The sequence below is a fragment of the Wyeomyia smithii genome, chromosome 3, assembly GCF_029784165.1.
Source record: "Wyeomyia smithii strain HCP4-BCI-WySm-NY-G18 chromosome 3, ASM2978416v1, whole genome shotgun sequence".
NCBI lineage: Eukaryota > Metazoa > Arthropoda > Insecta > Diptera > Culicidae > Wyeomyia > Wyeomyia smithii.
The window spans coordinates 266,589,013-266,733,191 of NC_073696.1; the positions used below are offsets into that span (position 1 = coordinate 266,589,013).

Here is a 144,179-nt window from a genome sequence, read left to right on the forward strand (position 1 = left end):
GGTACATTTTTTAGTAATGTCCTTTTGAAGGTCGTTAAGTACAAAAAAACGACGAAATACTTTTTGTAAAGCACGTTTTTCAACCACCATTTTATGCAATGACTTCCAAAATAGTTTGTACACATTCCAAGGATTATATTTCAAGACATTAACAATTGGTAGAAAGATTTTTTTGAAAATCCCACAGTGCACAGTGGTCTAAACTCGAAAAATCGTGATCGTTATAGATTTGACTGTGAAAAATTGATATTATGTACTCAATGTCTTCAGCGAAATTGTTTGATAGCACAAGGCCTTACTTCAAGCGTTTTTAGTTTTTTGATCAATCCATCTAACAGTTAGATAAAATAAATATTTTTCTAATTTTCAATATACCAGATAGCTTCCTTCAGTGAAGTGGTGGAAAATTTCAAAAGATGAACAATTTCTGAGTACTGCGTTGTCCTGACTGTACTTTAGACACGACAAAATAGAGTTTTTTGTAGAACACCCCTCCCTAAAATCAGTTTTTTTTTCTATGATTTTGTCTGTAATGGTCAAAACAATGAACATTTTCAAAGATATTATTATTTCAACTAAGATTCTCTGAAGACTTAATAAAATTTATTTAATGCTCAGCATATTGCGCTGATTTGATATTGGCCGCGCGTTGAACTGTTCGAAGCTCGATTTCGAAAAGTGATCTGAATGGCAAGGTAAACTCAATGCTCACCTATTTTTTTGATGTTTCTTGAAGCATTTTTCACAGCTTTCCAATGGTGATGTCAAATTTGGAATCGGTGGTTGCGAACTTACTCAAAAACTGTTTTCCTGATAAAATCCACGATGGCGGCGAGATCCAAGATAGCGGCCAATTTTTTTCTACTTCAAATGAAAGCTTTACCATTCCTCTTTAAAACGATGTGTTGGTTGCAGGGGTTTCAATGACAAATTCAAGAGAAATAAATCAATAAAAAGATCAAGAATTGCTCAAAAATCCATTTATGGAAAAACCGTTTAACCGATTTGTGCCCGAGAGGTCCATCAATATGAACTAACCAAAGTGGTTTTCTGATTTTTTTTCACTACTTTCAATCATTTAGTCACAGAGTGGGGGCCTAGTGTGGTTGGTAACGTCTCCGCCAACCACGCTCGACGCCTGGGTTCGAATCCCACCGCCGACATAGGTGTCGATGGTTGTGAGGTGGCGTGATCCACTCACAACCAACCCAACTGGTCTAGATTCAATCCTAGCCGACACCGGGAGATTTTCTGAGGCGAAAAATCTCTGGGATCACGCCTTCCATCGCATGAGGAAGTAAAGCCGTTGGCGCCGGTCCGTTAATCAACGGGTCGTGAGTTAGGGTCCTGGGTGAGGAGTCGCCTCCCTGGGCGTCGGTGATTGGCCACAACAGTGGCGGAACTAGACCGACGGAAAATAAGCGAGAATAAAAAAAAAAATCATTTAGTCACAGAAATATCCTTTTTTGAAGATCTTATGTCACCAGTGGGATGGTTTTAGCGAGAATCGCTCTTATGCAAAGAAGCGGTTCTATATTACTACCCTGTGGTACACCAGACATGATCTTGAATGCAGACAATACACCAGATCCCAGCTTTGTGAGATTGAAACCTGAGAAGAAGAGATCTCAGTTTTGTAATATTCTATTGCACAGGAATGATTTAAGCCACTTAACGAATTGTGATGCAGTACCGAGACGGGAAATTTTGTGCAGCAGTGTTTGATGATCAATTCGCTCGAAGGCAGCTTCGAGGTCCGATTACATAACGTCAACCTGTGAGATTAATAAATAAATGTTGAATATTAAACCTGTACGTTTCGTTCAAGTTCTGAAATGCAGTTCAACGTGAAATCCATCGGATTTGTGGCTCAAATCATCCAGGAACCAAACCACGCTGGTCCGAAGAAATGCAGTTACCTAAGCAATTCAATTTCACAGAGCACAACAGATTTCGTCGAACGCCACATTTAAATAACGGCTTCCATACCTCAGGAAACCTTGAGCCAAAGATTGGTTGAATATGGTGCTAAGTGGAGCAGCCAGATTATCAATAAAACGGCACCAAAGGACTGCAGGTATTCCGTCGAGACCAACAGGGCCTACGCACTTTTAAGTTCCTTAGCGGCTTTAAGAATCATATCATGCGTGACTTCAGAAATACCAAGATCAGCAAGATCGCCTGGCACATTATGTCGTTTTCGTTTTCGCGGTGTACTACACTTTTTCCGTGCTATACTTTGCAGCTTCAAATAAAACATTTTCAGTGTCATTGCATTGGTATGCGTAATAATGGGATAGCTGTCAATTCGTTTTGTTTTGGTCATAATCGCATTCGTCTCGTTTCCGTTTCATATGTCCATTTCGCAAATGTGCTGAGAAAAAATTTACCTGACACTTTACCACGTGGAACGAAAACCAAAACAAACCAGTTTTGACACATACGTGTGAATGTGTTGGTAACTTCCTACAGCACACTCTGCTTTTTTCGGGTGTCATCAGTGACAGAAAAAGTGTAGGGAGAGACAGAAAAAGGGTAACACTGAAAATCAAATAAAACATTTTCGGTGTCAAAAGTGTCATTTGAGTGTCATTTAAGTGTAGTACACCGCGAAAACGAAAACGACATTAGCTGCGGCATGCACAGCATCGTCATTTGAAACACATTACATTACATCGCTAGTCTAGACTCACCTAGGAAAAATCACGATTTTGTTGTCGAACGAAATCCCCTCCGTTCTGTGTAACCACCCTCCTTGTTGCAAAATAACGCCATTTTCGCGCAAAACCTTTTTTTCTTTCTTACAATTTCTAGACAGCAGTTCTAAATCTCTCAATTTTCGTCAAACCATCATATTTTTTTGAAAAAATCGGTAAACTGTCGTCGTAACGTCTTTCTACGGTATACTGGGAAAAATTCTACGAAAACTGAAAAGAACAGGTAACGTTTTTGGTCGACGGAATGGAAGTTTTAAAATGCTAATTGCTCTCAAACAACTGTACCGATTTCAATAACAAATGTGCCATTGGATAGCTGTTGCGGGACGAATAGGTAAAACGCACTAATTCTGTTTAGCGTAATGCTTTAAGCTGCAAATATTGTTTTATTAATTCGATTAATAGGATTTTTCAGAAATATACGTACAAATTCAGTGGATTACGGTTTACTTATCCCACGAACAAAGTTAACTCTAGGTTAGGGTTAGCGATTACCTCCTACTTTAAGTTTAGTTCTGTAAGGATAGTATATTTTTTATTACTAGATATTATTATTTTATATGTTTTACCTTTTTTATCTAGTAGGCAACAAAGATTTAGTTTCATAAATGGAATTTTGTAATTAATTTCGCATACACGTTGCGAATGTTCCTACCACTAATATTAACTTTATCTCTCTTACTTCCTTTTTCTTCTTCTAATGATTCTTAGTTTTTTAATATTTTATCTATATTATCTGACGTCTAAAGTAGCTTGTCATTATTTTACCACAGTATCCTTTAGGTTGGTGTACCATGGGAAGAGTTGCCAGTGGTAACAGATAGCAAAACATATAAAACAAAAATTCGAAAGTGGATTGCCTGCGAGCTGACCAAAAGAGCTAGTTCTTCTGAGAGCGATCAAAAGATTTCGTTCTTTCAAAGAACTGACATTTCTGATCAGCTCGCGAGCAGATTGTCTGCATCTATACAGATTCAGAAGATCTGAGAACCAGTTCTTTCGCGCTTTCCATTCCACTTTTGTTATCCATTCGTGTGCGTTCTCGGTGTTAGCCAACCCGTGGGTCTGTGTGTGAACTTTGGCTAGTTATTTTTTGTTTCTTATTCTTGCGGCTGGTGGATGGGTGAGCAGACAGCCGGAAGCAGTTGGTTGCTGGGAATTCTATTGCAATTCCACGGGCAGCTCTAGCTTAGAAAAAACTTTCACATGGCTCTCGCTTGCGGTGTCTGATAATAAGCTGTAATACTGATTGAATAAAAAAATATTCAGAACGAAAAAAGCGAGTGATCCGCCCACTCTATTGAACCATTTATTCCCCCCTCTGGTCAGGAAGCGGTAATCTCGTCCACTGGTCTCGGAGCTGCAGGCAATGACGCAGTGGCTGTGCCTCAAAAAGATGGTCAAGTCAATTTTCCCGGCAAATTGCAACGTGGCGGGGGTAATGGATGACGAGACCTCTCTCATCCTGGATGGCAACGGCTGGCCGGGCACTTCGTATTTTACTTCACCCATAAAGGCGCTCTGAGGTGGAAATACCATAAGAGCGAAGACGGAGTGTTCTGACCCGGATCTGATGTCGGCCCACTACTCGAAGCGATCGTTGAAAGAAATGGAGCGGCTGAATCGATGTGGTATCCAAGTCGGCAAAACCTCCCATCGTTCCTGAGCTCTGTCTCATCAGAAGTTTCAGGGCAAACCTAAAGCATTAGATCTACTACAACATTTTGTTGCGAAAACTGAGGAGGAATTGATAAATAAAACAAATGAATAAATAAATAAAAGAACTAAAAAACACGCATCCCACATGTTTTCATCCGCCATAACGAATGTTTCGGTTAACTGCTGGAAGGCCGCTCGCAAGAGCGTAGAATTTTTTTCGCAAGTACGCTAATATAATTACCTTACAGTCGGTTTTAATACAAACGTTATTACTTAACATGGACATTTTCAAAAAAGATGCGCAGAAACCGGGATAAGGTCCAGTCATCATTGCCAGCCATTGAATGGTATTTTAATAGAGATATTTCTGCAACATGTTTTTATCCGTAAAGTTCCGTCACAACTAATCTGTTGCAGTTCTTTTCGTTGTGTTCTCGCTCAATGGATGCGGGATTGCAAGTGGATGCTGTGTACACGGACTTCAAGGCTGCGTTCGATCGTGTAAATCGCAACATTCTTCAACGAAAGCTGGATAAACTAGGGCTCTCTGACATGCTCGTGAGATGGCTTCGTTCGTACCTGACCGGCAGAGTTGTATGTGTCGGTCTTGGGTCGTCACATTCTGACCCTTTATAACTTCTTCTGGAGTGTCACAAGGAAGCAATCTGAGTTCCTTTTTATTTTCACTATACATTAACGACGTTGCTACTGTTTTACCTCGAGGTAAACGGCTGCTTTTCGCAGACGATGTAATTTTTTTCTCTTTTTGATTATAGTCGGCCTTGGAGACTGTTTGGAACTACAAAAGTTGCATGATGCTTTCAGTTATTGGGTCAACCGTAATTTTCTTACCCTGTGTTTAGAAAAATGTAGAACCTTCAGCATAAAGCTTCATTCAATCAGCTTTCCATACAGCTTGTCTGGGCAAACTCTCCAGCGATGATCTTGGCGAAATTTTGGATAGCCAGCTTATATTTCTTGGCACATTACGAAGATATCACTTCGAGAGCAAACAAGTAGCCGGGGTACATTTTTAGGATTGCCGATGGATTCCGCGATCCACTGTGCATGAAAGCTTTGTACTGCGCCCTGGTACGATCGATGCTCGAATCAACGGTTATCGCTTGATGGCCATTCAACAAGGTCTGGATTGATCGCATGGAAGCTGTCCAGAAAAAAATCGTGCGTATGGCAAAAAGGCATCTTCCTTGGCATGATGCTACGAGACTATCTTCCTATGAGCACTGCTGCATGTTATTAGGGATTGAGACGTTGGAGAGAAGTAGATCTAACGCACAAGTTATCTTCGTTGCGAAGGTCCTGAAGAATGAAATTGATCCACTTGCTATTCTCGCAGAATTGAATCTTTACGCTCCTGAAAGGAATCTGTGGAGAGGGTTTTTTTTTTTGTTAGGGAATTAGAATTACGTTGTCCATTGATGTGAACTTTTGTAATATATCCCAGTCAATTGCTATACGTGTCCCCTTGCAAAATACAATGACCACTATTGTTGAGTGATCAGGTACCTGCACCGACACGCTCCCAGTCAGGTGAAATATGGTTTATGAAGCCAATCACCTTCCCAGGATTCAAAGACCAAATCTCTTTGGGCTGTAAACAGCCACTGCCAAGAAACCTTGATCTGCGTTTAAATAATGCACCACAACTGCACAGCAGATGTTCCGATGTCTCGCTTTCCATATTACAAAAGCGACAGATATCATCCTGAACCCGGCCAATGTTCTTTAAATGATATCTACTTGGACAGTGCCCCATTACTAGGCCGACATATGTACAAAGAGCTCTTTTGTTGAGCTCTAGGAGCTTTTTCGAATGATTCTCGTTTGGTGTGATAAATCTTTTAGATTGGGAACACTTTTTGACATCCAACCAATTGGTTATCACCTTTTGTTCCTCCCAGCGTTTAAGCTCCATTTTCACTGCACAGTTTGATATACCGCAGAAAGGTTCTGGGCCGATAAACTGTGAGTTAGATCCTTGTTTTGCAAGTTCGTCTGCCTTTTCATTCCCACCAATAATGCCACAATGTCCTGGAGCCCAATACAAATTTACTGAGTTTGTTTGGCATAGCTGTCGCAATGTGAGAATACATTCCCAGACAATCTTGGATGTACATTTATAAGCATCAAGTGCTTTCAGTGCTGTTTGACTGTCAGAGAAAATACAAATATTTGCATGTTTGTATTTCCTAGTCAGACACACATTCGCACATTCAAGGATTGTTAAAATCTCTGCTTGAAACACTGTTGGCCAGTGTCCCATTGCCACTGAAATATTAATTCCAGGGCCGAAGATTCCTGCACAAGTTTTGGTACCTATTTTTGAGCCATCTGTGAAAAATATCGTTGAACTGGGACGGACATCAGGAACTCCGACTTCCCGGTCTGTACGCGACGTTTCGCATACCTTGTAGGGAATATCATGGTTATCCTGAGGTGCCATGCAGTCTCCATTCATACTCATCTCTGGCCCTCTTTTGAAAAAGTCCAGTATAGTCAGGTGACCCACAAGATCACCTGACAAGATAGTTTTTGTTCTTTTTAGCCTCAATGCACTCTTTTCTGCTTCTAGTTGTACGTATTCGTACAACGGCAGCAGATGAAGAATTGAATCAAGAGCTTTTGACGGGGTGCTTTTCATTGCTCCTGTTTTAGCAATGCACGCAAGTCGTTGAACTTTATCTAGCTTCGTTCTAGCGGTGGACTCTTTGGTTTTTGGCCACCACACTAACGCAGCGTAGGTCAGTTTTGGACGTATAATAGATGTGAATATCCACATCACCATTCAAGCCCCACTTTCTCCCAACGGTTTTGGAGCACAACCATAATGCACTGACCGCCTTGTTGATTGCATAGTCAAGATATGCATTACAGTTAAGCTTGGTATCAAGGATAACTCCTAAGTATTTAACCTTTTCACAGAATGGAATTTCTACTCCTCCAAGCTTGAGAGTTTTCAGATTGAATTTCCTCTTTCTAGTGAAAGGTACGATTACAGCTTTTGTCGGATTAATGCTGAGACCCTCCTTTATACGCCAAGACTGGGAATACTCCAGAGCCTCCTGCATTCTTTCCGAAACTATGTTGTTGAACTTTCCTCTCACCAAGATGACTATGTCATCTGCAAAGCCCACAACTTCGAAACCTTTTGCTTCTAAGCTTTTGAGAAGATCGTCCACCACCAAAGACCACATAAGTGGCGAAAGAACACCTCCTTGCGGACATCCTTTCGTTGCCCTTACCGTAATAGACGAACCTTCCAACTCAAAATTAATTTCTCTTTTTGCAAGCATGGTATGAATCCAGTTAACAATGCTCGTGTGAAATCCTTTGTTCTTCAATGCACTAGACATTGAAGAATAGGACGCATTATCAAAAGCACCTTCAATATCCAAGAAAGAGCACAGAGGAGAGGGGTATGCGAAGCCTTCAGGAAATACGCGAAAGAAAAATCAGTAACGGCAGATAAAATATTTTTTCTTTATATTACTTCATTTGTTGTACAAACTTGCTCCTCAAACATGATTGTAGTAATCAAATAAACCAAGTTCAGTTTTAAACCTAGACTATCCCAACATAACCTACCACTACTTTCTCCCACTCTGCGAGACCGTTCCAAACCAGACGGTACAATTGATTTGGAAAGTATCGCCAAGGGGTACGTGGACAAAAAATGGTTGAGAACCGCTTATTAAGACAAAACCTTGTCAGATGGAATTTTTAGATGTAACAATAAAACAACAACCGGGATAGTGCTCAAGTGTCGTAAATCAACTCAAGACGCCATTTAGAATTTAAACTGGCGACTTCTGTTCTCTGGAAAAGAGGTCAAACCCCAAATCCTATTTTGAAATCCAAGATGGTGACCTCCGATCCTGAAAACCAGCCTGGCCAAATACCATCCAAATTGGCAAGATGAAACAGCAATGAAAAGAGCGTAGTTTTCGTTTATCACTCATTTTCTTATCTGAGGTATTCTTCAAAATTAGCAATAATTTAATTGAAAAATTATATCAATTTTTAATTCAAAAGTGGCACAGTGGGAAGGATTAAAAAAAGGTGAACCTTAGCTTTTGCAAAGGAACTGTTTTCGTCCCGTCTTCACAGAAGATCCACAATTCATTAGGTATTTTCTTACAACAGCATATTTGGTAAATAAATTTAGCATCGTTAGAACCATTATTTACCTTATTTTATCACTTGTCAGGTGTTTGGAATATTAGAAGCTGATATTTATAGTTTTCTCAAAAGTTTCATGATGATTCACTGCGGTACGAATTTGGAAGAATAGATACTGAACCACATTACTGAAAGTTAGTTGAATCTTAAATAAACAAAAAACATAAACTGCAATAAATTAAAAATAGCTAGAACTATACTTTCTAGTGCGAAAGATGTATTTATATATTATTCTATATAAAAAAATATTACCTTGAATTTGTATCTAGCCCTTAATCCCAATTGTTATACTAGAGTATGAAACTACTTCAAGAATTATGATATTTTTGAAAAGACACAAGGAACGAATCCAATAGTTTCTTCACAAAAGCAAATGTCCGCTTTTTTATTTCAATCCCAAGATTTTTTGTAAGTTTTGCTGCAGCTAACGGTGTTTAAATCACTTTTTAATTTAAAGTGTATACTAAAACGCATGGAAAAATAACAATACAGAAGACCTTTCTTTGATAAAAATAAATAAACACAGAAAAAGACAAAGACAATATACACGAAAACGATATTAACAAATCTCAGATATGCACAGAAATTAGAAAGATCAGCTGGAGGTCTAATTCGGAAAAAATTTGCTTATATTTTGGTTGTTACAAAATTTTTGATTATTCATTATTTTCCCCCGGAACTTTTCAAAATTAGCTAAGCCACAAAATGACAAACTAATTTTCATAAACCATAAAAGTAGCAAATCCTATTAAAGTAACGTGATTCAATATTCTTTTAAAAGAAAAAAATATGTGAACAAAAACGAAAAAAAAATAATTTGAATAAGTTTAAATTGTTATAGAAAATATATTAAGTTTACTCTTATAGTTGGCAACGACGTTAGCAATAAGATCTAAATAAATCGTTTTGAAAATCTTTTTTTTTGTACCTATTTAGAAACAAAACAGTAACCATGTTTAACATAATTCTGATTTGCTTCTCAATAATAAAAAAGATACCTGTAAATATGACCATGTGGAATGGAAACCATTCTTTTAATAAATTTTTCTAATTAGAAATCGATGGAGATTTTCCATAAACTCAAAGTAATAAAATAAGGTTAAACATATAAAATTTAGTATGTCAATTTGGCTTCAAAAACTTCACAATCCGACTCAAATTATTTACTTTATTTCTCACAACAACGCTACTAGCTTTCAACTCTTTTCTAATCTTCGCGTTATGTAATTTAAAAAAAACGTATTTGACTATTACTGAATACAACTGCGCTTCACAATCTGACAGTTGATTTGTTCCGGCAATGCACTAGCATTGTATTTTCTGATTTCCGAAATTATGCGTTATGTCTTCGTTAGCCCCTGTGTGTGTCAACATCTCATTATATAATGACATATTTATCAAACAACAACTGTCATTACTATGAACTGCCATATGGTTTCTACCGGCACCCAAACTTGGGAGTTGCCTTACAAAGGGAGTCATTAAAATATCGTACAAGTCACTCAACCAATACATCAGCAAACAGGTATGTAGGCCACTTGCCATGTCCCAATTTGCAGTGCTCGCTGCTCAAAACATAAACTTCCCTTTCCACCTGCGGAGATTTCCCGTGTCCTCCTCAATGTCCACTGTTTACGCGTCTCTCCCTCATTTTAATTAACTCAATTTTAAATCTCACGTGGCAAAACAAAACTCAGCACAACGGCGCGATGTTGATGTTGATATCCTTTTCTACTCTGCACTCTCCTGCGTTCTAGCGCCGGGCAGCGCTCACTCTCATTAATTATCGATCCTGTTTCGCTGCCAATACGGACCGGGTGATAGTGCAGCAAAGCCGGCCGAACATGCAGAAGGTGATGACATACAACCCTTCCAAACTGCTGCTGCTGCTGCTCCACGTAATTAAATTCGCGAGAGTCCCAGTCGCCACCGCCGCCGCTAGATGATAGGGTTACCAACTGCTGCACGCGGAGAGGAGAGCTTCTATAGCAGACTCTGAGAGGCTCGGAAAGGCTCCGGGTTCCAGGAGTGTACCACACTGCTATGGCTATCCCATTCTGACAGCGATCACCATCATCGGCAAGGGGAGACGGTGATTAAACCACGCCCCAAAGCCCCTCCGCTACTGTTGCTGCTGCAGTTGTTGCTGTCACTAGCAGCCACCGCGATTTCGAACCGAATCTAAAATCGAACATAATTGAAGGATAAAATGTGCCTAATTACTATTACTTTTTGCGTAGTCGTTTTTGTTTTCGTGAAACTGAAAAATTCAACCGATTTCACATTTTTCACAGACATAGAATTGCACTTTCTATTAAAATTTCATCATTTTCTTCTCAATGAAGTTTCTCATTACAATCAATTTACACTCCCAGCTCGAGGGTTTCGCAAATTGCCACAACCTCGCTAGTAAACCGATCATGAACTTAGCGAAGATTGCCACATCTGTTGTCCTCGGTGATGCTTGGTGCTGGCTGGATGCGCTAAATTTCCGATGCTTAAAATAAACACCAATTGACTGAAGATCACACAGTTATCACTTCAAGACACTAGTAGCCTCCTGCAGCTAGGTTTTAACCCCAACCACGGGCAGGTCATCTTCAGTTCCACGGGTAAAGACAATTTATCACTTGTCTTGTACCGAAGTCCGAAATTGAATAATCTGCCCTACTTACCGGTTAGTGACGACGGTCAAGCAGTGAAGTACCGCCCCGCAAGCACGGTGGGAATTTTTCCGGCTGGAATGCGAACAGCACGCGGGCACGTGCTCGAAAACGATCGTCGCCCGTGCACAAACAGACGGGCAAATCCCTCAGATGGCAGTTCGGGCCTAAACAAGACGTAATTTTGCATTACTATAATGCATTGTTATCTAGTATCAATGCGGTCAGTTGAGCGTTGGATCTTGGGCATTGCAGATCATCACTAGTCGTAACATACTCAGCTTAGAAGTGGTTTAATTTTTGTGCTCGTGTGCTGTGGGGGAATTTTAGAATATAACAGTGCAATTTGGAGTGGTTCATTTCTAGCTGGTCATCCCTGATGGGATGATGGTGTATGGTGGAAATTTCGATATCTGATAAGAATTTCAAATAATTCAGTTACCAGGGAGTTCTAAGAATCGATACGAAAATGGTGGGTCCCAGTGTAGACGATATTAAGGTGTCCCTGCAGAAGTTTGGCCTGTACGATTATGTGGTGTTTCTGCTGATGCTGCTCAGCTGTATGATCATCGGCATCTACTTCGGTTTCATCAAGAAAAAGGTGAAAAAAGGTGGTGCAGAGGCCGATTACTTGGTCGGTGGCCGCCAGATGAGCGTGATTCCAGTTTCGCTGTCGCTGATTGCTAGGTAAGGCCCATTATCGCAAGTCAACGTAAAATAACATCAGAGAAATGTGACTGTCAAACGAGTAGAAAGACAGACAGATTGTTAAAATATGACTATTGGTATGCAACCGCATCGTAGATCACCGAGCAGCGTACAGGTGCGATACCAGCGATAGCAAGGGCAGTCACTCGTAAACGTGCTTTTCTCGTAAAAACCGAACGTGATTATTTCTCCAACTGTCAATCACGGGGGTTCTGCAGAAGGCGCGCGCGCGCGATCTGTCTATCGCTGCGGTGTACGACCTGTTCGCATGAAGGGTCACGTGCGTAACAATTAAAACATTATTATAGTAACGGTTATCCACTCGAGAAATTTATATTACGAGACTGAAAAACTACCGGATTCTATCAGCAAAATCACCGTGCTTTAATTATATCCAGTTGCTCTGCATTTTAAGCTTCTTACGTTATTTCCGGATTATTATCGAAAAACTTGTTTGACGTTGATGGAAATTTGCAAATTTAAATAAAACTGTTGTAGTTATAAAGTAAACCGCCTCATTTTAATCAAATAGCTGTACCTGAACGACCAACTATCTAAAAATAGTGATCGAAATCTGAACGAAAACTGGCAAACTGATCAAACTTTGGTCCGGACTTTCCGAGCTATACGCGATCCGTTGTCGATCTTTAATCTACAACTTAGTGGAAATTAGTTCCAGTAAGATAATGTCTTGCAATTCCGAACGATCGTAAGACTTTGATTAACTTAGGGTTAATTTAACATAGCCGCATACAATCAGGAATAAAAAACTTAAATATCCGTAAGAACACAATTCCTATCCACCGCTAATAAAAAAAATACACGATACAATTATTTTATTTTATTATTTTTTTTATTTTGTTATGCAGATTAAAAATTATTTTATTGAAAAGTAACGATTAAGCAGATTCGTGAAAATGTTACGAATTTAACTGGTAGAGTCTAATCTCTAAATAAAAAGTATTCTCACGAAGAGCATTGCAATTCATGATAATTTCAACTAGCATTTATTCATGAATTATTTTTCAATAGAACACTACGCTTAATCATATCAAATTTGTTGTAGAAAAATCTTCATTAAATCATGAGCCAATAATTTGTTGAAAAACTAATGAAAAATCTTTAAAGGGATGATTCTTTATAATGGGATAGACCGTGCCCACTAACTTCGAAACTAACTAGTTTGTTTTGAGATCAAGAAAATTTTTTTAAAATATCTCTTCTCTGGAGCTATTACCCGATAAACCTGGAATATCACGAAAAAATTCCAGGTATATTGGAGGAAATAATTAAATAAAATATTTTATTAACCTAAATATTTTTTTTAAATTTTCAAATCTGTTTACATTTTCAATAAATTTGATCGGTAATATATCGATGAGTCGAAGGCGGTCTATGTTTCCAGAAATTGGGGAAAAATCTTCTTAAAATACATAGGCAATATGCTATTATATGAAAATCTTAAACATTTTTCTGATAACTGGAAAGTAAAGGCAGTTTTAGGCCATTTTTTCTGTCTATTAAAGTGTTTTTACCTGAGTTCTGAGCTAGTCTTTAGTTTTAAGTTGGTTTATTTAGGTTTATAAATTTTCAATAACTATTTTTTACTTTTTCAAACATAAGTAGAGGATTTTTGCGATACAAGTCAACCTAAAACCTAAAAAATGGTATTAACTACTGTTTTAACCTAGATTAAAACAACTTAAAATTTTCGTGGTTTTCATGTTGACCCATTTGGCGCAAAATCCACTGAGCACCCTTTCATAATTTAATGAAACTGTGTAACCCTGACTAACATTAGCAACTTTGCACACTTTTTTGAAAATTTAACTGAACTAACATTTGAAAAGTTCTAAAGTCTTGAAACCTCTTTCTTTAAAATCGATAGAACTAAATAAACTAAACAATAACAAAAGATAAAGAAAAATAGACAAAATATGACTTTTAAGGAATTGTCTGAGCTGTTATATTAAATAAAAGGAAAAATTAAATTTGTTTAATATTCTAATCTTGCACTGAAAAAAAAATAAAATTAAAAAATCGGTAAACCGGTCATCTCAGATTTTTTTCAAAATAATTTTTTTTAAATAAACATTTCTTCTGCCCAAAACGCTTCTGAAAAAGAAAAAATAAATGTCCACTTTGGTTTGATCAGAAGAGTTATAATAGGCAACTAATCGATCTATCGATTAATAAAAAATACTTTAGACCTTTTCAATTCAGAAAATCTTTTTCGAAAAAAATATGAAAAGTTGTTTGATTTAGTAGGCCCTGATCAACCACAAAGTTTTAATTCTAGGAGGATTCTGCCAACATCGATGTGGCGCGAAATCGGTCTCTCGATTCTTGTGCGTTTCTGAGGCCTTACAAAACATTTTTAGCCATCAAATTTGGTATAATTCTTTCAATTTCTAGAAACAGTCTTTTGACGATTTTAACCATTTCATTCCTAGTTTGTGATTTATTCCCTTTGCTTTGTAAGAATTGATTATATACAAATGATTTTCGTATCCAAGTCCAAATTTGAAGTTAGAATTCAACTTTCTGTTCCTTCTAGTGGTTTAAAGCTTTGAAGGGCCTTTTTGTTGCTAATCAGTTATTTTGGACAAAACTTAAAATAACATTCTTTTCTGAGATTCAAAATCATTTTGTTTTCTGTTGGACAGTTTCAAGGCTTCAAGGAAAGTATTTATCTATGTTCCTTAATGATTGTGATTCAAATTCATAAGTATATTTTGGTTTGCTATAAAATCAGCAACTTGCGGTTTGATGTGATAAGCGTTTAATATTTTATAAGCGTTCGAATTTGATATCAATTTGTTCACCAGTTTTTTAATAATTTTAGGTTGATCACTCCCAAGAGTGTTACCAGAATTTATCTATAGATTAACTTGCCATTAGAAGCAGTTTTCAGCAGTTCTATTCCTATTTTTTATTTCTTTTTGTTTTACTGGTTTTGCTTTACTGATTTTAAATCAAATTAAAAATTATATTTTGGCCTTATCTGATCTTTTACAGTTTTTTTGGAACTTCAATCTTAACTAGTGATATTTTCGATACTTTTGCACCTCATTTTCGAAAGGTTTTAACCAATTTTAATTTTTGTCATCTAGTTTTTTTTTCGCAACTATTTTCGGCCAAGTCCTAAATCTTGTGTTATCATTTGTCATTTTGAAATGATGGGTCCTTTCAGATGATTTGAACTTGACTAAAATATGTTTATTATTAGTCATAACTTTTCTTGTCACTAGTGATTTCAGACAAATTTTAGATGTTTGCGGTGAGTTTAAGACTTAATTGAAAACGTTTGAATAAATAACTAACTCTTAGGAACTTCAAACCATTTTTCAATGTTTTAGATCAGTTCAAATTTTCAGTTTTGGTTTTATTTTTTTTTTAGATTTTCATTTTTTCAGTATTTTTACGGTTTGGATGTGAAGTTTTTCCTATTCGGTACTTATTAAACTTTTAAATGAATATTTATTTCTGCCAAATATATTCCTCAACTGTATTGCCACTTACAACGGTTTCCGTTATTTTTTTTTCTAAAATTCATCCGCTTTCAGTTCACAAGATAATATTGTCACGCTTTTCTTAGTATCGTTAGGTTTGATTAAGAACGTTTCTATTTTAATTCATTTCTTTTATAATAGGGCGGGGGCCTAGCGTGGTTGGTAACGTCTTTACCGACGCCTAGCCGACACTGGGAAATTTTCTGAGGTGAAAAATCTCTGGGATCACGCCTTCCATCGCATGAGGAAGTAAAGCCGTTGGCGCCGGTCCGTTAATCAACGGGTCGTGAGTTAGGGTCCTGGGTGGAGTCGCCTCCCCGGGCGTCGGTGATTGGCACAAAACTGCGGCGGGCGGACCGATGGAAAATAAGCGAGAATAAAAAAAAATTTCTTCTATATTATGCGTTTTAGGGCCAAATTTATTGTTTGGGATTTCTGGACTCTAAAGTGTCGGCATTATTAACTAACGTTCGCATTGAAAAAAAATGTCGGATGATGATAAAAAACTAAGACAGATAATTGAGTTCGATAAACTTCCTATGGAAGGCAATTATGTTAGTTTATTTGCAAAAGAATTCTACGCCCTTGCGAGCGGCCTTCCGGCATCAACCAGAACATTCGCCATGTCGGGCGAAAGCATACGTGTTTCTGTTTTTGAGTTCATTCTTCATTTTATTTACCAATGCCTCCTAAGTTTTCACGACAAAATTGTTGGAGTAGATCTTCCGCTTCAGGCTGACCTAGAAATCCTCGATGGGACGCAACTTGGGAACGTTGGGCGGATTCACCACTTTGGATACCACATCGATAGTCAGCCACTCTATATTCTCCAACGATCGTTTCGACTAAAGGGCCGCGTCTTCGGCCTTTCCCTTTTCCCGTAAATTTCCTCGTTAACGGCTAGTCCGGAGCGAAAGAAAAGCGGCTTTGACATCCCCTTCTCGCTAATTGCAAACTACAGCAGCTCCTTCTTGGGCAACTTGGTGTGTGAAATGAACTTCACCTCGGTGTTCTCTTCCGTCGTGGGGAAAGTAAAATACGAATTACCCTGCCAGTCGTTGCCATCCAGGATGAGACAGGTCTCGTCATCTTTCATCACCGCCACGTTGCGATTTTCTGGAAAAAACGAATTCAGATGCTGCCGCTGCGTCATTGCCGGCAGCTCCCAGACCAGTGGACGGGACTGCCGCTTCTTGACATGTAAGTCCATGTTCACCAGGTAATTTTTCAGTGTTTGACCGGTTGCGCCGGCATCCCGGTCAAGCGCACGCAGCGATGAAGCCACTTTTCCAATTGGCTCTGACGGCTCTGCTGATATTTTTCTTGTTTTGCTTGCGAAAGAGGAGGATAGAAATATGTTTGCTTTTGTATTCACAATTGACAATTGCATATGAGAATTCGCATAGGTGAGAAAAATCTCTTGTGTCGGGGCCAATGCGTTCAATCGGTAATAAGAAGTGTCTATTTTTATATTTTCTTGCGAACAGAAGCTGTTTTTGGCAATTTTATCATAACTCATAATTTAATTCTGTTTTTCGGTTTTGTTCCTAAAACGGATCGTTATTGCGGTTTTCATCGATTAGTATCTCATCTTATACAGACGGTTTACAATGTCTATACCTCTAGTGTTTATACTTTACAGAAAAATTTTAATATAGCTCTTACAGCATCTAAAATGGATTTGTTTTTGTGATTTTCTGTGATTTGTTACTAAATTTCTAATTTTTTCGTGCAATTTTTATTCTTAAAATCAGTCTTGCGCCAGGGTACTTGGTTGGGAGAATTTTCATAGCTTTTTCTCTTGTTTTGACATAAAATTACGTCTTACGGAAGCATATATAGGGCACAAATTCATAAACTGAAAGCATTCGTGACAAAAATTGTCCACCTTCAAATGTTTAAAGCAGAGTCCCATCTGATTTCCTTCATTTTTCTAGAAATCAATTGGAAAACCATCTATGCACCCGCCCAAATGCAGAAAACTGTAATTTGAGCATTCGAACTACTGTACTATTGAAAATTGTCAAGCCTTGTCGAAACGCAGATTTCGACCTCTGATTAGTCGCCTAATGCTTGCTTTCCCTAACGCGGACGACAAATTTTATAAGTAGTTAACCGGGAATGTACTCTTTGGACTACATAAGAGCCGAAAGATGGTCCCAACTAAATAGCAACGAGTACCAGCAGCGGTGGCGGTAGCAGCAGACTTGCCGAGTCTACTTTCGGCCTATATAATTCATTATAATAGCAAATAATAGCCACTTCCTCCAGTGAAACTCTGCCTAGTTTTGGCAACAACACAAACATTTTGGATCCTGCCTATCACATAATCTGCCGGTCGTGTCTAGCATGCTTGTCTTTTCTTCTCAGAAAACCTCTAGAGTGCAGGAGAACATCTTGCACTGCGGAAACAACTGCCGTCACACTAAAGAGCAAATCAATACGCTCATGCTAGAAGAGAGCGACAAACTATTTTTATCTGTTGAGCTACCTGAACGCACTGCGGGGAAATCTGAAATCTCTCTCTTGCGAGACAATGAACTATGGTGTACTTTCTCACACGTGTGGACATCACGCACAATAATTACACTGCAGAGCCACCTGCGGTGCGTTTCACAGTGATTTTCTTGAGCATGGCAGAAAAGGAAAAGAGATTGGGAGAAAAAAAATAGAGTGCGTTGCTCGTGCCGGTCGAATTTACTCTGGTGAAATTCGTTCGTAGCTACACGAGGACTACATTTTTGCCCGGTAGGTTTTTTTTCACCTTCCGGACTACTCGCCAGTGGACACTGTTGTGTACTTCTGCGTTTTTTTCTGTAGAGTGATTCATCCCTCTTGTTTCTGTCGGATGTGGAGTGAGCTGGAAGTGTGTTTGTTTCTCTGTAAGCTGGTTGAGACACTTTGGAGTGGAGGAAGAAGCAGTGTGGTGAAAGCATTTGCTACACGCAGCCACATACTGGAAGGGAAGTGCGTGGTGAATTTTGACGTAAAACTACGTTTTACTTTAGCATACCACACAGGGATGCAAACTGAAAAACTGGGACGAAATTTGTCCCTTTTCAAATGCTTATAGGTCGGTTGGTTTTCAACCGATTTTCTTCATTCTTGCAGCAATCGATTGGAAAATTATACACGCATCTGCCCAAATGCAGAAAAATGTTGTTTGAATCGACGAACTCTTGCACTATTGAAAATTGTCAAGCCTTGTTGAAATAAAAATAACGTCCTCTGATTGGTCGCTTGCTTGCTGTGTGTGTGTATGATATGGTATGATGTGTGTATGGTATGATGATATTGTATGATGTGTGTGTGTATGATATGATATGATGTGTGTGTGTGTGTGTCTCTATGATATGATATGATGTTTATGCGTCTGTATGATATGGTATGATGTGTGTGTGTCTATGATATGGTATGATTTGTGTGTGTGTGTAACAGCAACAATATCGCACGCTTAGCCTGGGGGCTAATAGCGGTCTCGATCAACTCGATTTTAGTTGAGAGAATACGTTATCGGTATTGTTTTTGGCACATTTTGCATGTGTAGGATAAGTACAACGATACACCGTGCCCCAGTGCTCAGTCGAGAAAATTTCCAGCTCGAAAAGATCCTCGACTCGATCGGGAATCGAACCCGATATCACAACCGTGTAGGAGAGCTAGCCGACCGACATCGCTAACCACAGTGCCACGGGGACCACACTGTGTGTGCTGTGTATGGTTTTTAACTCGGCACGTTCTGCTAACTGCTGAATCCGGTTCACGAAATTCACAACCCTTCATTAGTAGACATTATAACTCATTACCCAAGTGAAAATATTGGTTTTATCACAGTTTTATAGCGCTCAATACAGGCAAAAAAGCGCTATGAAACTTTGATAATACCAGTTGTGTTACTGGGGCAATGAAACACTCAATGCATTTGTTAATAGTGTAGGTAGTTCTACGTCATTTATGCGGTCGTGTCTTGGATACAACCTCCTACTTTTTTCTCCTCTTCTTTCGTATACTGAGGAGAATGACAAGCATGGTGTCTAGTTTTGGCGTAGAATTACGTATTATGGCAACATGGGGGTGCGAATCGGAAAACGTCACGTTCACTTTCGAATATGAAAAACGAAAAACTTAGTCAGTTTCCAACAGAACTCCTTTATATTTACAGCAACCGATTGGGAAATTCGTTGTCTGTCCATCAAAATGAAGAAAATTGTGATTTGCATTATTGTATAATTGAAAAATATAAAACCAGTCTAAATCAAACTAAACAACCAACCACTACTGTTCTTCCCCAGCACAACCGACACTAAAGTATACAAGCGATTCGAATTCCTAAACATTATGTTGTTGTTTTTGTGGTTCTCCTAGCTCGAGTGCGCAACGACACGCCCGCCAGGAGTATAACTCTCAGTAGTCACGTATAAAAGTCAGCATGCAGGAATTTAATCTTTATAGTCAAGTCGGCATGGTCGCCTTCAGTCGTTAGGGCACTGCTTATAGTTAGTTTTGCGTGTGCTGTTAGCATGTGTTCGCGTACTTTGTAATAAGTGTTGTTTGCTTGCTTGCACTAAGATGAAAAACAATCAATAAAACATTTTTTAAGTGTTTAAGGCTATTTCGACATTTGTTTAGCTTTTCAAGAGGTAATCAAGAAAATTTTTGATACTTCACTATACTCTACTGAATCTTTGTAACGGATTCATGCGATTCAAGTCTCAAGTCAATCTTCAAACTAAACGTCAGTTCTGGATTTTTTTTTTGCCATTTTGATCAAACCAAAAATTAAGGGAGCTTCGTACCCTTCGTAGCCGCAAGGTTACAGAGTCCACTCTGATGAGCGGGTGGTCGTGGGTTCAAATCTTAGTAGAATCAGGTCATTTGGTTGTCAAAGGACTTTAACATGGGTTCGTTCTTAGGCTCTCCACTACATACCTTTCCTTCAAGCTGAATTTTGTAGTATCCTGCTGACTTTCATCCTAACAAAAATAAGTCCCTCTTATAATAAAACTGGTCTGAGTAACGTATAATAGTTCTCTTCAGGGAATTGTGATTATAACACTATCTTGGCTGGAGGAACGAGATTCGATAAGACTCCTTCCTCTTGACAAAATAAGTCCTTCTTATAATAAAACTGATAATAGGAATATTTATCCTCTCCAAGGAAACTGTAATTGGCGATATTGGCACGGGGAACGAGGTTTCGATAAGACTCCTTCCTCTTGACATGATAAGTCCCTCTTAGAATGATAGGAGAAACGTTAGGTGCAGCCTCACTCCAGGGAATTATAATTTAGCGATATTGGTAGGATAGCCCTTTCCGACCGAGCCCACACAATTGTGTAGGTAAAAAATGACGGATAACAAAACCTACATCGAAGCAAATCCTACATAAAAACACTTCCTTGCTCCGGTTTTTCGTTTTTCGTAGCAGCTGCGATGTTGACACTAGCTTTGTGAGAAATAAAACAATGAATAGGACCTTTGAAAAGCGAGAAAGAAGGCTTTGTTTAAGTCACCTTCTACCTACGCAAATTTATGGGCCCGGTCGGAAAGGGATAGAAAGAGGCTCGGTATTGTAGAGCAGTAAGGGTAAAATCTCACACACAAGCACGGATATAAATGAAAAAAGTGTATCATTAACTTCAATAGTGATACTGGCCAATAATATGAAGTACAGAAAACACCTGGGTAATATCACTATAGATCAAATGTCTCTGGTCGCAGTGATTAGTCCACACAGAGAAAAAAAAAAAACAAAAAATATGTTTTTGTATTTCTGGGCTTTGAGAGTTTTTCAACAACTTTATATATGACTGGAAATATTTTCGTTCACCGTACAGCTCAATTCCCAGAGGTTTTATTCACCATCTTCAAATTTTAGTTGGCCCTTCCCAGCTTTCAAAATTTTAAACAGTCAATTGAACTATTTATGTTCTTCATTCTTGCATTTCATTTTAAATCAAATTTGGGATTTTATTCAACTTTTTTGCGATACCTATTGATTCAAGTTGAAATATAATCAATACAGTGATCACCCGTTTACATCACTCTCTTGATGATGTTTAGGGTGATAAAATAGGGAATGTGATAAAATCGATAATATTTTGTTGTTGGTGTTTTGTTATGAAAGATGGTAAACCAATAATTTAATAGGGTATCGGTTCTATTATCGTCAGGTTTTACCTATTATCGTCCGGGGGGTGAATGATGTCCTATTGAAGCGGTTTTTTTGTTAGGGAATTATAATTACGTTGTCGATTGATGTGAACCTTTGTAATAATTAAAACGATTTGTTTTAATAAAGTTTAATTGCATTCTCGGATTTTGGTTTGACGAAGACTATTGTCACAGCTTTCAGTGGTTTAAGTTATAAATCGAAAAATTTTCCTTTTCATCTTTCTCGTTCCGTCGAACGATTTTAGTTATTATCAGGGTTCCATTGTGAACGTTTCTTTTTCAACAGGTTCATTTTCAGATAAACTTTTGGAGTTTTTTATTTTTTTTTTTGCACTTGTGTATCGAACACATTGTTTGTGGCTTTTTCTGCCCTGATACTGTCGATAATATTTTGAAGTTTCAAATTTACTGAGTTTGTTTGACATAGTTGTCGCAATGTGAGAATACATTCACAGATAATTTTAAATGTACTTTTACAAGCATCAAGTACTTTCAACGCTGCTTGACTGTCAGAGAAAATACAAATATTTGCATGCTTGTATTTTCTAGTCAGACACACATTCGCACATTCAAGAATTGCATAAATCTCTGCTTGAAACACTGTTGGCCAGTGTCCCATTGCCACTGAAACATTATTTTCTGGGCCAAAGATTCCTGCACTAGTATTTGTACCTATTTTTGAGCCATCTGTGAAAAATATCGTTGAAACGGGACGGACATCAGGAACTCCGACTTCCCAGTCTGTACGCGACGTTTCGCATGCCTTGTAGGGAATATCATGATTGTCCTGAGGTGCCATCGAGTCTTCATTCATACTCATCACTAGCCCTCTTTTAAAAAAGTCCAGTGACCCACAAGATCACCTGACAAGATAATTTTTGTTCTTTTGAGCCTCAAGGCACTCATTTCTGCTTCTAGTTGTACGTATTCGTACAACGGCAGTAGATGAAGGGGTGATTTAATCGGGTGATCACTCTATTTATTTATAAATTCGCTTGCTATTGAAACGGTTTTTTTTTTGTTGGGAAATTATAATTACGTTGTCCATTGATGTAAACTTTTGTAATAATTGAAACGGTTTGTTTTAATACAGTTTACTTACATTTTGGGTTTTTGGTTTGACGAAGACTATTGTCACAGCTTTCGGTGGTTTAAGTTCTAAAATGGTTTAAGTTCTAAATCGAAATATTTTCTTTTTCATCGTTTGTTCTAGGTGTAATAGTAGATATCTACACTCATCATAGTGCGCTTTTAAAATCACCTCCAACATAAAATTTCAATCTCTTTAGCTTCATTTCTGGCATCTCCCTGCTTGGTACGCCCACCGAGATCTACGTCTATGGCATCCAGTACATGTACATCGTGGGAGGCGTCATAACGATGGGTTTCATCATGATGTACTTCTATCTGCCGGTGTTCCACAACCTGCAGCTTACTTCCACCTATCAGGTACAGTCAGATTCCGGGAAAAATAATATCCAATTAATGTCGAAATCAATTTTTACAGTACCTCCAAACCCGCTTCGACAAACGGATGCGACTGTTCGGTTCGGTCCTATTTACGTTTGCCACGGTAAGTAGCGTCCTATTCACTGTGCGGTCAAGGTCAGCCCAGAAGTTCGTCACCGGAAACCAACCATCAACTAATTGACTCATGACACAAAACCGCTTTAAACTGCCTATGATCGGTTCCTTTGACGTAGGGTCTCATTTGCTCTCCCCTTTCTAGATGGCGTGGCTACCGATCGTAATTTACGTACCAGCGCTAGCTTTCAACCAAGTCACCGGAGTGAACGTCCATCTGATCACGCCGCTGGTATGTGTCATCTGTATTTTCTACACGTGCGTCGGTGGGTTGAAGGCCGTCGTTTGGACGGATGTTGTCCAAACGGTGCTCATGTTTGGTGCCATGGCTTTGATTATCGCCAAAGGAACTTATGACGTTGGTGGTTTCGCCACCGTCATGGACAGGGCGATTACGAGCGGAAGGATTGAGGGACCAGATTTGCGGTTTGATTTAACTACGCGCCACAACATTTACTCGTGCGTCATCGGTGGAGTGATTTACTGGCTGAAGACGAACGCCGTCAGTCAGAATATGATCCAGCGATATCTTTCGCTTCCGTCCTTGCGTGCGGCCAAACAAGCGTTGTGGACGTTTATTGCGGGAACGCTGTTTCTGCTGGGGCTCTGCTGCTACAGTGGACTGCTGATCTACGCGAAGTATCATGATTGTGATCCACTGACGACCAAATTAGCGGTCGCTAAAGATCAACTTTTGCCCCTGCTGGTGATGGATACGCTGGGGGATTACCCCGGCCTGCCGGGTTTGTTCGTGGCGGGAGTATTTTCAGCGGCACTCAGCTCACTGTCCACCGGGTTGAATTCGATGTCCGCCGTGGTGTTGGAGGATTTCTTCAAGCCGTTCACGAATCGACCCCTGAGTGAGAGAGCTACGGCGTAGGTTTTTCTAACTTTTAAAAATCGGTGATGAAACTATGAAGAATGTTTGTATTTCAGAATCATCATGCGAGCCGTAGTCGGTGTGTTCGGAACGATTTGTGTTGGGCTAGTGCTGGTTGTGGAAAAACTGGGCGCCGTCCTGCAGCTTTCGATGAGTTTGGGAAGCGTCAGTAATGGTCCGTTACTCGGGATCTTCACCCTCGGGGTGCTGGTTCCTTGGGCTAATGGAACGGTAAGGATTTAGTATTGTTTCAGCATAAAAAAGTTGTAAAGTTTCGTTTATCTTAACAGGGCGCAATCGTTGGAGGAACCATTGGACTGGTTCTAATGTCGTGGATTTGTTTTAAAGCTCAGCTTGCAATCGCTAGCGGCGAGATGAGTTTCGAACCGAAACCAGTGAACACGCAGGGTTGTAGCTACACTTACATAGCGTCGGAGCCGATGAGCATGCTTGCGGCGAATGTTACAACAACAGCTGCACCACCAAGGTAAGCAGGTGACTTGCATTTTTTTGTACCTGTGGAAAGGGAAAAATCTATCATTAACTCTCTTCTAGTTCCATTCAATAGCTTATAACTTCTAACGGAAGTCTAGTCATTGTCAATATTGCCGGGTTTTCCCATTTTACTTAAAAGCCCACTTACACACACGGCGTAATGACACCTTCTCCGTACAAAATAGAAGGCGTGATCGTCATAACCAAGTTAAAATACATCAAAAGTGAGCTGAGTTAACAAACCAATAAAATTAAAGTGCAGGTTTTATTGCAGGTGCGCTCAGCATTATTTGCTAATTTTATTGCATGTCTTCTTAATTCAGCTTCTCTCCATGTTTATGCCGACTAGTTGTTTAAACGAATTGTATCTCAATTAGAACATAAAGTGGGTTGTTGAGGCCAGCTTCGTGTCTTGAGACCGAAAGAGTGATAAAGCTTCATTGTTTTGTCATTGTCTTCTCACAGTTTAGTTTGGCCCAGTTTCGTTGAATAATTTTGAAAAATATATTTAATTTTGCCGAAATTCTCGGCTATCAAGAGAATAGTTTTGAGTTCAAATTTGGACTTTGCTTTTTGGCATAGTAGAGATCCAAATCAACGGTGCAGAATGAAGTACTTAATTAAGCATATAATCAACAAAATCAGTGAATTGAGCTTAATATTAAATATTTTAACTCAACTTTTTAACTCAATTAATTTTTCATTTTATTGATATCACTTCCAGTTTCACTGAATTTGAACCAATCTGCAAGTTGAAATTACGTTTATTGGGCAACAATTTTGACCACTTTTCATTCACATGATGTCATGAAAAAAATATACACAATCAAAAATATTACATACCGGAAGAAATTCTTCATAAACACTAAATTCCATATTTAGGAAAAAATTGATTATTTCTCAATAGTCAAATTCCGAAGATGTAATATGATGGAATTTCAAGTCGTAAAGCATTTAGCCGCTAACATTCTAAATGCATCCGTTTTTGAGATATTTTAAAATTAAGTCTGAAAATTATATGTTTTCCTAAATGAAACTCAGGCTTGTAAACGGTCAAAACTTTTATTTGATTTCACTTCGTTAGTGTGTGTGTCGCAGTAGGCTTTCGCTTGTAAATGTAGAACGACCGTTGGCTCCCGCACATAGAACAGATGGTCAATTGACATTCGCGCATCGAAGAGATGCACACTGTCATTCGTTTGGTGATATTATCTTGTTTTATGTCAGTGTACACAATCCTATTTCTGTTGAGAAATATGTTTAAAAGATCACAACGTGCCCAATTCTCATTAAAAGAAAAAAGGTCAAAATACGATGAGGAATAAAAAACGTTGTTATGGCGAGTACTCGTTTAACATGTTTGCTCAAGAATGTACTAAGACAGTGAGCCTCACCAATGTCAGACTAAAAATGATGACAGTACAACAAACATTGATTCATAAAAATATATGATAAACATGAACATGTTAATGGCTCTAACAAAATCTGTCATCGTGGAATGTAATTGACCCCTAACATAAATAATTTTTTGACAACAAAATCTTTGGTTGAATGATCCAGAAGTTATGGTTATGTTCCCATTCACGGAGATTTATTTACATGGTTCCATGGTATCTAAAACTTCATTTAAATCAAGAATGGTCAATATTCGACGATTACGAAATTTATTCCCGAATAATTTCCGGTAGTTGTTTGCTCCTGTACAGACTCTGTAATCTTGCGTAAACGAAGACTTCTTACACAGCTCTACGATTTTTCGCTTCCTTCAATGCCACAATGGCCGGGCCCTTAGTACAGAGTGACTTCGCTGCTACTGGCCAATTGTCTCAAAGAAAGAATGCATTCCCACACTAGCCTCGATTTACATGTAAAAGCTTTGAGTGCTTTACTGTCATAAAATAGAAAGATTTTTGCAAATATTCACGCATTTAATAATGGCATAAATTACTGCTTGCAAAACCGTCAGACTGTGTCCCATTGGTATAGGTCTACTAATTCCATAGCCAAACACCCCGGCTCCAGTATTTTCATCCATGTTTGATCCATCACTGTAAAACACAATGGAACCTGAACGCAGACATAACCCTCCTGACTTTCCTTTTTTAACCTTTTAGTAAAAATAAGGATTCTAATTCAAACCCTACACCATATAAAAGTTTACTAGAGCGCAGTTTGTAACCTAATGAAAATCGTATCATCAAACTTCCCACGAACTACTATGGCTACATTGTCTGCATAGCCAATCACTTCATAGCCTTTAAAGAAGTTCGCTCAGGATCAGCAGATATTCCTCGATCTCTCAGCATCACCATTGTACATTAAATAATACCGTTATCCAGGCTTCTTGCTTCCATAGCGAATGCATCATGTATTATCGTATGCTCCTTCAATATCAAGAAAAGCAACCAAAGCTATTTCATAGGCTTGAAGCGATTGTAGCGTCGTTAGTCTTCAAAAGAACGGAGGGAAGACCTATGGGTCTAAAGACTTTGAGAGTTGTTTTCCCACTCTTTTACCAACTGTTGAAGACAACTCGAACCTGTCTCCAGGCTTTTGGCATGTAACTCATAATAACCCAAGTAACACACGTTGGTATAGAATGGTTGACGTTACCTTTTCCATGACATCTCTTTCACTAGAAAAGCACAAAAATTGAAGACTACTAGAACAAGTACCGATACTATATGAAGTATTACATAACTGCATGTAAGCAAGCCAACTTGATAGAAGATCTGGCAAATCTGTTGCTATGACAACTGTTAATCAACGCATGCGCAAATGTGTTGTGTCTGCGCAGTGCAACTAGAACGACAATCGTTTTTATCAGCGGCAGTTTGAATTGATTATAAGTTGCTGACAAAAAATAATATTTAACCTTTCAAAATGAGTTGTTTCTTTCGCTTAAATATTAAAATTGATTTCGCAATTGTTTTCAACGTTATTATGTCCAGATTATGTCCAGAATCTAACAAAACTAGAAAACGTAGTTAGATATACGATAACAAAAATTGAAGTGATATTGGTTAAACTGCAAGCGTTTTGTTTATCTTTTGATGGCACGTTTTGACACGCTTCGAATAAATACAGAAATCGTTCAATTAATTTGAATATCTATTTGGTAACTTTACACTGGAAAATCACTTTGCAGGTACGTAGCGTTGTTTTTAGATGGTGTAATTTCCTACGAAAAGGCATAGTAATAGTGATTGTTATTGTTGAACTCATGTTAATAAAAACATCTCCGAAACCAGAAAAAAAGGAGCTTGTTTTCGAAATGCGGCTGTACTACTGATTTAAAACAACTTCAACCACAATACAATAACACAGGTTTTCAGTTGCGCTTGTAGTACACTCATATGACTACTTTCGTTGTAACCTATTTTCTTACATGTTTTGTGTGTTACTTGGGTAGGATGGACAGGTAAAACTTACACACAAGCACGGATATGAATGATAAGCGTATCATTACTTCAATAGTGATACTGCCAATAATTTGAAGTTTGGAGTACAGAAAACACCTGGGCAATAACACAATAGATCTAATCTCTGGTCGCAGTGATGAGTCCACATAGAAAAAAGGGGCTCATCGCAACGCATATATCACCTTGGAAAATTTCTCTCCTTGTGCCAAGAGTTCTAGGCCGTAACACAACACTCTGGCTGAATTTCGCGACACTGTATAATTCCCATATCAAGAAGACGACATTGAAGCTGTCTCGTAGAACGGCGACCAGACTTCCATCAATTTCGTAAACCCGCTTAATGGCAGATTTTTTTCACAGCATTTCTGTACGCTCACGTCTAGTTCATTCTACACACACACACCGTTTCTCGAACATTTTAATTAGTCGTTGTACTTCAATGCAGTCTTCTACTGATTCGACGATGACGAAGATGTTGAGATTTTTTGCATATTTAAGCTTACAGCCAGGAGGTTGGAATAGACCAGGCTTCGGAAAAGTACTGTGGTGCGATACTATATTGCCAACTGGACTCTTTTTTTACTGTAGTTCAATTCCACAAAAAAAACGGGCAACCAATTTAATCGAGCATTTTTGATTTGGCTGAAGCTATGCATAGATGTTTCTATAGGCAAAAGATGCCGTTTTGTGCTATTTGTTTAATTTTTTGGAACATCTTTTATTTTTGAGTTATAGAAAAATGCTATTTTGGGAAGGTATTGGTGATTACAAATATTTTTATGGTCAAAACGGTTTGTTTGATCGGTATACTGTCTTCGGCAAAGTTGTAGATAACAATTTTGTCTTTTTGAAAAAAATATACACTCTGAAAAAAAAATCAATCTTATGCAAAAGGGGGCCGAAGAAAACCACTAACGAAGACGTTCGATACCCTATCTGAATAAAAAAGCTCATTCTTAAAAAATCCAATATTTTTAATTAAAACTTCAAAAGATTACCTTAACAAAAAAATCGGTCCAATCATCAAGAAATCAAAAAAAAAAATATGATTTAAAAAAAATCGAAAAAAACCGTTTGGGCTGCAGGAATATTTTTAATTTCCCATCGAGCACTCTATGGGGAATCGACGATATTTTTACAGTCAAACTGTTTTGATTGATTGGCATAGTGTCTTTGACAAAGTTGTAGATAATAATTTTTTCCTTCCATAAAAAAATATACCCTGAGAAAAATAAATCAATAATTTTTTTTTTTTCCAGAGAACTTTTAGAATTTTTTTTACAAAAAAAATTATTTATTTTATTGTGTACATTTTTTTTGGAAAGACAAAATTGTTATCTACAACTTTTCCGAAGACGTCATACCGATCAAACAAACTGTTTTGGCCCTAAAAATATTCGTAATCATCAGTACCTTCCCAAAATATTTTTCAATGACTTCTCAAAAATAAACCGTGTTCTAAAAAATTAAACAAAAAGCACAAAATGGCATCTTTTGCCTATAGCAACGTCTATGCAAAATTTCTGCTAAATCAAAAATAACAATTTAGAAAAATATTAAAACTGGGACATTTTATGTGGAACTGCTATATAGCAGCCTCATTCATGAGCTGTTCCTGAGTGATCACATACAGCTGAAACTTACACAGGCAACGAAGCTGTCCTGTGTTGCACACGACATTACATTCTTGCGCACGTATTTTGCTCATTCGGACATGACAGCCTAGTTTGTTCATTTTAAGGTTGTCCTGTTTGTTAGGACTCGCACTCCTCTATTTCTCCTTTTTAGGCCGATGTCATAATTAAAATCCGTTTCATATATTTTCCCATTTTTGATATTATTTCCCACATGCGAAAAAATGTATTTCGCACCATCTCACCAATACAATGCACACTGGGCCAGGAATGGAATCTAGTGGAGCGAGATTATTAGCGCTCTCAGGATTTGACCAATCGGTTTCCGATCTTCTACAAAGTTTCTTGGTATAGTTAGGGCTTCATTTTGGATGTTTGAATTAGTTCGGAATTTAGCCGCGCAGGTGGCGTTGCGATGCTAACTTCTTTCCCTTACACGCTAGAGCTTTATGGTTTTCGACAAAGTTGTAGATCTCTGAATTCTATGAAACTTTACAGAATATACAAAAATTACTAACTCTTCAAGCTTCAGAGATATACGAGTTTTTATAACATTTGTCTGAGTTTCACGTTTTTTGTTATAATTTTATGAGATCACTCGAATTAATTTCTTACAAGTGTTTCTCGATAGAAATTGAATCATTACGTCATTTTCTTCCGAATACAGAAGTTTTTGAAGTACTTAAGTGAAGTTATAACACAAAGTTTGGAAAAAATACATAATTTTGTGAATCAGGTATCTCATAGGTTGGCAAGTATTAGCAAACCATGATTTTTTCTAAAAATTGTCCTTCAAAAAATCTTTATTTTCTGATATTTTGAATATGTGTTTTTTTTTTTGTGATATTTCAGCTTCAAAAATTAGGTTCTTTACAAATTTTGTGTAATATTTTCACTTAATTAATCCAAAAACTTCTATATTCGGAAGAAAACAATGTAATTATTCAATTTCTGTCGAGAAATTTGTAAGAAATTAATGCGAGTGAGCTCATAAAATTATCACAATATAATGTGATATTCAGAAAAATTTAAAAAAAAACTCGTAGATCTCTGAAACTTGAAGAGTTAGAAATTCTGTATGCTCCGTACAGTTTCATAGAATTTAGAGATCTTCAACTTTGTCGAAAACCGCAAAGCTATAGCGTGTAAGAGAAAGAAGTTGGTATCGCAACGCCACCTTCGCGGCTAAATTCCGAGCTAATTCAAACATTCAAAATGAAGCCCTAACTATACCAAGAAACTTTGTAGAAGATCGAAAACCGATTGGTCAAACCCTGAGAGTGCTAATAATTTCGTTCCGCTAGATTCCATTACTGACCCAGTGTGCAATGAGAGCAGAATTAGTTTGAAATTTGCTACCACGAAGAGACAGTACTTTTCAGAAGACTGGAATAGGCAGACGTCGTTGAAGAAGATCGAGTACAGTAAAGGTCCCAAGTTGCTTCCCTGAGGCACTCCTATACTATTTGCGACGCTGTAGAACAGAGTCGATCCAAAATTAATATTAAATTTGCGGTTAACTAAATGAGACTCCGGCCACCCAGCAAAGTGAGGAGAGGAACCTAATTGCTCAATTTTAGCAGGCAATAATTTATGGTCAACACGATCGGAGGTAGCCTTTATGTATAGATTCTGTCCGATTTGATTTCTGTCTTCCACAGCCGTGATGCAAAGCGAAGAAAATTCCTTTGATGAAGGTGAAGGTGAAATGTATGAACCTACTCCCCTTCGGTTTCCGTATTTTATATGAGAACAGTTGAAAGCTGAGAGAAAAGACTTGGATGTTTTTGTAATGTCTGAATATTATTTGCTTAGCATTTGAATTCATAACGATTTCTCAAGCTGAATTTGAAGTTGTTCACCCATATAACGTCGACAATATTCGCTACGTTTTTTTCTGTTAAATCGATGTTTTATTTTTAATATCGATTTCACCCCCTGGCTTGGAATGTTCTCGCAGAGTGGGAGAGAGTAGTGGTAGTCTATTTCAAGTTTCAAGTTGAACTATGGTTTGTTTGATTGTTACAATCATGTTTAGGAGCAAGATTGAACAAAAAAATTAAGTATTACAAAGAAGAATTGCTTTGTCCGCCATTACTGATTTTTCTTTCGCGTACCCCCTGAAGGCTTTCGAGTACCCCCAGGGGTACGCGTACCCCAGGTTGAGAACCGCTGGCACTAGCATAACAAAATTTTAAAAAAATGCAAAACAACATAACATTCTCAAAATATCATCTTAATTGAAAATAGTCTCCCAGCTAGTCTCGAGGTACGATAGTGGCCTAACATAATGACAATCAAATACAACTAAAACCAAAACAAAATTTAAAAAAAAGAGACAAAAACCCGCCTAAGTCAATGTGTCTTGGGTTTCTGCAAATGTTGCTTCTGTTCTTTGCCTTTCCCACTTTTTACTCTCTTTTCTTAGAACTATACAATCCATAGAATGTTTCTATAATATATAGTTCCATAAATGTTTTCAATTTCACAACATTTATATAGTTCCCGGAGAGATTTTTTCCGTATAGCTTAAAAATTTAATTACATTTTTGAATTTCGTGTGAAAATGGTAATTTATATTTCAAATGAAAGGTATATAATGATTATCATCAGAAGCATAATCGATATTAAATCTTTCCGATTTCAGTGAGCCCGAATTCGCCCTGTACCACATTTCCTACCTGTGGTACACGGCAATGGGAGCACTGATCACTATCATCATCGCTGTGATCGTGTCCTTCCTGGTGGGTGCCAACAAGCCGGACGAAATGAACCCGAAGCTGTTTTCCCCGTTCATCGAGCGGATTCTGGACCGAAGACGACGTCGCAAGGTGGCCCACAGCCAGCCGCGAATAGAACTGCAAGACGGTCGATTTCCCTAGTCCGGTTGTCCTCCGTACGCTCCATAAATCTGTGAATAAATAATCGAACAAACAGTGAGTGAAAAACTCCACTTTAGAATTAAGAGAAGAGTTGAACTGTACAGTGAAACCAAAAAAAAAACACTTGCTTTAAACAATCCAGAACGGAAAGAAAATCGGTAGTCTTGTGATCTCAGCTAGAGTGTAATTGGTCAGATGAAAAGTGCTTTGTGAAAATATTGCCTATAAAAGTGAATTTCACACAATGGATTTCGCCCGGCTGGCAGGGGTAATCATGGGGTGATATCCTAGCGCAGGATAAAGCGACCAGCGTAGCAGAAAAAAATCAAAATTAAAAGTAAATATTTGATATTTCTTGTAACCACACAAAGTTTAACAACGATGAAAAGGCGAGAGCTTGAAGGAAACCCGACAATTCATAAGAAACCAGAACACGATACGGGAAAAGGGTTGGCAGGAGATCTCTTTTTTTCTGCCATCGTTCGCTATTACACTTTTGCGGTTATCCCTCGTCACCGGGGGAGAAACAGCGCCTACCCAGAGGCCTCCTCACCGGCCGGGAAACTGTACGATGATCCGAAAGGGTGGATTTGATACTGTCGTACGAAATAAAAAGCGAAAAAAAAAAACAGCCGTCAGTGTATAACCAACGGAAAATTTGTGGATTTTTTAAATTAAATTTTCATGATTTATTGTTAATTTCATTAATTAATTTATGCGATCTCTGTCGCTGCGTTTTTTTTTTCTTCGCGGCTCGGTTGGTCAGTGGGTTTTCTTTTTCTCGGGACCGGCCTTTGCTTTTCTTTCATCAGCGATTATCGAAGAGCATAAATTACGATTTACCATCGTAAGGTTGAAAACTGAAGCGGATGATTTTCTGTTGGTTCTATCCTTTCCTAGGTGGGGATTGACTCGAGTGGTGCAGTTGATATTTACCGCCAACTCACACCAGCCGTTTTGGATAATTTATAGGTTGGAGTGCGTTTCTTCGGAAAATCTTCAATTAACAACCACTAAAGGACAACTTACCAGTTGTTGGAAGCAGTCTGGAAACTTTTTACCGCCTCATAAGCTATTAATTTTCAATACGACAAACCGATTGATTCGAGTGAAAAAGGGTAGACTCTGGTTTTATCACCGTTTCACAGAGAATTCTGGCTTCGGTAAAAACGGATCGCCATTATTGTTGGCAAGAAAACAGTTGTACTTTTGATATTTCGTATTTACTTGCAGACGGAGAAACTAAAAACGACCCAACAAAGCATGACGGTTTTCGATTCGGTTAATGGCGGAAAAACTTTGGCAATAAAAACCAAATCTGTACCGGAAACCTGTACAAGATGTTTCTCTGATTTTAAACGGAGGCCGCCTATAGTTTTTACCGGTAGTCTATTTGCGACCTCGGGATTTGAAACCAATGTAACCTTTAAGTAACAGTCACCAGAATGCTATAACCGAAAATTAGTTTCTCTTCAAAGCTATCTACTCTGGCGACGACGAGGTACGATCCCTTCGGAAGCATCGGTGGCAGATCCTGCTCGTGTAGTTGGTACCCACTGATGGTGTACTTGCCCTTCGGAAACGGACAGGTTCCCCTCGGTGGCATCGTTGAGGCCGCACGAATCGCATTGATGATTTTGTCGTCCATGTTGTAGAAATCGCAAAAGTTAGTTTTTCCACTTACAAACGGATGACTAGAGCCCGCATAGTAAATGTCGTATCGCACGGGAATGTCGTTGCCCAAATTCTGGTACATTTCAAAGTCAGCGTTCACGACGTAATTGTTGCGCTTTTTTCGCGTTATTCGAATCGAATCCACTGTGATGTATCTTTTGTCGTTTTGCGCGTCTGGTTCGACCGAATCGATCACCACTTCGTACATCTGCAAAAATAAAATGATTAATTAAACCGCAATAACAATCACCGTGGTGACCTACTAATCCGTGGACCTGACAAAAGCACAAGAGCAATTGAAGAGATGCGGAATAATACGTCCAGATAGAAGGCTTCATCGTTGATGAATGCCACACACAGTTTTTGCCTTTCGGTGTTGAGTTACCAGCAATAAACGCTTCGTTTATCCATAATCTAATTAGGTAAAGTAGTACTGATAGTAACTACAACATGCATAACTATTTCCTGCTTTAAAGTTTGTTATATTTACGCATCATCAACGCTGTTAAAATTGTTTCTCAGTAAGTGAAATGTTTTATCACAAACAAAAAATACAGTGTCGGATATATATTAAGCAACTAGTTTGAGGTTTGAGGAAACCAGACTCAAAAATAGATTTAGGCGACGCTCATTGCTTACGGTTTCGGAGAATGTTTTGAAGTAGAATACTTCTCTCAGGAAGTTCGGCTACATAGGGATGTAAAATGAAAATCTGAAACCGAAAAAAGTGAAAAATATGTCTAATTTCAAATGCTAATAAATCGGTTAGTATTCGATGGATTTCCTTCGTTCTTGCAGCAATAGATTGGAAAATCTTCTAAGATTCTTCCCAAGTGCAGATAATAGTAATTTTATTATTCAAACTATTGTACTATTGAAAATAGTCAAGCCTTGTCAAAACGAAAAATTCGACAGAATCATAGACCTTGCCATTTGAAATGTGCAATTTGGCCTATATAAGAGCCTGTTTCACTCGGAGCCGCTCATTATGATTCTAGGCTGCAACAGGAGCAGTCCTCCTTTAGCAGCAGCAATAGCAGTGCAGCGGATAACGGCCACAGCTGTGGTATGGCAACGAATAGCGGAGCGCGACTCAGCATCGACAGCAGGACCAGCTGATGCGGGGCAGCGGATACCAATGGCAACGGAAGCGTCCACTACTGGAAGCGTCCACTACGGGAATAGCGCAGCGGTTGACGTTGGTCTCAGCGTCTATATAAGCAGAGCCAGCTGATGCAGTGTGGCATTTTAATGCTGTCTCTGAGCGATAGCAGGCACACTATCAAATGCATCCAATGAAAAGAACGTTCTGGAAAACTTTTCAGTGTTTATTTCCCCCAAGAAATACTTTTTTAGCACTGCCAGCGATAACGCAAAGATGTGATCGGCATCTTATCAAACATTGAGTTAAACAACAAAATGTCCTTTTCAGGATGAAATAAAAACCTTATTGAAGGGTTAATATTTTCTCTTAAATGAATTAACACTTTTAAGAAATTTGGAACAAATATATATTTGGCTTCATCTCCGTGTTTCAGAACGTACTGAATTATCTTTTCCTTCAGTCATGAGCACAACATCCGAAAAGCTTTCATTATCGCATAAAAATTAATTTTTCGCATAATCAAAATTCAAAAATTATCAAGTCCAAATTATGACAAGCAACATTATTATTGAGAATGGTCAATCCTTGTTGAAGCGCGAAATTTGACTGATCTGATTAGTCGTTAATATGATTGCTTCCCAAGCACGGTCGACAGAATCATAGACCTTGCCATTTTAAATTTGCTATTTGTCTGTATAAGAGTAAGGATGGGAATTATCGACTGAAATGGCTATCGATAGTAATCGATGATTTCTTAATACTATCGATAGGGTTTTCATCCCTATATAAGAGCCTGTTTCAGTCGAAGCCGCTCATAATAGTTCTAGACAGCGAAAACAGCAGTCTTACCTTAGCAGCAGCAGTAGCAGTGCAGTGGATACCAGGCGGATAGCGGCCACAGCTGTGGCATAGCAATGGATAGTGCACTAGATGCAGCGGATCTCAGCATCGATAGCAGCTGGGCCAGCTGATGCAGGGACAGCGGATACCAATAGCAGCGTATAGCGGCCAAAACATTGGCATGGCTACGGATAGCGTAGCAGTTGCAGCGGGTTTAGCATCGATAGCAGCTGATGCAGTGAGGCACTTTAGTGAAATGCAGTCTCTGTGCGATAGCGGGCACTAGTAAATGCATTCAATGAAAAGTTGACTCAATTTGACAACACATGAGTCGTCTAGTTTTGAGTGTTAAATCAGCTTTTCACTGTTTATTTTATCACAAGGAATACTTTTTTCTCACTTTCACTGTTAACGCCAAGATGAGATCGGTATCTTATCCGATATTGAATTGTACAACAAATTAAAAAATGACTGACACGCAAGCAGCCGGGTTTTCTTTCTTGTAAAAGTATTCTACTTCATCCTTGCGGTCGTGGCTTTGCACACAACCCTTCTAAGATTTTTTTTTACATCATTTCAGAGAGGTTGCAGTTATTTATTTTAAAATAACATTATGTAAGTACAGAAGAAGTTGAAATACGACGATGAAGCGACAAAAAATATCAATTAGGGTATCGAACGTCTTCGTCAGTGGTTTTCTTCGGCAGTTTTTCTGCAGCAATCTTATGCAAAAGGGGGTCGATGAAAACCACTGACGAAGACGTTCGATAACGTATTTATTGCAGATTTTCTTTTATGCTATTGCTGCGCATCGCTGTTAGCCAAGCCTAAGTTGTTCCTGATGTGAAACAGTCGTTTTCAGAACAACGATTGATTACGCGGACCATTCGTGGACTAGTTTTCCTCGGACGACCGGAAGGGCAGCCGCTTCAACCGTTTCTTTTTCTTTATATCGCTTCAGTACACTAACTAAAACGCTGAGAATCCTGAGTTAGAATTCCCAGGATTCCTATAACTCGGTGACGGAATCGCGAGAGGAATCGTTTCTGCGATACGTACAGAATCTGTGCGAATCGCATACGGGAAACCTTTTCAAGAATCCTCAACAATCCAAACGAATCGTGAGAGGAATCGTTTCTGCGATACTGACAGAATCTATAAGAATCGCACATGGAGAACCTTCTCAAGAATCCTACAGAATCCAAACGAATCGTGAAAGGAATCGTTTCTGCGATACGAACAAAATTTGTTCGAATCGCTTATGGAAAACCTCAAGAATCCAAATTTAGGAAATTCGGCGACTCGGCGACAGAATCGTGAGAGGAATCGTCTCTGCGATCCGTACAGAATATTTTTACGCGGTTTTTTACGAGGATATTTTTTACGCGGTATTTTGAATGAACGCGTATTTTTAGACGCATTTTCGAATCAACCATGTTTCTTACGCGGGATTTCGAATTACCGCGGTACTTCAACGCAGATTTGATTTCCGCGTATTTTACGTGGTTTTTCACGAGGTACGTATTCCCAGCGTAAAAAACTGAGTGTATGGCATAAGACTGAGGAAAACGTGCCGTAATGTGTCTATTTCTTTTCCAAATGAAATTGAAGAATCTAACCAACATCATAAAGAATATTATACTCATCACGAGAGACGGTAAACTTGCTCCCATTTTAGATCAAATTGCGTTTCTGAGAAAGTTATTTATTTCTTTCTCAGAGTGTTCTACTTACTAATTTAATCCTGTAACTTGGTAATTTTACTTTAGAAGTATACAAAACCTATGTCTGGAATTGATATTGACCAAACAATCGTGTAACTGATGGTTTACAAATGAAAATGACTTTCGCGGTATTAGATTTATTGTAGTACTAGTAGTATTAAACGGAAACATTGCATATTCTCAATATCTAATTCTATTCTACTAAGACGTTCAATGTAAAATTTATTATATTTCAGCCAAACTAGATTCCCCTTTTTTCTTGGCTTCCTCTGATCTGAACCTCAAATGATATGATTCAGAAAAACCAGAAATCGAATATATATAGGTATCACCAAAGTAAACTGAACACTGCGACTGTACACGCAAAAGTTGAAGTCTTGTACAATCATTGTGTCTTCCCGATTCGCACAAATGTTGCACAGAAATCGCACAATAAATGTGTGAAACGCATAACGCAACAGTTGTACTGCGAATTCATTGACATAGAATGGAATATAATATGTATCATATACCGACACTTTATTTCTCACGTCGAGTGTATTAGTGACTGCTACTCATAGAGCGAGACACCCGTGCTGCTGTACATACTTGATACCAGAGTGTTGTTAGTCTCACTCATACTGTCGGTGCGTGCTTGCTGCTATTCAGAGGAATGCATGAAGAAGAAAAAGTATCTCGAAAGCGTGTGTGCAAAAGACTTGAAAAGCGTAGCATATGTCTCGTCCTCAAGCAGAAAGGAGGAGAATGGTTTTGCTTCTCGCTCGCTTTGCAATGCTGCTTGATACCAGTTGAAACTGTTTAGGTGTAGTAGTTTGGAGCTGCCAAATACATTGGAGAAACGCTAGATCATTGATTGCGTTATGCCCAACACGCAATCATTGTACTGGTTCTGAATTACATCAACAATTGTGCTAAAAACGCACAATTTTGTACTGGTTTCGCACCATCCAACTTTTGCGTGTACATGGACCTTGCGTCCTTCTAGCATCAAGCCGAAATTGCTCCGACCTAGTAGAATGCGAACAAACTTCTTTGAATATGCGAACAGAATTACAAATTTGAACAACTGACTCTAACAAGGACAGACTATTCGACATGACTGACGTCCCGGTTAGAATAAACTCATATATACGTTAGTCGCACCCATAGGTTTCGCATAGATTCCCTAGGATTCCTCACATTGGAATCGTAAAGCGTTCGCAATAAGGAATCCTGACGAAAGAATTCTCAAGAAAACCTTGTGAAAATCGTGTTATGAGAATTCTTCAGATACGAAACCTTTGACTTTAACCGATTTGTGCTCAAAATTCTTATATCTCGTAAATTCTTGTGATTTTCATTTAATTTTGATGGCACCAAAAGATCCAGTAACCTATCTACTTTCAAATTAGTGTCAGCGGTGCCCAAGAATTCTCTCATTCCTGGGAATCCTATACTCCGAAAACTAAGGAATTTCATGAATATATGGACAAAATCTAACAATTATTAGTTTAAGATATATAAAATTACTTTAATAGGCCATTTGTATGGTTTTGGGTATTTTGGTCCTTCCGGAAAAGATTCCACTGGCGCTTCTAGTGACCATAAAAACAATCAAATAGAACAAGGTCAAATACCATCCAATATTGGCATATTCGGAACCGGGATGATGCCCCCAGACCGGAAGACGACCTCAGACGCCATTTTGAGTTATGGAATGGTGACTTCCGGACTCTGGGAAATATAAATATCTGGCCGAATACCTCCCAATATGAGTATTTCCGGAATCGGAATGATGCCCAGAGAACGGAAAGAGATTCCAGACGACATTTTGGAATTCAAAATGGCGTCTGGGTCGTTTTTCGGTCTCTGGGTATCATCCCGATTCCAGGGAAACCCATAACGGGTGATATTTGGCCATTTTAGACCTTTTCTCAGAAACCGGAAGTCACTATATTGAATTCAAAATGGCGTCTGGATTGAATTCCGGTCTCTGGGCATCATTACGCATCCGGAAATACTCATTTTGAGAGATATTCGGCCAGATTTTGTTATTTTTCAGACACCGGAAGTCACCATTAAGGAGATCAAAATGGCGTCTGAGGTCGTTTTCCGATTTCGGCGTATCATCCCGGTCCTGGAAATACTCATCTTGGATGGTATTCAAACTTGTTTTATTTGATGGTTTCTATCGGCTATTGAAGCCCCTCTGGAATCTATTCCGGAAGGACCATTTGAAAGCCATATTACTTAAACACTCAAAAGCTAACAAATGGCCTGTGGAAGTAATTTTAAGAACTTTGAACCATTAATTGTAAGATTCTGTTCAAATATGGTGCTACAAGTATCAAATCATGTATCAAGTATCGAATGAAAATTGCAGAAGTTACAAGTACTTTAATTTGGGGTACCCATGAACCCCGTAGCACATAACGGTTGAAGTGAAAGGTTTCGTATCCTAAGAATTCTCCTAACACGATTCTCCTTCAAGAATCCTAGCCTAGTCATCGAGGATGCTTCACGATTCCAATGTGAGGAATCCTAGGGAATCCGAAAGATTCTCATTACACGATTCTCATTCAAGAATCCTAGCACCATAGACAGGGCATTCCTGAGGAATCATTTTTCAGAATTCCTCATCAAGGATGCTTCACGATTTCTGTGTGAGGAATCCTAGGGAATCCGACGGATTCTCATTACACGATTCTCATTCAAGAATCCTAACCCCATAGACAGAGCAGTCTTGAGGATTTTTTTTTTTCAGGATTCCTTATCAAGGACGATTCACGATTCCAATATGAGGAATCCTAGGGAATCTGAAGGATTCTCATTACACGATTCGCATTCAAGAATCCTAGCACCATAGACAGGGCATTCCTGAGGAATCATTTTTCAGAATTCCTCATCAAGGATGCTTCACGATTTCTGTGTGAGGAATCCTAGGGAATCCGACGGATTCTCATTACACGATTCTCATTCAATGATCCTAACCCCATAGACAGGGCAGTCTTGAGGATTCCTTTTCAGGATTCCTTATCAAGGACGATTCACGATTCCAATGTGAGGAATCCTAGGGAATCTGAAGGATTCTCATTACACGATTCTCATTCAGGAATCCTAGCCCTATAGACTGCGCCTTCTTGTGGATTCTTTTTTTTCAAGATTCCTTATCGAGGACGCTTCACGATTCCAATGAGAGGAATCCTATGGAATCCATGCGAATCTTATGTGTTCGTCCGGGTAGGCGGGATACCACTGAATTGTGAATACCAAAAAGTTCACTTACTTCTTTGTGGGTACGTCCTTGTTGAATGAATTCAACTATTTTTGGTTTCAAGTCATTACTGTACACATAACGTGACATTTCTATAGATCACTTTACTCTATATTTGATCAATTCATCAAGTTTGAAAGCTAGGAACTGTAAAACAGTAGTAATGGTCCACGTTATAACCTACATCGACCACTTTGTTTACCAAATTTGCCAGTTGCTTAGCTTATGTCGCACGAGTTTAGGCACTTTATTGAAATTTTTGAATAGTGCTGCCAAGAAACTTTTCACAAATCAGAATCCCGTATATTGACAGACACAAGATGGTGTGTAATTACTTGTTGTCAGAGTAACATATGGATTGAATAAATACTTACAAGAGTGATTCTACTTCAAGCAATAATAAAAGTTACCTATTGTACGGGTGGTTGCAGGAAATGGGTCGAATAGACCACCTGCCATCTTCACACAACACTGTGCAGTGCAACACCCTTTATCAGTCTGGTAAGCTTCCTGGGGAAGCCGTTCTCGTCGAGTATTCTTCATAGCTCTTAACGATTACTCTTGTCGTAAGCGGCTTGAGGTTGATAAAGAGATGATGCGTAGGGACTCTATATTAGCGGCATTTTTGAAGGATCTGCCGCAGATCGGAGATCTGGTCCGTTGTGGACCAACCCTCCATAAATCCGGCCTGGTAACTTCCCACAAATCTGTTGGTTAGTGATGACAGTAACTGGAACATTATTTGGGATATCACTTTGCAGGTGGCATTCAGGATAGTGATCGCTCGGTTGTTGTCACAATCTATCTTGTTGCCTTTCTTGTAGATGGGGCAAATAACCCCATCCTTCCAATCCTTCGGTGGGCATTCCGTTTCCAAAACCTTGACAATCAGCTGGTGCAGATAAGTGGCCAACTTGCCCGGACCCAACTTGAGAAGCTCCGCTCCGATACCCTTTTTTCCAGCTGCCTTGTTACTTTCAAACCGCCGGATAGCATCATTACTTTCGTCTATCGATGGGGTGGCACATCTCCGTCGCCTGCTCTGCCCCTGTTTACATAGTTGACGTAACAACCAACACCATCATTGCGAGAAAAACGCGTTTTTGTTATTTTAACCCAAATCATTATATCGAGATACAATTTCTACGGAATTATCTGTCAATTTTATGAAGATTGATGTTTGAATAGAGGCCCCATGGATTAAACGAGTCTGCCGTGGTAATTGATCCAGAAAAACCGCTACGCCAGTTTATGCGAATAAACATGCATTTTTCTCGCAGATTGTTCGCATAAGTTGGCGTAAAAACTCAACTACTTCCCACTCTGCCTCGCAGTTGATTCAGTTTTATCAATCGTGTTTCGGTCAAACGTCAGTTATTGTCTACCGGCAGTTTCAATTAGACAAAAATGCACAAACACACATACAAACACACACACATACAAACACAAACACATGCATAAAGACTTACATTTACGTTAAGGTGGGTAATCGTTACATGGAAAAATGCAAACTTGACAGCACAGAGCCAGGACAGTTTTTTTAGTTCAATTTAAGCCCCCAGACAATGCTGAACCTGCCTGATATGGATTACTCGTGCCTCTGATTGGTGCATTACATATGCATGCACATAAATTTGTATGAAAATTAGTATAGGAAAACTTTTTCGCATGTTTCTTCCTAAAGGGCTATCGATCAATCCACTTCCGGTAGTGTAAGGATTGTTTGGGGCCCCAAATAGAACCATAAAAACGTTCTGGCAAATCGATTGAGTTTACCCACCGTAATATACACACACGTTTTAATTATTTCATCTGATGCGAATATCCACTAGTAGGGGGAAAGGACACGGTGTCTTTAGACCTTCCTGAGGCTGAGTGTTTGTATAAAGATTTAATATACAATACAAGACTTCAATCCCCCTTTTCCCCTTTCCATGGAATATTTGTCGAATTGAACGACTTAACCTAGGCAAACAGACAGTAATTACACAGTTGAATAAAACAACTTAACATAGATAATTGCACCTTGTATGGAGTGACGCCAGTTTTTGCAACCAATTGGCAGTTACGCCAAAACGTTTTTCCAATATTTCTCAAAAGTTTCAGAACAAAATAGTTTGCTTTTCGTTTGTAGTGTATGTATCTTAGGGAAAGGAAACTGAATCAATAAAAAAGGGTATTTTGGCTCTTACGTCAACTATGTAAACAGGGGCAGTGCTGCACCGACAGAGTCTCCTGCGTCGCTGTTCTGGTCTCCTGCATGTAGGGGAGAACTGTACAAAACGCACCAGTTGGGTAAAATGGCCCATGCTATTGAAACCCCAACATACTTACAAATGAAAAAGTACACCATAATGACTAAAATACTGGAAAAACTGTAGAAACGTGTGGGACACTGCCTAACCTGTAATTATTCATGATTTTTATTCAAGCTTTTACCACTAACTGACCTACAATATATAATGAAACTGGGGTTCCTCTAGCTCTAACAATTATGGAGTTTATAAAACTATAAATGTTTCAATCTATTTCACTAATTTTTTATAAAATTTACCTTAAACCAGTCAAAACTAAAAATGGGGTAGAATGCACTATGATGCGCTGTAACGATTGCTTGACAACTTACTCAAAAAGGCGCATTCATAATTCTACACATTTGATATTTGAACCATAATTGCGCGTAAATTTCCCTGTCAGAATACGATACAATTATTGTATTACAAGATTATCAAAAACTTAAACTCAAATTAATGAACCGGTCCCTAATATGACATAAACCAATATAAAATACAATATAAAATATATTCAATTTTCATGCCTTCGCCCTTTTCGTCATATAGTCGAGACACAAACACAATCGAGAAACGCATATGTCAGAAACCAAAAAGCTTCCTCTGGTAGGGATGAGCGATACCAAGTATCGACTGATGAATTTCGATACTTCCAGTACTACTGGTATTCGGTTTGCACTTTTTTCAAATTTTAGTAAAAAATAACAAAGCAGCTCTCGTTCCTGGTGCAATGCCACGCGATGTGAGATTCGACATGTCAATATTACGTGACCAACATTCAAAGCCAAAACGAACTCAACATGTTAGAGAGAACACGGAATAATGCGCATTCATGTGCATATTCATTTCAAGATGTAAATAATGTACAAAACAATAGCATGAAAACTGAGTAAATGCAGCAAAATAGTATTTAATACTAGGGGCAAGACACTGATGGTATAAATAGAAATATTTCCAATATTCAATATTACAATAAATATCGTTACATTTTTGGCACCTCTCTATCTATATCAAAACTTCTTGACATCACATTACCGTCGATGTGATGTCAATGTGATCAATATATATCAACCAATATCGTATATTACCGAAATATTTTTCATGGAAATAAAATTTTCTATTTCCTAGATTTAATATATGAGGTGGTTGACGGCATCCCAACAAACAATTTTGTTAGATATCGGCTTGTTATGCAATAGTTCAGCCGAAATTCACTAAACATGCGCTTACTAAGCTGCAAATCAACAAAATTGTTTGTTGGGTAGTCTCTCGTAACGAATATCGATGCTGCAAACGAACGTATTGAGACCATCAGTATCGATACGAGTATTGTCCATTCCTTTCATCTAGCTGTTGGTTTTGTTTTTCTCAGTGACATATTTTTTTTCGTTTGAGAAGAAGTTAATTAAAATTGAAAATGAGATACGTGCGGAAGACAACGCTGCAGACGTGCACAAAAACAAGCTTAAGAGCGGATATTAATGCAGTCATATTGGGTGTATCAATCTCTACTTCAGCTAAAAAATGAAAAAAAAAATGAAAAAAAAATCTTAATCAAATTTGTATTTTTAGGTTCAAAACAAATCCGTCAGAGTGTTCGCTGAAAAAAAAGCGTCAGATAGCGGGAATTTCATCTGTGTTTTGTGTTTGCTCGAGCCAGAATGAACAAATACTTCAAAATTGGAGCCCCCGAGAACTCCTTGTTGATGCGCCATCCCAGCGGCTGGAGCAACTCCAATACCCGTGGTTTGTAGTTTGAGCACTTTCTGGAGTTTGTAAAACAAACAGCTGATGCTATTAATGATAGTTTTCGCTTCATTTGTGGGGATTTGTTCAGTTCAACTGGAAATGGCAATGGATGGAATAGATGCCTTCGTTGCTATTCTTGGTTCTATCAGGTTACCTTGAAACACAGTACATTTTACTGAAATATGAAATGTTACTTCGCTAAGAAATAAAATATTGTTTTTTTTTTCATGGAATAAATTGATTTTGATAGGACATAACTCTCGATTCTTGTTTAGTTTTGAAATTTGATCGTAATCATAGACATCTTGCTAAAATTGAAAAAAAAAATTAATGAAACTATAAGTTCAATTCAGACACTTAAGGTCCGAGTAGACACAAGGCGTAATGACCCCTTCTCCATACGAATTAGAAGGCATAATCGCGGCTTCCGTTGGGATGCTTTGCTTGCCTGGATGGTCGCCCACCGTCTTCTACTGCGCACTTGATTACCTTCCGTGTAAACGCGACGTGCTTTCACACGGCCTTGCGCCGCTTCGATTGGTGAAGGCGCTAGCAACGCCGTGTTGTATCATTTTCCGCCTGCTGGTGTTTTAAGAAGAATGTTGTTTTATTTTGGAATGGTCCCCGTGGCTCTGCGGTTAGCGATGTCGGTCGGCTAGCCCTCCCACATGGTTGTGACGTCGGGTTCGATTCCCGATCGAGTCTAGGATCTTTTCGAGCTGGAAATTTTCTCGACTCAGCACTGGGGCACGGTGTATCGTTGTACTTATCTTACACATGCAAAATGTGCCGAAAGCAATATCGATAACGAATTCTCTCAACTAATCTCTAGTTAATCGAGACCGCTATTAGCCCCAAGGCTAAGCGTGCGAGATTGTTTGTTGTTTTAATTTTTCCTCCAGTGAACATGAATAAACATAATTTAGGAAGCACGCCAACAAGAAAGTGTGCACAGAGCGGAGCTCAAGAAAGCGCGGTTGTGCCTTTTTGTGTAGACGAGTGGAAGGAGTAAGTAGCTAGAAGGCACATTGGGAGGTTTCAAGAAGGTACTGACAATTTTCGTCAGAGAGGCGTTGAATAGTCGGGCCTTTACTCTCACATGGATTAACTCTAGGTACCACTCAATAACGAATAATGATTTAGTCTCTTTGATTGCCAATGAATTCTTGCACTTTAAATTGACTCGTCACCTGAGAAAATTTACTATGAATTGGATTTTGATCCAACTATCTTTATTAATGCATAATTATGTTCAGGAAAATATGGTTGAAGTTCTGTGGTTGCGTGGATTGTTTTGTCTCTATTAGCAAAAAAATGCTGTTTGCTTCGATTTGTCCTAAAATTGTTTACATAAACAGACTTTATGTTTATTTGAAGGTTGTTGTAATGATTGGGTGCATTTTACCCATTTGTTTAGATTCGTTCTACCCTTTTGTTGTGGTGCGTCTTGGCAACGAACTTGGGCATTTTGCCCAATGGTAGGTTTTGAGCAATGGTACTTTTTATCAAAAATAACATTGATATCGAGTATTTTAGGATAAAATTTAGTCCTAAACATAAATTATGAGGATCCTCCGAGCATCCTACATGTTCAACGGTGCTTAAAAAAAATTAGAAGCACTGTAAATTGCGTAAATGCTTAACTGGTGCGTTTTGTACAATTCTCCCCTACGCCATTCAGATGTTCATCGAAGCGCTGTCTCCACCTTCCGATCACCTGATGTACATCTGTCAACATACGGGATCCTTATCCTTGCACATTTCGGTTCGCGGAATAAAGCGTGTTTAGCTTTCGTGTTTCATGAGAGCGGTACAGCTGTTTAGTTCTTCGCAATCCTCCTTCTCCTGGCATTTCTTTTTTTTTTCTTCTTGGGTTTGTTGTCTCCGTTGCTGTTCGTATCGTGTTCTGACAGGTGGCTCTTCGCAGCATCGCTGCCCGCGCTGCGTTCTTGTCGTCTGTTAGCTGACATTCCTCGTCAAACCACTCGTTTAGTCGACTCGATACTTCGCGATTGCTGACTGGACAATATCCCCGTATACCTGTAGAGGGGCTTCTTCCAGTTCGTCCTTTTCTGGCAGTGCAGCTTCGAGAAAAAAGCGCGTAGTTTTCGACGACTTCGCGTCAAGCTTCTGACAATGACTATAAGACAATAACAGCAAATTATAAACGAATTCCGCTCACATTGAATTGCGCAGCTCTCCCTGCTCCCCAAGGATGTAAATTATCGCTCATGCTCATTTTTTTCGCAAGGCAATAGCTCATATAATGAGTATATTTTTGAACTATTTTGTATGACGAACTTGAAGTCCTCAAGTAGAACTAGAACTTTGTCTAGGAGAGTATTACTCGTACTCAAACACCGGAGCCATGAGAGCACAATTAAAAAAAAAATTATAATATCGTGATAATTTGCAAGAATGTGCTCTCATAGAGTACAAAGAGAAAACAGTAGTGTAAATTTTTTTCGAAGCCTGCTTCGGGTTACTATATTTTGTCATCTTTTGGCGTTTAAAATGTTTATAGTCTTCTAAAACAAAATTCGTTTTGGTTTCTTCTGTTATATAAATGCGTTGAAAGTATTAAGATTTCTTCACTGATTTGAAACAAAAGCTGTTATTTTTTTCACAACTCTCTCTTCAGCTCTTTTTTCTATAAAAAAAATTCAACAACATTTAAAATCATTGTTGTTTTCAGTCTGTTCCTGGAACTACCTTCCAATGTGCACATAGCGAAAATAACAGCGTCTTTGGGAACGTTCTCGTGGTCCAGATTTCCAGCTAGAATCTCAATTCAACAACTCGCGAGGTCACGTCCGACGGAGAGCTGAAACTTCAGACCCCAGCTATAAAATGTAGAGCACTCCTATTAAGCCGACAGCTAAAGGAAATCGATTGCAAACCATTCTACAAATCAATAACTCACCCGGAAAGACTTTATCCTACCATTCCTTTCGACTTACCCGACCTCAAATAAATCAGTACGCAGCTTCGTGAACTCCCTGTTCACCTCCTGAGGAACCCCTCTTCAGACCTCATTCATCGATTCTTCATAAAGCAAACAGACCAACCCAAAGTCAATTGGGTGAGTAGGGTGGGACAAAAAATAAATGTTAGCTCCCATGCAATTTTCGTGTTTCTTATGGGTCCCGTAACAACTGTGTAACTTTTCAGATCGATCGGTAAACGCCCGATTTGCGCCCGATTTTTAAAGTTTCCATACGATTTTATATGGGAAAATCCACTTTTTCAATATATATTCTCTAGAGATGTCCAGTTGGCTGTTAAAAATATATCAATACATGATATTTGTAGGAATTTTTCCTGGGAAAAACTCTTCTGAAGACCGTAAGGCGCTACGATGCTTGTAGAAACAGCTATTCACCCCAAACTGATGGAATGTCTGACGGACGGCTCACCATTGAAATTTTCCAGCATCACTGCTACAGCATGCTGCTATTGCAAACTTGCTTAAGTATGAGAAATAATTTCGCGTGGAATTAATTTTCGAACTGTGATTTTTGCTCATAATGTCTTCGGGGAAGCCTCCAAGATAAATTTAAGCGATATCATTTCTTATCACATGGTTGAATTTGCAACAGCAGCATGCTGCAGCAGTATTGCTAGTGAAATTCAATGGTGAGCCGTTCGTCAGATATTCATTCAGTCTGGGGTAAATATCTTTTTCCACAAGCAAAGTAGCGCCTTGCGGTCTTCAGAAGAGTTTTTCCCAGAAAAATATCCTATAAATATCATGTATTGATATATTTTTTGGAGCCAACTGGACATCTCTATAGAAAAAGTTTTGAAAAAGTGGTTTTTCCCATATAAAATCGTATGGAAACTTTAAAAATCGGGCGCAAATCGGGCTTTCTTAGCGATTAATTCTGTAAGTTGTGGAACCAGATTTTCAAACTTATTTCGTCCACATACGGCATTTGGGAACAGTTTTTGAAAGTCGATATCGATCTGGAAATTGAACAAAAAGTAGATAAGCAATTTGCCATGGCCGATTGTTCTTTGAAGCTGTCTCTTATCGATAATAAGTGAAGGAAATCAGTAAAATACCATCTACACGCTTTTCGTTTTAAATGTAAAACCTACCAGTTGGAAATCATACTCATTTTTATAGTGGCAGAACTTCCCGAGTACTCTATCAGCTTTCTGACCAGATAATAATTCTGTTTTGCGTGCATCATAGCTACATTTCCACTGCTCAAGAACAACAGCCCATGGATCCTCGTTAAGGATAAGCCATTCTGCAGCACTTTCCGCTTCTGGATTTTTCCCGGGTTGTGGTTGCAGTCTTGTTTGTTTCGCTGGTTTTCGTTTTCTTTGTTGTCCCGTTTGCGTTTTCGTTGTTTCAAGTTTCCGATCTTATTGGCGATCTTCCCGCCGGGATTCTTGCGATCCCCACCTTTTTCGATGTAATAGCTTTCCTAAAATAAAAAAAAGTTCTTTTATTGTTTAATGTATATTGTATATGTATATTGTTTATTGTAGGACAACGTTACCTTGCGCTCGTACTTAAATAACGATGTCACCACCAATGCAGACGATTTAAGGTCCTCTTTTAGTAGAGAATGTTTGTTCTTTAAATGGTACTTCGAGAAAACCTCAGCCAAATCCAACTGTAGAGGTTCCGACAGCTCTTTGATCTTAGCGTACTTGATAACATCCTTCCCTTTTTCGGTTTGCTGTAGTAATTCAATTAAGGCTTTTGGAGTTATCACCTTAACGTGTAAACTTTTGGATATACCGTCTAAGCTGTCCACATTTGGAAACAACCAGCTGTTGTTCGAGCTGGCAGCATCTAGTTTTTGACGTAGGACTACGTCTAACCGCACTATATTGAGATACATTCTGAGAAAACTAAAAACCAAGGTGTAACGCCGGAATGAAAGATTTCAAACGGTAATACTTGTGTAACCACATGATGGATTACAATGATCAATATGTCGTTGGATTGATAAAATGATGGACATTTTTGTGATACTTCAGTGATCATTATTACTTAATTGTTCAACAGTGAAAATTAGTGAAAACTTTCAAGATCGAATTTCCCCTACAATGAACCAATCACGTGCGCGCATGCCTGGCACAGACTTCATGAGTAGACACAAACCATGGCGCATGTAAACGTAAAATTGATTCTTGAAATGCCACGTCGTGATTGATTTTTTGTTACGCTTTCGGACATTTTAAACAACTATTCCATTTAAAATACAGCTTCGAAAAAGTATGAATATCCTTGGTTGGATGAAATTGAATTAACTATTCTTATACATTTTTCAAAAGTCTTGAAAAAGACTGTTTCTGAACTGCTTGATAAAGTTGTGTGCTGGGCTTCGGCAGATTCCTTCGCTGCAGCAAATTTGTTTACTACAAGTACTGCCCTTCCAAGCATAGTTGTCCCAGCGTGCATAAGTTTTGTGTAGAACATGGGACTACTATGATTGGAACGGCAGAGTAGCCTTTCGACAGTCCATCACTTTCATCACAACTATTTTTCTCCGTCTCCAGTGTTGGCGCTAGAATCAGTCAAATGATTAGAGTTCGTTGTCTAATCCGAACAGGAACATCCAGCGTTCCACTAGCTCCAAACAGAAATGCTGCGACCGCGACGCGCACAGGTCTAGCTCAAAATGCGAAATGACTGAACGCGCGGACGGTTCTTTTCCTTTTATACTCGCACACTGGCAACTGGTAAGCTCCGCCCGGTTTAATTTTTCTTTCATTTCTAATATTTTTAACATTTTTGAAATTTTTAACATTTTTAAAATTTCTAACATTTTTAACATTTTTAACATTTTTAACATTTTTAACATTTTTAACATTTTTAACATTTTTAACATTTTTAACATTTTTAACATTTTTAACATTTTTAACATTTTTAACATTTTTAACATTTTTAACATTTTTAACATTTTTAACATTTTTAACATTTTTAACATTTTTAACATTTTTAACATTTTTAACATTTTTAACATTTTTAACATTTTTAACATTTTAAACATTTTTAACATTTTTAACATTTTTAACATTTTTAACATTTTTAACATTTTTAACATTTTTAACATTTTTAACATTTTTAACATTTTTAACATTTTTAACATTTTTAACATTTTTGGCATTGTTGGCATTTTTGACATTTTTTTTCAGTTTAAAATATTTTATTTCACACGGCACGATACATTTTCTGTTTCACTTAGCCTTATACAATTCGTATTAATTCTACATTAGGAGGAACAAAAGGGCGCTTTTTTTTTAATTCTTGCGGCCGACTACGAGCTAGTGGGGATTTAAGGTGAGAGAAGAGGAAATATAATATAATTTTTTTTTGTTTTTCAACTGGTAGAGCAATGATATTCTTGTTTGTTGTTGGCTTAAAATATTTGAGTAAGCAATGCTTACTAAGCATAGATGAAGGCTCTTTGTATCCGTGTCTCCAGTATAATATATCTGTATCCGTAATCTGACAAATAGACAAGACATTTTCAAATTTAGATGTTAGCATTTTTCAGAAAGCAGTATAGCTGTGTCATGTACTGCAAATCACCGCTTCTCTAACGGGTTCGTTCGGTTGTGTTCCTCGGGCCCGAAGGGAATCTTTAAGCCCGGACCTAACACCACAGAATTCGGCACACGACCAAACAACATGCTCGATGTCTTGGTAGCCATCGCCACAAACGCAGTGATTACTGTCTACAAGCCCTATACGAAAGAGATGCGTGTTTAACGAGTAGTGATTGGACATAAGTCTTGACATCACGCGAATGAAGTCTCGATCTACATCCAACCCCTTGAACCGTGCTTTCGTCGATACCTTAGGAAAAATGGAATATAGGCACCGTCCCAGTTCATCTGAGTTCCATGATGATTGCCAACTGTTGAGTGTTCTCTGACGCAAAATGCTATAAAATTCATCATAAGCAATTGGTCTTTCATAAATATCGCTATCAATAGCACCCACCTTAGCTAAAGTGTCAACCTTTTCATTGCCCGGAATGAAACAATGAGAAGGGACCCACGCTAACCCGGTAACCCGGTAATTTTTATCTGTTAAAGCACTTAAAAACCGCCATATTTTCCCCAGGAAATACGGGGTGTGCTTCACAGGCTTCATCGATCGCAGAGCCTCAATGGCACTGAGACTGTCTGTGAAGATGAAGTAGTGGTCTATGGGTAGGGTTTCGATGATTCCAAGGGAGTACTGAATAGCAGTTAGTTCTGCGACGTACACGGAACCAGGAGCATCGAGTTTGTAGGAGGCAGCAAAATATTCGTGAAAAACACCGAAGCCAGTGGAGTTATCTAGATTCGATCAGTCGGTGTAAAACCTTCTATCACAACTAACATGTTACTTATTGGAAAAAATCTTAGGGATCTCTTGCGGACACAATTGATCCGGGATACCAGTCTTGTTGCATGGTGGTGTCGAAGAATATAGCATTATCAGAAGTATCTAAAAGTGCGACATTGAAAGGAATGTATGAAGAAGGGTTAATATCTTGAGCCACATAGTCAAAATATAAAGTCATAAATCTGGAATAACACAAGCCGAGCTCAAGTTTACTGAACCAGATCACATGTGGTACCTACCACTTGGGGTAGTGAGTAACCCACGTAAACCGGAAAAAATCAGACTAATCTGGAATGCGGCGGCGCGAGTCGATGGCGTGTCTTTCAACGACATGATACTGAAAGGACCGGATACCTGCCTACCGTATTGTTACGCTTTCGACAGAAACGTATGGCATTCAGTGGAAACATACGGGAAATGATCGACCAGTTTATGATCCGGTCGAATGACAAGCAAATGCAGAGATTTGTTTTCAGAGAACAACGAGGACATCCCCCACAAATATTTGTGATGGAAGTCGCGACGTTCGGCGCGGCCTGCTCGCCGTGTATCGCACAGTATCTGAAAAACAAAAATACGGATGAGTACGCAGAGCAGTTTCCTGAGGCAGCAAGAGCAATCGTTGGAAACCACTACGTGGACGATAATCTAGATAGTGTGGACTCGATAGAAGAAGCAGTGAAGCTGATTCAGGAAGTCAAATACGTTTACTTTATGGCAAGAATGGAAATAAGAAATTTTGTCTCGAATTCCATCGAAGTGCTGAAACATATCGGGGAAAGCAGTAAGGTTGATGAGAAGTCGATGATCATAGAAGGAAATCTCGAAAGAGTGCTTGGTCTGGTATGGAAACCTTCAGCGGACGCCTTTACATTCGACAGTACCCTAAAAGAGGAACTACGAGTTTTGGTAAATGGATAAGTAGCACCTACTAAACGTCAAGTGCTACGAGTGATTATATCGTTGTTCGACCCGCTGGGGCTGTTGGAGTATTTATTATACGCAGGAGGAGTTGCAGAGGGCGGAAACCCTGCTTTGGCGACAAACGCAGATGCAAGTCTATGCAGATGAATACGCGACGCTTCTGTACAACAAAAAGCATCCAGAAGCAGAACAGAAGCAGATCGACAAGTCGTGCGCGCTGTATAGGCTGTCTCCGATACTGGACGATGAAGGTGTCTTAAGGCTGAATAGCCGTATTATTGCGGCGCCTATGCTTCATAGGGATACAAAATACCCTATCATTCTCCCTAAGGATCAGTGGGAGACAAAGTTACTGGTAGAAAGCTATCACGTTCGCTTTCTACACGGAAATCACGAAACAGTTGTAAACGAGATCAGACAGCGGTACTGGATTCCTCGGCTGCGCGTTGTAGTAGCGAAGGTCGCCAAGCAATGCCAGATCTGCCGGAATGAGAAAGCAGTGCCACAGGCTCCGGTTATGGCACCGCTGCCTGAAATTCGACTGACCGCTTACATACGTCCGTTTACACACACTGGGGTAGACTACTTCGGACCGGTATTTGTGAAGCAGGGTCGAAGACCGGTCAAACGATGGATCGCATTATTTACATGTCTGTTATCAGAGCAGTACATTTAGAAGTCGTACACAGCCTGTCCACCCAGTCGTGTGTGATGGCTATTAGGAGGTTCGTGGCGCGCAGAGGGTCACCGGCGACATTTTTCTCCGACAACGGAACCAAATTCGTCGGGGCAAACAATCTTCCGTGGAATTTATGATCGCTGTGCCGTGACATTTACCAACTTAGCCACAAAATGGTTATTCAATCCACCACTTGCGCCTCACATGGGAGGACCCTGGGAGCGCTTGGTCAGATCAGTCAAGACGGCAATGGCCGCTATTGCAGACCACCCACATCACCGCAGTGATGGAGTTTGAAACCGTAATACTCGAAGCGGAGCCAGTAGTCAACTCGGGACCACTCACTTACATTCCACTAGAGCACACTGAGCAAGAGGCCCTTACGCCCAACCACTTCCTGCTTTACGGTACGAAAGGCATCAATCAACCGCTTTGAGACCAGATCGAAAGCACCGGGACCAGGGCTCTACATTTTCGAAACAAAACAGTGAAACTGATATACTCGCGCTGTCATTTCGATTCGAACAGTTTCATTTTCCCTTGATTCCTTTCGGCTACTATCAACGAATCACTTCTTTCTCTCTTTCCCTCTTTCTTCTTTCGGATCATTTCAAACGAAACTAATGACTATTTCAATCGACGGAGAGAGTGATGGAGGAAGAGACTCTTTCCTTTCCTTTCCGTCGTTTGATGGTAGTTTTCTGATACCGCAAGCCATAGTTAGAACGGTAATGGCATGCAATAAATACGTTACGCAAGTTCCGATCAATATTTTCTCCCTCTTTCCTATATATATACTGTATGGAAGTCGTCTGTCTCCGTCAGCGTCCATTGCCATTTTCAATTGAGATTCGTCATGTGAGAGTGATAGTGATAATCTTCGCTTTCAATTGAAAAGCGTTTGTATCAGCTAGCTGGCATCCCGCCATGTTTCGAGGGCTAACATCTCAGCGTGTGTGTAAACGAGATAGCATATCACCGTCACTTCTCATTCGCATAACATAGCATCTGTCATTGGGGCCCGCAAATCGCGGATCCGCTGCGATGTTAGCTGCGATGAAGCAAAGCAAATAAGATAGAGATGCCAGCTAGCTGGTTTGTATCAATTGAAGGCCATTCAGTTGTCAGAACCACAGCAAGAGCTGTTTCATGTGACTAACGAAGTGCTCGAAAATGATACAAAAGCTTTTAAATTGAAAGCGACGGGCCAAAGCGTCACTATAACCTGAAAGTTGTCAATTGAAAATGACTTTGTCAGGCTCTGACCGGGACACTGAGAGATAGCTGGAAATTGGCGCAGCATCTGGTGGACACATTCTGGAGTCGCTGAATTCGCGAATATTTGCCAACTCTAACAAAGCGTACAAAATGGTTTCCACCAGTAAAACCGATTAAACCTGGGGATCTGGTGATGATAGTTTACGGATAAGAGGGCGTGTCATGAACGTCGTAAAGGCAAAGGATGGGCAAGTTAGGCGGGCGTTGGTGTACTCGAATAGAGTAACTGTAAACCGACCTGTCACTAAGCTGGCTTTGTTAGACGTTCGGTCGGATTCGGAAAAACCGGAAGTGGAAGTCTCGGGCGTACCGGAACTATACGGGCGGGGGGATGTTGCAGAACCCACTGTGCAGTCGTCACCGGTTGTCAGTGAGTCCCGGTCACGCATGACAGACTACCAACACAATGGACATAGATCAGAGGTTCAGCGTCAAATGATAGATAAAATATCGATTAAGCGAGGAGAAAGTTAAGAGAGCTCAATCAGTGAAGTTTAATCAAGGAAGATAGTAGAAATTTTGATTAGAGGAAGAGTTTGTTAAAAGTGTGAAATTTGTGGATTGGTAAGGCTGAAAGGAGATTTCTTAAAATTACTATTTGCACATTCCCCGTAGTCGAAAAACACCAAAATGTGAGTTGCAAATTTTGTAATTATAAAAATCATTAAACAAATAATAAACTTTCAGATTTGAAGCCGCAGTTAAACGCACGCTATCAGGGAGGTGATTTTTTGCATCTTGACACCGAAAATTTCCTCAACAAGAAGATTTGTCGACTGCCACGGAGACAGGATCGGAGGGAAATTGAAATCCGAAGGTCGCAAAAAAAGAAGAAAAGAGTGGCCATCTTTTTCGTCCTAGATATCGCAAGCAAGCTGAGAGTGGCCTCTACAACTACGATTCGAGCTAGGAAAACGAGCTGGACTGTCGACTTACAAAAAGGGGGTGACTCCAAATCGAGACTATTAGCAAAAAAAGGTCGGCCAGACAACGATCGCGAAAGCTGTAAGTGAAGATGCTGACGAAGTTCAATTGCGTGGTAAAGGAAAATTAAACTTAAGTCAAGGCAGACTTCTGGACAGCCTTTGGACAGACAGCTTTCTAGATTTTGCATATTGCTATTACGAAAAAAAATTATGATTTATGACATAAACACAACAGAGTTCCGACCAATAGAAAAATAGTGGGCTATCGTCAAGCGGAAGAAGACACGAAAAACAGTTGTCAACGACGTGCAGTTCAAGGCTAACTGGCTTTCTGTGGTGAACTAAATGCCCAAGAAGGCTGTACAAAACTAGATAGAAGGAGTCAAGGGAAAGGTTCGATAATTCGCATTCGCTAGAAGGAAGCTCAATATTTTTCCTTCATATTGTACGAATTGAACTAGAAAAAGAAACATGATTTGACTTTTGAATAAAAAAATATCCGACATTTTTTTTTACCAATTTTAAATCGTCACACCCTTTAGTCCAATATGAAACATTATATCTTCAAAACAAGCTTGTTAGAAGAACAATGTATTCGGCTAAGGTTTTTGTAACAACATCATCTACAACTTTGTTGAAAACACCGCCAAGACTGAAAAGTTAGATTTTGCAGCGCCACTGGCAGTAGGTTTATGGTCTTCCTCGGAGGCTTTTTATATACTCCACTTCTTCTGAACCAGTTAGCGATTTTTAGCTCTCATACCACTGTGCAACAGTTCCATTGTAATCCGTTTCAAGCCAGGTGTGTTGTTACTTGCTATCGGATTAATATCTTCGAGATTGTTCTATGACATGCAAATGGTTTGTGAAATTTGAAAGCTATAGTTTTTTTAAAGGTCTGTATACATTATTTCTACACCGTCATTTCATTTGGATTGGTTGCAAAATGTGTAAACTCCTGCTGCTAGTAAGTTGTTTCTTCCATCAAAGTTCAATAGAAAAACTTGCAGTAAAGGGAGGCGTGAGTAAATTCACTTATATGTATTTACTAGTTGAACGTTCCCGGCGATGCTCGGGATCAAAGGCTTCAAAGACAGATTTTTTTTTATATTTCATTGCTGCATTAGCTCAACTCACTTCAGAAATATAATTTACATCTTATACTTCCATCATCACTTTGAGTAGGGTGTCGAACGTCTTCGTCAGTGGTTTTCTTCGGACCTTCTTTGCATAAGATTGCGCCAGTAAAACTACCGAAGAAAACCACTGACGAAGACGTTCGATACCCTACTTCAATATTCTGAGAACGCGCAGAACGGAAATACCCATATTGGTTTTTTTTTTTTTTGTGATTTTGGGCTGATTTACAGAAACTGGAATTCACCATTTTGGATTTCAAAATGACGTATGGAGTTCCACTTTCGAAAGTATTGAAATTGTTGGCCAAATATCACTTTAGAAGTCATAAATTTGCATGTTTCGTGTAGTTTTGTGAATAATATATCAAATTTAGTAATCAGATACTTGTTATTTTTCTTCAAATGGTCTTCTCAACGTTAACAAACATTTTAATGAAAAAAAATTGTGTCATCGCTATAAAATGACGTATGGAGGTCCACTTTCGGAAGTATTGAAATTGTTGGCCATATATCACTTTAGGTTATTTTCCTGAAACCGGAAGTCGCCATTTTTTAATCCACAAAACTTTGTAGAAAATAAGAAAATAAAAGATTTTTAATGCTTAAGCTGCCTCTTAGTCGATATTGAAACAAATGAATCGTAACCATTCCTGCAGCTAAATGTGAGTTTTAGTTTGGATTAACGCAAAAAAAGTAAAACAGTAAGATTAAGAGCTGAATGACCTTCTGGTTAAAAGCTCTCTAAAAAAAATCAAATTCAAATTCAAAAGTACGAAAGTAAATCGAATGCCGTAAAATGTAACTATTCACAAAACTACGAAAACATCAGAAATGTAAAATGTTCATGCTCGAGACATGGGTTATTCTGCAAAAAAAATTGTAGACGAAAGAACAACGAACATTTTATTGCAAAAAAAAACAAATCATTGAATTTTGATTCAGAGGCGAATTGCGCATAAAAAGTCAAAGTTTCGCATGTAATCGTATAAAAACGTATAAATTCAAAATAAAGTATTTTTCGGTGATTTTCTGTATTCTGTATGCTGTATGTGGTCCTCGTGGCTCTGTGGTTAGCGATGTCGATTGGCTCCCACACGGTTGTGATATCGGGTTCGATCCCCGATCAGGTCGAGAATTTTTTCGAACTGCAATTTTTCTCGACTCAGCTCTGGGGCACGGTGTATCGTTGTTCTTATCCTACAACATGCAAAATGTGCTAAAACAATATCGATAACGAATTTTCTCATCTAATCTGGTTGATCGAGAGCGCTATTAGAAGGCTGCAATATTGTTGTGCTGTATACAGAAAATCATCTTCAAACATACATTTTATATTTTAACATAAACAAACATTTTAATGAAAAAATAATCACATGTCATCGCTTTGAATTTTGATTTAGAGGCAAATCCAGCATAAAAAGTCATAATTTTGCATGTTTCACGCAGTTTCGTGAATAATATCTCAAGTTTTAGTAATCAGATACTAATTATTTTTCCTTACATATCTTTCCTGAACGTTGACAAACATTTTAATGAAAAAAGAATCACATGTCATCGCTTTGAAATTAGATTTAGAGGCGAATTCAGCATAAAAAGTCATAATTTTTCTTGTTTTACGTAGTTTTGTGAATAAAATCTCAAGTTTTAGTGAACAGATACTTGTTACTTTTCTTCAAATGTCTTTCCTGAACGTTAACAAACATTTTAATGTAAAAAAAATCACATGTCATCGCTTTAAATTTTGATTTAGAGGCAAATTCAGCATAAAAAGTCATAAAGTTGCATGTTTCACGTAGTTTTGTGAATAATATCTCAAGTTTTAGTAATCATATACTATTTATTTTTCCTCAAATGTCTTTCCTGAACATTAACAAACGTTTTAATGGAAAAAGAATCACATGTCGTGGCTTTAAATTTTGTTTTAGAGGCAAATTCAGCATAAAAAGTCATAATTTTGCAAGTTTTACGTAGTTTTGTGAATAAAATCTCAAGTTTTAGTAAACAGATACTTGTTACTTTCCTTCAAATGTCTTTCCTAAACGTTTACAAACATTTTAATGTAAAAAAAATCACATGTCATCGCTTTAAATTTTGATTTAGAGGCAAATTGAGCATAAAAATTCATAAAGTTGCATGTTTCACGTAGTTTTGTGAAAAATATCTCGAGTTTTAGTAATAATATACTATTTATTTTTCCTCAAATGTCTTTCCTGAACATTAACAAACGTTTTAATGAAAAAAGAATCACATGTCATGGCTTTAAATTTTGTTTTAGAGGCAAATTCAGCATAAAAAGTCATAATTTTGCAAGTTTTACGTAGTTTTGTGAATAAAATCTCAAGTTTTAGTAAACAGATACTTGTTACTTTCCTTCAAATGTCTTTCCTAAACGTTTACAAACATTTCAATGTAGAATAAACACATGTCATCGCTTTAAATTTTGATTTAGAGGCAAATTCAGCATATTTTTGCTTGTTTTATGTAGTTTTGTGAATAAAATCTCAAGTTTTAGTAATCAGATACTAATTATTTTTCCGCACATGTCTTTCCTGAACATTAACAAACATTTTAGTGTAAAAAATCATATGTCAACGCTTTGAATTTTGATTTAGAGGCAAATTTGGCACAAAAAGCCATAATTTTGCGTGTTTTACGTAGTTTCGTGAATAATATCTCAAGTTTTAGTAATTAGATACCTATTATTTTTTCTCAAATATCTTTCTTAAACATCAACGAACATTTTAATGAAAAAAGAATCACATGTCATTGCTTTGAATTTTGATTTGGAGACGAATTAAGTATAAAAAGTCATAATTTTGCATGTTTTACGTAGTTTTGTGAATAATATCTCAAGTTTTAGTAATCAGATACTAATTATTTTTCCTCGAATGTCTTCCCTGAACATTAACAAACATTTTAGTGAAAAAAGAATCATATGTCATCGCTTTGAATTTTGATTTAGAGGCAAATTTAGCACAGAAAGTCATAATTTTGCATGTTTTACGTAGTTTTGTGAATAATATCTCAAGTTTTTGTAATTAGATAACTATTTTTTTATAACTAATGTCTTTTCTGAACATCAGCGAACATTTTCATGTTAAAAAACCTACATGTCACCGCTTATTATTTTCGATTTAGAACGATTCAAAATGATGATGAATACTGTACACCACAGAGACTGAGGGAATAATATCAATAAGATCAAGCGTTACGGAATTCCATTTTTATATAGTAGATAACCGTAAAATCTGCAAATTAGTTATTTTCTCATTTAACATTCTGCTCAAAAGATGCTTTATGATGTCAACATAGTTTCCTTGGAACCATTATCAACATATGACAAGACGGCCATTTCACTTGGTACTGTCCGTGTTACCCGTAAGGCGCGTAATACTTTCCTCATATCCGGTAGTTTCGAGTTTTTCATAAATTGGGGAAACGAATACATGGTGAACAATGTTGAATATAATGTTCAACCTTTCCGCCGGGTAATTATTGCCCGTTACCAAAAAATCGCTATGAGGTCAACAATTACCGAATGGATGAGTCAGATCTGCCGATAATGGTACCGAAAGATACATACACACTAATTTCGAAGGTGATAACCAGCGATGGAAACGTGGTACTAGCTTACACAGAGAAAATCGCTGTTTCATAGAACTGAAACTTGATCGGATGGAACAGTGTGTGTGTGTGTGGATCCTAGATCCCACTGTCTGGCAGTGATATAGTGAAAAAAGACAGTTGCAGTTATATTTCAATTCTGCAACTATCTTAGTTTCGGGTTCTAGAAGGTGTTAGCTCTACCGACCTTCCAAAGACCCTTTACAGAATGACTGAGTACTTGCAGTACATTCCGGAGTAATTTTCCAATCGGTAAGCCCCGCCTCAAAATAATTATTATTATTTTCAGACTTTCAATTCGTTTGATACATTTATATCAAAAGAATTGACCCGTATTTAATAGCATGTTATATTTATTAACAAAAGAAGTGCCAAATAGTAAAATGAATAAATCTTACCATATATCCTACGTACCAAAATATAGCCTATGTATGGACCAAAATATTACCAAAAATCTGATGACAAATTGCTAAACTTGTAATAAATAATGTGTTAATCGGTCGCCTACGCAATTGCTACAATAAGAAAATTGAACTTAAAATAATAATGATGAATTAAAAAATTTAAGCAAAAAAGACATTTATTTGCAATGCATTTGCTCCATTTACGATGGAAACAGCAGCACTGTCTGTCCACTCGGACCTGCACACAAGCTTTCATGCAAGCCTTGATGTGGAAAGGACACGACGCTCGTTCCGATTGTCACTTTCTATGCATGAACAATTTTGAAAGTAACAAACATATCACTTTTAAACTACCTCCCGCATGTTCACTATACTTATCTTTAGCCGTATCGTTTTAATGTTCACTTCCTCTATCACACGGGATTCGGTAGCTCAAATTGCACTACTAAAATTAGTTTTTGAAGTAGAATACTTCTCTCAGGAAGTTCGGCTACATAGGGATGTGAAATGAAAATCTAAAACCGAAAAAAGTGAAAAATATGTCCAATTTCAAATGCTAATAAATCGGTTAGTATTCGATGGATTTCCTTCGTTCTTACAGCAATAGATTGGAAAATCTTCTAAGATTCTTCCCAAAATAAGATAATTGTAATTTTATTATTCACACTATTGTACTATTGAAAATAGTCAAGCCTTATCAAAACGAAAAATTCGACCTCTGATTAGTCGTTATATGCTTGCTTCCCAAGCACGGTCGACAGAATCATATACCTTGCAATTGAAAACATGCTATTTGGCCTATATAAGAGCCTGTTTCAGCCGGAGCCGCTCATAATAGTTCTAGACAGCGACAACAGCAGTCGTCCTTCCTTAGCAGCAGCACTAGCCTGTGGTTGGTCACCACGTCTCAGGAGCAGCGCGGTTTTTCTCAGCGTGTGTCGCCAGACAGCCATTATTCCCCCCGTGTTGGGGCAGCATGAAGATTGCCATCAGGAAATTAAATTTTGGAAATCAAAATGCCTTTTTGAAGGTAAATAAACAAGTCATTGAAAGTTAATAATTTTTGTCAAGGCAAGCAAGTATTCTGTGTTGCATCCTAGCAATTTAAATTTGTCGCACCCGTCTAATTTACTGAATGTGAAATAGCTTCCACAGTGCATGTTGTCCGTGTATCTTAATTCCCCCAATGTTAGGGCAGCTCAAAGGTTGTAATTAGCAACTGATTTTGAACAGCAAAATGCTTTTTTAAGGCAAATAAAAAAATAATTGAAGGTTAATAGTTTTCTGGCATCAACACAAGCAGACATTCTGTGCGGGATGCAATCAAATTCTGTTGTAGTTGTCTAATTTTTACTTTATTTAGTAAACTCCCCACTGTAGGGGCAGCGCAAACGCTGCGATCAGCATAACCGACATTGAATAATAAACTGCCCTGTTAGTACGCATTCACAAAAGCAGTTAGTTCGACTATGCAGAGCTAATATGAAGTCGATTCAATCAATCAGCATAAACAGAATTTCGTCGTCTCCCAGCTGCCAAGTTGCAACATGATGCAACACGCAACAGCGAGCAAACGAAATCGCTTGATGTTACAAACTGCAATAAGATACGGGTTAAAACCGTTGCGTGTGTGAGAGCACCATCGGTGTTTATTCGCTGGATACACTATCTACTGTCTACTGAACGCAATAATCTGCTTGCATGCGACATGGGGACGGGAACATTTTCTTCAACCAAGCTGCGCAACACGACACAAAACATGTTATTTTGTTGCTTCAATGAGAGTGCTATCGGTCCGGCTCGACAGAATGTTCACAAGAAATCATTTTTGTGCATCCGAGCTACGAAACTGAGGAAAAACTTTAGAAACTGAAAAAAGAGGTGGAACTTATCAAATGATCGCTCTGAACCAGAATGAAGTCACACATATTTTTCAAGTTATATCATTCCACCACGTACGTAAAATAATTCATTCCTATTTTCATCCCTATATAAGAGCCTGTTTTAGTCGAAGCAGTTCATAGTAGTTCTGAACAGCGACGACAGCAGTCCTCCCTTAGATAGCGGATAGCGGTCACAACTATGGCATGGCTGTGGATAAGCGTAGCAGTTTCAGCGGATCTCACCATCGATAGCAGCAGGGCCAGCAGATTCAGGTACAGCGGATACCAATGGCGGCCACAACTGTGGCATGGCTACGGATAGCGTTGCAGTTGCTCAGCAGTTGGGCCAACGTATAGCGGCCACAACTGTGGCATGGCTATGCATAGCGTAGCTGTTGCAGCGGGTATATCAGCATCGATAGTAGCAGGGTCAGCTGATGCAACGACACTCCCTTCACTAAAATGCTGTTTCAGTGTGGTAGCGGGAAGCATCAGCAGCAGGCTTGCATGAAGTGAATACATCAGCCAGCAACTTTCTCTAAGGCCTCTGCCATAGTAGACGCGAAAAGCGGCGCGAACCGATTCGCTCGGCCGTAGGTTGATGTACAGCTCTACTGATGGCTGTACATTAACCAACAGCTGAGCGAATCGGTTCGCGTCTATTATGGCAGAGGCCTAATGGGAAAGTTGTATCAGTTTGTTCAGAAGAATATTATTGTCGGTAATATTACAGAGATGCGATTGCGTAAATCCGATTTTGAATTGAACAATTGTTCTTTTGAGAACAAATAACACACTTATTTGAAGAGTTAGTAGCTTTTAGTACCAATAGCAGTATAGTGACAGCCTCAGCGGTAGATGCAGATGCAGCCGGTACTTCCCTGAGGCCGATGTAAAGGTAAATGGGAGCAGCACGGCGGAACAGTTCGGGTTATGCTTAGACGCGCGTCATTTTTCGTTGTTGATATTCCCCACATGAAACGACGCGCTTTCGTATGATAGCGGTGGTATTAGCGGTACATGCATTTGCCAACACTTCCTCCAGTAAAGCCGTGTCTAGTTTTCAATGTGAAAACACCTTTCTCATTGTGTTGACCGTGCGCCTTAGTCCTCACTATCAATGATAAATTGAACAATTGTCCTTATAAGGACAACAAATGAATTAATGAAGATTTAATTTTGAATTAGAATACTTCTCTCAGGAAGTTCGGCTACATAGGGATGTAAAATGAAAATCTAAAACTGAAAAAAGTGAGAAAAATTTCAAATGCCAATAAATAAATAAATAAATAAATATAAATAAATAATTTTCGATGGATTTCCTTCGTTTTTGCAGCAATCGATTAGAAAATCTTCTAAGATTCCTACCAAATGCATGAAATTGCAATTTTATCATTCGAACTATTGTACTATTGAAAACGCTTAAGCCTTGTCAAAACACAAAATTCGACCTCTGATTAGTCGTTATACCGCGCTTTCCCAAGCACGGTCGACAGAGTTATGGACCTAGTAAATTGGGAATGCATCATTTGGCTTATATAAGAGCTTCATCAGATAATAAACAAACATTTCATCGGATATTAAATTGAACAACTGAAATATGAAGAACACAAATGATTATTTGAAGAGTTAATATTCTCTCGTTTTGCGCTATAATCCAAAGTTAATTATCTTCATCTACATGCATACTCTGACTATTATTACGTGTTTGCGTCGCTTAGTGTTTGGCTACGGTCATGCAGAACGCAAATAACGCAAATCTGTTGGAATGTATAGCTCTACTTCGCCTTAAAAAGAGCTGTACATTTCACCACGGTAAGGCGAATCGCATCGCGCCGGCATTCGCGTTCTGCATAACCGTAGCCTTTGTTCCGTTCCCGTTTAATGATGTCGTATTAAATGTGCATATTACAATTCGGCAGCACTTCAACTTCTCATTTGCACAAAATTTAAAAATATCCAATGAACTTCATTCAAAATATCAGACAAAAAGAAATTACAATACTGCCAATGAACGCTCAACGTTTATTTACTAGATATTTACTAGGAAAAATGACTGACACGCAAGCAGTCAGGTTATCTTTCTTGTAAAAGGATTCTACTTCAACCTTGCGGTCGTGGCTTTGCATACAACCTTCTTGTGATTTTTTTTACTAGCCGATACAGTATTGACTCTACACTTCTCAAAGCAGTGTTCATCAATCCTTTTATTCGTAATACCCTTTAAACACACTGGACTCTGAACGAAGGCTTCTCAACTATGACTACAACACGAATTACACCTTCCACGTATTAAAAATCACGACAAAACGCGACAACTTCGGACGCAATAACGAAGACAAACCCGCTGCAAACGACCGTGGCGCCAATATCCCATATGTTAATTCAGCTATTTCATCGGATAATCTTCACGGCACTACGATACACATCAAGTAAAAGTTTCGCATCACACTCAACATAACAAACATTTCTGAAAAAACCTTGATCGGATGGAACAGTGTGAACCGAAATTAAATTTAGAGTCTGATGCTCAAGACCTTACATTTGGAGAACCTAGAAATAATGTTTGTCCAAACCTTCTAATTATTTTTTCTAATGTTCGAATCGAAACTATCAACTAAAGAATTCCAATTATGAACCTGTCCAAACTTCGATGATATCAAATGCAAATTTACCCCAAGTTTAATTTGGAGTCGCTAATTAAATAAGCCTTCCTAGCCAACGATTTGTGGCGTTTGAACCTGTGCGCTCATTATCTATTGGCGGCAGTATTTCCTGCAGCACACCATTCGTTAAAAAAAAATATCATACAAACTTTTCCTTTTCCTCAAAAAAAACCATACAAACGGAAATTAACCCCAATTTCGGCATTCATATGTAGCAAGTTTGCCAACATGCAACTCTATAGACACTGCGGTTGTCTGGCTGCCATGTAGGTTAGCATCATCCCGCCTTCTTTCGACTCCGGGCTCGCAAACCGGAAAAATCGCAAATTGGCTTCCTGACAACCTGCCTACCTTCTTCCATGGTCTCGGATCATAAAACCCAGGGAGCAGGGAAGAGAGAAGGAAAAAAAGCACACCACCAATCCGATATCGCCGCAGAAATTAAACGGTTAATAATAGCGTCCTGTCGCGTCCCGGAGCAAGGGAATGAAACAAGAAAATCCCGCCAGGTCTTATCGCTCGGATGTTTATTTCGGTTCCCGCCGTGGGGGCGCTCGTGTTTCGTTGACACCGCTTGAGTCCATCACTTTTCAATCACATCAAAGCGTAATCGCGGAAAATGCCACCACCGTCATCCGCCGCCGCCGGTTTCAAACGATTTCTTTTCTGTGTTTTCCGCTTTATTTTTTTCTTACTTTGCCTATCGGCTCGGGCTGCAAGATATCAACCGGGCTTAATCTGTTTTCATCTTTGATGTTTGAAAATATGGTAAAAAAAATGATAAATATATATATTTTAGGTACTGCATGGGGGGAATTTCTTTTCACTCCGATGATCGCTGCAGCGCGATGTCATTCATCCAGGGAGTTTTGATACGAACTGCAAAGAAAGTAGGCCCCCGCGGAAGGTGATGGGGAAATTGAATCAGCCTTCGTGGAAAACCACTGTGGGGAAATTGCTCACTTTGATCGTTTTGCCTGGTGTTGTTTTTTATTTGTGAATGAAATTATGTTTGGATCCTGGGATCAGAAATCTGGAGGAGTGTTTTAAATAATCATTGATGACACCACTCACATCCGTGCAGCCTCTTATGAGGACAACAGAATAAATAGGTAAATTAGAGCTTCTCAAGTTATTCCCCAGAGTGTGACCAAGAAACAAGAGAAAAAACAGTACTGGAACTAGAACTTATCTTACAGTTGACGTCACAAATTGCCACCGGGTTTCAGTCTGAACAAGCATCATAAACTAGCCAGCCTGTTCAGCCGATTCCGGCTTCGATGCACACGCCAAAAAGCCGTTTAAAGGGCGTAAAGTTCTTAAGTGAAAGCCAACCGGCAGTTAGAAGATCGTAAAACAACACTAGTTCCACCGGTCTACTCGCAGGAACTGGGCACCCTCCTCGTAGCACGCGTGCCCGGGCCCGTAAATGTCCCGGGACCAGTTGCAAACCGGAGTCTCCTTTTACGACTTTGCAATGGATCTTTCGGAAGCATGCACGGAGTTCTGGGCGAGTAAAAGTCAGTGTCGGAGCAACAATTGCCCATGTGAGAATTGGCTTTACGGGTTGCAGTTGTAATGCCATGCTGCCCACGGCAAAACGCTTCAACAGTCCACGAGAGTAGTTAAAAAGGAATAAAATCTTTCTGCTTAAGATGTTCCGAGCTGGGGCACTTCGGGTTCTGCAGTGAAACGGAGAATGATGTCGAATGTCCTTCCAGCAGGCGATGCCTTTAAGATTCCGCTCTGGTTCCTTTCAGCAAGTTGAAGGGATACAATATTTTCAAATGAAAACAGAAAAAAATATCACGCTGTCTCGTGCATTGCCGTACAATAAAAGCTAGCAGTCAAATCGAAGTTAGTTTCCACAAACTAATTTCAAACATGTCTTAAATATATCAACAATTGTCGATTTAGCGTTGCAGCATGTCAAAAGCGCATTTTCTCTGAATACAAAGCGATTTAAATGTGTTTTATTGGATTGGTACTATAAAATAACTTGGAATTATAAGATTTCTGCCATTCTACGAAACAGCAATTTTCAATGTATAGGACAGTACCACGTGTTCATCGCTCGTCATCACCTTTGCAATAAGTGTGTACGTATCTTTCGGCAACATCATTGGTAGATCTGACTCATCCACTCCGTAATTGTTGACCTCATAGCGATTCTTTGGTAGCGGACAATAATTACCCGGCGGAACGGTTGAATACTGTCGGAATTTTTTCACGACTGCAAGCTCAGAATTGAAAAACTCACAAAATGGTTCACTATTTTTGATCAAGATCATGCCGATGGAAGTTTCAACGTGATAGTACACCTAAAAAAAAAAACAAAATACATGGTAAAATTTCCTACTCCTGCGTTAAATTGCATATTCACCGTGTATTCGTTTCCCCAATTTCTGAGAAACTCTACATCACCGGACATGACGAAAGTATTACGCGCCTTACGGGTTACACGGATAGTGCCTAGTAAAAGGGCCGTCTTGTCGTATGTTGATAAAGGTTCAAAAGATACTATATTGATATCATAAAGCGTCTTATGAGTGGAATGTTGAATGAAAAAAACTAAATTTTAGAATTTTAAGGCTATTAGTTTATGTGAGATTAACCTACAATTCCCTTAACTGCAAACTTTTCTTTCAAACTTTGATGTAAGAAGCAACTTACTAACAGCAAAAGTATGACCATTTTGAAACCACCCCTAATTGAAAGCTTGCCAACGACTGTGTACGGGAAATGTATTCAGACCTTTTGATTTTAAATTACACACATCATTTTCGTGTCATCGAACAATCTCAAAAGCAATCAACGAATTTGGAAGCGCCTACAGCCACTAATCTGATAGCAGGTAACACAAATTTTCACTGTCAGTGATAGATTCTCTTTTGACACTGAGAGCTTTGAATATCAGTATCAACACGAACGAACTGAAAGTGATAATTGCTTTCAGCTCCAATCAGTTGACAGTAGTAATGCTGACTGGCAGCATTTCTGTGATTTCGCACACGCTATGTTGCTCTAGTGATGTTTATGCGGTGTAGGATGGAGGTGCCTATCTGCTTCATTGAATTCAAGCAATGGATTGGCTCAGATCAAATAATTTCGATGTTAATTAAGTTATATCATTTTTATCACTGACATGATTATTGACTGATAGTTGACACGGGTGACACTCAACATCAGTTTGAAAAGAGTGAGAGTGAAACTGCTGTTGTATCATTTTCATTTTTTTGTGTCGAAATTTCGCAACACTGGGTAACAGCACACCCGGTTTGAAAAAATAATAATAATGGGAGCATGGTGGAAATTGCACGCACAGGTTTTTGATATTAACTCTTTAATTGAGCCGTTGAGAGCAGAAGTGATACATGTGCCATTAAGTAAACTTCTCAGGAGACGCGATAAACAAAAGCACTCAAATTGTAAATTATTCCCAATAATTTTATTTTCAACATAACTGCATTAAATCATTGCTGGAAAAGTTTCAAAAGACGGTACATGAAAACATAATGAGTTCTGGGTAAGAAACTTACACAAACTTCAATGGAAAAACATGTACCACTTTTGTTTTATGGGAAAAATAATGACAACCAGAAAACGTTGAGACCAAAAGTGGTACATGTCTCAGGGCTGCAAAAATTCGAAATAAAGATATGAAATTGATTGATAGATACTGTCAGTGTAATGATTCTTTCACCCACTGACTACCGTCCGTAATCAAAGGTATCCATGAATATATGATAACCATTTCATTGTCTTGCCTTTTTTTATTTTGATTTGCATTCTTACCACTGTCGACACATTTGGATCTACTGAGTTCATTCTCAATTATCAATTGACAGCCACTCTAAGTGAAATTGAAAAATTCATAGCTCTCGGCAGTGACAGTGAAGTTTTTCCATTGTTTTTCTCAGTCGAAAGGTTTATAAAGGGTAAGTTTAACACATGATACTAGAAACATTTATATTATTGAAATTTCAATTCCAATTTATGGTCCAGAAAATATCATGGCTTCGGATCTCTGACGAATCACTTTCGGAGGCAAACTATGGTGATGAATTTGATTGACATGTATGGCGGATCAGTTAACATGGAACAGTAGGCAGATGAAACAAATTTCCTGCAACAGATTCAGTCGTTATGCTGAGAGCCAAAACAAAACCACAGTTACAATGTTTGGGACCATTGGTTGTGACGAAAAGCCTTCAACCCTGAGCTGTACGCAGTTGCAATGATTCTGATAGCCACGCCATCCAACGTGTCCGTGGGAAGAGTTTTCAGTGCGCTTGGTATGGTTTTCTTGAGCCCTTCGGACTGGCCTTGGCGAGGACAGTTTAGCTAACATCCTATTGATAAATTTGAATAAGGATTCGTTCCAACAGGCCATCTCAACGGCCTACAACTGGAGAGAGGGGAACAATGTCGGCGAGGGTTGATAGCATTTGTAATTCTACTTTATAAAATTAACGAATTAAAAATAATATAATAACTAAAACAACGGATTTCTCTTTAGTTTAACTGTTTGTTCTTTAAATCGAAATATTCAAAACTTTGCATTATATATTTTATATGGCCCATATATTGGTACAACGGAAAAGACGAATAAAAGTAAAAAATATACATTATTCACTTAAAATCTATCCAATGTGTAGATCTCCTCCTTGATTTTTTCTTCGTTACGGCTTTAGTCAGAACGCAAGGGCATTACATAGGTCGCGCATTGTTTTTCTTGCCTGCAAAAATCTTGGATGGCCGCTGATTACACTGACGACACAGAACAGTTTTTTGTTTCTGCCTATCTTGATGCGATCAATATGATTTCACACTGGTTTCTTCACTGGAAAAGACGGAAGTCAAATGTCCATGCAGTAATCCTGACATACTGGTGCTGTAGAAAAAAGATATTATCCCGATAAGAATACTGGACTTTGCTGTTGCTGTGTTCCAAACGCATCTTACTTACCTTCCTGGAATCTGCACAAAAGTTTCTCCATCATGTATCAAGCACGTAATTCGAAAATTAACATTTAGCACAGTATACAAAAAATCACTACAATCACTTGACTAAAACCTAAATTAATCCACCTAGCGGTCAGACCCAGCCTTTCTCATCCAAACTTTTATTTGTAAAAATAGATTTACATGAACGCTTCAATCCAATAAATGTATATTCACTCTTTAGGTACTAAAACATATAAAAATGCAGTCCGGTCTGTCTGTCTGATCCATATAGGCTCGAAAACTACCAAACCGATCGACGTGAAAATTTATATGTAGGGGTTTTTGGTGCCGATAAAGGTTCCTATGATAGTTTGAGACCCCTCCCTCTTTTGAAAGGGAGGGGTCCCTTACAAATGAAACATAAATTTCTACACAACTCAAGAACAAACCAAGCAAATGAAACCGAATTTGGCATGTGGATGTTTTAAGGGGTAACAAATATGACCATAATGGTTCGACACCCCTCCCTTCCAGAAAAGGAAATACAAATGAAACACAAATTTCTGCACATCTCGAGAACTAATCAACTAAATGGAACCAAATTTGGCAGGTGAATGTTTTTAGTGGTAACAAATATGTTCCATAATCGACCTCAGGCAACATTTTGGATTGTAAGATAGCGACTTCCGGTTTCTGAAAAACAGCTAAAAATGACCAAATAGCACCCAATATGAGTGTTTCTTTAACCAGTATGACGTTAGAAATCCAGAAATTGTCTCCAAATGCCGTTATGAAATTCAAAATGGCGACTTCCGGTTTCAAACAGAGAGCGGCAAACGACCAAATACCACCCAATATGGGTATTTCTGGAATCGTAATGATGCACTGGAGCCATAAATCAACTTCAGACAACATTTTGAATTTTAAGATGGCAACTTCTGGTTTCTGGAAAACAGCCTGAAATGAACGATTCTCATTGAACAACCGGAAATGACCAAATACCATTCAATATGAATGTTTTCGGACAAAGAATTACCCCCAGATGACAGAAATTGATTCCACAGGCAATTTTAAAGCCCAAAATGACGACTTTCGGTTTCTGAAAAACAGCCCAAAGTGACCAAATACCACCCAATATGAGTATCTTCGCAGCCAGAATGTTGCAAGAAGCTAAAAATTGACCTCAGACACCATTTAAAATTGTAAGATGGTAACTTCTGGTTTCTGGAATACAGCCAAAAATGGCCGATTTCCGTCTAACATGAATATCTCCGGATCTAGAGAAATCGACCAAAGACCCCATTTTGGATTCTAGGTTGGCGACTCCCGGTTCCTGGGAAACAGCCGAAAATGATCGAATAACACCCAATATGGGTGTTTCTTCAACTAGAATGACGCTCAGAGGCCAGAAATTATCTTAAATACCATTTTAAAATCCAAGATGGCGACTTCCGGTTTGTGAAAAACAGGCTAAAATAACCAAATACTATCCAATATTAGTATCTCTGGAACCAGAATGATGCAATGAGCTAACAATTGACCTCAAGCATCATTTTGAATTGCTAAATGGCAACTTCTAGGAAACAGTCGAAAATGACCGAATAATACCTAATATGAATATTTCCGTAATTGAGATGATGCATAGAAACTAAAAATTGACCCTGGACACCATTTTGAATTTAAACACGACCACTTTTAAATTCTGGAAAGCAACCAAAATAACTAAATACCTCCTAATATGGGTGTCAGATTGATGCCAGAAAATCTGCTGAAAATGACCGAATACCACCCAATATGAATATATTCAGAATTAAGGCGGTGTACAGAAGCCAAAAGTCGAGGATGCTGTCACTTCGGTAAAACCAATCATTTCAAACGATTTGTTATTTGACTTTAATCATATCCTGTTGCCGATTTGTCGAACATTTGCAGACTTTAAACACATCGCAAGGAATCAATGAATTTGGAGCGTTCAAATAGTACAATACCACATTTAAATTATGTTGAGGCCACATATATCGATCAAAGCAGGTATAGTTTTAAATAGTTTTTGAATTTCTTTTTTTTTTTCCATAACTTTTGAGCCACATAGCAAATTGTTATGAGATTTGTTATTTGTAAGTTTGAGAGATGACTCGTTCGTATGACACAAATTATTTTCAAATAAGTCATGTAATTTTGGAGATAATAGACTTTCTTTGTATTATTAATAATTTTATACATAACGGTTGCTTTATAGTAGTTTATAAGTTTATAAGTTCTATTATAATCAAATAAAATGGGAACGTATAGGGCAGCCAAACTTTGAAACCGCGTATTCAATCATAATTCATCAGTTAACCCTTAACTAACCCGCTCATCTGATAATAATATTGATCAGATCGATTGTGTAGTTTCTGAGATAATGAAGTTTCGTTTTTTTCACATTGCGGTACATTTCAGACGAAATTACAGTTCGATTACAGAATAATTCAATAGGGTGTTATGAAGCAGCTAGACTTATCAATTGACACTAATTTTGTGGAAATCGGGTCAGCCATCTCTGAGAAAAGTGAGTGAGTTCAAGTAGTCTTCGGCACATGTTCCTTTTCATAGCTAGATTCCACATTTTTAAACATAACAGGCAAAGTAATAGTCCGATTGCAAAACAAATCAATGGGGTCTTATGAGGCAACTAGACCTTCCATTTGACACTGATTTTATAAAAATCGGTTAAGCCATCTCTGAGAAACATGAGTGAGATTAAACAGTCTTGAAAACACGTTTCTTTTCATAACTTTTTAAGGGTTTTTAAGGTAGCCCGTTCATTTGAAATCAATTTTGTTCAAATCTGTTGAGTAGTTTTCGAAATAATGATGCTTTATGGTTTTTACATTTTGATACATAACCTCCAAACTAAAAATCCGATTACAATAAAATTCAATAGGGTCTTATGGGGCAACAAGACCTTTCATTTGCAAGTAATTTCATGAAAATCGGTCTAGCCATCTCTGAGAAAAGTGAGTGAGAATAAAAATCTGCACATACACACACACACACACACACACACACACACACACACACACACACACACATACACACACACATACAGAAAATGCTCAGCTCGTCGAGCTGAGTCGAGTGATATATGCCATTCGGCCCTTTGGAGCACTTTTATCCTTTCGGTTTCGCAAGTGATTGCTATACCTTTCTAGGAGAAAGGCAAAACGTATTGATTGTTAACTTGTTTCTCAATGTTGTTAAGACACAGGAATGAACTTGATATCGATAGTGATAGAATCTCAGTGCAATATTTTACGAATGAGTGCTAGGAAGAGTGGAAGAAAAACAAATGATAGATCGGTTACTATGCTATATCAACAATTAAAGACTCGGGTAATTTTCCATGCGCTATAACTTGTTGATGGATGAATGTGATGCTGCCTATCTTAGCGGTGTGAACGACAGATGGCTTCCCAAGCAGCTCCTGCAGTTCGTGGTTCATTCGCCTTCTCCACACTCCGTTTTCCATCTGCAGTCCACCGAAGATGGTACGCAACACCTTCCGCTCGAAGACCGCAAGGGCGCGTTGGTCCTCCACAAGCATAGTCCATGTCTCATGCCCGTAGAGGACTACCGCACAGTGGGGAATCGCTGGCCATCAGCCAAAAAAATTTTTTTTCGTTAGCTATTTCATAATATTTTCCCTTTATTTCTATAACATTGAAGTGTCTAAATCCAAAATTTGGGCGCAATATCATGAAATCTGAATTTTTTATGACTTTTCAAAGCTTGGTAAACTGACGTTTTTTGTCTTTTTTTGAAAAAAGTACATTACTTTGAAACGCTCTGTAGCTTCAATGATAGCTTGGATTTTTTTGACGTCAAAGAAAAAGTAATTGTAAATAATGTGCAAAACATACCCTTTTCATTAGATATTGTAAAATTTGGTCATAATAGGCCTGACACTAGAAAAAAATTAAAATAACATGATTTTTTGTGGAAAAGTAGCTTAAAAGTTTAGTTGCCGCAGTTTGCCACGGTTGTGACTACATTCAAAATTTAGGTAAAAACGTAAGCTTTCAATTGTATACTGTCCGGTGCTGCTCAAAACTGCGCAAATTGTCACTTTCGTGAAAAAAGCGAGAGCAGTTTATTTTTTTCATTTTTTTTTTTTGAGGTTGAAATTTCAACCAGGATAAATTATAATCATAACCATGATACGCCATTAATGAAAATTTATGATATCGAACTCAATCCGTAAGAATAAAACAAAAATTTGGGCAAAAATTACAAAATTTATCAATTAAAAGTTATAAAATAAATGTTAAATAAGAAAATAGTAAACAAATCTTTATGAAACTTTTAATCATGTCAAACTTTATCACTTTCTGCAAATTCAAAACAATTTTAAAAACATTCAGCCCTTTTCAATTTATGATCATGAAATTCGCTGAACTGATGGAAGTGTTAAATACTAGCAGCAAATTCATACCATCAAACTCCGGCTCACAATAGCCCGTTTGAAGATTGCTTTTGCTTCGCACTCGTTTGCATACAAAAGTAAAGCACACATTTTGCTTTATGAGAAAAAAAAAACAAAGAAAAGTCAACGCCCTCCGCATCTTTTCGTATTCATTTAGAACGTTGTGTCATTCCAGTGTCTTGGTTTTAAAATTCATAAATTCGTTCGACAATTTTATTATGGAGCCTTCAACTTCAGCGGCACCACCTAATTCAATGTCTAGTAAGTTGTCAATTCATGGTGTTATACATGTATTTAAATGTCCTCTGTCAACCATAGAAACCGGATTAGGAAGATAACGTATATATGAAACATTGAAACATCGAAAATTACTAGAAGAAATGAAAATTGCAGCGAAAGACATTTTTCCTGCTGAGTTCATTATACTGAACTTCAAATTGTTTCTGGAAACAATTCAACACGAGATTTAAGCGATCACAGCGGAAGATGATGATGATTTTTTCAATTTGTAATTAGTTTGTATTACTTATGTTGTTTTAGTTTATTGAAAATTGTTCATGTGCTTTAACAACATGATAGCAAATTTCGTTTATATAGTGCTTAGATTGTTGTGCTATGGTGTTTTGTTTTAGTGAAAGTTTGTTTTGTGTTTGAGACCGGCTCAGTAAAGTTTGTATTAATCCTAGAATTCCAGAAGCAACTTATCGAGCTTGAAGATAAAAATATGGAGAGAAGTCCGCGGATTTTTCTTCCGTTACAGGCAGCTGGCTCCTGACCCGGATGGCAATGGTGAGCGCGCTTATTTTCTATTTCCTTAAATTTTCTTGGGTCTATAAAACTTTGTTAACGGTAAGTGGAAGAAAATAGTTATTATTGTTTAATTTGTCACAAACTTGTAAAATATAACGAGGACTGGTTTTCTTGAGATCGTTTTTGACTGAATGAATTAAATAATATTTTATTATTAATTTAAATTTAGATCATATGTTTTTAATTTTTTTTCTTACAAAAAACTGTTATAGCACACGCTACTAACTTGATGTTTATCTTCACTATTTTCCTTATGTTCCAGTCCTAAGTATTTACGAAACCGCCACTGAGGTTGGACCTCTTTCGAAATAAGTGTTCTATGCTTATCATTAGCTACAGTACAGATGAGCATAACCATTTCCGACCGAGCCCACACAATTGTGTAGGTGAAAAATGACGGATAACAAAACCTAAATCGAAGCAATTCCTACATAAAAATACTTGCTTGCTTCGGTTTTTTATTTTTCGTAGCAGCTGCGATGTTAACACTAGCGATGTGAGCAATAAAACAATGAATAGAACTTTCAAAAAGCGAGAAAGAAGGTTTTGTTTAAGTCGCCTTCTATCTACGCAGTTGTGTGGGCCCGGTCGGAAAGGGATAAGGACACTTTTTCAAGCAATTTAATTTTTTACTTATCTACCTTTCTACTATTTTGTTTATTAGCCTGTTTAACTTTTTGTCTTTTCTTTCCTCTACCTTTTAATCTATTTTTTTTATTTCTTTACCTTTCTACCTTTTACATTTCATCTTCATCACCTTTTTTCTTTATTATCTCCTCCATTTCCATGTTTTTACTATTTTACCAACATAACATTTTAACCATTTCACAATTTTTACTTTTTTACGTTATTGACTATTCATCTTTTTGTGTCTTAACTTTTCAACCTTTTAATATTTCACTTTACTTTTTCAACATTTAAATATTTTTAACTTCTTTTTTTTATTTCACTTCCATTTTGTCTTTCTATCTTTCAACCTTTATTCTTTTTAGCATTTTTACCTTTCTGTCCTCCAACTACTTGCCTTTTTTTGATGTTTTTATCCCCATAGAACCGCAGGGTTCGGGATGTTTGAGTCTTCGGTTTTCATCACTTTTTTAATATTAGGGTTCTCCATTTGATTTTGGCGTCAATGCACAATGGTCCAGAAACCAAATTTAGGGGGAAATTTGGGTCTAGAGCTCTATAGCAATATTTTAGAGAAATACTACAAGGTATACATCCCTAGGGTTGTTTGAAATGGTGAATAGTATTTTTGGGAACTTACTCGTTCGATATTATGTTGGTCACGATTATTTAGTGAATATCGAAGATCGAAAATAAAAAATAAATAAAAATAACTTATAACTGTTGCAAAAATGTTCAATTCTTGTTTAGTAATTTATGATTTTTATGGTAATCATATTCATGAGATAAACTTTCAAACACAATCAGTAGCAGCATTGCAGTTTTGGAAGCCATGACCGAAATCGGACGCAAAAATTTTTCGCTCGCATGTTATATCGGAAGAAAAATTGTTTAATTTAGTTGTGCATGTTCGTTATAGATGTTATCGCGGAGTGAGTTTATTTTCTAAATTTAAAATTGTTTTTTCTTGGAAAAGTTCGCGGATGGTTGTGCGAGGCCGTGATCAAGATTGGCCAGCTGGTTCCTGCTTTGAAATCATCACATTGTTTGGTGATTTTCGGTAATTTTACACCTAGAGAATTGTTAAACATATATACAGGTGTTCTATTGAAATGTGCAGAGTGCGAAAAGTGTGAAGTTCCACAGAAAAAAGTGAATTTAATTGTGAAAATTGAATATTATTGCGTTGCTTTTTATATTCACCAAAGTGTTTATTTTTTCTTGTTTTTTTTTTTCTATCGCTGTCTTGGCGACGGTTTGAAAGTGTGGAGTGTGTGGTGTTATTACATACAATAAGGAGAGTGTTTTTCGAGCAGCTGCTCCACATAGTTTTATAGTGATTGAATGCTCATTAGGGATTTATTCATTGGCATAGTGCAAATTATATTTGGCTTGTATCTAATTAAACTTGAAGTGAAAATTTGCCAATAAGATCAAAACCATGCATCGCCCCGTTTACAGTGTTTATGTGCTATCTCTTTTCAACGAATAAAATGTTGTATGGATTAAACTAGTGTGTGAAGGCATACATGCATGTTGCCACTGTACTTCCATTTAAAGAAAAGTCCAAAAACGATGAAAACAACTGGAAAATGAAGAGATGAAAGCTAAGTATACGTTTTGTCTTGTCTGTATTGTAAAGTGATATTTTGATGCTTGTTTCTAGTTTTACTTTATGTGAGAAAACAGATACAGAGAGATTTTGATTTCATCGTTGAAATTGTGTGCGCGGTATTTTTTTCCGCAGGGTTTCAGTAACAAGTTTTATTTTTGTCCACAAAGTGTTAGTGTGGTTTGTGGAGTTTGGAGTATGTGTTTCTCAGGAATCATATGCTTTGATTTTTTGATTGTTCTAGCTTTTGACCAGTTGTTTTACATAATTTGTTATATTTATGACTAGTTCGGCACTTTGTCAATAAATTTAAAAATATATTTACGCTTATATGTATATTTGCTTTTATTAAATTGTTGAGGCTTTGGATGCATGGAACATTGCCAATTTTCATATTGCTTAGGCGTATTAGGCGTACATTGTTAAGAGATAATCGACGTAAACGCCGAGTTCCTGCGCGTATGTGTCGGCCGGGGGGATTAAAGCGGTTGTTCGTAACGCTTCGGTGTAAACGCGTATTCAGCCCGGGCGAGTTTTGCTGATATATGGACTTCCGGCGTGTGGTGATTTCGCGAAGTGAACCCAGATATTTCATCATATCTTTCTTATCTTCATCAACGTTAAGTCGGAGACTGCTAGCGCGTTGCATCTAAATTATTACATCGGAAATCGAAGTAGATTTCGTTGAGTCGATAAATATCATTTCAACCCCCGCGTCGGTACCTTCCATGAGGTCGTATTATCTTCAGATGGATCAACAACGCGCAATAGTTTTAGGTATAAAGAGCATCACCTTACGAGGAGATATACGGTAATTTTAAGTTGTCTCGGTTTAGTCAAAAATCCTGTATCCTCGCGTACGTTTTATTGTTGCGGTGTTACATTGTCAAACTAAATAAGTTCGAATCACATTATGAATATCGTGGCGGATGTATAAACTTGTAGACGCGGCACTTGTTCTGAAGAACCCGACATTAGCGCATCGTTTACCAAAACGAACCCTGCTGTATACCTTCCCCTTTATCCAACATCCCACATTTTTGCTTGGCCAGCCTTTGTATGGAGTCGCCCCACTGTGTACCGGTCTGATCAGCGTCTTGTAGATGGTTAACTTGGTACGGCGACGAATTCTACTCGATCGGAGCGTCCTCCGGAGACCAAAGTATGCATGATTTCCTGCCATAATGCGCCGTTGAATTTCTCTGCTGGTATCGTTGTCGGCAGTTACCAGTGAGCCCAGATACACGAACTCATCACCCACCTCGATTTCATCACCACTAATTTGAACTCGAGGTGGGAGGCTAGCACTGTCCTCTCGTGAACCCCTTCCTTTCATGTACTTCGTCTTCGATGCATTGATGACCAGTCCAATCCGTTTGGCTTCAGCCTTTAGTCCGATGTACGTATCCGCCATCTTCACAAAGGTCCGAGCCACAATGTCAATATCGTCGGCGAAACCAAACAGTTGAACCGACCTTTGGAATACCGTGCCATTCGTGTTAATCCCCGCTCTTCTAATGACACCTTCCAGGGCAATGTTAAACTGTAGGCACGAGAGACCATCACCTTGCCTTAGACCTCTCCCGAATGATTGTCATGTGACACGATTTTTCCATCCTTGGTCTGAGCTCGATTTTCGGCCTCTAGGTATCGTTTTGGTTTCCAAAATAACAATAATGGGTGGTATTTGATAATTTTCTGAAACCGGAAATCGCTACATTGGATTTCAAAATGGCGTCTAAATTTGATTTCCGGACCCAGTACTATTCTGGTTTGTGAGATATTTATATTGGGTGGTATTGGGATATCTTGTTATCTTGGGTTAATTCCCCGTCTCAAGAAAAAGTTTCGGTTCCGGAAATAACCATATTGATCTTCTTTTCAGCTCTAATTGGTCGAAATCTGAGTGCAACACATGGTTCGACATTTTTTAATAGTTCTTGTCATAACATTACAAATTTGCAGTATGTTGATACACTTGTAACTAATTTCCCAATCGATTGTTGCAAAAACAAAGAAAATCCGATGGAAACCAAATCATGAAAACACCCTTTAGGCTTGAAATCTATTCAGGCGAGTCGTGCTATCGAGGCCATATCCATATTGCCTGATATCCCATACAATCGAGCTGTCAACGGATATCACCTCGGCTACATGCTATCGCGGATATCATGTTCGAAAACCAATAATAACCACATTTCCAGCAGTTGGCAACACGGCCAACAGACATTTGTCGCAACCCTACAAATTTCGCAATTTGCCTTGCATGCGAGAAAAAAGGTAGGAAATATTTTTGCTAATTTCATCCCGCACATTTTGACAATTGCATATGAGAGTTCACGTTGGTGCGAGCCAACTAGCTGACATCTCTATCCTCATTCCATTGCTATTGTCGTCTTGTTTTAGCTTTGATCTGTTATTGTTTTCTTTTTTTCCTTTTCTTTTTCTTTCAGCAGCCTAGAGCCGTGGTGGCTCGTGCCGTATCAAGAATTTTTCTCCATTCTACTCGGTCCTGGGCTACTCGTCGCCAATTTCCTAGACGTTTCGATACTCGCAGATCCGCTTCAACCTGGTCAAGCCATCTAGCACGTTGGGCCCCTCTGTTCCTGGTGCCGGTGGGGTCCTTGAAGAGAACCGATTTTACCACGCTGTCATCCGGCGTCCTCACGACATGCCCGGCCCATCGTAGCCTCCCGATCTTCGTCAGGTGTGCAATGGGAATCTCTCCAAGTAGTATCTGTAGCTCGTGGTTCATACGCCTACGCCACTCTCCGCTTTCGGTTTGTACTCCACCAAATATTGTCCGCAACACTTTCCGTTCAAATACGGTCAGTGCGCGTATATCCTCTGTGAGCAGCGTCACGGTTTCGAGTCCATAGAGAACTACGGGTCTAATTAGGGTTTTGTACATCGAGTTTCGTGCGGCGGCGTATGCTCCTGGATCGAAGCATCCTTCGAAGGGCAAAGTAGGCTCGATTTCCAGCTTGAATACGTCGTTGGACCTCCTTACATGTGTTATTGTCGGCGGTTACCAGAGATCCCAAGTATACGAACTCCTCTACCACTTCGAGTTCGTCGCCGTCCATGATCACCGTCCGTGGGAGGCGAATGTTGGTTTCTTTCGAGCCTCTTCCTTTCATATACTTGGTTTTCGTCGCTTTTATTTGTAGTCCAACTGTTCTAGCTTCCACTATTAGTCTGGCGTAGATTGCCTCCGTCGTCACTGAGTTCCTTGTAATAATTTGCAGGTCGTCTGCGAAGCCTATGAGTTGACTACCTTTGCTAAAAATCGTGCCGCTCGTTTCGATGCCCGCCCGTCGGATTACACCCCCAAGGGCAATGTTGAACAGTGTGCAGGGTAATCCATCTCCTTGTCTCAACCCTCTGCGCGCTTTGAAGAGGTTCGAGAGTGTCCCCGACACGCACACGTAACACATCACTCGGTCTAAGGTAGCTTTGATAAGTCGTGTAAGTTTATCCGGAAAACCGTAGTCGTGCATTATTTGCCATAGCTGGTCTCGATCGACTGTATCATACGCTGTCTTGAAGTCTACGAAAACATGATGTGTGGGCACGTTGTACTCCCGGTGTTTCTGAAGGATCTGTCGGAGAGTGAAAATTTGATCCGTAGTAGCGCGTGCTTGTGTGAAGCCCGCTTGATACTGCCCTACGAATTCTTTCGCTAAAGGAGATAGACGGCGGAGTAGGGTCTGGGAGAGGACTTTGTAGGCAGCGTTGATCAGCGTAATGCCGCGGTAGTTGCTGCATTGTAGCCGATCGCCTTTTTTATAGATGGGGCATACAACTCCTTCCATCCATTCCTCCGGTAGTCTCTCTTCCTCCCAAATCCTAGAGATTACCCAGTTATTGTTTTCTTCTCTTTTCAATTACCAAAGCAAATGTCAGCTCACTGCAGCTCACACAGCTCACTATCAGCTCACTGTAGTGTGAACGCTCGAAGTGATATCCGATATCATCTGGCGATATCAGGTGATATCCGGCGTAGTCTGAACAAGGCATAAAAATGCAGTCAGGTCTGTCTGTCTGTCTGTCTGATCCATATAGGCTCGGAAACTACCGAACCGATCGACGTGAAAATTTTTATGTAGGGGTTTTAGGGGCCAAGAAAGGTTCCTATGATGGTTTGAGACCCCTCCCTTTTCTGGGAGGGAGGGGTCCCATACAAACGAGACACAAATTTCTGCACATCTCGAGAACTAACCTAGCAAATGGAACCAAATTTGGCATGTAGATGTTTTTGGAGTAGCGAATATGTCCATATTGATTCGACACCCCTCCCTCTTCTGGAAGGGAGGGGTTCCATACAAATGTAACACAAATTTCTGCACATCTCGAGAACTAATCAAGTAAATAGAACCATATTTGGTAGGTGGATGTTTTTAGGGGTAACAAATGTATCCATAATGGTTTGACACCCCTCTCTGTTCTACAAGGGAGGGGTCCGATACAAATGAAAAAAGAATTTCGCACAGCTCGAGAACCAATCAACCAAATACAACCAAATTTGGCAAGTGAATGTTTTTAGGTGTAACAAAAATGTCCATAATGTTTCGACATTTTTCCTTATTCTGGAATGTCTCCAAATATCATTATGAAATCAAAGATGGCGACTTCCGGTTTCTGAAAAATAGCCGAAAATGACCAAATACCACCTAATATGAGTGTTTCTTTAACCATATTGACGCTCAGAGGCCAAAAATTGTCTCCTAATGCCATTTTGAAATCCAATATGGCGACTTACGGTTTCTGGAAAATAGCCTGATGTGACCAAATAACACCCAATATGTGTATCACCGGATCCAGAATTTGAATTGTAAAATGGCAACTTCTGGCAAACAGCCGAAAATAATCGAATACTACTACAAATGGATATTTCCGTAATCGAAATGATGTATAGAAGCCAAGCATTGACCCTGGATACCATTTTGAATTCGAAAATGACCACTTCCAGTTTAGTTTATTAAACACTAAAATAGGCGGGGCGAAGTTTGCCGGGTCAGCTAGTCCCTTATATATAAATTGAAATGATTATAGGAATTAACGATGCCTACTTTGGTATACGGAAAAATTGCTCCCCCCGTTTTCCCTTACTCACGCTAGTGGAAAAAAAAACAACACCATAATACCATAGAAACATGTCCGATACGCAAAAACTCCTAGATAGAAATTTTCAAGATGAACTATTAGACGGTTCAAAAATAATGATGGTTATCGTAGCTCCCCCTACTTTTAACTACGCTTATGAGATAGATATAATTCAAAGTAATTGAGACATATATGCTGCTATACGACGTGTATTTACCGAATTAAATGATAATCGTTTAGGCGGTTTTAAAATTAATAAAAGTTGAAAACATTCACTTATCCCCCTCCCCCTCCCCCATCATCATACTTCCTCTCAACTACGCCACTGTGATATTGCAAAGTCTCAAATGACAGTTATGTCTAATGCCTGAAGCGGGAGCTCATAATATTCACCGCGAGTATTGGCTGAATATTGCACTGAAGATGGGCTCTCAAGCTTAAGGCATAAGAGTTGAAGCATTGCACTTTTCGATAATCTTGTAGTACTACTTAGGGCCTTCAAGTTTGTCATACAGAAGAAGAACCACAAGTAGAAATTCTGTAGAATCACGTTGTGAAAAGTTTCTTGGCAGCACTGTTCAAAAGCATAAATAAAGTGCTTTAAACTCGTGCGACATAAATTAAGCAACTGGCAAATTTGGTGAACAAAGTGGTCGATGTAGGTTATTAGGTGCACCATTACTACTGTTTTTCAGTTCCTAGCTTTCAATCTTGATGAATTGATCAAATATTGTTGAATTTAGGAGTTTTAATTATTTGCTGAAGTATTGAGCAAAGTGATCTCTAGAAATGCCACGTAACGTGTACAGTAACGACTTGAAACCAAAAATAGTTGAATTCATTCAACAAGGACGTACCCACAAAGAATTAAGTGAACTTTTTTGGTATTCACAATTCAGTGGTATCCCGCCTACTGAAGCGATATACAGAAAAAAGAAACGGTTGAAACGGCTGCCCGTTCCGGTCGTCCAAGGAAAAATAGTCCACGAATGGTCCACGTAATCATACTTTGCTCTGAAAACGACTGTTTTACATCAGGATCCGGAAAAAGGAACAATTCAGGCTTGGCTCACGGTGATGCGCAGCAATAGCATAAATAATATGCAACAAAATATTAGGAAAATCAACAATAAATAACTGATATCTTTTAGTTCTTATCTTTTGTCGCTTTGAAAATCATCGTATTTCAACTTCTTCTTGTATTTACATAATGTTATTTCAAAATAAATAACTGCAACCTCTCTGAAGTGGTGTAAATGAAAAAAAAAATTTATCCGAACCCGAAAGCAATGAGCGTCGCTTAAATCTATATTTTTTGAATCTGGTTTGCATATATACAGTGTCAGACATAAGTTAAGCAACTAGTTTGAGTTCTACAGTAGAAAATCAATGTATATCAATCAGGTTTTATTGCCAGAAACGTTTGAACGATGACACCCCGTTAGGCATACAGACGCGAGGCATACGGACGCGAGGCATAGTACGCTAGGCATAATGGACGGCAGGCATACGGACACGAGGCATATGGACGCGAGGCAGAATGGACGTGAGGCCGAAAGGACGCGAGGCCGAATGGACGCGAGGCCGAATGAACGCGAGGCCGAATGGACGCGAGGCCGAATGGACGCGAGGCCGAATGGACGCGAGGCCGAATGGACGCAAGGCCGAATGGATACAAGGCCGAATGGATACAAGGCCGAAAGGACACAAGGCCAGGGGGAAGTGATGTGGAATATGTTTTTATCGTCATCATCTACACAGCATAACATGTATTTCGCTTCAAAGTGTCATTTGAAAAGCAATACACTCGCGGCCTTCGGCCGACTCGCTTTTCGGGCGAATGCTGTCCTTACTCGCTACCGCTCGTTCGGACTTAACTAAGGGAAGAAAACTCTGTTTGAGTAGACCTAGCAAACCAGTAGATCAGTCGTTTGGGTGCAAGAGGCCGCCGCTTCCGACGGCGGGTCGGCGGCCGGCTCGGACTGCGGAAACCACGGCGGCTTGTGCCGCCTTGTTTCCTTGCCCTCGATTATGCGTCATCGTCGCATGATTTCAAGGAAGGTATTATACCCAACTTGAACTCTTTAGGAATATAATAACACCTGAACTACATTATTGGATCTTATGCGATCGTACAACATCGCATTCGGCCTCGCGTCCATTCGGCCTTGCGTCCATTCGGCCTCGCGTCCATTCGGCCTCGTGTCCATTCGGTCTCGCGTCCATTCGGCCTCGCGTCCATTCGGCCTCGCGTCCATTCGGCCTCGCGTCCGTTATGCCTTTTGGCAGTATGCCTCGTATCCATTATGCCTCACATCCATCATGCCTCGCGTCTGTATGCCTAGCATACTATGCCTAACATCCATATGCCTAGCGTCCATATGCCTCGTGTCCCGTCCCCCGTTTGAACGAAATCTTACGTAATAGAACCCTTGATCTTGTAACCGAAAACCAGCCTGCCATCGCTTTCTGTGGTATGAATGAACAGAGTGTACGTATCTTTTGGCAGTACCATCGGCAAATCCTTATCTTCGACGCAAAAATTGTTGATGTAGTATCGGTTTTTCGGTATCGGGCAGTACTTTCCTGGTGGAAAAGCTGCAGACGCACGTATTTTCTTGGCAATCGGCAGTTCCGAATTGAACAGTGCGCAGAAAGGTTCACTGTTTCTTATTATGACAATTTAATTATGGAGTTTTTTACTTGATAGGTTACCTGTAATAAGTATTGGATGTAATGAATTTTCTTGGCCACCCTGTAGTAGACAGCATACCGTATAGTCGTTCCCCCAATTTTTATTGTGGCGCCAGCACTAGATTAAAGTTCGGAAGTCAGACTTCCGACTTCCGAACTTTCTTCCGACTTTATAAACACATAGAACAACTGCGTGTTCACACAACATGAACTGCGGAATGATTTCAATGTATTTGTTTTTATAAACCGGACTGACAGCGCAGTGGCGGCTGAGATGCTTGCAGTGTTGCCGTAACACCAAAAATAAACATCGGAAGTGAGCCTGACTGCCAGTTTATCAGCGACATTTTGATAATTTTTATTTAAATACACAATAAGAACTTCGAAATCACCCGAAACAACGAAGTTATTGCGTGACCTACGGGTAAGACGAATTGTGCCAAATTTAAGAGCGGTGCTATCATATTTCGACATTGGCGCGAAAGAATCGATATTGATCTCATACAACTTTTATTATATGGAAATGTTGGAAGAAATAACAATTAGGTGGAAAATTTTGAAAAAGATTGTGATACTACTTACTGCTCCGTTAACCGTAAATTTAACTTGACATATAAGTTGTAACAGGAAAATTAACAGCAACAAAAGCGGCAGAGACATTTCTCTAGAAGTGCTTCCTAACAACTGTGTAGTAACGATATTTGCAGCCCCCTTTTTAGTAACCTGTGTCATTCTGATGGAATGATTATATCTCAAGCATGTCATCCAACAATTTCAAATTAGTTTTTATTTCCCATCAGTGCTATTTAACAGCCGAACTGCAAAAGTCCCGTATCCACCCTCTCAGAATAATCTCATACTATGTTTTTTTGATGGAAATTAAATATTTATTTTAAAACTTTCAAGGTCCTTGTGGAACAAATCCACAAAAACGAGAGGCGTTTCTTTTTTTGGAAAAATATTCATAGCGACTACACTTAGCGATTTATTTTTATTAATCAAATTACTTAAAAATCTGTCCTCTAATCGAAAACAGATTCAATGTTTTATCAGAATTGAAAATTTTCGTTTCGATTTTTCAAAATGATTCCGCGAGAAATTATTGTTTTGTTTGTATCGATGTGGTAATTACCAGCTGAGGCAATTAAATGGCAGACTTGATTTTCATATATGTCGATATATTTCCACTGCCCTTTGCAATAATTATTATTTTAAAACTTTACCATCTGTTCTAAATAATTGAAAAATTAATTTTGTAAGCCAACACCATATGGCCATCGGGAGCAGTCATCCGAGCGTCGGCGGTGTACGTGTCCTTCACCGCTATCAACGGCAGTTCGCCATCTTCGACCTGGAAGTTGACGATCTCATAGCGGCCCTTCGGTAGTGGACAATATTTCCCAGGCGGAATGGTTGATGCGTTGCGTATCTTCAAGGCGAAATAATTATTCGAATTGAAAAGTTCACAAAAAGGTTGGCTTCCGCGAATCATGGGAACTCCTTTGGAGTTCGATATGTCGTATTTCACCTACCAAAGAAAATAAAAATAAGCTTGTTTGATCTTGGATTTTCCCTAACTTTAATACCAAGTTTTCGTTTCCCCAGTTTTGAAATAGTTCGGCATCACCGGAAATAACGTAGTTGTTGCGGCCTCGACGGGTGACACGGATGGTGTTTAAAGTGACCGACGTTCTGTCGTAGTTTGGATCTGGCACGAAGGAATCAATCTTAACTTCATATGACTGACAAGTGGAAAAAATAAGTAAACGGGTGTTTATTATCGATTAGAAGATTTTCAAATACTTACTGCTCCATTGGTAGTGGTCATATCACGCCACATTAGCTGTAACGCACAGCATAACAGAAGCCAAAGCAGAAGCATCTTTCACTGAGGTGTAACAATTCGACACGAATGAGTCGGAAAAATAATTGCGGATGATTTAATATAATCGTTGCTTACTACACACCGGTCGCGTGTCACTGAGTCATTTGGGACTTTAACAAAATAATCTCGTTTAGAGATACACAGTTTTTTAATGTGCTTTACAACAATTCTCTATTGTCATTGGGTGTGGAACTTATTTTTCGAGTATTAGGAGAAGCTATGAATTATGTGAAAAAGACAAAAACAAATGTTTCAAAAGCATTTTTTTGTTTCGGTCATTTTTTAAAACGGCTGCTATTTTGGCCCTTAACTCACAATTCTGAACATAATTTGGGTTTTAATTTTTCGTACGATTCAAGCCCAATAAGGATTCATGCTTCGTTTTTTGTTCCTTAGTTTTACTTCACAGATATTCAGCTTAAGAGCAAATCCGATCATTTTCGATTTGAATAAAAATTTGAAGCCGTATTTGGCTTGGTCCACTCAGTATTTTCTGTGAGTGGAAAACTTTCTGCTATTTTTGCCATGGATTCGAATATTTTGTCCCATTGTGGCCTTTTTCAAATCAGCTACTATCGGATTAACGTTTGTAGGTGCTTTCAAATTCGTTCACTTTTGAGATTGTTCGATGACAGGAGAAAGGTGTGTGGAATTCAAAATCTACAAGTTTAATAGGGTTTTGTATACATATCCCCTAAGCAGTCTTTTGCAAGCACACAAATAAGGTTGGTTGGAAAATGTTTATACGTCTGCTGCTTTTGAGCTGCTTGTTGAAAAATTTTGCGGTGCATGGAATAGTAAGTTAAAACCACATAAACTTATAGTCGTAAAACTAAAATTTTATTTATTTATTTATTTTTTCATTCAATATTTTGCCCTAAAAGAAATTGTATGACATCAACGTAGTTTCCTTTGAACCATTATCAACATATGACAGGACGGCCCTTTTACTAGGCACTTTCCGTGTTACCCGCAAAGCGCGTAACACTTGCGTCTTATCCGGTGATTTCGAGATTCTCAAGAATTGGGGAAACGAATATATGGTAAACATGCAATTTAACGAGAAAGAAAAACAAATAACAATTTCTGTTGTTTTTTAGACTCACTTTTATATCGAAAACTCCATCGGAATGATCATGTTCAAAACTAGTGAACCATTTTGTGAGCTTCTCAATTCTGAGTTTGCAATCGCGAAAAAGTTCCGAGAGCATTCGACCATTCCGCCTGGTAATTATTGCCCGCTACCGAAGAATCGCTACGAGGTCAACAATTACCGAATGGATGACTCAGATCTGCCGATAATAGTACCGAAAGATACATACACACTAATTACGAAAATAATAGCGAGCGATGGACACCTGGTGCTAGGCTATAAGGTGACGGTTGCTGTTTCGTAGAATTGTAGCATGATCGGATAAAAATTTAGAAAAAACTTCCGGCGGGCATTTTTTACTATAAATTTCCCCGTTCACGACCAGTCCGGAGCAAAAAAAGAGCGGCTTTCAAGTCCTCTTCTCGATGATTGTTAGCCTCAGGATCACCTTCTTGGGAGACTTGGTGTGAAATGAACTTCACCTCGGTGATCACTTCCTTCTAGAGGAAGTAAAATACGAAGTGCCCTGCCAGTCGTTGCCATCCATGTTCGCAAGGTAATTTTCGCAGTTTGGCCGGTGGCATTAACCTCTCGACCAAGCGTACGAGAAGTACCCACTTTTCCCTCGGTCTTCCTCTTCAGCATCCTTTGGAACTTCTTATCGCTCAAAGTCGTCGACCGTTCGGAACCGGGTTTTCCTTCGATGCTTTGATTCTTGCCCAATAGTGCCAAGATATTGAAGATGCCGATACGGGCGTATCTGGCGTCCACAAATTGTCGCACGGAATCCGTTTTTGACGCGGCGGGATACCGGTTTTCGAAGGCGCACACTTCTAAATGAAGTAGTTTCAATGTTTTCGCCATCACGGTTAGACTTGGAGGTATTTTTTTTCTGCTGGCTCATGGGTTATTATGATTGATGCTGCATGGGTTGTTTCGTTAGTGCGTGTAAAGGTAAACCCATGAACCGTAAGGCTCAACGGTTTTGTCTCCTCGAATAAAGTCTCCATCCAAAATTTAAAGTTAAGCGGACTTCTGGTAAGGCTTCACTTACAGTAAGGAAAGTCTCACTTTTTGACCAATGAAAAAAAATTGCACAAAAGTATCTCTTGAAGTTTTCGAAATCGACACACACTACCCACATCAACTACTATTTAACTATTTAACTTAACTATTTAACTCTGATCTTGTAATCATATTCTGGTTATTACATCTTCTCTGGAAATAACGACCGTTTTAAGTGACTGTTAACCTAATTTATATTACTAAATTAGGTTTTGTAAGTTGTAGATGCTATTTTCAAGTGATTTTCAAAAAATTTTAAATTTTCTGCCATGTTTTACTTTGATCTTTAAATAGAAAGTACTGCCTTGAGAATTTATTTTCAAAGATGTCAAATCTTATTTAGGATTGGTCTTCGAAAATGTTTATTCACATTTCTCGAGCTTCATTAAATTTTGCTGACTTGGTAAAAGTTCCTCAAAACATTTCAGTCTATGTTTCCGTTTGAGTTTTTGGACTTCGAGCATCGTTTTTTCTGTTCTAAGAACTATTTTATTATCAAGCCTTAGTGTAGATCAAAAATATTTATATAACATTTCATATATTTTCGGTGATGGTTACTCTCAAAAATGCTTTTTGGCGATTTAAAGTCTATCTTTGAATCGCTTTCTGCTTTTCTGTTTAGCTCATTTTCAACCCATTCATTTTATATATAATGCATTTATTTATACACGGTTAGAAAAAAAATGACAGCTGTCACATTTTTTCGAAAATCTCGGTTCAACCTAACTGAAGTTTCGGCACAAAATATTTACGAGCCGAAATATCAGTTAGGTGAACCGAGATTCACGAAAAAATGCCGCAAGCAAGTGGCTTAAACGCCACCTCGAAAGAGGACCACTTGTCTGTCTTGACTTGCTCGGCCAGAAACTCTGCCTCAGGGCGGGTCAAGGTAATGAACTGGGGGAAAGGCAGAAGGCAGATGCACTAACTTAAGGTACTCAGTCTGAAACGGTGAAAAAATATTCCTAAGCCTCAAAACACCGAACTCGTGAATCCTCCTCACTGGACCAGTTCTAAATGATCGGATTATTGTCCAGCTTACAAAATATCTATTAATATTTTCATCAGCGAGACTTTTATACTAAATTCTTTCAAGCAGATTTTATTTCAACAAAGAACCTTAAGATATATGCAATATGAGAAACATTTCTAAATCGCTGTAAACATCGCTCATTTTATCGCTACAAGTTGATCATTACTAGTTATACATTGAAAATTATTGTGATAATGTTTATGATCAAATATGATCTAAAATTGCATGGTCCAGTAAATGGTATAAATATACACGACTTTCCTATTTGGACACCCCTAGTATATGAGGTGACAGCTACGCAGCAAACAGACATAAACAAAGCCATTTTTCTTGTGCATGTCGAACACCGGTCGTGTTACAAAAAATTTGTTTCTCTTTGAAAAATAGCCGGTAAAATGGGAGAATACGTCCGTCGTAGTAACAAATACAGTGAAGCAGATATTAAAGAATGTCTCCGTGTGATCAAAAGCGGTGTTCCGTTTAGAACAGCTTGCAAACGTTTTAATATTCCGCGCTCTGCCGTGAAGTTTCGCTGCAGCGGCAAGTGGTCGGGAAAAACAAAAAAAAGCAAACCGACTGCATTAACTTCCGCAGAAGAATATGATATCGTTTTATGGATTATGCGAATGGCACGAAAAGGATTCCCTATAACTAAAGAGCGTTTAGTTCTAGCAGTCTTCAATTTCCTAAAGGACAATCCGCGTAATGAAAATTGCAATATGAAGGCAGGTTAGTTTTCTTTTCCTACATCAGTTGGGCGTCGATTTCATGTGTTTTTGTTTTTAGGCTACAAATGGTGCCAAGGATTTTTAAAACGCCATCCGGAAATATCGCTACGTAAGCCTGAAAAAGTCACGTCAGCGGCAGCAACGGTTACGGAGGAAAATATATGAAAATGGTTTCGATCAGTTCATGAACTTCTCGAAGAAGATGGACATGCTGGAATATTGAACGATGCTCGCCGAGTTTTTAATGGAGATGAAATAGGTTTTTGTCTTGATCCGGACACAAAAGCTGTGATCATTTCTAAAAAGTGTAAAAAAGCCTATTTGATTGACACAGGCTCAAAAAAAATATTACAGTGCTGAATAGCTACGGTGCATCTGGCATAGCGGTGCCTCCATGTGTCATTCTACCGTATCAACGAATACCTAATGCTGTAGCCCGAAATTTTCCTCCCGAATGAGGCTTGGGTAAATCAGAAACAGGATGGATGACAAAAGATACTTTTTTGGACTACATCAGGAACATATTTTATCCATACTTACTGGAAAACAAAGTTCAACTGCCCATAATTTATTTTGTTGACGGACACCGGAGTCATACTCCGTTTGAAACAGCAGAAGAATCTGTAAAGCTCGAAATAATTCTGGTGTCTTTGTACGCAAACAGCACACACATCATTCAGCCAGCAGACGTTGCTATATTTCGTTCTCTCAAAGCTGCATGGACTGCTCAAGTTCGCCTGTGGCAAATGGACAATCCAGGTAATATTGTTATTCTATCCGCGCGGGGGTGTTACATTCTAATCATTATTATATTTTGCACTAATTGCAGGTCAAGTAATCCGTATAGAACAATTTGGATATATATTTTAAAGAAAGCAATTACCGCTTCTTTTAAGCCGGAAACTGTGGTCAACGGTTTTAAAGTATGCGGTATGGGTTTCATTCAATGAGGATGCTGTGGATTATTCGAAATGCATTGCTGGTTCAAACGCTTTACTTTCTCATTCACCTACGCGGCAAGAAAAGGATGTAGTTATTCCACGTCAGCTTCTAATAGAATCGATTCAGCTGATCAGTCCTAAAAAGCAATTTTGTATCGAGAGCTTCAACCTGAGTCATTTTCAATAGAGTCGGATAGCATTTTATGTAAAATGTACAAATCGATGTTTCAAGCGTATGATGATCGGAACTTCGATTTGGATGAATTTACTGTGGAATCCTGTAACGCGGGTAGCCATATTGATATCTTGAGAAATAGTGGAGACGATGTAAATATTAGAATGTTCAACGAGGAGAAAACTTTTGAGACTGAAGACAGGTGAGTTATAGTCCTCATACAGATTTATTTTAGTTTATATCCAAGGCTGTACTGACAGTCGCTTTAAAATGATTGCACTAATCCTATCAATTTCTATTTGTTTTCACAGGAAGTTAACAAACACTGAAGAAATTATGTTTTTCGATGATTCGGCAATACATCTCTCAGTGACATCTGATAACTTATCATACCTGAATCTTTTGGAAGCTAACGATGCTGCTAAATTGTGAGTACAATCCACTAATAGTGCTGATTTGTCAATTATTTTATTCAAAATCAATTCAGTCTACCACCAACAATTGTAGATGAAGCTCAATCAAATCTGGTTGTTGAAGATACAGACACTAATGCTGATAGGTAAGTAAGAAGTATAAGTATCTTTGAAATATTTTACCGTTTTCTCCCCCTTTTAAGTGTGTCCTTGAATTGTATTGATCCTAAGGTTATTGAGTAAGTGAACCCAATAACAATTGAACCAGTTACAGAAACGAGTGAATCGAATTGCATCAACTTTGATTTTGGAGAAATGCTCATCACAGTCGATACTCAAAATCAAGAATTTTCCGATTGTACCACTGAAATAGATTTAGCCCAAACAGACTCTGAGCTCATCACATCAGTTTCATGTTCTGAAAATGAACAGCCTTTATATTCAACAGAGTTCACTGAAAATAGCTCACAGAAAAAAGGTATGTCGTGATTTCTGACAGAACCAGACACGCCCAAAAAGAAGAATAAAATACTCAAACGACAAAAAAGTCCTCCAGTTTTAACTTCGAAGAAGCGTTTAGAGCTACATCTTCAAAAAGAACAAGAGAAAGAGAATATGAGATTGGAAAAACTTAAAAAAGTGGAAAACAAACGTATGAAAAAGATGCAACGAGCACATGAGAAGCAATTGATCATGATTAAAAAAGCGACTGATAGGCTTCAACGTTTAAATGATGGTTTAAAACAAACAACAGGATATCAAACCAATATGAAGCGTCGGCTGTAGTCAAACCGATGGTTATTTTTTATGCCATTTATTGTTGAACCAAATGAATTGTTCAATGATCTGTAAAATTTCCTTTCTTATTGACTAATAAACTGAAATTAAATCGAACTGTTGAACATGGTAATATTTCATTCACACTCACTAGAGACCAAATTCTTGGCTCAGGATTTGAATAAAAAAAAGACGGTGTTATTTGCCTTCGAAAAATCCTTCGATGAATAATCTTAATTTATTTCTGACTTAAACATCAGATATTATTGGAACAATTCGTTTCATGTAAACTTTTATGACGTAAACAAGATTGAGTTTCTGCAATTCATCTACGAGGTATCTAAACATGACTTCCTTTATTAAACCATGTTTATCAAACGTTTAGTGAACCATGGTCTGACATAGGAAACTCCGGTCTATATTTGGATAATGATTAACACTTAAGAAATTAAATATATTTTCATATAGATAAACAATATTTACTAACTTTTCGCTATACCTGTTTGAAGATAGTGTCAATTTATATCCAAGGTAAAAAAAATGAAATGTATCGTTAGACTCATCCCAAACAAACCAAAATCATTCACACGAATCACAAAAAGGTCCACTATAGGTCAATTTACCCTAATTTGGTCATCTATCTTATTATTTACTTTACTTTCACGGCGACAGACCAAATATCGATCCAATGCCGAATCCAAAATACGTCGCCATGTCACTCGGTCTTGGGCTGCTATCCTCCAATCTCCCCTAACACCTATTTCGCGGGCATCCTCGTCGACAGCACACGGGGCCTACCTCGAAATCGACGGCCTCTATCGAGATTTCTGCTAAATGTAGTCTTCGCTGGTCGTGCTTCCAGCATTTCAGCTACATGTCCAGCCCACTGAAACCTGCCGTGTTTTTTCCGCTTAACTATATCCGCCAATTTTTACACCTAGTACGCTTCATGGTTTATGCGTCTGTGCCAAATACTGTTTTCTAGTTTGCCGCCAAGGATTACACGCTCAAAAACACCAAGAGCTTGCCGATAGGCCTCTATCAACGTCCATGCGTAGAGGGCCGCGGGTAGAATCAGTGTTCGGTAGAGTTTAGTACGGGTTTGCAGGCTACGGGACCTCAAATGGTTACATAATCCGTAGAAGGCCCTGTTTGCAGCTGCTATCCGCCTTTTTATCTCACGGCTAACCTCGTTGTCACATGTCACTAATGTACCCAGGTAAATAAATTCGGCGACTACTTCAAAAGTTTCCCGATCCAACACCACCTCAGCACCAACATCCGTCGGACTACCACGTACCCTACCAGCCACCAGGTACTTCGTTTTAGCAGATTTAATGAAGAGCTCTATCCTCGCAGCTTCCCGCCTGAGAGGTCCGAAGGCCTCTTCCACTGCTCTACGGTTGATACCAATGATGTCGATATCGTCCGCAAAACCTAGAAGCATGTGAGACTTCGTAATGATGGTGCCGCTTCTTTGCACGACAGCCCTCCGTATAGCACCCTCCAATGCGATGTAGAACAATAAGTTTGACAACCCGTCTCCCTGCTTCAAACCATCTAACGTCACGCAGAAGTCCGATATCTCACCGGCTATCCTGATTCCTGACGTATGATGTAGAGCCTTCAAGGATGGCAGGTAACAGCTATATTACAGCTAAACCAGTCCACATAATCACTGAGGACGACTGTATGTCGCAGTGGAAATGCGTATTTGCGCGTAAGACGCTCAATATAGGTTTTTCAAATTTAACAGCTATATTAGTTTTGTTGGGAAATTATGTTCGAGCGTTATTCGCCATAACTCATTTCTCTTAATTATATCGTACGCTGCCCTAAAGTCAATAAACAGATGGTGCGTCTACAGGTTAATTCTCGAAATTTATCAAGGATCTGTCGCAGGGTGAACATTTGGTCCGTAGTGGAGCGTCCCCCTAGAAAACCATATTGATAATCACCAACAAAGGTCTCCGACAAAGGCCTCAGTCTATGGGACAGAATACGGGAGAGAATTTTGCAAACGTTGTTGAGAAGGGTTATGCCCCGATAATTACTACAGTCCAAGCGGTGGCCTTTCTTGTAGATCGAACGTATGAGACCCTCCAACCAGTCTGAGGGTAACTCTTCATCGGACCACACTCTCAGCATGATCCGGTTTAAAGCACGATACGGCTGTTCGCTCCCAACTTTGAAAAGTTCGGCTGGAATGCCGTCTTTAGCAGCTGCCTTGCGGTTCTTCAGCTTTTTCATTGCATTCTTAACTTCGTCCTTGGATGGTGGGTCCACAGCTTTGCCATCATCCTTAATCACCATCCTGCTCCTTTCGACTACGCTGTTTTCTTTACCTGTCAACAGCACACTTAAGTGTTCCTTCCAACGCCTGGCCACCTCTGTTCTATCGATAATCAGGTTCCCCTTCCTATCGTTACACATGACAGGGGCTGACACGTTTCGGTTCCTGATCTCATTAATCTTCTTGTAGAAGCTTCTCGTATCGTGCCTTGAGAAGTAACATTCCGCCTCTGCAAGAATACGCTCCCAGTGCTGTCGGCGATGGAGTCTTTTTTCAGCAGCTCTAGCTTCCCGGTATCTTCGCATTTGCATCCCCGACCTTGATGTCGTGTCCTGGGCACTCATTATACGTCTTTTTCAGGAGCTCATAGAACTCCTCCTTCTCTTCATCGGGTTTACGTACACATTTATCATGCTGTGGTTGAAACATTTGTCCTTAATTAATAACACTCATATAAGGTCACTGATCGGCCTCCATGTAATGACACGCTCAGTGCTCTGATCAATCCTTTTTTCTACCGAACACAAAAATATCAGTCATTCAATTTCATCTTATCCGTTTTGTGCGAGACTTCGTACACCGTTCGTCTCTCCGAGCTGTCGCGTTCAATTTCGTTTTCCGATTGCAAAATAAAACGAACGGGCATTACGATCATCTCTTTTCCTCTCTAGTGTAGAATCCTCGCAATCCTGTTCGCACTACTTTATGACGATTTTTTTCGCATTTTCCTTTTGTTTAATATCCATTGATTTTTAGTGACAATGAACGACCGGAAAAAAATTCATTTGACCGGCAGTCGCTGTATGCTTCTGATGCGTATATTCTGTTACAGCATTTTGGTGGCTGGAGGCGCTTGTTTCTATTGTTGTTGTTATTAATGTTTAGCGATTATGGAAAAGTAAGGTGTTGAAGCTGTTTGATTAATTCTTCATACATCTCTCAAAGCATCCATGGAAATCAAAGCATCGCGTTTGGACATGAGTAGTGTAGTTACATCTGCCAACGCGGCTAGCACTTTATGTTGCGCAGCTCGCGTCGCGGCGGTGCACAGTGGGGCGGCTCCATACAAATGCTGGCCAAGCGAAAAAATATCTTCAAATCATGGAAAATACATGGTTTTTATATAATTTTGGGACGCTGAGTCCGAATTTGATATTATTTTTGCATGAAAATGCGTATTTTTGACGCCAGGGAAAATTTCATGTTTTTTATATATATTATATGAGGAAAATTTTACGTCGGTTTCAATCTTTTGGAAAATAAAATGCATGATGCTTGAAAGACTTTCATATGCCATAAAAAACATAAAATATTAATCAGTTATTAATAAAAAGAAAAAAAATTGAAAAATATGCTTCGTGTTGAAAATTACTTATAACTTGTTTTTTTTTTTTTCAAAGTGACTATTGATTCTTTTTATCGCATTCGCATTTTTTTCCATTTGCATAATTTTCCATTCACTTTCACCTTCATCTTTATTTTTGTGTTCATTTTCAATACAGTTTTAATATCTTCAAGAAGGGTTTTCGAAATGCAGTTTCTAACGTCAAAATAATTATTCACAATTTGCTCTGTAGAAATTAGCAGGCGATGTATTATGTTATGGTTTATGTTTACACGATTGTTTTTACATGTGACTGGTAGGATATAAACTTAAAACATGATTTTGGTAGTCAGTGCTGGTGATCCAAAACATAAACAATGACTAGTTTTTGATACTTCGTAAATTATCGAAATATAGATCAGTTAAACTTGTAAATATGCAAATAGTGTGATTAATTATACTGAAACTTGTTTGAAAACGTTGTTATTATCAGACTAATATGAGCCTTTTTCTATTATGTAGACGGTTTGCAGTGTACAATTCAAATTTACATTTTTGAAATCCGACATGTGCCGAACACTCGTTGTTTCTCTTCGAAAGAAAGGTACTCTGCGCAACTCTGCGCAAGATCGGATTAGATGCATTTTAAGGCATTTTTTCCAAGCTATCTTTTAAAACTAATGCCAATAGTGCCAAACCCTGCCGTTTAAACTTTAAACGCTGTTTTATGCAAAAAATACGTAATTTTTTGATTCCGTCAATTTAGACATATATACATTATCCAATGATGAGGATTATACATTATCCAATGATGAGGATTTATTCTCCACTATTTTATAGACAACTTTTACTTAGACGTCATCAAGATTCAAGTTACTCTTGGGGCTCCAGCAAATTTCGCAACATTGCATTTTTTTCAAGAAAAACGCTAAAAAACGCTGACTCAGTACAATTTGAAAAATCATAGAAAATTCAAATTTTGTCGTAATGCTCTAAAAATTTGGATCCTGTCACTTCAATAGTATACAACTATAGGAAAACTATAATTGAAATGAAATTCACATTTTCAATTTTGGGTCGATGGCCAGCGATTCCCCACTGCGGTGGTGTACTTTGTCCGAAGCTAATTTAGATTTTCGCATCGCTAAGTACAGGTCAGACTCGATTATATATAGTCTCTGATTTTTTTCCACGATTCCATATATAATCGAATCAGAGAAAAAATGTATTTTATTCATTTTACATGAATGTTTTATTATTTTCGAATAAATAGGAAGAATTTTATTTTTGACTCATCCCCCTAAAAGTAAGCAAACACAGTTCTTATGAAAATTATACATATATCTTGTAGTTATTCCTGGTGTAATTGCTGTCAAATGGAAAGAAAAAGTTAGATCAGTATATATTGATTTGTCAACTCGTTTGTTTTTAATTTCTCAAGGTTTTGAAAATTTTCAAATTATTCGTTTGTTTCTAAATTTTTTTAAATTTTTTTTTATTTTTGAAATTATTTTTATTAAGGTAATTTTATTAAGGTATTTCAATTTCTTTAAATTTTTAAATTCTTTAAAAAAAAACAAAATTTTTCATTGTTTTTTAATTATTTTTTATTTTTTTCCCTTTCTATCAAGCGTAACGTATTTTCTGGATGTTCTCTTACGAAATGTTCGCTCTAGATCACATTTGAAATTTAAAAAAAAAAATTTTGCTACTATATATGTACTGCCGTTCTTATGCATGCTGGGACAACTATGCTTAGAACGGCAGTATAATCGAGTTTGAAATTATATATAATAGAATCATATACATATAATCGAGTCAATATAAAATCGAGTCTCTATATAATCGAATCCGACCTTTATATCATCGGCCTAACAGATAGATACTTTTGAATTCGATAGTTATCAGGAGGCTAATTTTTCAAGTCAATTTGTATGCGGGAAATTCTTTTTCGTTATACATTAATAGTGTTCTCCACACATTGTTGATGATCCTCTTCATGCATCAAACATCAATTTTGAAGTCCGCCTGCTTCGCCTTCGCCTTAATCCGCTCCTGGGTACCAGAAACAACTAACAACTCACAACTAAAATTGAGCTAGTTTCAACAATTCAGTTTAGGTGACCCCTAATGTTTCTGCTGATTTGCAATCTACCTTTATTTAATTTTTGCATCTAAAAAAACACAGTTTGTAAGACGGTTATCAACCAATACATCACAAAACTATCAACTCAATTGTAGAACGTGATTTGTCAGGGCATAAGGATTGACATTTTCCACTATTTATGCATAACGAATCAGAAAAAAATTGACTGAAAAATTAGCCTACTGATAACGATGGATATAAAAAGAATAGAGTATATATCGGCTTATCTATTGGGCCAATGATATAAGCGAAGCAAGAATCTGAATGTGCTTCGGAAAAATATAAATTACAGCCGCGCGCAACGCAACATATGGTATAATGCTAGCCGCGTTGGCAGAAGTAAAAACATTACTTGTGCCTGTCGGCGCTTTGCGACGTATAACTACGACGGACTTCAGCATTTCGCATGAAGAAATATTCAAACTATATCTCCACCTCATTTGTCCTCGAGCAATTATCGCTAAACATCAACAACAACAACAACAAACTTCTCCACCAAAAAATAACGTGCATCTGTAAGCAGTGCCCCAATCCCATCCGATACAGCGAAAAAGCATTCATCGAACGTTTTTTGACCGTTCAGACAGCCAGTCAAGAACCAGTCAAGAACGAGAGAAACGAAAATAAAACACACCACATGCTGCCGATCATACTCTAGTTTGCTCCGTTCAACTACATTGTAAATGATCGAGCGAGAGAGTTTTAAAATCGGCTTCTCCGAAACTGCGGTCGCTATCGTTAGAAAAAAAATCGTCACACGAGAGAAAGAGAAAAACTTGTTTTCGTTCGCCCGATCGTTTCTGCCGTTCAATTCAAACGAAAAAAGCATGTGCATTCATCGCAGTCACAATCAAATTTCGATACCTTCTCAAGCACTGGCACACGCTTCATTAGTTTCCCTACCGACTCCCCTTTCTGCTTTCACGCCGCTACTGTAGTAGATGTGGTACTTAAATAAAGTAGCCGCAATAGGATCTTCTGCCCGGAATTCGCGTTCTCCCGTTTTCGGCCGCCTCACTTCCTATATGGCAGCAACCTTCCTATTCACCTTCTGCAGCTCTCTAGCCAGGTTACCTGCACGTGCCAGTTCGAGTAGAATCCTTACATTCCAAGTACCGAGTTTCCAATTATCGTTGTCTTTTTTCGTTCGCCTAGGTCCATGCAAATTATTCCGTTCCGTATTTATATCTAGATAGTTCATAGTATTCTATTTTCGGTATGCTGCCTTACTAGGACTGCGATACTTAGTCCTAGTTCAATTTAGCCACTTGATCCGAATCAGATAGCAAGTATACCATTAGGCCCAGGAGCATTGGATGTCTTTACCCGTTTTGCCGCATTTAGAAGTGATTTCTCTGTTATTTCAGAAACAACAGCCGAAATAATGTTTATTCTGACATCGGAAGCGGCGAGTACAGCTTTTTTAGCAATGGCCATAGTTGTATTTTAAACATTAGAAAAATGATCAGCAAACAATTCGCATTTCGTTAGTGACTCAATAGCTAATTATTCTGTAGCATCGTTCTAACAAATTACATTTTTTTTTATTTGGGTTCGGTGAAGAACTTGAGATGGCCAAGATAAGTGTTGTACAAGCGGTCGTTCGGCTGTTCGTATTCGTTGTTCGCGTAGCCATAGCGAGCTTTGGTTTGATCTGTGCAATGCTTGCTATATTTTCTAAATGTGGATCGTTTCATTCTCCTCAGTACAGCTTAACTGCGAATTAGATCAGGCAGATTCAACAGGATTCCGACAACGGTTACGTTACACAAATTGATCGATGGCATGCAACAGGATGCTTAACAGAGTTCATGCAACAGTATTAGCATCAACATCACGTGAGTGTTGTCGTTGAGCAGTATTTCTTGAATGTATAGATAAAGGTGGCAGCGCGTCAAATTTCTGAAACCGACCATGTACATTTTGTTCATTGGCCCAACAAATGATTTGTGCAAGAAATTCGGCTTAATCGGATATGATTTAGGGGTGCCTCAAAGCGCTCAAAATTGTGATTTTTCGACCTTCGAAAAACTACCAAGGGAATTGGAAAAATAGTAATTTTTTTTCGATGCCAAATGTCTTAAAAATGCATAAAACGTCAAGATCTGGTCGGAAAATCGTCCTTCTGGGACATAGCCGTTTTCTGAGCAACCGAAGGCCTAATATGGAATGTTTTAAAACGGGTTTCTAAAATGACTCACAGCTCGTTCAAAACCAGGTGTAAATTATTTTAATGTTCATTAGGTCTCTCAAACTCGATTTTCATTAGGGTGATTCATTTATTTTTTACTAGGATGGTTTCTGATCCAAACCAGTAAAGAATCGATTACAAGATCATAAACCTTGATTATCAAGAGAAGCGGATTACTGTTTGGTGTTTTTTTTTCTGATATTTTTTTTTACATACTGCCCCAGTCACGCCCGTAACTTTGAGCAATATTTATATAGCAAACCACACCAGCAACCCAGGAAGAACTATTTCCCTCAGGGTGGACTCACAAGACTGATAGGAAAATACACACAGGTAATGTTTGACATTATGTCGTTTAATGTTTTGATCATGTTCCAAACAAGACCAATTCTACAAATTTCACCCACATCCCGATCGAACCCGTGTAAAACCTCATATATTAACAAACCACCCTTCTTCACACTAATCCACCGTTTGTGTCCCGCTTCCGGCTATCTGCTCACAGCATCCAAGCAGTGCACACATGGGACATCAGTCATTCGCCGATAGCTTTCATAGGAAGTGATAGGGATTTTGCAACCCCTTACCTACACTGTAGTCCTTTCTGGTAACTTAGAGGAGGAATATGGACAATATGGACTCGAAACCCCAAAACAACTGTGTCGGAACTTTCTTTTCTCTTCTTTCCTTTCGACCACAATCACCGGAGATGACGACGACGACAACGACAAGGGGAGGGAAGAAGATTCCGGCTAAAAGATGTTCGGCGTGGGACAACCGGATGGGCAATTGAACGAGATCACATATCACATTGTGAAGGATATTGGAAAATCGCTTTTTTATTGCTTTGGAGCTTGCGTATGTGTTTTTTTCTTGTTGGTTTCTTCACCCTCGTGCCCGCCGGAAGGGGTGATTGTGAATTGTGTTATTTTCCTAGTCGCGCTAGCTATCGAACCATCGGTGGCACCGTGTCGCTTTATAAACATGTCCTGCGGGTTGGTCCGAGAGATTTACTTGGGCGGGACGTGCTGAGATATATGTGCGATTTCTGCGGCCAATTCAAGGATGGTGTCTTTATTCTGTCGGTTGATGTTTTTTATCGAGGGTTCTCCCGCCAGGAAAGGGTCTTTTCCGGTTGTTTGGTTACTGTTTTCGTTTTATGGAGATTTAATATATTGATATTTATCATCAATTCGTAAATAATTTGATTGCGATTTATGGGGCAGATAAACGTTGATGGAATGCCGGCAGCAGGAGCTCTCAATTTTGATTTTGATTCAACCTAGCTTTTTATTTCTGTATTGTTGGGGAACTGGACCATCGCGCTCATAAATTTTAACTACTACGTTTTAACTTTGCCTACCACTTATTGACATAAAGGGTGTTACAGTAAAAATTTGGTCAAACGTAAATGTTTGTAAATCGATCACTTGTTTATTAAAAAATCATATCATGTTTCCTTGTCAACTACAATTTGTTTAGTATAAGGGAACAATATTGCCTCAAGCTTCCTTTTTAGCGAATTCAAATTGCCGCACCTTTCTCTTGACTCCTTCCAAAAAGTTTTGTAGGTACAGCCTATTTGGTCACTTTGTTCACCGCAGAATGTCAGTAAGTCTTGAACTGCATCCCGTAGACAACTGTCTTTCGTGTCTTCTTGAAGTTCCGCTAGACGATAGCCCAGTTTTTTATAGGGCGAAGCTCTGACGTATTGAGATTGCTCATGTCCTCTGGCACCACCTGGACGTTGTTCGCGGCATTCCACGCGATGGCTTTATTCCGTAAAAACAGAACGGAAAAAAGCCATGGAGAACGGAACAACTGTGTTACAACAGGCGATGCAAAGGCAACAGACGATGAAAATGTTGTTTTTCAAACCACAGGACCACCACACTAGATATTTCTTCGCAGACTTCGACAGCTTATTGTGTTCAAGAATCTCTGCCAGTTGCTGTATAATTTTCCAGGAGGCTGTTCAAAGTCTGCCTTGACGTAAGTTTCATCATCCTGTACCACGCAATCAAACTTCGTCAGCATCTTTAAATACAGCTTTCGCGGTCGTTGTCTGGTCGACTTGTTTTGCTTATCGACAGTCCGGTTCATTTTTTAGCTCGATTCAATACTGCAGACGACACTCCCAGCTTGCTTGCGACATCTGGGATTGAAAGGTTCGGATTGCGCTTGAAACTGCCGGCCACTCTTTCCGTCGTTTTTGCGACCTTCGGTTTCGATTGAGCAAATGATAGCATCAAACACAATACGTGATGCTACACAAACCCATCTTTTAAATCAGGGTGTTTTTTGGTTTTGTTTTTTTTTTTTAACTACCAATAAAAATAATACGGCAAATTTAAGTTGACCAACGTTTGACCGTAACACCCTTTAAAGTTAAACGCAGTAAAAAAAATAATGGCACCCAAATAATTTTCAGTTGGTGGACACCTCGTTCTCCAAGTTGGCAATTAGTTGACGACCACCAATTCTAAGTTTAAAATTAGCATTCGGAAGCTAATGACTTTTTCTAAGTGAGGTGGGACTGCCTTGGATGGACCACCCGTTAGGTGAACTCAATTTATGCGACAACTCAAGAGATTTTTATTAAACTTCCATCGGGAAACATCTTATCCAGCTAATCTGCATCATAATTACGAAAAACATTAGTAAACAATCCAATTTATATAAAGAAATTAAACAGTTTTTCGTCAGGGTGCAATGGATCAAAAAAGTGATCCATGCAATATATCAAGAGAAATAAAGTTAATTTGACGGGTGATCCACTAAGGAAAGTGGTCCATCCATCGCAGTTAAACCCTAATCCGTCGGTTCCATGTTTCATTTTACAACACGATTCAGCTTCCTAGCGTTAAACTTTATCTGAATCAGGTAACATACAATAATAGTTCTGCATTCCTTCATTAAGATGAATTAACCTATAGTGGACCACTTTCTTTAGTGAGCTCCTCGTTAAATTAACACAATTTCTCTTAACATTATATCAGAATCGGTTGAATGCTGGCTTGCACAAATCTTACGTCATGCGAGTTCAGACAGATTTCTTCGAAAGTCCCAGAAACTTTTGGAATTTCGTTAACGAAAACGTGCTACAATTCCCAAATGTTTGCACAGTTTTTCGCCTCTGTGTTTGCTGATAATACCGCATCTAATCTCGACGCTTAGGCTGCTGCTGAGTCTGTTCCTGTCGATTTCTTTAGTGGACTCCGATTTAGTTGATCTGGATTTATTCCACATCTCTGCAAACATGATAAAAGCTGCTGGAAAAAAATTGAAACATTCGTACTCTGCAGGACCCGACGGAACCCCGGCAGTTGTAATGAGTCGTTGTGTACACGCTTTAGCCGAACCTTTACGCCATATTTACAACAAATTCTTTGAGTAAGGCAAGTTTCCCACAGTTTGGAAACATTCTTACATGTTCCCGATATTTGAAAGCGGGGATCGTCGAAACGTTAGGCACTTCCGTGGCATTACTACACGCAAAACTTTTCCTTATTACTTTAGAAGCAATAGCGCAAAATTGCCTTTTGGGTAACAAACCTATTACTTTAAAGGCAATAAAATTCTTCCCCAGTCGAGTAACAACACATACTGCCATATATTTAGCACGTGTTACGGGAGTACGACTATCTAATAATGGTCGTTTCAACCACATGCAAAATTTTTTCTGTCGAAAACTGCTCCCTTTCCATCTCAAGCAAAAAAAAAATCACACACCGTCGCATATGTTGCACTTGTTACAAGTTTCTTCAATCTCCAATTCATCCGGTGTGCGTGTATTAGTTCGCATACGGAGTAGGGAAAAAATATGACAAGAGCTGCCAAGCAGCATTTTCCCCGTCATAGAGTATGCAAACGTTGATGATTTCAAAGACTTGAAATGCGTCTTGAAATGACATCACGGTCTGTAAACTGCGTTAGAGAAAAACGAAAACATTCGCTTTCCTGCAAGATATCTAAGACACATACTCATTGGTTCATGGAAACTCATTTGCACCTGTCTGAAAATACTCGTGCCTTACCAGACAATATTCGCAACTTCGGAAGCTCTGGTCAGACAGTATTACGTATTTCCATTTCAAGTAAACACTGGGGGACGAAACGAAAGTGTTTCTAATTAGACATTTGAGGTTGACGGTTGACATTCTGATTATGTGTGGATGAAGGGGACAAAAATGAACCAGATCGTTGCATCAATACAAATGCAGCGAGTGAAGTCTTGCTAACACATGCATTGCGGTGCGTTGCTGTATGTTCTCCTCCAGAAACACATACAAGCGTGTGGCCGTCATGATTTTTATTACTTTTTGTTTGTTACTCTTTGTGTATAATGCGCAGTCATAAGACACAATAAGTAATAAAAAATTGCCCTAAAGTAATAAAATGTTCCCCGTTTGCGTTGGGTGTAGTCTTTCTGCTGCATCAAAACTGTTCGAAATAATCGTGAGTACGTTTATGCTCTTACGTACAAGGAGTTATATCTCTAGTGACCAACACGGTTTTTTGCCTGGCCGCTCAGTAAGTACAAACTTGCTTGACTTCACTTCGACTTGTATATCGCACATGGGACAAAAAGCTCAAACCGACGTAAAAAAAAATCTCACGGCTTGGTGCATCGCAGAGGTTTGTCGGTTGGCTTAGTTCATACTAGTGTGACAGAGTTCTACGAGTGCACGTTAATTCCTGCTGTTCGTCACAGTTTTCAAACACCTCCGGCGTTCCACAAGGTAGCAACTTAGGGCCGTTGTTGTTTACGCTGTTCTTCAATGACGTTTCCTTGCTATTAGATGTTGGTTGTAAACTAGTGTACGCAGACGATCTTAAGCTGTGTTTGATAATACGCTCCATCGACGACTGTTGGCGGCTACAAGGGCTTTTGGACAAGTTTGTTTATTGGTGCCGCAAAAACTGGCTGACGGTCAGCATTAGTAAACGTCAAGTGATGACCTTTCACCGCAAAGTGAATCCAATATTATTCAACTATCAAATTGATAATCAAAACCTAACAAGAGTTGACCACGTTAGTGACGTTGGAGTTATAACGGATACGAAACTTACGTTCAATCTGCATCGTACTAATATAATCGCTAAAACCACAAGACAACTTGGTTTCGTTTCGAAAATTGCTCGCGACTTCAGGAACCCCCATTGCATGAAGGCGTTGTATTGTGCTCACGTTTGGCCACTTCTCGAAAATGCTAGCTTGGTTTGGTGTCCTCAACAACTAGTCTGTAATTTACGACTTGAGCGAGTGCAGAAAAGATTCGTGCGGGTTGCGTTAAGAAATCTTCCGTGGCGTGACCCGATTAACCTGCCTCCATATCCTGAACGTTGTCGTCTTTCTGGGATTGACACATTGCAACGGCGCAGAGAAGTTCAACAAGCGGTGTTCGTAGCCAAAGTTCTGAACTCTGAAATCGATTCACCAAATATCCTCTCCAGATTGAATTTCTGGGCTTCACAGCGTCTTCTTCGCTCTACTGGACTGCTACAACCTAACTTTCACCGTACTTATTTCGGATTTAACGACCCGTTAGCTTGCTGTATCCGATCATTCTCCAAAGTAAGACCTTTTTGATTTTGGCACACCATCACACAATTTCTCAATGAGAGTTCGTCGTAGTTTTTAAGTTAAATAGACAAGTGAACATTCATTAAGACTATTTTTGTCAGATGAATTATTTTATAAATAAAGAATAAAGAATTTAAGAATGTTTCTATTGATACTAATCCGGAATGGCTGGATAAGAAGTTTCCGGATGAAAGTTTTCTGAAATTCTCGAGGTTTTGCATAAATTAAATTAATTTTAAGAGTGGAATTCACTATCGGTCAATTATCACTATTTTTGACTTTTTCCATCCGATATTGAAGTTTTGTTTGCGCCGCTTTCTAGGGTGATACGGCCTTGGACGGACCATTTTTTTAAGTGGACCACCTATCAGGTGAACTCATTTAACGCGAAAACTCAAGAGATTTTTAGAAAGCTTTCATTAGGAAACATCTTATCCAGCTAACCTAGATCACAAATATCCTTAAATTCCGATTTATGATCAGAAAAATTGAGTTAAACTGATGACTGGTCCACTGTGGGTAATAAAGAAAAGGGGTCCACTAAAGGATCATTTACTCTAAATTCAAATTTATATGAAGAGAATAAACAGTTTTTCGACAGGGTGGTCCACTGGAGAAAGTGGTCTATCAAAGGTAGTTCTACCCTATATTAAGAATAATTGAGGTAATTCGACGGGCGGTCTACTAAAAAAGTGGTCCAACCAAAGCAGTTTTATCCTAATTCGCTTGCTCCACGTTTAAATTTAGGGTAATCCAACCTATAGTGGATCACTTCCCATATCGGACCACTCGCCAAATTAACTTTATTCATGCGAAAACTCAAAGGATTTTCAGAAAACCTCAATCGCGAAGATCTTATCCAGCCAATCTGCATCACAAACCTTTATAAATTCCTACTTATGTTAATTAGTTAATCTGACGTATGGTCCACTATGGGTTAATAAAGGAAAGGGGTCCACTATAGGTTTATTTACCCTAAGTATTAAAACAGGACCGCTTCCTCAAGGTGAAGTACCTCGGATGGACCACGTCCTTTAGTAAACCACCAGTCAGATTAACTAGATTTATGCAAAACCTTGAGGCATTTCCATATCGGGAAACACCTTATCCAGCTAATCTGCATCAGAATCACGAGAAGCATTTAAATTATAATTTAAATCAAGAGAAAAAATAGTTTTTCGTCAGGGGTCAGACAAAATGGTCCATTCAAGGTAGTTCTACCGTAGCTTTTTTTGTTCGTAGCAAAATAAATTTTTACGCAGTCTGTCTGTCCACCCAAAATAAACTTCAACATCATTTTATCTAATCTAGTACTATAGAACATTCCATGGAAAATAAAAAAAAAAATATTTTTTTTTAGGATGTCCTTTCCGATAGGTAATAAAATTGCAATTCTAAAAATAATATATATATTAGGGTGGGGAAAAGTGATCGATTTTCTAGAACCAAGTTTTTTGGTTCCTTTTGGGGCCCTACACAACCCTAAACTCATCGGAAGTCGATTGGTTTTGTCTCCGCTTGGCGCATTGCATTTCAAATTTGTATGAAAATTTATATGGGAAAACCCACTTTTTTGCATTTACCTTTCTGGAGAGCTCAATAATGCTCTAATAATTAACTACATTATGTTAAAGTGTAGTATTTTAGATGCTTAACAACTTAGCAGAAGACACCGAAGAGCTAGGATGTCCCTAGAAAGAGCTATTGAAGCTGTTCAAAGTTGAGTATGTCGATTTAATGTGAAATGGGATAGTGGTCTTTTCCTTTACAATTTTGAGGCTAGAGTTCTTTTTACTTCTGTAGTTTGAGCGTAAAAAATTTGGCTTCCACTAAATAAACAGCACTCAAATTGCTTGTTTTTGTTTTCTGCCAACATTACCAATATACCGAAGTCAGTAGGATTCCTATCAGAAGTAACCTGTCATTACGAGTTTGTACATTCAGCTGGATCAAGCAAACAAATTTAGGTTAATATTCTAGGCGTAGGTAGAATCTACAACGTGTTTCAGAGGTTACTTCTGATGGAAATCTTAATGAGGCCGGTACACCGGCAGTGTTGGCAGAAAAAATGATTTGCAACATAAATTTCGACATACTCAACTTTGAACAGCTCTAGTATTTTTTTGGGACACCCTTGCTCTTTAGTGTCTTCGGCCAGGTTGTTGGGCATCGAAAAACCTACCATTTGAAGTCATGAAACCTATGGTTTGAGCCATTTTGAGCTCTTTAGAATGGAAAATGCAGAAAAGTTGGTTTTTCCATACAAATCTCCATATAAATTTGAAATGCAATGCGCCAAGCGGAGACAAAACCAATCGACTTCCGATAAATTTAGGATTGTTTGGGGCCCCAAATAGAACAAAAAAACTTGGTTCTGGCTTTCTGCTATCAAGTTGCGTTTTTCCATATAACGATTCCCCACCCTAATATATATACACGGTGCTCCCACAGACCGTTATTATAAAATTAAATGCACCAAAGAATCTGAGTAAACAATTCGATTCGTTATGACGTCCAGAAACTCGAAAAATTGTGATCATCTAGATTTGACTGTGAAAAATTGATTTTATGTACTCCATGTCTTCAGCAAAATTGTTTCATAGAACAAGGCCTCACTTTTGGCGTTTTGAGTTTTTCAATCAATCCACCTAACAGTTAGATAAAAAAAAATTTCTAATTTTCAATATACCAGATAGCTTCCTTCAGCAAAATTGTGGAAAATTTCGAAAGATAAACAATTGCTGAGTACTGCGATGTCGTATCTTTACGTTGGACACGACAAAAAAGAATTTTTTGTGGAACACCTGTGTGAAAAAAATGGATTTTTAAAAAAGGTACTTTTTGAGATATTTTAAATTTTGTGACAATTTGGAAAATTTGGCTTGGAAAAAAAAATATTTTTACAGTGTATATATTTTTTTTAAAACCGCCATTTTATTACCTACAACTTTGCTAAAGACACCATTTCAATCGAACAAGTCGTTTTTCTGATACAAAATATTTCATTCATCAGTCACATTTTTGGATCGACCCTTTTGAAACAGCAGTCGTGAGTGTACATGATGAACTGATAGTATAGAATAATCTTTTTATCAACTGGAAACAACTGTGCAAAGTTTCAGCGAAATCGGAAATGGTAGATCAGAATCGATTTGCGAAGTAGCTTGGACTTGCTCTGTTGTAAGACATCCACTAACGTTTGCGGTAAAAAACTGACATTTTTCAGATGGTGATGAAAAACAAACTAAGACAGATAATCGAGTTGGATAAATTTCCCATTAACGGTAATTATATTATCTCATTTGCAAAAATATTCTACGCCCTTGCGAGCGGTCTTCCGGCAGTTAATTGGAACATTCGCCATGGCGGACGAAAACATGCGTGTAGGCATGTTTTTAAGGTCTTTCTTCATTTTTTTTTATTGATTCTTCCTCCGTTTCCACGACAAAATTGTTGGAATGTTCACGGCCAGCCCGGAGCGAAAGCAGAGCGGCTTTGACATCCCCTTCTCGATGATTGTCAGCCACTGCAGCACCTTCTATGGGAACTTGGTGTGTGAAATAAATTTCACCTCGGTGCTCGCTTCCTTCGTGGGAGAAGTGAAATACGAAGTACCCTGCCTGTCGTTGCCATCCAGGGTGAGATAGGTCTCGGCGTCCATCACCACTGCCACGTCGCGATTCGCCGGGAAAATCGACTTGACCATCTTATTCAACCGCTATCGCTGCGTCATTGCCTGCAGCTCCGAGTCCAGTGGACGGGACTGCCGCTTCCTGACATGTATGTCCATGTTCGTCAGGTACTTTTTCCTTGTTTAGCTGGTGGCACTGATCTCCTGGCCGAGCGCACGCAGCGATTTAGCCACTTTTCCCTCGATCTTCCTCTTCAGCATCCTTTGAAGCTTCTTGTCGCTAAGGGTCGTTGGCCTTCCGGATCCGGGCTTTCTTTCGATGCTCTGATCGTTGTTCTATAGTGTCAAGAGTTGTAGATGCCGGAGCGGCGGGGTACCGTTCTTTGAACGCATACTCTTCTGAACGGAGTAGCTTCACTTTTTTCGCCATCGCAGTTAGAGTTTGACTGATAGAGCTGTCAAATTTTTCGCTAACTCATGGGTTATTATGATTAATGATGCATGAGTGATTTCGTCAGTGCGATTAAAGGTAAACCCATGAAGAATCGGCAATTTTTGTCCATTTTTTTACCGCAAACGTTATAAGTAGGGTTTGCAATCCCGGGAACGATTTCCCGGGAATTGCCTTTTCCCGGGATTCCCGGATCCCGGGAATAGGAATATTGATTCCCGGGATTCCCGAGCGCCTCGGAAAATTTTCCATACAATATTGCAATGAAACTAAATATCGTATCAAAACGCGAAACTTACGTCGTAGAAGTGTAAAGCAGCTCCATAGTGTGCATTATTCGAAGCAAATATTTGCTTGAAACGACGATCAATATTTGCTTGCCGTGTAATATCAAATTATTTGCTTAATTTATTTGTCAAAAAAATATGCTGTATTATTCAGTAAACGAAAAATTAAGAAATATTTTCTTTATCTCATGTCTTTTTTTGCTAGTGAGTTCACTACTAAGACCAAAAAATTCGAAAATTATAGTCAATTTCCTATAAGCTGCTGACTATTCGATCTTTCCGAACTGTATCACAAGATTGCACGGTATACATGAGTTTTGAAGTACATGTTTTTTGGACCATCGGTAATATGCTTCGAACTTGATTCAAAAACTGGTTGTATTTTTGACAAACGTTGTGAAAAACGTAAATTTTACTTTAAAACGAAACTTGAGGGGGTTAAAGGCTTTTGAAGTTAAGCTAAAAATGGAGACTGCTATTTCAAAGCCTATCGAAAATGTTGACTGATGGATAAAAATTTATAATAAAAATATAATATAAAATTTTATATCAGAAAAACCGCTTGTTTGATTGAAATGATGTCTTCAGTGAAGTTGTAGGTAATAAAATTGTGGAGAAAATATATATTTACACTGTAGAATTTCTTTCTGTGCCAAATTTTCACTAAACAATAATTATCTCAAAAAGTACTTTTTAAAAAATTCTATTTATACATGTTGTAGATGAGAATATGTACTACTATCTGTCAAAATGGTGAAGGGAAAAACAAAAAAGTTATGAACGTTTGTGTATTTTGATATTTTCACTCTGAATTTTTTTTGAGTTTTTTTTCTAGCTACACATTACAATGTTAAAAATTCATCATCTAGAGCATGATACCAATCCAACGCTTTTTTTTTTTTTTGTACCATAATCGAACATTTTTGTGATGGCCCCGTTGAAATTGAATATGCTAGTTATTACTGGTGAACCCTAATATTAGAAGGTTGTAAAAATAAGATGAACTCACAAGGTAATCAATCTAAACAGTACGTGTTTATATCAAGTAAATCCAAATTTGAAGGACTCGTAGTTGAGAGTTTGAGCAGAGACACTATAAACTTGCGCCTGAGTCAGTCCACGCTACTTTGAAAATTAATGCTGATCAACCAGTCTTTTTGAGGATTTTTTGAAAAATAAAATCGAAGTTGTTTTACAATGGATAGGCCCTTTTGAAACAGCTGTCGCGAGTCTGAATGAAAAACTGGTATGATAAAATGACCTCTTTATTAAAAAGGAACAACTCTGAAAAGTTTCAGCGAAATTGGAAATGGTCGATCAGGATCGATTCGTGAAGTAGCATAGAATGACACACAACAAATATTAAAAAAATGTGTTTTTGAACACATTTGCGTAAAACGTTCCATTCCCTTCGTGATGGAAGAGAAGACGTGCCCAGTATGATTTTTCTTGTACCAAATATTCCAAGATACCATATACACTAAGATCGCTTTTTACGCAGCTATTCCTACGCGAATTCCAGAGTTTACGCGGTTTCCTTTAACGCGACACGTATCCCACGCGTAAAAAGCGACTTTAGTGTACTGAAATAGGAATATGTTCACAGGGAAAATCAGGGAATGTATAGGAGACCCCCTCCTTTCAGAGTATGGAGAAGTGTCAAACCATCATAGAAACATTTCTCACCCTCGAAAACCTCCACATGCCAAACTTGATTCCATTCACTTGAATAATTTTAGTGTTGTGCAGAAATTTGTGTTTGTTTTGTATGAGAGCCTTCTTCTCCAGAATAGGGAGGGGTGTTAAGCCATAAAAAATGTTTCTTGCTCCCAAAAACTACCTCATGCCAAATTTGGTTTCATACACTTGATTTGTTTTCGAGATATGCAGAAATTTGTGTTTTATTTGTATGGGACCCATCCCTTTCGGAAGAAAGAGGGGTGATGAATAAACATATTTGTCACTCAGAGAAACATCCACATGACAAATTTGGATCTATTCGCTTGATTACTTTTCGAGATGTGCAGAAGTTGGTCTTTCATTTGTATGGAACCCCTCCCTTCCAGAATAGGGAGGGGTCTCGAAATATCTTAGTCACCTTTCCAGGCCCCTAAAACCCCTATACAGTCATACCACGTTATAAGGCAACTTTTTTTTCGTTACGTTATATCGAAGCACGAACATTTTTGTTTTTATTGATGCAAAATTTTTGATGGTTACTCAAAGGTGAGCAAAAACTTATTTCCCTTCAACTAGCAGGATACATATACCTGTCTTATGCTCCTTTAAGACAATTTTCCAAAACAAAAATAATCAGTCACAAAACATTGAAAAAAATGTCAATTTAAAATATTTATTCGAAACATAATACACCCCAAAACTAATGAAATAATAAAACTTACGTTACAGGGTGTTGAAAACCTGGAAAATCAGGGAATTTCAGAAAATTCAGTTTTTGATCAGGGAATATCAGGGAAACCCGAAAAATATTCGGGGAAATTTTTTTAAACCGAGACGCGATTTTTTTTAGCAGGTTTTTGCAAAACTGATTTGTTTTCAGCACAAAAGCTTAATTCGGGACATCTACTGTTGGGTTTTATATCTGATTGATTACTTTATTCACTGGGATTTCAGATTTGCGTTAATCTACGTTTAGGGTTTGCAATCCCGGGAACGATTTCCCGGGAATTGCCTTTTCCCGGGATTCCCGGATCCCGGGAATAGGAATATTGATTCCCGGGATCCGGGATTCCCGAGCTCCTCGGAAAATTTTCCATACAATATTGCAATGAAACTAAATATCGTATCAAAACACGAAACTTACGTCGTAGAAGTGTAGAGCAGCTCCATAGTGTGCATTATACGAAGCAAATATTTGCTTGGAACGACGATCAATATTTGCTTGCCGTGTAATATCAAATTATTTTCTTAATTTATTTGTCAGAAATATATGCTGTCTTATTCAGTAAACGATAAATTAAGAAATGTTTTCTTCGTCTCATGTTTTTTTTTTTGCTAGTTAGTTCACTACTAAGCGGATTGTTGCTTGATTTTATCTTTGTTTATTGACAAGAAATGTTGAAACCTGTAAATTGATAAAAAAAATTGAGTCTGTGTAACTTGGGTCGTGGCCGCGATTTCACATTAACTACGAAGGCGAAGGCTTTATCTTCAACAAACTAAACGTATTGGACTCTTCAGTTTCTAATGAAATGTAACAAGAGCTGGAATCGGTGATTTAGAAGTAGTTGAGAAATCAGACACCAGCGGTGATTCAGCGATCTTAAGCAAAGTTTTCAGAAGGGAACTACATTATTTGGGCCTAACGAAAAATTGTCAGCGGAACTGAGGCGATTGATAGACGATTGTTCATGAATTTCTAGAGTGAACTTGAAAAAAATTTTGTTCTTCAATTGATAATTAAATTGTAAACGATTGTTTGAAACATTTTATTAATAAACTTCATTTGAAATCTCATTTTTGCTAAGGATTTTTTCCTTTCCCGGTTCCCGGGAATTCCCAGGAGATGAGATTTTTCATTCCCGTTTCCCGGGAAATCTATTCTCGGGAATATTGCAAACCCTAGTCATAAGCTCATATACAAAAACAGCAACTACATAGCCACACAATAGAATGTGTATGGCAAATTCATCTATATTGGACCTCTTTCCTTTAATGGTCCACTTTTCAGTTTACTCAATTACTTTTGACATAAATCGAAATTTATAAAGGTTTCTTATGATTTTGATGCAGATTGGCTGGATGAGATGTTTCTTGATGGAAGTTTTTAGAAAGCTCCTTGAGTTTTCGTATAAATTAGCTTATAATCCGGCGAGTGGTCCGCTATAGTGAAGGGGTTCACTGTAGGGCAATTTACTCCAATCCGCATCAGAACCACGAGAAACATTTGTAACTTCCATTTTATATCAAGAGAATAAACATTCAGGGTGGTGCATCGAAGGAAGTGGTCTATCCAGGGTAGTTCAACCCTCTAAATTTATATGTATAAATCCATGCAAAGAAAATCCATCCTAAATTTATTTTGCTCCAATCACACTCAAAATCTATATAGTTAGTCTAGATTGGACCCTTAGAGTAAAACTTCCTGAAGAAGGGTGGCCCAAAGAATCGACTATTTTTTCGAAATCTACAGTTTTTGAAACTTTTAAGCAGCTCCACTGATTTTGAACTTTTTGGCGTCAAATTGAAGGTAAATCGTACGCCTGTCAATAAAAATATAAAAATGGAGTCGCATGGTGGATTTTAGAAATTCGCAAAATTGTATCTCCAAAATATATGAACCTGCATGAAAAATTGTTATTTCAAATAAAATTGCTTGAGAAATAAGAAAAAAGAACGATAAAGTCACCTGGGCTTCGAACACGCCAAAGCGACAAAACACAGTTTGAATCATGATTATTGCATAGTTATTATTATTACAGTTGGTTTGGTATTTGTTTTTGAAAAACGCAATTACCTTCAATTTGACGCCAAAAGATTCAAAATCGGTTCAACGGATCAAATGTAACAAGGTTTTGAAAGAGAAAATTTATGCATTTCAAACAAACAAAAAGTTACCTTCTGTTCTGGCAACAAGAACATTACCAATATGCTGGACCGAAAAAAACATATGTTAGTTCGGAGCTGAATTTGAATCAAGTAGGGTTATCGCTCCATTATTCATCTCAACAGCCAGGTGCACCTATATTCATCTTATTTCTCTCATTTGTCCAATTTACCGTCAAATTTCTACAATTTTTTTAAGTAAATCTATTTGCCTCTCGATTTTGTCAAGTGGTTGAAAGTTTTACGTTGAAAATAGGGTAAAATTTGACGATGAATTGATCAAAAAGGTGTGATGAGATGAATTTAGGTACTGAGATGAATATGGGAGCGGTTACCCTATATATCTTGCTCTTTCATTATTCGTAAGCGTTCAAAACGCCTCTCTCTCCTTTTGATATTAAACTTTGTACGTTTTAGTCAAAAATAATAGTCAAAATTCGTAAGCGTAGAAGACGTGTTCCTGTTTTTTTTTTTTTTTTTTTTTTTTGGGAAATGAATTATTCATGCGAACCACAAAACTTTTATTGCAACAAATCAAGCTGAACACGGTCAACAATACACACAACCTGTGAAAGTTGTCAAACACCCTATATAAATGTATAGCAAAGCAATGGTTGATGTTCATCCTTTGTTAATAATCAACCAATGCTGCAGCAGTGGTTGATGGAAAGAGCTGTCCCCCATTTTTTTTACATATACAAACCAGCGCATAGCCTCCTTCTACGCTCATTTTCAATTTGGCTCACGTAGTAGCAGCATACAGTAACAATCGTGGAGCTAGTAGGCAGCCAATTTTGATACTTTTTTCTAATGCTCAGTTTCAAAAATATTAGCGCCTCACACTAAAATTGCGTCCTCACTGACAAATGGGTATTCTTCAGATTGCACCAGACCAATTATGTAATTTCTGCCTCAGCTCAGAAGGGAAGTTCAGAATGTTCAGCTTGTCGTTCTGCAGTTTATGACATAAGCACACACACACACATCGGCTATTACCGGCTTTTGTGAGAAAATTTGCAAATTATTTTCTCGTAAAGTGGCTCGACACTTTGGAGACCCTCATTCGGCCCCGATGGCGCTACCAGCGGCGCATCAAAAGAAGTGCACCCCAGCGGAGCTGCCTGCCCTGCAAACTCCGGTGCTTTATTTGTTTTATGAGCGATTTTTTCCTTGCATCTTTGCGGAATTAATATCATTTTAACTTTTGCCTACCGTTGATACTTGCCAACAGCGGACCTTTGCTCGTGTGTGGCAGCGGGTGCAGCAGCCAACCATTCCGATAAGAGCGAGTCACTCGACTTTGACAGGAAAGATAGGACCAGCAGGGACCAACGCTGCGTCCGGGTTTCGGTGGACAAACCAAAAGAATTTTAATTTATTTCAGTCAGGGAATTTGAGACCTCACAGCCGCCGCCACCATCATCGTGCGCGCCTTGCCCAGCACAAATACTATTCATATTTATTTGAATGCACGCGCGGTGAGTATTTATTATTTCTTCCGGTGAAACCGAGATGCGGACGTAAGTGTACATGTGAGAAAGTGTAGGCGGGGTAATTTGTTCAAACGGCCAAAGCAAGCGGGGTTGTAAGGTGGGTGGGTCAGAGGTAATCCTTTGAGGTGGACTCACATTAAAAATGCACACACGAACTCCAGGAGACCCGTCCGTCCGCCAGACTTCCCGGGATTGCTTTTGTCCGGTTGTGACAGAGTTGGCTTTGTTGTTTTGTCTCCTGTCCGCGGAGCTCGTGCGCACCAGGGAAGAGCGTGGACCGGCGAAAGATACACAGTATGTTATCTTTTAATAATAATTATAATATGTTTTACTCGTATGAAAGCGTAAATAATTGCAACGTTAGCCTTTCAGGCTAGGAAAATTGAGATTTACAACTGTGAAAAAAATAAAAGTTCAACTGTAATATATTTACCTGATAAATAATTTGTTAAATTTACGCTTGTTTAAAAATATGCTAGTCTCCGGAACTTTTTGTCCGGCCTAGCAAATTCCACGTATGGATTTTTCACTTGGCTGCTCATTAAGCGCTTGGCTTCGCTCAGCGCGCTCCTGGCGGCCGACGTGGCGCGTTACTTGCCGCAGTCGGAAGCTGCTGGGCGGGTTTTGTAATCGGTGTATACATTTTAGCATAATTGTGTATAGAAACGTTGCTCACAGTGGACATTTAAAGAATTTTTAAAATTACACTTTTTTTCATGTTGGGCACCCATCTGTAGCGCTTGTGAACCAGCTAAAGAGATAGGGTAGAAGAATCGCTCCTTGGTGACGAGCTGCATTATTTCCATGATAGAGCGGCGCTGGAAGGAACAGTCTGAGGTCCTCGGGTCGCGCGATATCCAAATCTTGTGAACCTTCCAGTGCTGCGCTGTGGTAATGTTTTATATAATTAATTTAGTTTTTTTTTATTCTTCCAGCTCACAATCTTTCCGTGAAGCTCGTATTTTTATTCGGCTTCCTGGATTCGGAATCTCGGATGCGTGATGGCAGTATTTTTTGCTGCTTATAACACCAGCAGAGCATTGCTTTGTGGCAAAGGGAAAATGAGTTCTATAATTTCATTACGTGTACAATCTGACAGAATTTTATTTTACGGTATGCGCATATTTAGATAAGGATATTAAAAACAAACAGGACAAAAGGCCGCGCGGTAAACCTGTGTTTTTTTTTTTGGTTCTCAGATTTCCAACAGAAGTATTCTTCTCTACCAGCAGCAGTACAGTCACTGTGGTGATGTTTTCTACATATGCTGGAATCGGTTCTCGCTGTCAGCTATCTTCAAAACAATTAATATTCCGAAAATTATCATGTCTTTTTTTCCCATCTCGGATGAAAAATTTGTAATTGAAAATTTTACAATCCAGTTTCTCCATCAGAAAAATTTTACAGCAGTACACCTCAGAGCACAACCTGGATGCTTGACCGGAAGTTCTTCATTAATAATGGCGGTAACACATACCCTCCCAATTGGCCTCGAAGTACGATGCTGGCCTAACAAGCCAGTCGTCGTAGGTTCGAATTTCGGGAGAAACTGTTAGTGACAGTAGGATCGTAGCGCTAGCCCCGCAATTGTCCTGTACACTGAAAAGTTAACTACGAAGTCTGTGTATGAATGAACAGGAGGTCGTGTTCCGAATCGGAACACTCAAAGCGCTCGTCGATCTGCCTCTTTCCACAGCAGTGATTTATGTACGTAGAGTGCCACTAAGAGGATCAGCGTCCTGTGGAGCACAAATTTTGTGCGGATCGGTATAATACAAAGCCTAAACAGGCCCGCAATTCGTAATTAGTTCTCTTCGCTGCCGCAGTCAATCTCTTTTTCGCGCGACTCACCTCGTTGTCACACGTTACGAGTGTATCACAGTAAACAAATTCATCAACTACTTCAAAAGTATCCCCATTCATAACTACCGCAGCACAAACGCCCGCAGGACTATCATGTTTTGACAGTGTTTATAGTGAGTCCAATTCTCGCAGCTTCCTTTCTAAGAGCAATTAAGGCCTTTTCTACAGCTCTACGATGATATAGATGTCGTGCATATTGCCTATAAGCTTGTGAGGCTTTGTAATGATGGTGCCGCTCTTCTGCACACATACCCTTCGTACAGCAACTTCTAAGGCTATGTTGAACAGCAAGTTCGAGAGCCCGTCCCCATTGTTACAGACCATCCAACGTCACAACCGCGTCCAAAATTTTATCCACTGTACTAACGCTTAACTTAGAACAGGACAAAACCATGTACAAGCATAATATGCAACAATTCGTTGCGTTTCACTGAATCGTACACCGCCTGAAGTCCATAAACAGATGACTTTTGCCCCACAATGAGTTTTCCAACTGGTTTGAGTTTGATGACAAACATCAAAATATTTCCAGCAAAATAAATTCACCCTACCAACCACAATTATTTACGCTCTGTTGTTTTCGAGTTTCTGTAGTTTCCGAATTGGTCAATCATAGTTCCCAAAACTAAGAAAATTAGATTAAAACAGCTCAAAACCCAACTTTCCTCATAGCTTCCCGCTCAGTTAAAAATATCAGGATTATAACAAATCTTGATATTTTGTTACGAACTTTTTGTTCTAACAGATGTTCTAAACTTGGTCTCGTTAATAGTTAAAATATCAAAATTTTTATCATAATTACTTAGTGATTATTACAAATCATAACAAGTTTTGTAAGGTTTTCGGCAGAAAAGTATCAGGATTAGTTAGAATGTACAATATTTTGTTAATTGAATAACAAATTATGTTATAAATATGCTTTGAAAAACACACTATTGATTAACTGACGTTATACTACTGCAAATTCATACAATGTTGCCAGTTTGTTTTACTCGTATGCTTCGAAAAGGCCAATGCGTACTTTTGCCCCTCACTACTCTATATATATTTTTAGGGTTAAAACGGTTTGTTGATCGGTGTGACATCTTCGACGAGGTTGTAGATAATAATTTTGTCTTTCCGAAAAAAATATGCACTTTAAAAATCTTCCTATCTCTATCTTCCCAAAATAGCATTTTTCAATAGCTTCTCAAAAATGGGTCGTGTTCCAAAAAATCAAACCAATAGCACAAAATGGCATCTTTCATCTATAGAAACGTCTAAAACGTCTATGCAATGTTTCAAATTGGTTGCCCGTTTTTTGTGGAATTGCCCAACGGCCTTAGTTTATGAAGTAGGATGCGTGAAAGAATTGTATATACGGAATCAAGGAGGGTTTTGCCTCAATATTTGCTGCAGGCGAGACTTTGTCCCTTCTTAAAGATAGGGTATATGAGTCCTGTCAACCTCGTTTTTCCTCAGACTACCACTGTTAGCGTCAGTAGGATCGTAGCACAATGGGTTAGAAATGATGGTCAATAACATATTATAGAAAAATTGGATTTTCTAAGGCATCCTTATAACGGCGCATTTTTTTAATATATCTAATGTCTGATCTTAAGTTGCACTACAAAACGTATTATTTGGATTTTAATGCTAGATCTGTTGGCAAGAGAAAAACTGCTGTGAAAATCACCTTTTTGCCTTTCTCCTAGAAAGGTATAGCAATCACTGGAAAAACCAAAGGTATAAAAGTGGTCCCAATGGCCGAATGTCATATACCACTCGACCCCTTTCGACGAACTGAGCATTTTCTGTATGTATGTATGTATGTGTGTATGTGTGTGTGTGTGTGTGTGTGTGTGTGTGTGTGTGTGTGTATGTATGTGCAACTTTTTCTTCTCACTCATTTTTCTCAGAGATGGCTAGACCGGTTTTCATAAAATTAATTGCAAATGAAAGGTCTAGTTGTGCCATAGGTTGCTATTGAATTTCATTGTAATCGGATTTTTAGTTTAGAGGTTATGTATTAAAATGTAAAAATCACGAAACATCAATATCTCAGAAACCACATAACCGATTTCAATAAAACTGGTTTCAAATGACTGGGCTATCTTCAGAACCCTTATTTTTTAAATTTCGTTATGGTTGAACAGATGGCTCAGAAGTTATGTAATGAAAACTTATCCAGAGGTTGTTTAAACTCACGTATTTTTCTCAGAGATGGCTGAACCGATTTTCACAAAATTAGTGTCAAATGAAAGGTCCAGCTGCCCCATAGGTTGCTATTGAATTTCATTGCAATCGGATTGTAACTTTGTCCGTTGTTCATGAAAATGTGAAATCACATAATGAAAGTAAACATATTGACTTCCTCCTAACGATCACTGGCTAATTAAAAGGTAGAAAAGTGATCCAAATGGCCGAATGTCATATACTACTAGCCTCAGTTAGACGAATCGAGCATTTTCTGCAAATAAGCATGTATAGGTGTATATGTTTGTGTGTGGGTGTGTACGTGTGTATGTACACCTTTTTTCGCACTCACTATTCTCAGAGATGGTCTGACCGAACAGATTTCAATGAAATTAATTGCAAATGAAAGGTCTAGTTGCCCTATAAGACCCTATTGAATTTTATTGTAATCTGATTTCTAGTTTAGAGGTTATGTATCAAAGTGTAAAAATCACGAAACATCAATATCTCAGAAACCACACATCTGATTTGATTAAAATTAGTTTCAAATGAACGGGCTACCTTAAAAACCCTTAACTTTTGAATTTTATGAAGATTGAACTTGTGGTTCAGAAGTTATGGAAAGAAACGTGTTCTGGAGACTATTTAAGCTCACTCATGTTTCTCAGAGATGGCTGGCCCGATTTCTATAAAATTAGTGTCATATGAAAGGTCTTGTTGCCCCATAAGACCCTAATGATTTTTTTTACAAACGGATTATTACTTTGCCTGTTATGTTTAAAAATGTGAAATCCAGCTATGAAAAGAAACATATTCCAAGACAACTTACTTGGACTCACTCATATTGCTCAGAGATGGTTGACCCGATTTCCACAGAATAAGTATCAAATAAAAGGTCTACCTACCTCATAACACCCTATTGAATTTTGCAGTAATCGGACTGTAACTTCGTCTGTAATGTATCGAAATGTGAAAATCACGAAACTTCATTATCTTAGAAACTACACAACCGATTTGAACAATATTGATATCAGATGAACGGGCTAGTTAAGGGTTAACTGATGTATTATGATTGAACACGTGGTTTCAAAGTTTGGCTGCCCCATACGTTACCTTTTCATTTGATTGTAATCAAACTTAAGAAAGCGTTATGTTTTAATTTGTAAAACAACGAAAGTCTATTATCTCAAGTATTACACGACTTATTTGAACATAACTAGTGTCATACAAATGAGTCATCTCTCAAACTTACAAATAACAAACTTCATAACAATTTGATATGCTGTTTAAAAGTTTTAGAAAGAAAAGAAATTCAAAGACTATTCAACACTTTACCTGCTTCGATCATTATATATGGCCTCAACATGATTTAAATGTGGTATCGTACTATCTGAACGTTCCCGGCATCGCTCGTGATTAAATTGTTCGAAATTAAGAGTCATTGCTTTTATTTCGCTATTTCTTAAGTACTAACATTACGTCAAATTTCATATTTTATACTTTAATTACAACATCAATATTTTAGAACCCAAAGAGTGGATAAACATTTATTGGATTTAAGCATTCATGTAAATCTATTTTAACAAATAATAAGTTTGAATGAGAAAGGCTGAGTCTGACCACTAGGTGGATTAATTTAGGTTTTTTTTAGAAAAATGCGAACCTCATCATGTATTCTCGATAGCAACTTCCAATAACTCTCATTTTGTTCCCTTTATAGAATAGAATTAACATGAAATTTAATTTAATTTGCTCGGTTTGTTTTAGAGATGTAAAGAAATTTGTGTTTCATTTGTATGGAACCCCTCCCTTCCAGAAGAAACTATCTTGGATCATCCTGCTCTAGACGTGACGGTGACCGGAGCGTCTATTGCCCTAAAAAATGCATCAGAACGTCGTGGATTACATTTTCGGCAAGTTGATTATGATATGCTGAACGAAGCGTTATCAGCAGATAACTGACAGTTTTTGAACTCGCACCAGGATCTGATAGATATTGTCTACATGTTAAATGCAGAGATACGAGCATCGAAGCTTACGTCCTACTTCAACGATCACCGATGAAACCTGCTTGGGCTTACAGACATCTCCGTGAATTGAAGCTTCATAGACGTGCTGCTCATCGAAACTTTAAAAAAGACATTTTATAATTGAAACAGGTATAAGCTGTATAATCGATTCCTATATTCTCGTTACATTGCGTGAACTGAAAGAACTTTACATAGATATCCAAGACAGTTCAAATCTTTTGTTCGGTCCAATCGCAAGAAAGATGAATTACGGGATCCTGCCTTAAATGAAGAAAAATAGCTCGAACTGGTCAGGCTGTTGAATTTGTCTCTGCAACAAGGATTGTTTCCTGCACGATGGAAAAAATCAATCTACACGCTGATTGAGAACTATCGAGGAATCACGTCATTATTTGCTTGTTCTGAAGTTTTCGTGATAAGTAGTCAAAGCAATGCTGTTTGAATCGTGTAAAAATTACATTACTTGTCGCTAACATGGACTTTACCCCAAGAGATCCGTCGCAACCAATCGTTGGCCATTCTCTTCGTTGTGTATTCGCTTAATGGATACGGAATTGTAAGTGGATGCTGTATACATAGACTTCAAGGCAGCGTTCCATCGTGGAAATCATGACATCCTTCTCCGGGAACTGAATACTTCAGGGCTCTCTGCCGTGCTCATAAGCTAGTTATCGATTATACTTGACTAACAGGGTTGACATTGGGTCGTCACATTCTGGGCCATTTACTTATTCTTCTAGAGTGACGCAAGGAAGCAACCTGGGTCCACTTTTGTTCTCACTCTTCATCGATGACGTTACCGCTATATTACCGCAAGGTTCGCGGCTCCTCTTTGCGGATGATGTGAAAGTTTTCATGACTATAGCCTGCCTTGATCTGCTGTGCGTAGATGAATGTAACGTCAACACCTTCAGCAGGAAGCTATAAGTAATCAACTTTCCTTACAATTTGTCTGGGCAAGGACTCCGGCGCGTGTGACAAGCTAGAGATCTTAGCGTAATTTTGGATGGCCAGTTCACAATCCGGACACACTACGAGAATACCATCTCATGAGCCAACAGACAGCTGGGATTCATTTTCAGAAATGTCGATGGTTTTTGGAATTGGAAGTTTTTGGAATAATAACAATAGCCCCAACTATGACATGGCCAACAGGCAACAGAATAACGTCACCAACTCCTACAATAATCAACAACACACCAACTCTAATCGTTTCCATGCAAATCAACTGTTACCACCTGACAGAGTGCTTCGTGCAGCAGCGAAAGACCGATTCTCCAGACCTCAATCTAACTTCATTCCTACAATTCAATTTCAAAGAGGGCGAAACTCTTAACCCATACCCGGCGAACGACGAGTTTTCACTTTCTCAACCCCAGATGATCAGCGATCCTGCACACCTTCCTACTTCACAATGCATTGCGTGCTCATCTAGGCACTCGTGTCATCAACGCAATTGACTCACTCATCAGAGGACCGTTGCTGGTGATAATTTTGTTCAACCTAGAGATGTAGGAAATGACGCGACCTGCTCTGCTCTGGTAAACACGTCTGTTAATAATGACTCTCATTCTTTAGCTTCTACACTCGAACACCCCACCACTACCGAGATCTCTGTATATTGCCAAAATTTTAACCGCATGCGAGGCGCTTACAAAATTAACGAAATTCAAAAAAATGTACTATCCTGTTCATTTTCTGTTATTTTAGCAACCGAAACCAGCTGGGATGAGGGTGTTCGCAGCGAAGAAGTCTTCGGTTGCCGATATAATGTCTATAGAAATGACCGTAACTATTAATTATCTGAAATGAAATCCGGTGGTGGTGTGTTGATTGCGGTGTCAGTAGACTTTAATTCAGCGCTTATCGACACCATTCAGTTTAAAGAGTTCGAACATGTTTGGGTGAAAGCAGAACTAGCAGGAGAGACACACGTATTTGTCTCTGTCTATTTTCCTCCAAATAATGCGCGGAATGAAATCTTTGAAAAGTTTCTTCATGTTGTTGAAAATATTGCATCTAAGCTGTTACCTGAAGTAAAACTCCACATATACGGTGATTTCAACCAACGCAACATTGATTTTATTCCGGACATCGATAACCATAGCATTTTACTTCCTATTATTGGCGAAAATGAAACGCTGCAACTTCTTTTTGATAAAACCTCTAGTCTTGGTCTTAATCAAATAAATCATGTGAAAAATGGACAAAATTGTTATCTAGATCTGTTAATGTCCAACATTAGTGAAGACTTTTGTGTGACGAATTCATTACAACCATTATGGAACAAAGTTTATCATACAGCAATAGAGTTTTCTTTATTTGTGCATGTGAATAAAAGACCTGACGAATATGAATTCGAAGATGTTTTTGACTTTCAGTCAGCAAACTATGATGAATTAAAACATAAACTAAATAGTATCAACTGGCAAGATGTATTGTTTGAAGACGGAAACGTCGATTCGGCTATAGAAAATTTTTATAACATATTATCTGATTTATTTATTAGCGAAATACCATTGAAAAGAATAAGACGTCATGGCAATTCCAAATACCCAGTCTGGTACAATAGACAAATTAAAAACTTAAAAAACAAAAAACAAAAAGCACATAAAAAATACAAAACTCATAAAAATCGTGATGCTTTAACAACTTATCTTAACATTTGCGGCGAATTAAACGATGCCATTAGTAACGCGTTTGAAGAGTTCACATTAAAAACTGAGCTTGAAATCAAATCCTGTCCAAAAATTTTTTTCAAATATGTTAAATCAAAGTTAAAATCTGAAAATTTTCCTTCAAAAATGCAACTGCATGACAAAGTTGAAGAGAACCCGGCATACATCTCTGATCTATTTGCTGATTTTTTTCAACAAAATTATACAACTTTCTCCGAATCTGATCGTGACTATACATTCTTCACCAACTTTCCTGAGTTTCCCAACTATATCAATATTGAACATGTCAGCGCAAGCGAAATTGAAGATACTTTAAAAGCTCTGGATGCGTCTAAAGGTCCGGGACCAGACGGAATTCCGCCAGCATTCATGAAACATTTAGCTCAAGAGCTAACTTCTCCACTGTTCTTGATTTTCAATATGTCGCTGGAATCCGGTTGCTTCCCGAAATTCTAGAAAAACTCATATCTAGTGCCTGTGTTCAAATCTGGTAAAAAAACCGACATTAGCAACTATCGAGGCATAGCCATTCTTTCCTGTATACCTAAGCTTTTTGAAGCAATAATAAACAAAAAGTTATTCCACCAAATAAAAGATAGAATTACCCCAACGCAACACGGTTTTTTCAAAGGGCGCTCAACAACAACTAACTTACTCGAATTTATTAACTTCTCTTTGAACGCAATGGATAAAGGTAATTATGTTGAAACCTTATATACTGACTTCAGTAAAGCTTTCGATCGCATTGATATACCCCTGCTTCTCTTCAAGTTACGAAAAATTGGAATTCATCCACAATTACTCAAATGGATTGAATCGTATCTGACAGATCGTCAACAAACAGTCAAATTTAAAGGTAAAATATCGAAACCTATTCAGGTAACCTCAGGAGTTCCTCAAGGCTCTCACTTGGGCCCTCTACTATTTATATTATTTGTAAACGACATTTCCTTTATTCTAAAACATGTAAAAATTCTTATTTATGCCGACGATATTAAACTTTTCATTGAAATTAAAAACGCTGATGATGTAAATATTTTTCGTAACGAGATAAAATATTTTTACATTTGGTGTAAAAAAAGCCTTCTTCAGCTAAACGTTAAAAAATGTAGTTCGATGGCTTTTGGCAGAAAAAGAAACATGCCAAGCAATATGATTTCCTTAGGAGATCAGGTAGTAGAGAAAAGTGAACGAGTTAGGGACCTAGGAGTCATACTCGACTCAAAATTAACATTCACTGATCACTACAATACAATTATTAATAAGGCTAGTAACATGCTCAGTTTTATAAAACGTTTCTGCTATAATTTCCAAGATCCATACACAATAAAAACACTTTATAATTCCTATGTCAGGTCACTTTTAGAATACTGTAGCATTGTATGGTCTCCGTTTTCTGCAACACATGTAAACAGAATAGAATCAGTGCAAAAACAATTCCTGTTATATGCACTTCGTAATCTACGATGGACGTCATTTCCCCTACCATCATATGACGAACGCTGCAGACTTATTGACATCCAATCATTAAAAGCCCGTCGTGAATTCACAATGATGTCATTTGTTAACGATATCGTATCTCAACGTGTCGATTCACCCGAAATATTATAAAAACTCAATCTTTATGTACCTTCTAGAAATTTACGAACTCGGACTTTGTTTTCTTTAAATCATCAACGTAACAATTATGCTAAATACGGGCCAATTAATCAAATGATGTTAGTGTATAACCAACACTGTGAAGCAATTGACTTTTCTATGTCGAGAACTAAATTAAAACAATATTTCAACTCAACGCGCAATTTAAATCGATAGAAAACATTCATTGTAATAATCCGTCAAGTGAAGAAATTATTATTCAATTATGTATAAACTCTTTTTTTTTGCTCCCACTAGTATAAATAGCATATAGCATGTAAGTTAGTTTTTAAACATATGTAGTCCTATTTTGTTTGACGAAATAAATAAATAAATTTTCGAGATCCAGTGTGCATGAAACCTTTGTACTTCGCCTTGCCCTGATGCGTTCGATACTTGAATCTGCTGTTGTTGCTAGGTGTCCACTCAACAAGATTTGAATTGATCACATAGAATCTGTCCAGAGAAGATTCATTAGAATGACACTTAGGCATCTTCCCTGTTGCAGCGCTACGAACAGCCGAGCGGCAGCCTTTGAGCACCGCTGCATGCTATTAAAGATTGAGACGTTGGAAAGAAGAAGATCAACGGCACAAATCATTTTTGTTGTGAAGATCCGCGAAATTGAATAAAATTGTTTCTAATATTTTAAGTGGACGACAGAAATATTTTATTTTTTTAACGAAATTCAGATTATTATAGTTTCGGTTGTTTAGGTACTAAAACTTTTAGGATATAATACATAGAAATAAAAAAAAAGTTTTGCAAATCCTGAAAGACTAAATTCTATACCAGGAAGAAAAACGAAACCTGAGTTTTATGGAATTTGAAAATCTTTATCTATAATTTAGTTACCTTAAGCCGAGCAGAATCCTTCTAATTGGACTACCTGCAACTAAACTATTATGCAATCTGAATGCCTGAACTTATCTAAGGCTCAGTTAGAACTGTTCATTTTTGCACTGATGTGTTCATGGTCTCGTGGTTCACTAGATCCACTCGAATATACATAAACGCTATCGAATGTAGCCATCAACATGCACTGAATTCCCAAAATCTGATAACAAGCCAGCCCGGACTAATAAAGTGACATAAGCCACCCAGTTATCCCATCAACCTCCCGCACCATTTCGTCCTCCCAGCGGAGGTCACCAAATCGCATTACGCTAGTCCTTAGGCAAATATTCAACTCTCCTGAGGATTGCCATAATCATAACAGCAGCCTACAAACGAACACACACGCAGTCTTCGAACTATTCATAATATCGAGGAAGAAAAACGCAAGACTTTCCCGACTTTTCCCCGCAAATACGTCTGGCACGGATCAAAGCAAGTGGATTGATGGAAGCGATATACAATCGTGTGTGGCAGTCAAGAGAAGGAGAATAACACCCCCCGCATTTCTTTCCGCACACAAACGCACAAACGGTCACGGTTTGCCGAACGTGTTTGTATACACGCAATTATCATCCCTTTTGTTGTGTGGCGCAGTGAATTGTGCCGAGTGTGTTATCCCCGAAAAGGGTGAGCCGGGATCCCGCTCTAAGAAACAAAGAATTGTTTATGCCCGTGTTTGCTTTTGTGTACGTGCTAACTTGACAGGCTTTGAATAATTCGACTCGTGAAAATTTATCTGGTCTATATGCCAAATCGCGCTATTTCCTGTCTGGTGAAATTCGCCGAGAAAAATGACCCAAACGTGATTACATTTAGTGGCTTGTTCTTCAATTGCACACTGTGATGACAAAACCCGTCAAGTTTGCTGACTCTTGTGGACGTTTTAAAAATTACATCGAATAAAGCTTCCTTCGAATGTCAATACGATGAGTAGTAAAAGAATACCGCATGGCGACCACAGAAGAACAGTTACGCTCGTTGACGTGTGCAGGATTTTCGTTTCGGGAGGGGAAACCTTCCGTGTTCAGATAACAGCGCTCTTCGGAATTGTAAGTACATATTGTAGATTGTTATACGCCATAAAACGCAAACCCCGAATTTTTTTGAATACTGTACCTAATTATTAAGGTGTGAGTGACCAAAAAACATCAAACATATTCGAAAGCATTGTTTTAAATTTTGTCTCAAATTTCATAAGTGCTTTTAATTTCACTTCTATAGTTTGAACCCCTAAAAATCACCCCCGTGCGCACGGCTATGGGTTACGCTGCATGATGCCGCCGAAATCGCACATGCAGATGTGAAAGGATTTTCCTTTTCCTTCGATGGCGGGATAAATCATGCGAGAATAAATCATACAATAAAACCGTAACGAAAGGGGAATTGAAGCGGAAGCAGCGAAAGAAAGCGACCGAACGAGAGAGAGAGTTTTCTTCATTCGCCACAATTCTGGAAAGTTGTTCATTTGTTTAGATTGGTTTTGCATACACAGAGACTCTGCGGTGGCACAATGGAAAATGATAGCTATAAGCTAGTTAAGCTGTCGCTTGTAGAACGTAGAACAGACTTGGAAAAACTGGAAGTTTTTCACAGTGCCAACAGCACAGTAAAGCCGATCAGCGTCGATGATATATTGGCAGCTACTTTTCGCGACTTCCTGTACCACTCAGATGCAAGGACGCGTGGCACCCTCCACCGACGCCGATATTCATTTCTTAGTGTCAGATTTGGTCCGCGTAAATATTTCACCGGCAATCGGCGAACGGCGAAAATGATCACAATAAATCGACTATATATCATCGCAAACCGGGCAATAATTCAAGCCAAACTCCCTGCTGTCGTTGCGTTTGCCACGATACGACGATGCGCGTCTTTCGAAGGAAGGACCTTCTCCCGTTCGCCTGCCGAAGACAGCACTCATCGGAGCCGACAGCACTTCATTACTATTTCAAGTGTGACGGAGAAACGCGTGTAGGTGGGCAATAGCAAAGTCTGTATTGTTACACGAGCGTATTTCACGCGCTAGACTTTGCACCGGCACCTGTCAAAAGAGGATTTCGGTATGCCCTTCCTCCTTCACTTCTTCCGTGGAGTGCCGCATAAACGCGCCGCGCGCGCCACTGGATGTGTCGATGATATATGAGAAGGCGATACGATACGTTTATATTAGAGAGAGAGCTGGAGCACACCATCCAGCCGCGCATATGTGAACGGAAGATTTGGTTCTTATTGTTGATTTATTATTTGTGAAGGATAAGGATATTTATTTCGATACGAGAACAGGGGACGATTGTCGAAGCAAGAAATCCTGCAAATGTAAGTATCTACGGACGCGTACAGACTTTGCAAGTGACAGCCGGTGAATGCTAGAAGAATCTCCTGTAGTTTCACGATAGCCTTTATGCTGAAAATAGTTTGCTAGAAATTGAAGCCGATCATATATAGTATATACTCAATGAGAACAGAAATCCATTTCAGAGTGCGAAGGTAGAGAAAAACATTTAGTAAATTCATCAAAATTTCTATTCGATTTCTTTATATTATTTTTTTATTTTAAATTTCACTAATCGGTTACGTTTTAATGTTTAATTTTTCTCTTATATATAATATTAAAAATAATTACGAGGTTCGATAATCTAACTTGAAATGAAAGAGGACAATACAAAACTTGTAGAACATCTAATGTTTTTTCAGAAAAAAACTGACTCAGAAACCTCCGAAAAAATTCTTTGATATCGTTTCAGATTTTTCACCTTTTTGAAGAAAGTGGTGTAGCATCATAGTCGGTCCATTTTCAAAAATGCGAAATTACTGCATTATTTCATTAAAAAAATATTTAAATATTTTACATTATCATCCAATAACATCTTCAGAATCACAATCAACCCATGTGTCTCCGGAGCAGAAATATTTATTTGAAATTTGGAATTGAAATTATGAACAAAATTGTTCTTGTTTTTACTCTATTTTTTTTCCTCAAAAAAGTAATAACTTTTTTGGTTTTTATTTATCGAACCATCAATGTTAAATAAAAGGGTAGCTTTCGTACACATACAAGATGATTCTAGAAACGATACTTAATTTATTTATATTCTATCAATTTTTCCCAAAAAAAAGTTTGCACTTCATTTTTCTTCAAAAGGACGAAACGACAACTTTGCCAAATTAATCACACCAATCAAACAAACTACTCTTACTACTACGCTTTAAAAATTTTTCAAGTCATAAATATCCTTCTTCACAATTTTAAAAAATTAGGTAGATCGTGATTAAATAAAAATATTAAAAAATAGCACAAAATAAAAGCATGTTTGCTTTGCTCATCATGATCAAACCAGTTTACTTCTGAGACTTCACCTTATATTTTATCTGCGCTGTGGAATTTCATAAAAGAGGGGAGGGGAGTGCATTTTATTCGATTCGAGCTCATTTTATACGGCAAAAAAAGATCTAAAAGTTTCTTAAATAACGAAAAACAAGCCGAAACAGTTGATTTGATTGGTATGATGGCTTAGGCGGAATTGTAGACAGTAATTTTGTTCTTCTAGAAAAAATACACACTGGAAAACAAGCAAAAAACTGAAGGAAATTAAACACAAATATTATTGTGAATATCGCAAAAACCCCACTTTTTTAACATATGATTTTCCTGCTACGAAAACTCCACTACAGTTGTTTGAACATGGGGGCGAATGTGAATAATAGAAAAATTCAAATTTAAAAAGAAATAATTTTTACAGCGTATCTCCTTTATTTAGGAGGACGAAATTATTGCCTAGAACTTTGTCGAAAACACTAAACAGATTGAACAAACCGTTCTGGCTTCTGCAATATTGTAACCAGAAATAGGCATTCAATGTTTAGCTAACTTTCTGTAGTTTCAAAAAATAGTTGAAAAATAAGCTGTTCGAGACAACAAGTTTTAATTATTTTTTCCTAACAATTTTTTCTTCATAGAGTTTTTTTTTTCAAAAACAAAATAAATATCCATAACTTTGCCACCCTTTTTGTACAAGCTTTAAAAAAAATCGTCATGATTCGATAATAACACAAAATTACATCTAAAGTCATAACATTATCTGTGAAAAATTTCAACTGTAAATCAGTAATGGTTGATTAATACCGTAACCCTGTGCTGCTTGGATTTGCTCATCACGATCGAACCAGTTTACTTCTGGGACTTCACCTTTCGTTTTGCCTGTGCTGGGCAGTTCCATTAAATATAGGGTAACCATTTTGATCAGCCATTTTTGATCTGGCTGAAAGATGTTCCTATGGGCTAATTTATAAAAAACGAGATTTTTGTTACATTTTATTGTTTTTTTTTTCACGATAGTAAATATCTAACTTTTTTCTCGCCTTTGCTGAACAGTTTTTTTGCTGTGTATTTATTTTTTTTTCGAAAACAGGATAGATTTCTACAACTTCGCCGAAACAACCCGTGCTGGTTTCAAAAGTATGTATAATCTTCAATATCATTTTAAAAAAAAACTAGCTGACCCGGCAAACTTCGCCCCGCCTATTTTTGTGTTTAATTTAATAATTTTCAACATTCCAAATTCATTGATTCCTTGCGATTTGTTTATTTCGTTTGAAATTATTGATTTTATCGGAATGACAACATCCTCGTTTTCTGCCTTTAGTACATCACTTCTCCGAAATACTCATATTGGGTGGTATTCAGTTATTCTCGTTGTTTTTCAAAAACTAAAAGTAGTCATCTTCGAATTCAAGATGGTGTCCAGGGTCAATGCTTGGCTTCTATACATCATTTCGATTACGGAAATATTCATATGTAGTAGTATTCGGCTGTTTTCCAGAAGTTGCCATCTTACAATTCAAAATGGTGCCTGAGGTCAATTTTTAGCTTTATGCATCATTCTGGTTAACGAAACGCTCATATTGGGTGGTAATTGGTCACTTTAGGCTTTTGAAGTAGAATACTTCTCTCAGGAAGTTCGGCTACATAGGGATGTGAAATGAAAATCTAAAACCAAAATAAGTTAAACATATGTCCAATTTCAAATGCTAATAAATCGGTTTGTTTTTGATGGATTTCCTTCGTTCTTGCAGTAATAGATTGAAAAATCTTCTAAGATTTTCCCCAAATGCAGATAATTGTAATTTTATTTTTCAAACTATTGTACTATTGAAAATAGTCAAGCCTTGTCAAAACGAAAATTTCGGCCTCTGATTGGTCGTTATATGATTGCTTCCCAAGCACGGTCGACAGAAACATAGACCTTGCCATTTGAAATGTGCTATTTGGTCTATATAAGAGCCTGTTTCACCCGAAGCCGCTCATTATAATTCTAGACTGCAACAGCAGCAGTCCTCCCCTAACAGTGGATACAGCAGCAGTAGCAGTGCAGCGGACAACGGCCACAGCTGTGGTATGGCAACGGATAGCGAAGCGCGTCTCAGCATCGATAGCAGGACCAGGTGATGCAGGGCAGCGGATACCAATGGCAACGGAAGCGTCTACTACTGTGGCAACGGGAATAGCGCAGCGGTTGACGTTGGTCTCAGCATCAATATAAGCAGGGCCAGCTTATGCAGTGTGGCATTTTAGTGAAATGCTGTCTCTGAGCGATAGCAGGCACACTAGCAAATGCATCCAATGAAAAGAACGTTCTGGAAAGCTTTTCAGTGTTTATTTTTCCCCAAGGAATACTTTATTTGCACTGCCAGTGATAACGCAAAGATGTGATCGACATCTTATCAAACATTTAATTAAACAAAAAATTGTCTTTTTCAGGATGAAATAAAAACCTAATTGTAGAGTTAATATTTTCTCTTAAATCAATTTACACTTTCAAGAAATTTGGAACAGATATATATTTGGCTTCATCTTCGTGAACGTACTGAATTAACTTTTCCTTCAGTCATGAGCACAACATCCGAAAAGCTTTCATTATCAGCATAAAAATAATTTTTCGCATAAATAAAATTCAAAAATTATCAAGTCCAAATCATGACAAGCAATTATATTATTGAGAATTGTCATTCCTTTTTGAAGTGCAAAATTCGACTGGTCTGATTAGTCGTTAATATGATTGCTTCCCAAGCACGGTCGACAGAATCATAGACCTTGTCATTTTAAATTTGCTATTTGTCTGTATAAGAGAAAGGAGGGGAAATGTCGACTGAAATGGCTAACGATAGTTATCGATGATTTCCTACTACTATCGATAGGTTTTTCATCCCTATATGAGAGCCTGTTTCAGTCGAAGCCGCTCATAATAGTTCTAGACAGCGACAACAGCAGTCTTCCCTAAGCAGCAGCAGTACCAGTGCAGTGGATACCAGGTGGATAGCGGCCACAGCTGTGGCATTGCAATGGATAGTGCACTAGTTGCAGCGGATCTCAGCATCGATAGCAGCTGGGCCAGCTGATGCAGGGACAGCGGATACCAATAGCAGCGTATAGCGGCCAAAACATTAGCATGGCTACGGATAGCGTAGCAGTTGCAGCGGGTTCAGCATCAATAGCAGCTGATGCAGTGAGGCACTTTAGTGAAATGCAGTCTCTGTGCGATAGCGGGCACTAGTAAATGCATTCAAAGAAAAGTTGACTCATTTTGACAACACATGAGCCGTCTAGTTTTGAGTGTTAAATCAGCTTTTCACCGTTTATTTTATCACAAGGAATACTTTATTCGCACTGTCAGTGATAACGCCAAGATGTGATCTGTATCTAATCCAATATTGAACTGAACAACAAGTTGAAAAATGACTGACTCGCAAGCAGCCGGGTTTTCTTGTAAAAGTATTTTACTTCATCCTTGCGGTCGTGGCTTTGCACACAACCCTCCTGTGTTTTTTTTCAGAAACCGGAAGTCACCATCCTGGATTTAAAATGGCATTTGGAGACAATTTCTGGTCTCTGAGCGTCATTCTGGTTAAAGAAACACTCATATTGGGTGGTATTTGGTCATTTTCGGCTATTTTACAGGAACCGTAAGTCGCCATCTTGGATTTCAAAATGACATTTTGTGACAATTTCTGGCCTCTGAGCATCATTCTGGTTAAAGAAACACCATATTTGGTTTTATTTTGGGTCATTTTCGGCAGTTTTCCAGTCACCAAAAGTTGCCATTTCACAACTCAAAATGTTGTCTGAGGTCGATTTTTGGTTTCAATGTATCATCACGATTTCGGAAATACCCATATTGGGTGGTATTTGGTCATATCCCGCTGTTTTTCAGAAACCGGAAGTCACCATCTTGGATTGGAAGTTGATATTTGAAGACATTTCACGTATAGAAACCGGAAGCTTCCATTTTAAATTTAACAATGGCGTCTGGAGTCAAAATTTTTTCTTGCTCCCAGAAACCTCAACATATCAAATTTGGTTCCATTTGCTTGATTATTTCTCGAGATGTGCAGAAATTTGTGTGGAACCCCTCCTTTCAGAAAAAGGAGGGGTGTTGAAACATTATGAACATATTTGTTACCTCTAAAAACATTTACATGCCAAATTTGGTTCTATTTGGTGGATTGGTTCTCGAGCTGTGCGAAATTTGTGTTTCTTTTGTATGGGACCCCTCCCTTTTAACAGGGGGAGGGGCGTCAATTTGTTATGGATATATTTGATACCCCTAAAAACATTCCACCTGCCCAATTTGGTTCCATTTGCTTGGTTAGTTTTCGAGATGTGCATGAATTTGTGTTTCATTTGTATGGGATCCCTCCCTTCCAGAAGCGGGAGGGGTCTCGAATTACCTTAGTCACTTTTCTCGGCCCCCAGAACCCCTATATACAAAATTTCACACCGATCGGTTCGGTAGTTTCCAAGCCTATATGGAACAGACAGACAGATAGACAGACAGAGCTGCATATTTGTATGTATAGATGAGCAAGTGACGAAAGTGCAATTAAGAAGAAAAAAGAGAAAGAAAAGAAAGGGAGATAAACCCATGAATTTTAATTAGAAAAAAAAGTTGGGAAACAATTGAGAGAAAAAATGGCAGCATTGCTAAAAACATATTTGGATTCCTTGATTGCAGAAAAATCCCAATCCCAGAAAGTTAAATGATATTTTCCAATGAATTTAATTGTTTGATTTAGAATGGATACATTCAAAACTTGTTTCGTCAAAGAGGTGTATCTCGTGATTGACTTGAATTGAAGGAATACGATGAAATTATCAAATTTAAAATAAAAATGGCTGCATTTGTCGAACAGTGTAAACTTAGCTTCGATATACAAAAATAATCTGTCAGGCAACACTTCCGGTGAAAAAACATGTTTTTCCGAGATTTTTCAGTTTATTTTTTTTTTTTTCAAAAATCATTAATTAAATTTTTTCGGACGTCTAACGTCAATGAATTGTAAGATGGAGGAACATAAGATTTTGATCAAAATATGTGATATTTGGCTACAGGGCGGGAGGTTTTCCATGTTTTTCTAACAAAATGTTTTTCAAGCGGCTCGACTACACGCAGAGTTCCTTATCACTTTGAAAACAATAACGAAAAATTATACCTTCTGTAACAAATTTGTAACTAAAAAAGCAATAACATTCTTCTCCAGTCGAGTAACAATACATACTCTTATATATTTTGCACATGTTATGAGATGATGACTAACTGATAATGGGCAAAATTTTCAAGAAAAATTCACTTCACACAAAATTTTCACTTGTTCCTTTGAAACTATTTAAAAACGATTTTTCCATAATTTTTACCAACACTGGTAGGCAATCTCAATATTCTCTCCTAAAGCATGCTTATCAAAGAGCAATGGAAACTCACGTAATAAGCGATCGTGGATGTTCGTTTGTTATATTCACCACACTGACCCAGAGCACAGTGGGGAATCGCTGGCCATTGACCAAAAATTGAAAATACGAATTCAATTTCAATTATATTTTTCCTATAGTTGTATACTATTGAAGTATCAGAATCCAAATTTTTAGATCGTTACGACAAAACTTCAATTTTCTATGATTTTTCGAAGTGTACTGAGTCAGTGTTTTTTAGCGTTTTTCTTGAAAAAAACCAGCTCCAGTTCGCTTATTTTTCGCTCTCCTTACTTCACATACTGTCTGCTTAATGAACTAATCATTGTTTATGTTTTGGATCACCAGCACTGAGTACCAAAATCATGTTTCAAGCTTGTATCATACCAGTTACATGTAAAAACAATCGTGTAAACACAAACCATGACATAATAAATCGCCTGCTAATTTCTACAGAGCAAATTGTGATTTATTATTTTGAAGTTAGAAACTGCATTTTGAAAATTCTTCTCAAAGATATATAAACTGTATTATAAATGAACACAAATATGAAGATGGAGGTGGAAGTGAATAAAAATAAAAAATGCGATAAAAAGAAGTTATTTAATATAGTCACTTTGATAAAACAAGTCATAAGTGATTTCCAACACGAAGCATATTTTCCAATTGATTTTTTTTTTGTTTTATAGCATGAGAAAGTCTTTCTTGCATTATGCATTTTATTTTCCAAAAAATTGAAACCGACGTGAAATTTTCCTCATATAATATATATTAAAAAAAACATGACAATTCCCCTGGCTTGAAGCCATTTACATGCAAAAATAATACCAAATTCGGACTCAGCGTCCCAAAATTATATAAAAACCATGTATTTTCCATGATATAAAGACATTTTTTTACTTGGCCAGCATTTGTATGGAGTCGTTCCACTGTGCACAGCAGTGTCTAGTTCGAGCGGTCAGTATCAGTCTGAAATATAGAGTTGCATATGAAATACACTAAAATAATGAACCCTATCAGTCGATGAAAGTTCCGTGAATAAAATACTGTTGAGTACAAATCGAGAACAGAAACCAATAACGAAAAAATTTCCCGGTTGCAAAAAATTTATTACCTAAAGTAAAATAACATTCATTCTCATGAGAATCGATGCACCTTGAAAATGGTCTAAATTAGTAAATCAGTCCGGCCAGGATACATCTAAACACTAAAATCTTGCAAATTAAAGAGTTCTGTTTTTTTTAGTGAAACAAAACAGATTCTAGAAAAGTTCCGAAACATGTTCATATAAAACTATAGCGAAACCAATGCATTTTACAAAAACAAATTCGCAATAAATACTTATTTTCTGACTCAGCCATTCTCAAGTTGTTGAAAATTTCAGGGTAAAAAATATATTTAAAAAAAATTGAATTTTTAACCTTTATCGAGGGGAACCTTGGGGTAAGTACCCTTTCACAACTTTTAGGTCTTCCAGAGACACAGGCTAGATTAAAAACGCTAGCGAAACCTTGCGACATATCAAATTTTAAATTTTTGCAAAAGAACACTATCAACGATCAATATTTGGCCACTTGGACGACTAATGACCGTTCCTGTCAGAGTTTTTTGATATGCTGCAAGCTAGGTCTCAGAACTATTCCCAGAACCGATTTCCGGAACTCGGCCAGTAGTGGCCAAAACACGCTCAAGTGGCCAAATACCGGTCGCCAATAGTGTTGTTTTGCAAATTCTTAAAGTTTGACATGTCGCAAGCAAGGTTTCGCTACCATTTTTAATCTAGCCTGTGTCTCTGGAAGGGTACTTACTCCACGGCTCCCCTCGAGAAATCCGGAACAACGAAAAATTTCGAAACGTCCCCTACTGTCCCAAAAACTACTAAAGTTTGTGAACTTTTGAAAAAGGTTCGATCAAAATCGGTTCAGATCTTGCGGAATGTCAAGTAAAAGAATTTTCATTTTTTCGGCTCCGGAGTACGCATGTGTTAAAAAAAATAATTCTAATTGAAAATTGTCGCAAATGTTGAGAATAAAATATTCCATTTGATACACTAGCAATGTTTTAAGATGATATGTGTTTTAAACCAACTGTCATGAAAATCTCAGCCAATGTATTCATGATATTCAGTTCACATTCAATTTACTCTCCCAGCTTAAAATTTTTTGAAAGCCCAGAAAGTTGATAATTGAAACGAATCGCTTTGAGATAACACCAGATCTTAACATCCGGGCATTTCCTCCCTTTGCATTTTACTCATGGCTAAAAAAATGAAAATTTGACAGCTTTGAGACTCCACTTCTCGAAGTCATTAAGCTCAAATTTTGCATTGGTACTTTCAAAAAAAGACGTAAAATCCATTTTTTGGAACCCTAGTATATGCAATGCATATATTCCCATCAGCATTTCAGAAAATGTGCAAACATGCACATATAAGAAGTAGATACAAGTATTGAAAAAACTTTTCATACATGTTCTAGTTTATAATTACTTTAAGTACTTTCGAGACACAATTCTTTCTTAAATCATTGGTTAACCTTTCAAAAATGTAAACCTTGAACCTAACTAATAAGCTTACCTTTATGTCTTTAAGGTGATTTTTTTTCTTTCGTTCCCCAAATCTGCAAACAAACAGAAAAAAAACGAACCACCAAAATGACACAGCATGAAACAGAAGCAAAACCCTTAAAAAATATGGCATCAATGGAGCAAATTCCCCTGATCCAATAAGCATGAATTTCCATGCATACCACCGCACGCACCGGTTTGAGCTGACTGAAGACCAATTGCCGGAATGTGCCGGAGTGTTCGTATCTGGGGCGCATCCATCCATCCATCCGTCCACCCAACCACCGAAACCCGGGAGAGCGGAGCAAATCATCCATCCACTTAAGCGTTATTATTTATGATTTCGAATAAATAAGCAAGAAATCAGGAAGCAGCAGCACACGACCTTCCGACTTCGGTCACGCGGAGAGGACGAAACGTCCAGATTTTGTGCCGCGCTCCTGGAGGGGTGCATTTACAATGAGCTGAAGGACACCAAGCAGTAGCAGAAGAAAAAAAACTCTGAAAAAAAAATCTGAATGCAAGATTTAATTTTGGACCAATTCTCGAAGAAGGTGGACGGATGTGGACGACAAAAAAAGAGAGAATTATTTATGATTGGGCCGCAGTTCGGTGAAGTTCTTTCCCGGTCTGCCAAGTGGATGTGAAAGATCAAATCAATTCAATTTGTTTCCTTTTTTTTTGCCTGGTAGTGGAAAGGGACCTTCCTTTGGAGGATATTTCTCTCCAGAGGACCAATTGAGGATGGCCGAGGGATGAAATGACGGGAAATTGATATTTGTCTAGCTCATAAATTGCTGTTTTGAATAATTTTACGATATTTTTATAGCTTATTAGGTCCAATTTGTTTCATCGGAAGTTGAAATGTGCCGTACCATTTGCAGGACCACTTGGGATTGTAGGACAGCCCAGTTGTTTCACAGATGATTGACTTGTTCTGGACTAGTTTCAAGTCCTGATAAGTATACCGTTGCTTGCCGGGACTCGAACATAAAGGTCAAAAGTGTAAAATTAATCTGCCAAAAAAAAAGAATCTTGTGAAATCTCACACTCCACACGCTCGATCATTCTATTTCCATAGCAATTGCAGATAATGAACCATTCCAGACGCTCAAAATGAGCAGACTAACGACGCCAAAAGCCGATGCTTCGCCGCGTTCCGCTTGGCGAGCAGTCGAACACAAAAGGGAAGTAATTGATATTACGGAATAAATATTGAATGCATTATTTATCTATTATATATGGTAATTTGGCATGCATAATTTAGCTGCGAAATAAAATCGTTCAAACGCGGCTTTCATCTCGTGGCTCAACTTTGTTACCCAGCAAAAAAGCATCGCGGAAGGAAAAAAGTGATTTCGCTTAAGTGATTCTTCCGCATCTGCGAAGCCTTCCCCGGCCACCATTACAACACTGAACAGTCTATTTATGATGTACACATCAGTTGCTTTCGAAACCCCCCCCCCCCCTTCCCCGTAGCTAGCCACGTACAAAAATAACGCGATAGATGAAATCGCGCGATCGAAAAAAAGGAGCAAAACAGGAAACGACTATCGCGTGATGACGACGGCTGCCAAAGTAAAAAGGGCGTATCGGAGGTCCCGTTCCATTTTTTCTTTTCGTTTTTGCATTGCTCAAACTTGAAAGGCTGCAAGAAGATGATGAGAGAAAAATAAAGCGAAATTATTGCTTAATAGAAAGAAAATGATTAAAGCGATATTGACGACGACGAAGGTTTCCCGAGGTGGAGTTTGCCACTCGCGGTGACGGTGGTGGATTTTCACGCATCGTTTTTCGTATAAATTGCACATTAATTTTATGGCCTACCATCAATATGCTGGATATTAAGTGAGAGGAAATAATGGCTGTTCTCGATTCTTCGCCCGACTTTATTCGGACGGTAACTTTAAAACAAGAAGATCGCAAATATTGGGAATTTTTGTAACGGAAAGCTGAAACGAATGTAAATTTTTTCGTGGATAGGAAGTATAGAAGGAAGTTTCTGATTTTGGGTAAAACAAACTTTCAAATATAAAAAATTCCCAAGTCCCATGCAATTTCAATCCAAATCCAATCCAATTTCAATTCAAATCCAATCCACACCCAATCAATCCAATACATATCCATTCTAAATGCATCATAAATCTGATGCAAATCCTAGCCAATCCAAACCAAAACCAATCCAAACTCAATCCAAATCCAGTCCAATTCAAATTTAATCAAATCAAAATCCTATTTAAATCTAATCTAAATCCAATCCAAATCCATTACGAATCCATTCCAAACCCAATCCAAACCAAATCAATATCCAATCCAAATTCAAACCAAATCCAATCCAATTTCAATTCAAATCCAATCAATCCAATACAAATCCATTCTAATTCTATTCCAAATCCGATGCAAATCCTATCCAATCCAAACCCATTCAAAATCCAATCTTAATCCATTCCAAATCTGATGAAAATCCAATCTAAATCAAGTGAAAAATAAATCCAAATCCAATCCAGCTCCGATTCAAATTAAGATTCACTATTAAATCAGTCCAAATTATAAAATTTAATTGAATACCAATTCAATCCTAATCTAATTTATCCATTCCAATTCTTATCCGAATTAAATCCAAATTAACCCTCTAGTGACCAGTTACACCTTTAAAAAGCTTCAATCAATACTAAAAAAATGTTTATAAAAATTCAAAGTGATTTTTTCGAAGTCCGTCTGAAAATTATTTTGGGCACTAGAGGGGTAACGTTCAATCCAATCTAAATCCATACCAAATCTAATCCACTTCAAATCCTCTCAGAATTCAATCTAATCCATATCCAACTTGAATTCAATCCAACGTCAAATCTTGCTCATATCCAATCTTAATCCATTCCGAATCCCAGATTCAACCCAAAAAGTAAAAAAAATACGACACTTACCACCAAAACAAAAGTATCTCCGTTTTCCGTAACAGTCGTTAAATATGCAGAAGTACACTCGGTCTTTGGTAACAACGATTGTAAGACTTCTTTTTGTCATTGCTTATAGACCGAAAGAACGTAGCTGGCGCCGTTTTCGATCCTTACAAAAAAGCAGAAGCTACGGAGTTGTTGTATATTAAGAAGATGGTAAATAAATCTCCGATAAGCCATCTTAAGGGGGTCCTCTTTGCCAGTTCACTAGCTCAGATCATCACGAAGAAGCAACTACGAAATG

The 144,179-nt window shown here is 38.3% G+C and overlaps 5 protein-coding genes across 7 annotated transcripts; 2 read left to right on the plus strand and 3 right to left on the minus strand.

Annotated features, from left to right (window-relative positions):
* Window positions 1-11,444: 11,444 nt before the first annotated feature.
* On the plus strand, window positions 11,445-45,191 carry LOC129726467 (sodium-coupled monocarboxylate transporter 1). Of its 3 annotated transcripts, none has more exons than XM_055683181.1 (7): window positions 11,445-11,926; window positions 22,923-23,082; window positions 23,141-23,206; window positions 23,363-24,093; window positions 24,154-24,328; window positions 24,388-24,584; window positions 44,990-45,191. In XM_055683181.1, exons 1-7 carry the CDS (start codon window positions 11,709-11,711, stop codon window positions 45,174-45,176), a joined length of 1,734 nt encoding a protein of 577 aa, XP_055539156.1. In that variant the 5' UTR covers window positions 11,445-11,708; the 3' UTR covers window positions 45,177-45,191. The 3 variants fall into 3 exon arrangements, with proteins under 3 accessions (XP_055539156.1, XP_055539157.1, XP_055539155.1); XM_055683182.1 differs by lacking the exon at window positions 44,990-45,191 and adding an exon at window positions 24,653-25,284; XM_055683180.1 differs by lacking the exon at window positions 44,990-45,191 and adding an exon at window positions 32,296-32,900 and having other exon boundaries at window positions 11,446-11,926.
* Window positions 33,752-34,548, minus strand: LOC129726468 (uncharacterized). The gene is made up of 2 exons (XM_055683183.1): window positions 34,468-34,548; window positions 33,752-34,412 (listed from the first exon to the last, which is right to left on the minus strand). The coding sequence occupies exons 1-2, from the start codon at window positions 34,540-34,542 to the stop codon at window positions 33,957-33,959; spliced, it is 531 nt and encodes a 176-aa protein (XP_055539158.1). The 5' UTR covers window positions 34,543-34,548; the 3' UTR covers window positions 33,752-33,956.
* Window positions 45,192-68,073: 22,882 nt separating the features above from the next.
* Window positions 68,074-68,761, minus strand: LOC129729253 (uncharacterized). Its single transcript, XM_055687764.1, has 3 exons — window positions 68,669-68,761; window positions 68,433-68,591; window positions 68,074-68,370 (listed from the first exon to the last, which is right to left on the minus strand). The coding sequence occupies exons 1-3, from the start codon at window positions 68,741-68,743 to the stop codon at window positions 68,074-68,076; spliced, it is 531 nt and encodes a 176-aa protein (XP_055543739.1). The 5' UTR covers window positions 68,744-68,761.
* An 18,643-nt stretch (window positions 68,762-87,404) lies between these two features.
* On the minus strand, window positions 87,405-88,217 carry LOC129732711 (uncharacterized). The gene is made up of 3 exons (XM_055693837.1): window positions 88,118-88,217; window positions 87,897-88,052; window positions 87,405-87,838 (listed from the first exon to the last, which is right to left on the minus strand). The coding sequence occupies exons 1-3, from the start codon at window positions 88,190-88,192 to the stop codon at window positions 87,542-87,544; spliced, it is 528 nt and encodes a 175-aa protein (XP_055549812.1). The 5' UTR covers window positions 88,193-88,217; the 3' UTR covers window positions 87,405-87,541.
* A 667-nt stretch (window positions 88,218-88,884) lies between these two features.
* Window positions 88,885-89,592, plus strand: LOC129729254 (uncharacterized). The gene is made up of 3 exons (XM_055687765.1): window positions 88,885-88,992; window positions 89,080-89,238; window positions 89,296-89,592. The coding sequence occupies exons 1-3, from the start codon at window positions 88,933-88,935 to the stop codon at window positions 89,590-89,592; spliced, it is 516 nt and encodes a 171-aa protein (XP_055543740.1). The 5' UTR covers window positions 88,885-88,932.
* The last annotated feature ends 54,587 nt before the right edge of the window (window positions 89,593-144,179 follow it).

Bases quoted from the DNA above. Each gene is read 5' to 3' on its own strand.
- LOC129732711 (XM_055693837.1), bottom strand. From the start codon at position 88,192: ATGCTTCTGCTTTGGCTTCTGTTATGCTGTGCGTTACAGCTAATGTGG. The intron at 88,053-88,117 runs GTAAGTATTTGA...TCCACTTGTCAG, and splicing joins TGACCACTACCAATGGAGCA to TCATATGAAGTTAAGATTGA. The intron at 87,839-87,896 runs GTATTAAAGTTA...TTTCTTTGGTAG, and splicing joins ACTGGGGAAACGAAAACTTG to GTGAAATACGACATATCGAA.
- LOC129726468 (XM_055683183.1), bottom strand. From the start codon at position 34,542: ATGAAGCCTTCTATCTGGACGTATTATTCCGCATCTCTTCAATTGCTC. The intron at 34,413-34,467 runs GTAGGTCACCAC...TTATTTTTGCAG, and splicing joins TTTGTCAGGTCCACGGATTA to ATGTACGAAGTGGTGATCGA.
- LOC129729254 (XM_055687765.1), top strand. From the start codon at position 88,933: ATGTTTATACGTCTGCTGCTTTTGAGCTGCTTGTTGAAAAATTTTGCG. The intron at 88,993-89,079 runs GTAAGTTAAAAC...TTGCCCTAAAAG, and splicing joins ATTTTGCGGTGCATGGAATA to AAATTGTATGACATCAACGT. The intron at 89,239-89,295 runs GTAAACATGCAA...GTTGTTTTTTAG, and splicing joins ATTGGGGAAACGAATATATG to ACTCACTTTTATATCGAAAA.
- LOC129729253 (XM_055687764.1), bottom strand. From the start codon at position 68,743: ATGGTCATACTTTTGCTGTTAGTAAGTTGCTTCTTACATCAAAGTTTG. The intron at 68,592-68,668 runs GTAGGTTAATCT...TCCACTCATAAG, and splicing joins AGTTTGCAGTTAAGGGAATT to ACGCTTTATGATATCAATAT. The intron at 68,371-68,432 runs GTGAATATGCAA...TTTTTTTTTTAG, and splicing joins ATTGGGGAAACGAATACACG to GTGTACTATCACGTTGAAAC.
- LOC129726467 (XM_055683180.1), top strand. From the start codon at position 11,709: ATGGTGGGTCCCAGTGTAGACGATATTAAGGTGTCCCTGCAGAAGTTT. The intron at 24,094-24,153 runs GTAGGTTTTTCT...TTTGTATTTCAG, and splicing joins CTGAGTGAGAGAGCTACGGC to AATCATCATGCGAGCCGTAG. The intron at 24,585-32,295 runs GTAAGCAGGTGA...TTCCGATTTCAG, and splicing joins ACAACAGCTGCACCACCAAG to TGAGCCCGAATTCGCCCTGT.